Raw genomic sequence first — 144,179 nt, 5'->3', positions numbered from 1 at the left:
AAACTGTGGCAGGGCGGGGTCACCCTTGCAGCTGTGTTGGGCAGCTCATTCTGGAGAAGAAAATATTGGTCCTGTGGTCAAAGGACAATTGCTGCTTCCAAAAGAATATTCAGACCCCCTGGAACCAAAAGAGTTGTAATGGATTTTTTATGATCAGTGGGACATATTCTTAGTGTCCATTGGGAATGATGGATCTGCAGGGGACAAACTGATCATCAGATACCTTCATCTATGGAAATGAGTGAAACTTTTATCCTGTATTGTAAGTCCATGGCTGTTACAGTGCAGACCTCATGTTGTCCTATGGAGTTTCAAATTCCTGTAGGTTCAGACAATTGAACTCACTCTAGGACTATTTTGACTGCATAGGCTGCTTAGGCACTTCAGACTCCTGTAGCTACCAATACACAGGCACATAAATGTGTTCATCTCAGTCTTGAACTGAATCCAATCCCATCTCTGTTTACTTATAAGTAAATTATTATTATTATTATTATCATCATCACCATTATCATTACTATTAACTACTCTGCACCAGAGTGACTTACATTTCTAGAAGTTACATAAAAATAAAAAGCCACTGTTGGCAGATTTTAAAGGAAACACAAATTTAGGGTTTCAGCTCTTTTACCCTTGCTTATGATTGAACTAGGAACTTCAGAAAAGTTCAGAATCATACTGTTTGTGATGGTATGCTTCCTATAGGCAAGATTGGAGTGGACTGGTCTGTAAGTAAGGTAGTTGTTAGCTTAGGTAATCATGGCACATGTTACTAATTACAGTAGGTGAAATTGGCTGGAGTCCCATTGCTACACAGACCCATTCTGGCTGCTATAGAGCATTCCCTGGGCCAGGCAATTCAACATTAAATGCTCCCGCATCTAGTTTGTTATTGGATCTAGATAGTAGGGGGAAAACCATTGTGGAGGATTGTGTTATTCCCTGTCATGCCACATTACAGGGAATTACATGGACCTGTTGGAGCAACTCCAGAGGATGGTCACCAAGTTGATTAGGGAGATGGAGCACTTTCCCTACAAGATAAGGCTGAGTGAATTGACTTTGCTCAGCCTGGAAAAGAAAAGCCTTCAAGGTGACCTAACTGCGGTCTCCCAGTTCCTGAAGGGAGCCTTCAAGAAAGATGGAGACTGTTTACAAGGGTTTGTAGTGACAGGGAGGGAATGGCTTCAGACTGAAAGAGTGTAGGTTTAGATTGGCAATTAGGAAAAAAATTCATTATTGGGAGGCATTGGAACATATTGCCCAGGGAAGTTGTGGATTCCTGGAAGTGTTCAAGGCTAGTTTACAAGGGTTTGTAGTGACAGGGAGGGAATGGCTTCAGACTGAAAGAGTGTAGGTTTAGATTGGCAATTAGGAAAAAAATTCATTATTGGGAGGCATTGGAACAGATTGCCCAGGGAAGTTGTGGATGCCCTATTCCTGGAATTGTTCAAGGCTAGTTTATATGGGGCTTTGAGCAACCTGGTCTAATGGAAGGTGTCCCTGTCTATGGCAGGGGGGTTGGAACTGAGCAATCTTTTAAGGTTCATTCCAACACAGGTCATTCTATGACTTGATGATTACAGGATACCGACCCTGCTATCTGCTGGGAAATAGCATGGCATGTGCCACAGTTTAGTGAAGAACCAAAGTACTGTGTCCATGACCTGCCCTGCCTGAGGGACATGAGGAACTCTGCAGCCACTGGTTTGGTGACAATTGCTGGGCAGAAATAGAGGTACTATTTGTGTGCATTTTTTGGGAAACGGAAGTATGAGATCTCAGCTTTCATTGCAGAAGAGCTAAGAACAGCCTGGTAATAATGTTTTATAAGTAGTTTGAGTCTATGAAAACTTTGATTCCCTGGGGATTCCTGGTGCTGCTCAGCACACAATGCTGGGGGCAGCAGGCAGCTTGTCCACCCACCACATGGCTTTGTCACACTAACAGTGTTAGGCAAGGTCCAGCATGTCCCACATAGCACAAATGAGCTCTTACTCAAATCTGGACTACCCCACTTCTCCTCAATCCAATGGATGTGTGCATGCACAGGACAAGCCAGGCCTTGGCACAGGCTCTGCCTGGCACGCAGGGGCAGAGGAGATGTTCTCTGGCCGATACTTCACCCCTCATCTCTGCCCCTCAGAAATTTCAGCCACTGAAACATTTGAACAAAGTTTTGTCTTACTATAATGTGATGTCTTCAGTATTTACTTCTTGCCACTGCCATCTGTTTTTAATGCCATCTTTTTGTTACTTAAGTAAGTTAAACATCCACAAAATCTGAGTTTCTTATTATTAAAATTATTAATTTTATCTGAATGTCACTTCCATTTATGTTAATTTTTATGTAGTTGGGAAAGTGAGCAGCTAGTGAGGCTATTAATCAAATGTTCCCTGAATCAAAACAATTGGCTAATTACTTCAAGAGGCATACAAGTTTTATTATGCATTAATTAGTTACTAATTCACCCATCCTATTTTAATATTCAGCTAGCAAGTTCAGATTGGTTTACAGAAACTTCTGTGTTTTCCCAAATTGAGACCTTTGTTACTTACTGAAGTGCTCCAAACAGTAAATAAATATTTCATGAGACCTTGGGAAAAACATCCTCTTTTAACTTGTTTAAAGAAAATAGCTTATTGAACAGCAGAATAAAATCAAGAGCTGAGCCATTTTCTCCTCAACCTAGCCTGGAGCCTGGGGAAAAGAAGATGTTGCTAATAGTGCAATTTGCTGGTGTCAGAAGTGGAAGGGATGCCAGAGCCTCAAGCCAGCTAACTCCAATTGCTTCCTGCTGCAAAGAGCATCTGATCATTGGTGACTCAGAGGGTGCATGCAAAAGAAATGAGCCATGTCATGCTCAACCCCAGCCAGCAGCCAAGCCCCACACAGCCACTCACCAACTCACTCAGCAGCAGGGTCAGGGAGAGAACCAGAAGGGAAAAAGTTGGAGAACTCATGGGTTGAGATAATGGCAGTTTAATAAGGAAGGCAAAAGCCACACATACAAGCAAAAGAGGAACAAAGAATTAAAACAGTTTCCCAAGGTCTGGCAGGTGTTCAGATGTCTCCTGGAGAGCAGGGTCCCATCACACAGAACAGCGACTTGGGAAGAAAAACACCATCACTCCAAACATCCTCCCCATCTTTCCATCACTCCAAACACCACCCCTCATCCTTCTTCCCCCTACTTTATATACTGAGCATGATGGTATGGACTCTCCCTTTACAGCAGGGTCAGGGAGAGAACCAGAAGGCTAAAAGTTGGAGAACTCATGGGTTGAGATACTGGCAGTTTAATAAGGAAGGCAAAAGCCACACATTCAAGCAATGGAGGAACAAAGAATTAAAACAGTTTCCCAAGGTCTGGCAGGTGTTCAGATGTCTCCTGGAGAGCAGGGTCCCATCACACAGAACAGCGACTTGGGAAGAAAAACACCATCACTCCAAACATCCTCCCCATCTTTCCATCACTCCAAACACCACCCCTCATCCTTCTTCCCCCTACTTTACATACTGAGCATGATGGTATGGTCAGTTTGGGTCACCTGCCCTGGCTGTATCTCCTCCCAAGCACCCACACATAGCAGTGTGGCAGTAAGGACAGCAGAAAAGGCCTTGGCTCTGTGCAAGCCCTGCTCAGCAAAATGAAAAACATCTCTATAGTATCAATCTTGTGTTCATCACAAATCCAAAGCACAGCTCCATACCAGCCACTGCAAAGAAAATTAATTCTATCCCAGTAGAAACCAGCATAGCCATGCCTGTAACCAGGAGGAAGAGTAGAAGGAAAGAGGCAGTATATCCTGTCTCTCTACATCTAGGGAAGGAAACCAGAGGTAGGGGCTACACAAATCAAGGAAGAAGCTGGGTCTAGTGCAGCAGAGAAGTGGATGTCTAGGAGAGATAAATCCCATTTGCTTTTATTATGAAGAAACTATGTTCATTGCAAGAGAAGAGACGGCATAATTTTTTTTGCCACTGTCACACAGAAGCATGACAGCAGCGGTAAGGTTGGAAACAATCAATAAACCCTGCTTTTCTGCAGGGAGTCAAACTCCCCAAATCCTCCTGCTGTAGCTTCTTTACTAGAAGTTAAATCCAGAGGCAGTTCAGCACCCATAGGAGAAAATGCAGCTCATTTTTCTCTCTCATGGCAAGAGATGACACCCAGGGCCAGAGAAGAGCTGGGTCACACAATTGCTCTGAGCTTCCTCCACTGCACCATGGGACAAGCCCTCGGTGTGGGGCTGGCAGCAGTGCTGGTGTAGGGCATCCCATTCTCCTCCAGCATGGGCACCCGGGGCATGGCTTTGCTCCAAAGCAGCCTTGTACACGTGACCTGCTCCACCTGCCAGAGTGACCACCAACACTTGGACCACCCCTCCCACACTCCTCAGGGCTGCTGTCTCTCCAGGACTGTGCTTGCTGCATGGGGCACTGGGGAACTGCCTTGGACATTTACTATAAGGGAAGAAAAATAGTGAATGAACCAAAATGCAGAACTTAGGATACAAAAGCTAACAATTTGCAAACATGACAATGACATTTTGTTCCTCTTATGGAGTCTTGAAGATCATCTATTTATTTTTTTGTACTTTGTCTTCCTCTCTCAAAGGTGATATCTCAGCAGATGGTTCCCGTTAATAAAATGGTATTGAAATCTCCTCAAATCACTTTGCAAAATTTCTGGCCACAGATCTTTAGGGATGGTGATCTTTATGTTCCTATGTCATCCCCTCAGAACAAGAGTTGGATCAGCCACAATTGTAGCTTTTTGTCTTCCGAATTTTTTCTCAAGCCTGATGGGAGGTTGCAGGTATCCCTGAAAGACCACATGTAGCAGGGAGAAGTGAAGTGCTTTGTTGGCAGATCAGGCAGAGAACACTCAACTGCATCTCCATCCACATTGGTGTCCCACAGGGCACAACACTCCAGTGCCATTTATGTGCCTGACCACTGCCAGTGCTACTGACTGCCACCAGCTGTGCTTGATGCAGAGAAGTGTTACACACCTGAATTACATGCCTAATGTTGCATACATGCTTAAAGATTTTCTGTATCAGAACCTCTCCCTTGAAGACACAGTGGCATGTGATGAGCCCTTCAGTGAAAGAGCCAGTTCAGGAAAGTCCTGTTCAAACCCCTGCCGTGGAGTTGTGCCCACCCCTTTCATCAGAGGGTGCCTCTCTGCTTACAGTGACCCAACATCCGTGTGATCATGCTGTCTCTCAGATTTATGAAAGTTTCTAATTCTTCACAAGTGCTTTTGGGGGTAACATCACTTCACAGATGTGGGCTGAGCAAAAACCAGACATCCCTTAAGGCAGCCACCCAAATCCCAGGGATTTTGTCTGTGCTGAAACTTCAGCTCATCATCTCTAGTCATGGGCAAGAAACAGCAGCTGCAAGGAGAGATCCAGCCCAGTGCCTTTGGATGATCCATCTCTGGAGATGCTTGCTTCTCTCCACCAACATATCCAGAATGACTGTTGCACACTGGTATTGGAAGAAGGCTGGGTGAGATAAAGTCCAGTGAGATGTTTCTGGACAGGGCACAGAGGATGGAGCTGTACCCACCAACAGACATGAGCCATTCAGACTGATGTAAGTCCTTCCTCAGGTGTTGTCATGTCACACTCAGCTTTGACGGCACAAGTCTCAGCTGGAGCTCTACAGCCACAGAAGATGCTGAGAGCAGCCTGTGCCTGGGAAAGGGGTCTCTGGCACTAATGCACTGCAGCAGGTGTGTGTCTGTCTGCTGCCTCTGGGAGCCTCTCCTTCAGATGAAGGGACACAACAGCAGGAGTGTCTTTCAGCAGAGAATGCCCCGATACTCACATATTCTTCCACATCATGACAAGGGACAGACAACATTTTAAAATTTCCCAAGTAAAAAAAAAAAACAAAAAAAAAAACACCCCCAAAAAAATACCAGGGATCAGTGGGAAAAAATCTATTCTAAATATATCCTTTTGAATTTTACATCACAGGAAAAATGTTACATGCTTAACAGGAAATATATTTCTGTTATTAGAATGAACATTTCACTCTAGTAGTTGAGATCACAGTCTAGTATCCTAATACAATAAATTTGCTCCCATAAAACACTGTTTCAATTAAACAGCATTTTTCATTGCAAGATTATTCTTTGAGAATTTTGAGGTAGCTTCAGTTATGACAAGAAAGATGCATAGACCACAGATTCTGCTGGTTTGAATTTGTCTCCTATATAATCATATTTCCATGTACCATGCTGGATGTGCAGATAAATCTTTTTACCCAATTTAAAATAAGGGAGAAAAAATTCAGATTAAGAGAGATTATTTTAATCTTAGAACTGTTAGAAAATAGATTGATGTGTTGTCAGAGTGAAAAAGACACACAGAAAGTGAAAGCTAAGGCTGAAAATGTCAGACTCAAAATAAATCTAGCCAGGCAAGTTGAATTTCAAATTGTTCCATAATTTTACAGTGACACTCTGAACAATAATTAAGTTCTCTATTGTTTGCATTCTGTGAAGAATCTTTTAATATCCTGCAATTTATCATTCTAAAACTGCATAGCAATATAATCCTCTCCATTCTAGATAGAGGTGTAATTGTTAAAGAAATGGTAAAATGCATCAGAAATTCACCACAAACTACTGGCATAATTTTTCTTGGGACATGGTTTGGTGATTTGTGATGAAATATTGAGATTATTTCATTAAGAGACAAAATCTGAAGGATTGCTAAGCGGTGAGCAGAACAGAGATGCTCAGGCCCCTCCCTGATCAGGAGGTTTACGGTCTCTTTGCTGCATCCCCTTTGGACACAGGCTCAAGGCCTGTTCTTGGCTAGACTGGCAGATGACCGTGTTTTATTTTAGTGGGCTATCCCCACTGCAGCACTTCCTGGTGCAGATAACAGCAGGACTGCACTCTTGCAGCAATGCATGGACCAGCTGCATGTTGCAGCCACTCATGGAGCCACTCATGTGCAATTTGGAGCTTGGTGCCCAAGGTGACTGCACAGGTGAGATCAGTGACTCTCCATCATGCGGAGGCACTGGGATGGAGTCATCCTCATCCAAGCTGGACACTTAAAGATTTAATTTTTAAATTCTAAGTTTGCCCCAAAGCTTACAACATTCCTAGGTCTTAGGACTCTTCCTATTTAAAGCTACAGGATTCTTCAAAGAAAGTGATGCTGAAGTTAAGCAGCTGCTGACAGTTCCCAATTCAGCTGTTTTGGACCAAGAGAGAATGTCATCATCTCTAAGACAAGCCATTCTCCCACTGCTAAAATTCATTCTCTCCTAATGCATGCCATTTTAAGGTATGTCATTTTAAGCCTCCTCAAAGAAGCAAGTCTCTTTCATCCCTCCTCCTACTGAGCTTCTTCAGTTTTGGCTGCAGAGACCTCCTGGTAGCTTTTGCCATTGACCACCATGTGGTGCCCCTTCCATCAGGAGGCTCCATTCAAGCTGTTCCCCTAGGATTTGGGGAGCCTAGATATGAAAACCTTTAAGCTGAGAACTAAGAGCAGCATCTGCAGCATAGACTAGTGAATGAGCACATGATAGCAACTATCCCAGAAAAAGGCAGGGGAAAAGCATGAGGATGGCAAAATGAGGAGAAGCTGCCAATTCCCAGATGTAAAAGATGCAGGCAATGCACTAATACACAAGGCAGGGGCGTCTCTCCCATTCCCACAGCAGTATTTATTCCTCAGAAAGTGGCTGCATACAGGCAGTTGCCCACCACCCCATGTCACACCTGGAGAGTTGAGCCAGAGGTTCTTAAACAGGGACAAAAGCTGAAAGACCCCTGCCCTCAGGAGGGTCCCCCTTGTAAAGGCTGATGCCTGAAGAGAGAAAGCAGAGTAGAAAGGGGAGCCACAATGCTGGCCTCACACAGCACCTACTCATTGGTCCTCTCCTGGGCATGAAATGGTCTGCAGGCAAACTTCCAATGACATGGCCTTCAGGAATGATCTGTGTGTGGAGAGTGGTAGAAGAGAGATAACGAGAGATAACGAACCAAAACAGGCAGCTGCCAAAATCTGAAATATCTATAAACACCGACTGTGGGGACATGGTTAGGATAAAACATAATGTTTTAACATAGGGTTCAGTGTGTTGGAGATAAGAACATCTGATTGCTTGCTTGAGAAGGAGAATATAAAACAACGGAACTTCTCATAATGAAGCGGCAAATAATTACTTTGCCTTATTACCCAGTCATCTTCCTCTTCCCATCAGCCCTCATGAGTCATCACTCATGGCAGTGCCAGTGTCACAGATCTGCTAATGGAGAGCTGTGGTGGTGCTAAGGATCAAGTTCTCCTCCACACAGCAAGAGCAGGGAATGAGCAAACAGTTCCAAGCACCCCTGTCTTCCCTCCTTGGCCTTCCTCTGGCATGGGGAAAGAAGTGAGATGTGTGCAGGCAGAGAAACTGAGGACAGCAGCTATCCAGGGGGGCTCCAATGCCAGCATGCAGGAAAACCAAGTAAAGGCAGTTAACATTAGAGAAACTGTTTGAGGACTTGGGGTTTTTTCCTCTAAATTTCTCACATCCAGACTCTTTGGGCACTGTATTCCCAAACTCACATACCCATCTATAACTAATTTATCAAATTTCTAAATTTATTTTCCAGGAGGAACTCTACGATTGTAGGGGGAAAAAAATGCTCCTAGTATTTTGGGTTCTTTCTCTTTAATTCCACAGAAGTTACCAGAGACAGCAATTAATGAGACATGGGACTCTGATAATTATTACTATCCTTTCTCATTATTGTGTCTTAAAATATGAAGTTTGCTCATATTTATTATAAATCTTCACCTGCTCCTACACAACCATTCAATTTAAGGACTTAAGCACCACAGGTGGGTAACATGCAATTTCCCCTTGTACATTTATGCTATTACAGGTTTCTGAATCTCAGCAGTATCAGAAAGCAAACTCTTCTACTCCTTGCAAAAGCTGATTGATTACCATCTCAGAAAACGAAGCAGCATCGTTAAAAATGCACAGTAATTTGCTGCTCTTAAAATCAATCAAGCACAGCCAGCACTGGCTGCTGTATTGACAGGATAAAAACATGAGCCTGGCTGCTGCAGCAGCTCCAGCACTGCTGGCTGCCATCTCATCAGGCTGGAGACAAGAGTGAACATTGCCAGCCGTGTCCCCACCAAGTTCGCAAAGATCCAGCTAAGAGTAACTCGGAGGCAAGCAGAGAAGTATTAAACATTTCCTTAATATCCTTCAGAGGTGCTCAGATGAACTGGAGGTTGAAACCCTGCAAAAAAATGGGCAGTGGGAACTGTTAAGATGAGGAGAGATCGACTTCAGAGGGACCAAGGAAACTTTTTTGCTTTGTGTGTCTTACAGAAGGAGCTGGGAAAAGGAAGGTTTCCTCCTGTCCTTGTTTATCCCAGGGGAAATGTGTTGAACCAATGCTGTGCTGCACTGTCCAGCCCCACCCCTGTGAATCCCTGGTCTTCAGGGTCACAGATACCACATTTCCCAGTGCTTCCTGATTCCAACAGGACACCTGAACTAAGGAGCCCCCTTCCTCATGGCTTATTGCAAATGAAAATACTGAGTTCTGTTAGTGGGAACAGTCACTTGGTATCTACCAGAGGTCATGACTGCTGTTAGCCCTCGTGCCCACACTGGACAGTCACATCCCCTAAGTGAGATACTCTTGGGTGACAGGCTGAAAACATTAAGGTCCTTTCATCCAGGACAGCCTGCCAACTGTGACACACTCCTGAGTGCTGTTTCATGGCTGTCTGCTCTACTGGTGAACTGAACAATGCCAGAGCCCCTCTTTTACCCACAAAGCCTACAGATACAGTTGGCTGGCATCCTTATTATCAAAAACAAATGTGTGTCACCACATCCCAGTTGTCTACTGGGAGAAGTCTCTGGCTCATGGCACTTTTTAGATCAGGAATCCTTTGCAAGAGTTCTAGCTGGTCTAGGATTAAATCACACCATGTCTTTCTTTGCAAGCCCATAAATGTTCAAGCTTAAGGGCCTGCACCTACCTAACTGAATAGTCTAGAGGCAGCCTTCTGTAATGCAGATAGTCAATATCTATTATGCACCTGTGAAATTTTCATGTTCAGCAGAGGTTTTGGTGCAAAATTACTAAGAACTACCCTGGTAACAGATCATTTACTGGTTTAGAAAGTTGCAAAAATTCCAAAATATAGAATGTAAGACCATCACGTTCACTTCATATTTTCGGTGTGAGCCTCATCAAATCTGTAGCAGTTACTCTATCCTTTACTCTGAAATGAGTTTACAGTGAAATAATGATCTTGAAGTCATCTTTCTATATCATGAGAAGGTACTCAACACAGGGATTCTGCACAAATGATCAAAACTAGATACTGAATTTTTTTAATTCATTCTAGGGACAAAAATCTCATATGGCAGCATTCCCCAAGGGTAGAGAAAAATGAAAAGAAAGTAGATTTTAAATATTTTTGTGGATTCTCAAGGAAATTTTAAATACAGAAAATTTAAGGAAGGCATACTACTGATTTTTTTTTTCTTGGTTTAGGCTTTCACTGAACTTCTGGAAGTCACTGGTTAATGCATAATATTCTCTGCACAGGTACTAAATCACCGTGGTGATGTCTGTGGCATAGAAGCTGAGATAAGGAAAATGAATTTAAGGCTGTGGCAGACTGAAAGGTCTGTTGTTCTGCTGTGATATCTTTGCTAACATAAGTATTGTAACCATGACATTCTTGCTACAGGGATGACATTATCCATCCTTCCATAAACTCATAGGATAGTTAAAAACCTTCAGGGTGGATATACGTCCCAGTACACCTCCAGTTTTTAGAATATTTATGTATTACAAATGGTTAGGGGGAACTATGAACAAAATACCCAATCAGTGTCACAACTGCATCTGTGCTGTCTCAGAACAATCTCCCCAAACGCAGACATCCTCTTTTTAACTATAGAAGACATTTCTCTAAGCTGCAGCAACTTGAATTCATCTCATTCATCTTTGTACTCCTGATGAATTGAGTCTAGACTACCAGTCGGGGAGTGGGGGAGAATCTGCCTCATGCAATTATCTGTATTTAAAAAGTGAGTGTAGACATTGGGACTAAACAGCAGGAAAAGGCTCTTACTCAGACTGCAAGGGCAACCACATTTGTGATTTGAGTTTCTTGTCTCCTACTTCATGAGTCAGCTTTGCCATTACTGTTAACAGACAGACCAGCAGAAATATTTTGAGTATACCTCACTTCTCCTTCACTTTATGCTGCATTGGATTCCCCCCAAAATAAGTGTTCTTAATATGATCAGATACTAAATGAGGTTCCAGGATTTGTCCATGCAAGTGACATTAGAGCCAGCTGATTTTAACAGGAGTTTATAAGTTTATAAGCTTGACTCAACTCCACTACATTAGCTCCAGCTAATGATGGATGTGGTTTTGTTGGGAGCATTTAGATTTACAACATAATCATTGTTTCACGTCCAGACAGGCTCAATTTACAGAGCCTATTTGTCCTTAGCAAAGCTACATTTACTTTTCTGAGCAAAAAGTCTGAATACTCAATAGACATTTCCCTGGGGTGTGAATGAGGGGCTATTTGGCAGGAATGAAAGTGGCAGCCTGGGAGCCAAGGTCTGCAGAAATCTTGAATCAAATTGTCCTCTCAACCCTCTGATTTCCAGGACTACTTTCATATACAGCCACAAAAGGAAAATATTTTGCAAAGGAGTATAGAGGTAGAAAAAAAATCCTACCAAAATGTGCATGCTATTTTTATTAAGTTACCCTGTAGGGATTGAATTCTGCTCTCATCCATATTTTGCATCATGAAATGCTATGACTTCTGTGATCATGGAACCACAGAATAATTTGGGTTTGACAGGACCTTAAAGATCATCTAGTTCTAAGCCCTCTGCCATGGGCAGAGACACCTTCTACTAGACCAGCCTGCTTAAAGCTCTTTCCAACCTGGCCTTGAACACTTTCAGGGATTGGGCATCCACACCTTCTCTGGACAACCTGTTCCAGTGCTTCACCACCCTCACAGCAAATAATTTCTTCTTAATATATAATCTAAATCTGACAGTTTAAAGATATGCCCCCTTATCCTATCACTACAAGCCCTTGTAAAGTCCCTCTCCAGCCTGTTTTTAGGCCTTCCAGGTACTGGAAGGGGTTCTAAAGCATCCACAGAACCTACTCTTCTCTAGACTGAAAAAACTCAACTCTCTCAGCCTGTCTCTGCAGAAGAGGTGCTCCGGTCTTTTGAGCATCTTCAGGGCCTCCTCTGGACCCATTTCAACAGGTCCATGTCCTCCTTATGTTGGTGGCCCCAGAGCTGGATGCAGCACTCCAGGTGGGGTCTCACCAGAGCAGAGCAGAGGGACAGAATCCCCTCCCTCACCTGCTGCCCACAATACTTTTGGTGGAATCCAGGACATGGTTGGCTTTCTCAGCTGCAAGGACAATACTGCTCTTCTTGACTTCTATGATGATGCCCACAACCCATGTCTTAACCCAGGTCTCTCTGCTTTAACAGGAATTGTTCCAATATCTTCAATGGAGCCATTACAAAAAGTCATGTAATAAGCAAAGCTGAAATTTCAAAGTCTGCATTTAATTTAGTGTCTTAATAACACTGCTTTGCTATGGAAACTGAGGGCAAAGATCTCAGTCTCTTAAATGAAATCTTCCCTTAGCATTTGTGTGCCAGTCAAAATAGTCTGTTTAATTACTGAAATAAATGGAGCAGTTAAATACAAATAACTTATAGACATTCACCTTCTCTACAACTCAGAGAACTGGGAAAGCATATGGTGTTAAGTGCTCAGTGAATTCTTTGGCAGATATTCTGGAAGAATAGTAAAACAGAAAAGGAGACAGCAAAACATAATAGAAAACAAAGAACATACCACATATAAATGTTTAGTGCTGCACTTTATTTGGAGTGGACCAACCTTTAAAACACTTGACATCAATTTCCTTTGAAAGGTTTCAGCACTTATGGGATTTCTTAATGCAGTTAAGTAACTCTATTGGAAGAAATTCTTTACTGTGAGGATGGTTAGACACTGGAGCAGGTTGCCCAGGTAGACTGGCAATACTCCAACTCTGGAAGTGTTCAAAGCCAGGCTGGACAAGGCCTTCAGCAACCTGTTTCAGAGGGAGCTGTCCCTGCCCATGTCAGGGGAGGCTGGGACTCAGTGATCTTTAAGGTCCATTACAACGCCTTAACATTTTATTATTTTATTACACAAATCCCTAAGAGACATGAATAATAACAATATCTGAGACATTAAAACCATTTTACTGCCTATGTACTCTAACATTTTGTGCTGGCCTGAAACCCCAGGTATCTCAGCAGCTCAAGCACAGCAACTTTAAACAAGTTCTGTAAGCTGCTGTAGGCACGTTGGCTGTCTAACATGTTGTCACCACCAAAATAATTTGTTCTTGAGGCACTACAACAGGTCATTGCACATGATCTTCACCAAGAGTGCTAAAACCTGCTACTTGGTTAGAGAAAACACTTGCAGGCTCTGAGTAATGGCACTGTGCTGCTATCTACGCAGGCAGACTGCACAATGTGCATGATCCGTACAGCAGACTGCTGCTGGGAATTGCACACCGAGTGCTGGCAGCTGTCTAAAGCCCTGCACAGTGGGAAGTAGGTATGGAGAGCAAAGTTGGGGTGGTTCATCCCTTCTCCTACTTTCTTTGAAGGAGCAGAAGCTGTCCCTGAGAGTCACCACAGCCAGAGCACAATGTCTTACAATATAGGAAAACCCCTTTTCTACCTTCCTTAGGAAAGACATGTTTAATTTAATTGGCATGAATATATATGTTCCTAGACCACTTGGGATGGAGCTAATGTTCTTACATGTGTTTTGAAGACATCTCATTCATGGGAAAATCTGATAAAACTCTGTAATATGCTGTTAAATCCTTCACAGAAACCACTATCAGCTCTCAAAGGAGTGTTTGCCATCAGTCCCACCTCAGCGACAGCAGCTCCCACAAGGAGTTTGGTGTAACTGAGGGGTGGCCAGGGAAAGGCCTGGCAGCCTGTGAGTGCTGCCAGACGGATTCTACCGAGTTTTCATGCAAGGATGGGGGAGAAGTACCTCTGTAGTACCTCTGTAGGCACACCTGTGCAGGGATTTGTACATCTGCCCTCATGTCTTGGAGCAAACTTCTTGCTCTCACATTTGCCTTGAACAGAAATCATTCACTTTAATCCAAAGGGGAAAAAAATGATCTTCTGATTCCATGCATTGTGAAAACAGAGACCTATGTGTGGTTTACCTGCTTCATGTGTTATCCCACCACAGCTGGCTCTAAGGCTGCCCAGAAATAGAAGTGGAAAAAAACAGACAGGTATAAGACATCTCTAAATAACACTTTCTGAGGCAGGGAACAGCAACCCATTCTAACCATTGGTTAGAAAGACACTATTTTCAGCTGCCAGCTATAATTAAACAGCTCATCTTCCTAAGGCAGAAGAAGATCACAAGCTTCCTCCACAGAAAAAGGTTTCGGTTTTTAATTAAGTTGCCAAGGAGCTGCTCTCACAGCCAAGCCTGTGAGATCTTGAGATTGTGGGGTCGGTCTGAGGCTGTCAGATAAGTCCACATTTCATGAGAAAAACTACACACTTTAATGAAGACTTAAATGAGCAGCCTTTTAGGCATTTAACCTATTTTCTTGCTTTGTATCTTTGGACAAATAAGTAGCAGTTATTTGAAATGCTTGGAATTATCATGGTCTACTGTGAGTCACTCTCTCTCAGAGGACATTTTCCCAACAGTGAGAAGCAAACCAGGACTGCAGGCAAGAGGCAGGATCCCAGGGTGGCCAGAGGGGCCTGGGAGGAAAGAGAGAGGGGATGGCAGTCAGGGACGAGCAAGAGTGGAGCCCATCCATGGGAAGGGCATCTCCACACCACCTGTCCTGCTGGGACCAGCTCTCATCTCTAACATCTGCCACCACCCAGGACAGCCACTGTGCATGTCCCTGCCACTTCCTCTCTCCAGGCACTGGCAGCCCATGGACAGCCCTGGACAAGCCATAACATAAAGAATGGCCATAACATAAAGAATGGCCATACCGGACAAGCCATAACATAAAGAATGGCCATACCTCACAATGTTGCAGGGAGAGCAAAGGTAGAGACAGGGACAAACACCACTGCACAAACCCAGAGTCATGGGTGTCTGGTGATGTAATGCTATTTTTCCCCCTCTCTTCCCAGTCCTATCCTTCATTATTAACTCTGATTTTATTGTTCAGATCTTGAATTGCACTATTTTCTAAAGCATTTCTCCGAGAGTCAGTGAGCTAAACAAAAATGTGTTACATGGCATAGTACTGCTGCCTTGAGCAGAACTTTAAAGAGATGGGCTCTCTTATGCCCCAACAATTCTTCCTTTTCCAGTAATGTTTAATGTATGTAATTATGTGCCAGATAACAACTTACCTTATTTGACATTTGAGAAATGCCAGGGTTCTGTTTCCTTGAGTGCTCCTACAAGAAAGGCAGCATTTCTATGAGACCAACATGCCGAAATGCAACTCGGCACTGCTTTGGTCACGAGGGGCTGCTAGGATCACCCCCAAATGTAACCCTCATGCATGGCACGGAGGGCTGAGGGAAGATTAGAAACCTGTTTTAGAGTTGTGTAGGCTGTGCTTGGCAAGGGTCAGAAAGGAGAGGATTACCTACCTAGAGACTAGGTCTGCACAAGGTATGGAGAATTGAATGAAACTGTGACATTTCTGCCTGTAATTACTAATTTATTTTTTTCCCCTAAGAACACAATATACTGCAGTTCCAGTAGGGGCATAAATGACTCCTCTTATTATTTTCAAGAACCCCTTTTTTTTTCCTAATAAAACATTATTTCATTAAATACATGCTGCTTTCCAACACCGAAATCAATATTTACCCTTTACTGACAATGCAATCAGACCCTCTGCTTCACTTGATATCCATTTTTCCTCCTAACTTCTCCCATGTCCCTTCCAGTTCCCCCCCTTACAGAGCAGCTATAGCCCCAACAGCAATGGCAACTAAGGCTGCCAGAAGTGGTGACAGCAATCAATGCATCCAACAGACTCTAAAAGTAGTATGGGAGAAGAAGGGCTTTCTGTATTCTCCTTACTTTAGTAAACCTGATGAATCCCCTGGGTCTGCCATGGGGAACCTTGTGACTGGGAAAATTCAAAACTTGAACTTTGCAGGTAAGATATAATTATGAGAGTTTGTGTGGGGTTGTTTTGTGTTTTTTGGAAGCTGAAATTTGAGAGAAAATACTTGTATCTCTCCATTTGTCTTGATTTATATCTTATCCCCACAAATAAAGGTTTCTTTCTATGGCAACAACATTAAAAATACTGAAGAAAGAAAAGTCATTTATTTTCCTAAAACCTTTTACACTCAACTGTCTCCCCCTTGGCACTCTACTGGGAAGTGGGACAGCTTGCTTTATTTAATAACCCTTGTGTAGTCTGTGCATTCCTTTGAAGTTGTGTATTTCTAATACTTTCTAAATAAAACACCAAACAAACTCATCATATAAAGTGCATTCAGTCACCACCTGAATTTTAATGCTCCATTTCTGAAGTCTGTTTTCTGTCCCACAGATTTTTAAGTATATGTTCTTATTGTGTGTCTGGAAAAAGACATGACTCAGTGACAGCTAAACCCATTTAAGTAGCCATTTGCCTCCAGATACAGAAAGCCTGTGCAAAGCTTGCAAAGCATTGCTCTGTGCCCACAAACTGCGTAAAGCCAGGGAATTAAGTGGAATTCCCCAACCTAAAGCTTATTTAGAAAGAAGGAAAGCTAATCACATTTAAATACTCAAAAATGAGAGAACTGCCTGCGTCAGATGTCCTTGTCTTCCAGGAACACGTCTCAGGAGAGTGTGGACATTTGCTATTCCCTATGTGTATACATTTGCTATTCTCACAGAATCCATCAGGCAGGTGGTTATTGACTTCCTGAGCCAGAGGCTACATCCAGACAGCTACATTTAACAGTTTCTGATGGACCTGGCTCTCCTAATAGGTACAATGCTTTTCTGAACCCATTTTCACCTGCTGGGACCATGATGTCCTGCAGCAATGAATTCCACTACTCTGACTCTTTAGGAAGCCATCTCTGTGCAATTCATCTGACAAAGTACAGGAACAACTTGCTATGTTTTGTAGCATACCTCTCATCTGCTGTCCCTCACAGCTCTCTGTTCTCTTTCTGAAGTTAAGGGAATATTTGATTCCACTAGGTAGCACTGGGTACAGTTAGTATTGGAGTTGTGGAAAATGATTCCTACTGCACCTAAATGACTAAGAATTATGTTCTCTGTTTTTGATTTCTTAGTAATTCCTAATGTTCTCTTTCCCTTTGAATTTGAATATCAGTTCTTTCCTGAGTACTGGTAGCTAAGTCATGTGTTTGCATTTAGCTAGAGCCATTCCCTGGACTTGTGCATTACTTGCAGTCACTAATAGAATTTCACATGTCATTTTCTTACCAGGTCAGCCAGCATCATGAAAGTAATGGAATTCTAGAGCAAGATGAACTCTAGACACCAATTCAAAAATTTAAACAGAAAACAAACCAACTTTGTCTGCTGAAGGGTGAAAATGAGAGAAAATAGTAGGACAAAAGCACACTTGTTTACAGCACCTCATCCCTAAAGGAGTTGCTGTTCAGCTGTCTGCTTGGTAGCACAATTTACAAATCCCTTTATCTTACCAGAGATTAAATTTCCAACCCTGCAAAGGATCAGTGTTCAAATACTTCCCAGGTTCTTAACAGTGACCTTAAGAAGGACTTAAGTAGTGATTAAATTTTATATTAATCTCAAGACAGTGAGCATTCAGTAAGTTCATATTTGCTCGAGAAGCTAGAGACTTCTGAAGGAAATGTCTATATCCAAGAGGGCACCAGCTCCACAGAAGCTCTGGCTGATACCACAAACAGCTGTTTGTGGTTGCTGTGACTTTCATACCTGCAACCTGGAAATGGCTCATGAAGGGACATCCTGCCAAGAGCAGGCTGCAGGCACCCTAGGAGCTGAGCAAAACTGTGTGCTTTCAAAGAAGTGAAATAAATACAAAAGAGGTTGCATTTCTGAGTGACCCTAGGAGGAAAAACAGCCAGATGAATCTTGGTTTGTGTGTTAGTCGACTATTCTTAAAATTGACACCAGAAAATATAATGCTATACATAGCAGAAGCAGAAAGGAAAAACAGAAAAATGTTTCTGTAAGCAACCATAAATCCCAGGAACTACAAGCTGTAGCAGCTGTAATGGCACTAAATTTTTAAGATGGCTTTAGAAAGCAGAGGCTCTACATGTAGAAGTCAGGTTCTATTTAATTATTAAAGCCTCTGTGGAATAATAAGAAAACAGATTGATCAACCAGATATTTAACAGTGCACAGGCACAGGGATGAAAACATACTCAATAAAATATATTTCACCCTCTGTATGCATGTGCACACTTTATAAGTATGCTCACATGCTGTAGCAAGCCCATAAGAGTGCACCTTCACAGCCTATTAAAAAAAAGCATCTAATTTTCCAGCTTGTGCACTGGACTTGGCAATGGACTTTCTTGCCATGTTCAGTGCATGGGCACTTCTGGGCAAGGAAATTAATAGTCAACAGGTCATAGCTCATACCCAGGCATGTAAAAAGACTTTATACTTTTCATGTGTGTTTCTTACAGAAAAACGTACTTAATTTGACCCACAGGAATTTATATTTAACTACATTTGTATCTTGATGATCACAGGTAATTGTTTTTTCCTATCTTGTATGCAAAAGTATTAGGAATATTATTAATAAGATCACAGAATGATGTTTGTTAATTGATCTATGTTACAGCTCTAAAAGGCAATTTTATGCATACAAATATAATGAGTATAAACTAGTATTTGCTTAATATACAGAATTCCATTTGCAGAAGTGTTCAGCTGAACTGTATGAGTTTATGTTTTATTTTCTAAGGTTGACAATGAAGAAGTAGATCACATTTTGGTCAGAGGTGAAGTGCTGTAATATACATATTTCTCCTTTTCCATAATACTACTTGATTCCTCTGAACTTGAGCATTCTAAAATTTTTATCTCATTATGATTAATTATATAACTGTAATTCCAAAAAACATTATACTCATATTTATATGGAAAAGAAAAATGGCTGCTTTTGTTCAGAATTCAATTTGGCTCCTTCCCAGCAAACAAATTGAAAATTTTCAGTTTTCATTAAATTTTCCCTTTTTTTAGCTATTACTCATTTCAGCCTTTTTAATCAAAAACCTTCAGTTTCAGAATATTTTAGTGAATTTCATTAAATCTTTTAATGTACATCTCATTTGACTAGATCTAAATAAATTGCTGAACTAACAAAAAGACCAGATATCTAAGGAAATTGTTTCTCTGAATTTAATTAGACATACAGACTTCCTCTGGACATCCTCCTCTCCAGCAGGTACTTTCTGGAGTGACTTCACTTCACTTCCATAATTTAAATGGCCAGATTTTACAGGATATTCAAGTCACACAATAAAAGAGTCACAGTCTTAATGACAGAAAGTAATTGGGCAATCGTTATTCCAGATGCTTGTACAGAAATACATATTAAAAGAAATTCAGATAAGTAATATTTAGCAACATTTCCTGTTATTTGTACCCAGAACTTGTTGCATCAGATCAAGAGCAGTAAACCTTTGCTTATTGCCTAGGTCTCCTCCATGCTGCTGTAACAGAGGATCACTGCAGTCTCTGAATAAGTGGGTTTCACCTATACCTTAGACTATAGACTGTATGCCCAGGACATGATTTAATTATCCTGCACTATGGAAGTTAGTTTTAATACTTTTAAGAGTGTGGATTTTTTAAATGTGAAGGCATTTAGATCTTCATTGGGACTTCCAAAAACATCAAAGCATATGAAATTGTCAGGAGTTCAGTCCTCCTACATAACCTACACAGCACCCATCTGCTTTGTTAGGCACTGAAATGCTTGTTAAAGTCTTGCCCCTTTTAAGGAAAACTATGGCCCAGAACTGATTTTTCAGCCATTCAACTGAAGGTAATTATTGTGCCAGTACTGTAGGTGACCCACCTTCCAAAGCACTGCTAGAGGTGAGAACTCCTTCCTGTGATGAGCTTCAGCTCGAACACTGAAAGTGATGGTGAAGCATTAACATAACTTCAAATACCAGGCAGAAATAGTCCAAGCCCACTGGTGTTAGGCTGACCCTAGACTTTCTAACTACTGATAAAACAGACTCTTCCCCTCTAAAAGACACTGGGAGATATTTAATGAGGATGTTTTGGGTTTCTTCCGTAGGAGTTTTGCCCCAGTGAGAGCACTGACAGCTGTCTCAGCAGTAAGGCCTGAGCAATGCTTCAGACTGACTCGTATTTGCAGGTGGATTTAGCCAGGATGGCTGAAAGAGCCCCTGACCCGCTGCTCCCGGGGGCTGCTGCCCACAGAGCAAAGCAGCAAGGCAGCACTTGTGTTCTCCCTCGTGCAGAGCGGCACGGAGCATCACCCTGTGTGTCAGCACAGCATGAAGTGCACACACCTGGCACTGCTACATCAGGCTGTGACTCCTGCCCTCTGGAGGTGGACAAGCATCCTGTTCAGCTTCTCCTTCTCCAAGAACACCAGGCGCTGCAAGAGAAGTGATGCAAACAGTGGGAATGGCTGCAGCTACACCCACAGCTCTGCCTGTGAACACAGGCAACAAATGCAGGGGGAGCACAGGCACGCAGGGATGCAACAGTGACCAGACTTCAGAGATATGGATAAGAAGAAGTCTTTTAAAGCAGCATTTCTCACAACAAGTAAAATGCCCAGAATAGGAACGAGTCTTAAAAGAGATATGGACAAGTTCTTTCTCCTGCTGTCCACACATATGAAGTGCTGGTAAGGAACAGCTGTCCTCTGCAACCCTGAATTGAGGATGAGGGACTTTGTGGCTGCATTAGTAAATTAAATAACGCTGGAGACCAATCCCTAGCAACTTTAACAACTGGAATAGCACTGCAATGTCCCTAGTGTCAAACTGGATCAGGAGACTTGTTAACAACTTAACTGAACAGATGACTGGGCTACAGGGTTTGAATCTGTGCCATAGCATTTTTTTTTATCTACTAGAAGGAACAGAGTCCTCACAAAGTCCTCTACTGATATTCCTCAGTGGGCAGTAGTGCACACTTTGTGGCTCCAAAGTCCATTCTGTTCATGGTTTGGGTACTGTCTCTGTTGCTGTAGTCATACCTGCCTGGTTTCACACAAATTTCTGCAGACATTCAAACCTAAGGTGCAGGCACACTTGCTCAGTCTCTTGAAAAAGAACCCCGCAACAAATTTCAATCCCCTCCACACAGCAGGGCCTGTTATTACCTTGTTAATCAAAGCAAGTACTATCAAAGGACCTGCAGAAAGGAAACTTGCATATATATGTCAAGCTTGTTCCAATTTAAAAAATCACTCATTGCCCAATTCATTAAACAGTAGGAAGTAGAAATGAAACGTTAAATTTAGCAGAGATGCTACTGCTAATTATTAACCACAGTCTCTCATTAAGCACTTGCCTATCATTCTAATATACAGTATGAACAAAAGAGGATAAAATATAATCTATAATCAAATTGGAACCTAATGATATCCAATTGAACAAGCATATGGTCATTTTCTCAGAAGATCAGCTGGTGGCTTTAGCTTGCTAATGTTAATTAACTGGGGCCTCATTGTCTGGAAAGAGTGCGCATTATTTCCATATCACATTCACTACTGTCACAAATAAGGACAGAAGTGTACTTCACACCTGAACAAGAAACACTGCCACAGGATGTACCTTCAATTGCTATCTTTGTACTGCTTTGTTTGATAAGGGACAATTATCTTTACAGGACAAAAAACCCCCCCATGTGACTCAGGTTTGACTTTTCTCATGGTGAAAGAGTTGCTTTGTGTAGACATTACACAATTTACTGCTCTCTTTGCTGGGTTCCAAAGCAAAACTGTGCAACTCTTAACTGCCATACTCATCAACTCTGAAAGGCAGATCAATATCCAATTGCTCTGTCCTGGTAGCAAGTTAGTCATTTAGAAACCACCTATTCACACTTTGTGTTGAGGCCAGTGTTTCTCACTGCGAATAATGAAATTGCTAAGGTAAATGCTGCCTGTGTGGAACTCAGGGTAATAGCTCAAAGCAATATTTGCAGTTATCACTCTTCCCAAGAAAATGCATATAACGGCCTATTATTTTTTTCTGTGAGGCTTGAATCAACTGAATCCAATGGATAAGATCTTTTCTGTGGAATTCTCAGTTTTTCCATCTAGCTTTGCAAATCTGAAGAGGGCACTGGGGAACAGAGAAACTTTGTGATCTGTGTGAGATTCTGCTGCTGCCTTGGCCTAACTCAAAAGATTCCTAGGAAAGTATATTCAAATTTGAGCTTGCTTCTAAAAATACACAAATGGCAACTGCCTTCCTTTCAATCCATTCCCATCTCCTACCATTTAGGAAGTCAATTACAGATAATCCCAACTGTGACAAACCATGTGAAAGTAAAAGCATTAGGATTTAAATTATGTAATTATAGATGCTGGAAAGTTAGTTGCCTGGGTGTCAACTGCTCAGCCATGGTCAATCCATAGTCAAAAGGCAACTGCAAATAGCAATTCATTTGACCAATCTCAGCCTGAGAGAAACTGGCTTCTGGAAAAGACTGGTTTTATCCATTGACTACAAGAGTGTCTCTGGTAATTACCTTTGACTTAGCCACCTTTTAGACAGATAGTTACATAGAGATGTATGTCACCTTATGTGCCACCTTACATCTACCATTCATGATACAAAGATATTACATATTGATACCATTTTCAATATGTTAGAATTCTGGGTTTCCAGGCTGCACAACTATTTTCTAGGCTGCCTCCATTATTTCTGCCCTATGGCAGGAACAAATGTCCCTTGATATTCCCTTACTTTTCAGCTCCACTGAAATGTACCAATATATGAATAGGGGTTTCCAAATATTTGGGGGATCTAATGGGTAGCTTTAAGAAGCCCCTATCCTGCATTGCTTTGTTTTGCAGTTGTGAGCACAGCAATTTCCTACAGCTAAAGGTTATCATTTTTATTTGCTCCAGAAGCTCATTTTAAGACAGATCCAAAAATGGCTAAAAGAACACAAAGATGGTCTTTTCTGAAAGAGATAAATTAACTTTCAGATTTCCCATGTTTGCCAAAATCTGCATTGCTCTTTTTGCTAATTCATCATCTTTTAACCTGCCATTTAAGTTTGTGCCCTTGGTCTTCAGAACCAAACCTCTCTATTTCTTGATCTTGCAAATAAGTCAAAGGGCTGGCTCTTTAGTGCTTTCTATCAATCATTATCATAGACTTCACTATAAGGAAGATTTTGCAAACTTCTGTGAACTGTCAGTATTTTCCTTGGGTACTGCTCCTCTCCTTTATTATGAGAAAATTTCAACATTTATTACCACTGCAAAACCTTAATTTCTGTTAGATTTCCTGGCTGTCTAATCAGCATTAGCTTGTCCAAAATGTAACACTCATCTTGTCAAGACAGTTAAAGGACTAAAAATGAAAGAATTTGCCTTCAATTACCTATTACATAAAGATTTGCTGTGAATGCTGCATTCCCAGATTAAGCTATTCCCACTCCTGTCCTCTAACATGAAAGGCTGTCACAGTCTCCCACTGTTTCAATATTTTAATATTTTCCTGTAACACACGGCAAAACAATGCAACCCAATGCCTACCACAATCTTACCTGCAGCTTTTGTCCCCCATCTCCCTCTGCCAAGCCCTCAAATTTGCATCCATTGATGCCTTCATCTGACATAGTTTAACCTGTAACCACTCTCATCACAGATTGATCTTGTTACTTGGCAATTGCCTTTACCATACTGCCCAATACCTTGGAAAGTAACTTATTGTCTCCAAAGTCTAAGTCAGTGGGCTATTTGATTGTGTTTTTCACAAAAGGCTATCAGTTTTTCAGCTGTACCTACTTTGGAATAACACTGTTCAGTTCCAGTTTGACCACATCTGAGTAGCAGTGCTCATATATTAGATCTGGAAAAAAGCATTAATAAAATATGTCAATTATAAGAAAATTGAATAGTAGGATTATGTCACAGTCCAGACAGCCATGATACACAGAGTATCATCATACAATGTCAGAAAGCTTAAACCCATACAGAGTAACACCAAACAACATCAGGCTTCAGGTGTCTGCCCATACAGAGCCACACTCCATCACTTCAGAAAGCTGCAAGTGTCTACCCTTCTTGTTCTTTAGCCCAACCTTTTATACCCCTCATGTTCATGCATTGCACCCGTGTACCTCTGTTCCCACTGGTGATTGTTCAGTGCACCTGGGCACTCCATGGCTCATTGCTTTCAATGTTGCTCACCTGCTTTTCACAGCTGTAGCCCACTGGGGATGAGGCTCGGCTGCAGCCCATTCCCAATTACCACAAACTGTGTGCCTACAGGATTATACAAGCAAATCTAGGTACTAAATCATAGGACATCTACCTTTTGAAGTGAGCAGTAATGTCTTCATGACTCTCAGTGCCTCTCTGCAGTGGGGACAAGATTCCAGCTCCACTCACACCATGGTCTTGTCTCTCTCCTTGGCCTCAGAGGCCCTGCTTGCAGTTGAACACTATGGTCATTGGGTATGGCCACAGTGTGCACACACAGGGAGGAACTTGTCTGAACTTATGCAGGTGGTCCTCTATCTGAATCAGTCAGCTGTGCTGCCATCATCAATGGCATGTCAAAGTTTTAGGCTGTGATTCATCTGATTTATTTAGATATTTGCTTTAAGATGACATTCATCACATCTTAAAATTGTCTGTCTCTCACCACAGAGCTGAGAGTGACAGTGATTTAAATGTATATAGATACAAACACCTAGCAGTAACATCCATACTAATGCTGTAAACAGTATCAGGGCCAGGTGGCAGGAGCAGGCCAAACAAACACTCTCTCCACCTCCCAGAAAGGATGGTGATGTGTGACCTGCCCACGGGAAAAAGCCCCAGCCTCAGATCCCCAGCCTGAGTTCTTCTCATGAGCTCTTTGGGGGACTGCTAGTTGAATGAGGCCAAAACTATGTCAATGACCTTTCTAGCAAGTTTACAGTGGGAACAATCAAGTTCACAGTCCTTGGTCCAGGGCTTGGCACTCTTGATTTAATGTATGTTCCCAGAGTGTCATAGCTACTTTTCAACAGAATCCTAATACCAAGTTTCTCTCTCAGCTTTAGGTGGTAAAACAGACTTCGGACCAGAAAATTTTGGTAGCTGTATTACTTCTCTCTTTTCTCAGGACACCTAGGAATTTTCAGGACCAACACCTTTTCACAGACAGTATTTCTTTGCTGAACTGCTTTACTGTTAGACAAATCACAGTTTAGTATCACATGCCATCACCTGGTAACTTCAACAACAGCACTCATCTCCATCTGTTATTAAACGTTCACTTAAGCCTGGAGGGAATGAGGTGCCGAAAGACACACACAAACACAGAGGCAAAAGGCATTACTTTGTGATGCTGTTTCCATACAAGACCAAAAAATTTACTGATTCCCCATCCACAGCAGTTCTTCGACCTGTTTTACAAGATGGGAACCAGAGCTCCCCTGCCCACACTAACCTGCTGTCTGCTTGTCCTGCCCACCTACGCATGAACTTTCCAGCCCCTTGTGCAAGGAGGAACAGCTTCAATAGGAGGGGCTCAGCACCCCCTCTTTTTCATCCTGAACAACATAGCTCAATGCTTAGTTCCCTACATGCAACATAGGTCTGAAGCAGCTCAAAGAAGATAACAGAATAAATAATCTCCCATATCCTGTTTTATTGCTTTGGTTAGACTGAGCTCTACTGGGCATCTATTAAATCTGCAGAATTACTAGGTCTTGTCAGGACATGGCATGAGAAAAATAACTCTGCACAGCCCTGTAGAAAACAAGGTTACTCTGGCATGCACACAAGGAGTCCCAGCTCTTGCTGGAGCTGTTACAGAAAACTGAGCTGCCTGTGAAGCTCAAGCATCTCTGGCAACAACCCCAGAGGAGTTTTGAAGATTTAAGTCTTTGATACCCAAGATGCTGATTAAGCATACCCAATATGCTCAAAGGTCTCAGTCATTTGCCCAGTAGAGAAAGTGTCATTTCCTCATGGTGGTGTAAAAGGTGGTGACAGGGATATACCCTGAATCTTGATGATATAGTCATAACTGTGAGTTCTCTGTCTTCCAGCAAGTTACTTGGCTGTGCTTTGAGGGTGGAGGTGATTTTGGGCCACTGCTTACAGAATCACTAAAACAGTCTTTATAATGATTTTTCAATTTGTATCATTTGATATTTTCAAGAAAGGCAATTTGAACATACCGAATATCTTGAGGCAACCTGGTAGCAACATCATAGCAGATGTTTCACTGCATTTTATAATTAATGCAGAGCTAAAACACCTTTAGTTCATACTTTATGATTAAATTTTCTCCCCATAATCCCTGCAGTAATTCTTCAGGGGACTGTAATATCATCTGTATCATACTTTTAGAAAAATATTCCCCCAACTATTGCTAGGGAACAATTTAAATTTCTCTATCCTGGATTTTAGTCTCAACTTTAAGACTTTCTTATCACCACCTGCAGCACAAGCTGCATGCATTTTTATACCACTTCTTCAAATATAAATAATCTTAAAATTCATCCACAAGAATGTGACCTCTGTATGTTTACCTGGCACAAACTAGAAAAAATTTTCCCTGTTGGGAAAAGCTCAGATTGGGGTATCATTCCCTTTCTGACAGAAAAGAGCATCAAGTTCATAGCCTTTGTTATTTTGAGACCTCTCTATCCACAAGAAGGTCTCTTGTGCTGCCCTCCTGCTTGGCCTCAGGGAATTTAGCAGTGAAGAGTCAGTATTTAGCCTCTGCCCCTCTACTAGAAACGAGTAATTCTCCCATCTTTGTGGCTTATTTCAGGTGCAGCCTCAGCCTATAGCAGCTTACAAGACTCACACTGAACTGTCTTAGGAGGAACAGAAAGACAGGGGGGCATGGGGATGGAAACAGTGATTGCATCCAGGCTGCCATGCAGACTCCCATACCCACAGGGTGAGCATGATTCCTGCTTTGACTCCTAGGAAATAATATGGTAATAGCTCTGTTCATATAAGGTTGTGGTTCTAGAAGGTTCCCCAGTTTTTCCCCCTGATTGGCTGTCATTTGGTGTAGAGTTTTCCATACTCCTAATCACTGTTTTGGATTGGACCCTTAACCTCAGATCCACCCCTCAACTCACCCTATATATGTATCCTGCCTATCCTATTCTGGGTCTTTGGAATTAGTCCTATACTATTGCTGGCTTCCCCCGTTTGTTATTTTCGTCATTAAATCCTTTTACTTTTTGGACAATTCCTTTGCATCCATCCTTTTATTTATTGCCACCTTAGTCCCGACTGACACGGTCCCAGGGCCGTGGAGCCGAAGGCACGACAAGCTGCCTTTGCCCACCCAGCCCAGCTAGAGAGCTCTCTTCCTTGGTTCCTCACAGCATGAATAGGAAGAAGAGGTTTTGAATGACATCTCTTTATTTCCTTGTCTTCAGAGTCTGCTTTAATGAGATATGCAGATTAGCAAAGCAAAGTTAATTACTTTCTGACACAAATTAGGGGAGATGAATCACTGATTACTAAAGCAACTTTGAGATGTCTCTTTGCATGGCTTATGTAAAACAAAGGGAAAAGCAACAGCCACACAAAGCTCTGGTGATGTCTGTAACACCCTTGAGAAAGTAAGTAGGGGTAGATATTTCCACAAGTGTATTTCACAGCCACCAAAATCATGGAATCATTTGGTTTGGAAGGGACATTAAAGGTCATCTAGTTTCAATGCCCCTACCATGGGCAGTGAACCTTTCACTAGACCAGGTTGCTCAAGAGTCTGGGCAACCTGTTAGGGTGTCTTATATTAAAAAAAAAAAAAAAAAAAAAAAAAAAAAAAAAAAAAAAAAAAAAAAAAAAAAAAAAAAAAAAAAAAAAAAAGGTGAGTTTCCCAAACATGCCAAAGCATCTGGAGGAGCTGATACTAGCCATAATGGGCAGGAACCCACTGGCTCACATTTCATCTGCCTGAAAGCTCAATTGGGCATTCAACCAGGTTCTTCATACAGTTTCTGACGGAAAAGACATAAGTGAGATTAGCAGTTATCTCTCTTAACTACAAAGGCAGCCTAAGATCCCATCATGGTGTAAAGAACTGCTTGACATAGAAGTCAAGCAGACAGCTCCCATCCTAGATGCTTCCTTTTGCACATTTGTCCCCTAGGCTTTTCTAATCACTCTGACAAATTGATTTAAAAATACAGATTGTGTTCTCACAAAGAAATTACTGGGTTTTGTGGAAGGAAAAAGTCGCATGGAAATTTAGCTTTTCATCTTGTCTCCTGGTTCTAGAAGTCATGGATGACCATAGCCCCTGCAAAAAACAACTATGCTTAAACATGTAGGACTCTATTTATATTAATAAATTAAGCTAGAGGCATAGGCCTGACCACTGGATTTTCTAGAGTGGCTACATCATTAGAATAATCCATGGCATAATTTTGTCTCAGGCAACTAGCACTTTCCTACACAAGCCTTGGGTACAGTTTTGGAGTTGATGTAAACCAGGGATTTTTGGAGTTAATATAAGACAGGGATCAATCAATAAACACACAACATTTTTCAGAAGCTAAAGAGCTCCATAGTGTGGTAATGGCCAGGTAAGGCCAGGTGGCTTCAATGTGAAAAAGGGCTCCAGGTTTTGCTGAGTTTACCACTGGCAGTATAACTGCAGTATATCAATAGCCCAAAGCAATGAAACCAAAAGATCCATATTGTCTCCTTAACCATTCTTCTGAAATCGCAATGAACTTAATCCATTTGGTGGTAAAAGGAGAAAAACTGGCATTATATGTTTAAGGCTAAAACTATAATGTAAAACTAACCTTAATTTAATCTCCTTGGTGATATCTCTGGATAGACTCTGGATTGTGTGCTCACTGTTGGTGTCACTATTTTCACATGCAGTAGTGTAAGGAAGTCCTTGGGTGTTTTGAGGGGTTTAACTGAAATAATCTGGGCAGGTTACTGCGATAGCAAAGAGTTGGGGTGTAACACCAGAGCTGCACAGGCTCAGAGGTTCCATCACAGGTTCTAACAATAGTAATATTTGTCCAAATTATACCTTACTTCCTGATAATGCATATTTGCACACTGACCTTTCACAATTCAACTGCCATGTGTGGACAGCTGGTATGATCATACTGTCTGCTTCTCATGGGGCACCTCCAGAGACTAAAGACATAAATTTGAAATGTAGATGGTATAAGACAGGCCTTTAAATCCATCCACTCTGTCTCCTATATTGCTGCTCTCTAAGTATGATTTCAGAAGCTTTAGCAATGAAAGAGCTGTGAAAAACAGGCTTTTGCTCAGTGTACTGGAGCCTTGACATCTGAGCCACCCCAATCCAAGCACAGTAGATTCTGTGACACCTAAAATCAGTCAGCCTTTTCTCCTCTGCCCTGCTGCTCAACAGTATATTGGTGGCTGCTCACCTGAGAGCCCAGCGTAGTTACTGCAAAGTTCTGTGAAGCCAAAAGGTGAATATGTGCAAATAAACACAAAATCAGCATTTTGTGAGCAACTGTGGCACGCAGGCCTCAAGTAGTGAAATATTCTGTAGGTTTCCTTCAAGACCATGCTTACATCAGTATTAGAAAAAGTCAGCAAAGTCTTTACATCTCACCCAAATGATTCTCGCAAGCAACAAAGAATGTTGTGGTCCTAAAACTTCGCATTTCACAATAGGAATACAGGCCAATTTTGATTGTTTCATGTACGTGAACTTTCAACTACTCAGTGTCAAGTCTCCTTATGAACCTCTTAGCATCCATTCAGGATGCTGCTCATTAAACAAATGCCCTTCAACATGTAAGAAGCTACTTGTTCTAACTTTAGCAATGTAGCAAGGACATGTTCTTGCATTCCCCTTCATTTCCATATTGTCAGCCTCCCAAATTAACACTCAAGATGCTATTTCCATGTCATAGACAGAGGTGACAGGAGAATTTATGGGGTTTAATCTGAAATACTGCCCTGTTTCCTGCAATTAAGTTTATTTCTCTAAGCTGGATGAGAAGAAAAATGTCTTACTCTGCTACATCCATTTCTGTTATTCCTGGTGATTCTGCACTAGCATTTGCCTCATTAAATTGAATGTCCCTATATGACACTGATGATGTTAAGATTTGGAACAGAAACTTTAGGATCTGTCCCAGTAGAGAAAGAAGATAAATGTCTGGATGTGGATGCACCATAATGCATGGAAGAAGCAGGGTGCAAGAATGGCATGTGTTGGCACCTAGATTAGCTCATCATCAAGTTCATAGCGTATCTACCAACAGATTCTGCATGTCTCACACCCAGGCTGGGTTAAAAAAGGAGAGTCTAAAATAAAGAACATCCTACATCAAGACTAAAACAAAGATTAAAGACATTACAAGATTATGTTAAGAAAATGATTATGTTAAGAAAATGAGGAACAGGGAATTTCATTTAAATATAGAAAACCTTTTTACCTGAAGGGGTGTTTAAAAATGGTAGTTGTGGAGTCTTCACTCTTGGAAATACTCAAAACCACACCTGGCATGGTCTAAAGCAAACTGCTTTGGTTAACCCTGCTTTGAGCGGGTGTATTGGAATAAATAAATAATCTTCAGAGCTTCCAACCTCCACCATTCTGTGATTCTAACAGGACTGGATTCTTAAAACCTCTTCTTAAGGAGACAATCATGAGAAAATTCTCTGAATGAGATGCAATGGGATAGTGAGACAAGATCAAGGTCATCATCAGCTTCTGTGGGTGCAAAAATGCTTATCCAAAACTATCAACTGGTCATCAAACTATGGAGAACCCAGGAAATTTGATGAGTCCTCAGAAATCTGAGTCCTTTGTACATTTTTCCTCCACAATGCATATGGACCAGACTACCTTGTCTACCTGATCAACTTGATCATCTCAGGTGCCTGAATGGTGGGTATGTGACTTGGAGACACATGTTAGTGCTTGAGGGTGGGAGAAAATGAGATTGGGAGAAAATGAGACAACCTTTCCTTCCATATAACACCTGCCTTTGAGCTTTACAGTATTGTTTCTACAGTGGTGCAGCATTATTTCCTACAATGATATGATGGAATATGTGGCACTGTGAGTGAACTTCTTCTTCCACAGAAGCACAGCAAAGTTAAGTGCACAAAATTTAATGTAACATTTCCTCATATGGTATAAACTAATCCTGACCCAACTCCTGACCTTTGTTCACTTTTTAACTGCAGTTGTCTGCTTGTCTAAAAGATGTGGACTAGTTCATCTAGCGGAAGCCCAAGGACCTTTGTTTCAACCCACGTCAGCCCACACTATCAGAATGAACCCTTCTTGCCCCAGAGTTGACAGCTACATTAACTTAGGAGTACTCAGTTAAAAAATACATCACGTTATATCTAATTTTCCACGTATGATTTTCCATTTTAATGCTATCAAACAGTGCAAATTGTCATGTCAATTGAGTAGCTCAAACTAATCTTATTTCTGTTAGCTTCCATCAAAATCTTAAGGACTGTAAGACTCACTCCCATTCAACTCTTTTTACTTTTCTCCTTCCTTGATCTCCAGTCTCAAGCCCAGAACACCTATGAACAGACTGTTTTGACAGTACCCACAATACACTGATGAGATATTCTGCATGTCAAAGGCAAGCAGCACCATCTGCCAGCTCCTACAGAGCACTGCAAGGAGCAGCAGGCTTGCACCGAACTTGGGCAATCCTGCAGTAGAAATGGGTGAGAAAAAGAATTATATTTTTTCCTCACACACTCCCTAATTCTCTATAGAATTCTAGAGTAATGATAACTGTTATGTGCTATTGAATCAGCTCATGACTCAAACTAATCAAGATTTTTTGAAATACACCAAACTACAACATATTTTTCTGAATGCTGATTTGTTGCAATAAAAAAGCATTCAAAGTAATATGGTACTTTAAGCTACAGACTGGGGGAAAAGTTTCCTAAGGTCCAAGATGGATATCCAGCAAAAGAGACTTGACCACAGGCATTCACATGTAACTAATATTCTCTTGTCTCAGATGATCCTCTAATTTTTCCCCTGGAGAATCTCTAAAATAGAGTGTAGGGGCTGTCTCCAGGCCATCTATTTACATTCTTTCACTCCATTTGCTCTCAATCCTCTTTCTAGATATGTGAGTATCTGAATGAATATGCCTGCCTGCACAGGGACAATTGGCTAGAGACTTTCCAAATATTCTTTTTAAAGAAACTTTTGGGAAACAATGCTTTTTCTGGTAGCATACAAGCAGGTTAGTTATGAAAACAGCCTCCTCCTCTGAGGAGGAGTTGATCCAAGCCAGTCTCCCTGATAAAAGATTAAAAAAAAGAGAAGAAAAGTAAAAACAAGGTAGCTCTCCAGACCTCCAGCTTCCAAAGAATAAACACATGCCACAGCTCTTATCTCCTAGAAATACCTTTTCCTCAGACTGCTCTTCTGTACAGTAATGGGAATCAGCTTTCTGATGGATGACATGTTTTAATTAGTGACAATAGCAGACTGAGTGAGGGGAATGGAAGATAAGTTAGTCTGTAGATTTGTGAGTTCTGGCACAGAAAACATGTAGCACAGCAAGATCTAAAATCCAAAAGGATCCAAATACTAACACAAGGCAAACACATGCCTTTTCAGATGCTTAATACAGACTTCACATACTTCTAAAAGCCATCAGTTGAGTCCAGACAGAGTACCAGCTGGTGTCTGGAGATAAGGTGTTTTGACTTCTAGCTTGTCACTCATTTGTCACTCAAATGAAAAACTGCAGAACTCACAAGATGACTAAGACAATATTTGAAAAATAAAGGGCATCACTCCAGAGAAAGACAGTATTCCACATGCTAAACCAACAAGTGTAGGCACAGGATCAGCACTGAGTTGGTAGCTGGTTCTACTCATATAGTATAAATCAAGCTTGTGAAATACTAAATAAAACAGAGCAGCATAAAATATGCATCAGGGATGACCAGCTTCTGGCTCATCACACAACCTGCCCGGCCAGGCTGGCCAGTGGCAAGACAAAAGGGACCCCCTGTGGCTTTTAATTGTGGTTCCGTGTTCCTTTGAAACCTCACTCATGCTCAACCTCTCTTTCCATGGGAATTCTGCAAAGTGCAATGTTACTAACACCAATTTACTATATTTAAATGTTTTTGTACTAGAAGGACTCAAGTGAAACTGGCTGTTGTTATCTTTCCTGATAAATTACATGTCTTCCACATCTTTGTCACATGCACAGGGCTGCCATATAGACGTGTGCCTGCATTGTAACCCTCACCATTCGTACACTTCCAAAGATGAGCATGTAGCAAATAAGGCTAAATGCAAAATGGAATGTGCATAGGAGAAAGTCACAAGACTCTTTACATGAGAAAAGCAATTTTTTTCCTATTTTTCATTTTAAAACAGGTACATATTCTCAACTTCTTGATAATGAGTAACCCCCACTATTTTGCTTCTAGGGTTGTTTTATTTATTTTGCAAATTCACCAAGTTTTGCAAATTCTCTGGAACTCAACACATATGCACACACTCACACAGGTCTGTTACAAATTCTTCTTGTCAGAGATCCACCAATTGAAGTGAATTAGAGATGCTAATTTGATCCCCATCTCTAAGTGGTCTATGGCTGGTGGCTCAGCCTAGTATTGAGTGCTGAGATACCAAGACATCCCAGAGGTGCAGCTGCGGTGGAGTTGGAAAGGGGCTGCCAAAGAAAGCCTGGAGCTGCAGAAAGATCTATCCCATGGGGACTGTAGCTGGAGGAAAGGTTCAGGCACTTTGTCTAAGGTCCAGCCAAGGACTGCAGTTCAGTACAGAGACAAAAGATAATTTCAAAGCTATACCTGTAAAAGGCTGGAAGGTGTCTTTCTAAGTAAAATAAAGACTGATGCCAGAAGCCACTTTGGAAGAGTGCCATCAGCCTGGAGCTCTGGGCTTTCTCTCAACCCAACACTGAAGTAAGGCAGTGGCATTACCAGAGCTCATATCCAAAGAATTCTGATTGGGAAGAATTGGTGGCCTATGGCTTAGCTTATTGCTTGGGAGAGGACTAGATCTGAGAGCCACAGACAACAGCAGGAGCAGGGCTGGAAGATGACAGAAAGGACTGCAAAAAGGATCTTCTTTGGATGTGGTGTAACTGGGAGAAGGTTTGAGCAATCCCGTCCAAGGGACACTCTAGGATTAGGTTTAGGGTCAGGTTAAGAGAAAAAGCCAACACAAAACTACAGCTGTAGGGACCCAGGAAAGTATATTCCAAAGCAAACTAAGGGCTAATGCCCTAAATCTTCTCTAAGGAATATTCAGCCCAGAGGAAGCTTCTAGCTTAGGGGTAGTGTGGTTTATTCTCACCAGAACTTTCTAAACCTCACTAACACATTTTGATTTAATAGTGACTAAAGAGGTTGCATACAACAGCACTGGTAACAGCACTAGGAGATAATGTCACAAAGGAAGCAACATGATGCACTGTTGATTTGGTGACAATTTGTTACAACACAGTAGAGGGTGTCATCTATAGGGGTTTTTGTTTTAATAATGTTTAGGAGCATTATAAAGCACTTGTGTTTGTGTCCCTATTCAGTGGCCCTGAACGCAGGTTTTACTGACTGTCCCCACGCTCACAGTCATGGGCAAGTGGCAGCTCAGGCTCAGTACTGATCAAGAGGAGCTTATAGAAAAATATTGCAAACTTCTTACAGAGTAATGGCCACTGCTGCTTTCTGTTGTATAAGAACTAGACCCGGTAGCGTAACCTCAGCGACAAATAACCTTCCCTGCTGTCTTCTCTGTCAGTGCTGTCATAAATGTCTCTTGGATTATATGCACACAAAGCCACTCACACACATCTCCAAGTGTTCTGCTGAGATCCCCATGAGCTAAAGGCATCAGAACTGCCACTGAAAGGAACATACTGTGCTCGGGTCTGTAAAGGGCACGTAGTCTTACACAGAGAAATGGCACAGTGGCATCTAGTGGTTATCACTGCCTTAGCTGATACCAAGCAGCAACAATCCTTGATTCATTAGGGCTGTGCCCTGCGCCAATGCTGAGACAGGGAAATATAAAAACTGTAGGGCTATAGAAGCTAAATTATAAAACACAAAAGCTAAAGGGCAGGGGAAATGTGGAGGTCTGTCTTTCTGCCTCCCTCTCCCCTGTAGAAAAGCCCCCAGGCATGAGGGGCCAACCCCAGGCTCAGTCATTCTCAATAGCTCTTCCAACAAACAGCTTTCACGAACTAGTCCTTAACTTCTTCTCAACTCTCTTTCATCTGCTTCCACATATTGGAAGCAGATCATATGGATATTTGTACTACACAGGTATTTGTCATCTATTTTCATTGCTTACTCATTACTAGGAAACATGGCACTCCAGTTCTTTCTAAGCCTCTGTCACCTTGATGCCCCTCTCTAAAATAATTTCAATTTATTGTTGGGATTTTGTTTAGCAAAGCATTTCCATTTTTTTTGTCACAGTGCAAATAAAGGCAAGCTTATATATTATTCAGCTAATGAGGGAATTTATGTTGTCCATTAGCAACTCAGGCTAAGAAACTCCAGAAAAGCAAACAAGGTTGATGGTAACTGCCCTAAAGAAGCTTTTTTTCCAACCCCATCCCCAAAACAATTCCTTAATGAAAGCTAGATAAGAATTTGAAAAAATAAAACAGCAATATGAAATCAGGCCAAAGAATCAACCAACTGTACCTTGGAAGAAAACTACTGCCTGCCATTGTGTACAAATACTCTGATGCATTGCACTGCCATCCCAGACTGACCAAGCTGAAAGGAGAGGAGCAGGACATGGCTGCAGAACCTTGTCCCATCAGGCAGTACCCCCAGGGATGCAGGCACTACTAGAGCTGCCTGGATGTGCAGGCTCCCCATTCCAGTCAGACTTGCTTCACCAACCTGAAACAAACAAACTAGCAGAGATCTACATCTATAACACCTAATAAATATACCCATTCACTGCCACTCTTGGTATTTTTCCCTTGTTTTTACAGTTTCCCTTGGTGTACATACACTGCTGTACTTTTCAACTCCCTCAATATCTGCTCTGTTAGTCTTGTTCCATCACTACTCAAATATCCTTTAAAATCAGCACTTCTGAAAGCTTCACTAAAACACAGGCAAAGCCAGGCTGGCCTGTGTTTATTGGAGTTTAAGGCAAACTCTCCTGTTCAGGGGTAGAAGAGAACCTTCTACCCCTGAACTGCCCAAAGCAGCTAAATGGAGAAGGTTTTTATATTCAGTGACTTAGTAAAGCAAGACACCAGGAGGAGAAGCTGAGGTGGACTCACAAGCTATACAGCAGATGTCTGAAAACACTGATTTCTGATGAAACACATATTTGTAACAAGCTCATACAGCTTCAGCCCCTCAGGAACAACTAGAAAACATTTGACTGGTTTTAAACTTATTTACAGTCCCACTAACACAATCTGACATGAATATTAGGTCTGTGGTGCTGGCTCTTAGATTTTCAATGGGCTGATGCTTTGACTTTCTTGAGCAGAGATGTTAAGTGGCCATACAGATGCTGCAAACACATGCAGTGCTTGTCTAGCAGAGTTACAGTGACTTAATGTGTAGAACTACACAGAGCTATTAAACCTGTGTGGCAAAACCTTACCTCAGCAGAAAGCCTTGCACAGAAATAGTTTGTCATGCAAAAGAAAGTACTAACTGTGCTAGCAATTCTGTGTTCACTGTACAGGTAGGTGGCAGAGATGGGCCATCAGAGTCAGGACCACTGGAGGTGATCTTCAGAGCCAGAAAGTCTGGGTGCTCAGGGTCAGAGTTTTAATCTCTCTAGGGATGAAGGTTGCAAAATCTTTGTGTGCCAATGCTCAGTCACTCTCAAAGTAAAAACTCTTTTCCCATCACGCAACCATTTCCTTTGTTGGAATTTTCCTTGGTTGAAACATTTTCCCTGTCCTTTCTTCAAGACATAGTGGGAACTCAGGCTGAGGAGGCTCTCCTCACCAAGAACAATCTGTGCTCATGGGCAGAGTGACTTCCAAGGCTTTTCTATACAACAGGTCAGCCTATATGTCATACATTCAACTCAAACCTATTTTTCTTAATGAAAGACAGCTATCCTTACTTTATTACAACAGATTTTTCTCCTTGGCACAAATGGTCAAATAAAACAAGGCAGTCATTACTCTGAAAAATGTCAAGACACTTATTGGACTTCCATAGCATTAGGTATCCATTATGCTTGTCTTTTCTTGACAATCCCAGGGTGACTTCCAAAGTGACAGATAGTGCAGCCTGCCATTCAACTACACATGACCTAGTCAGCCCTGAGATTCATGAAGAGACTGTAATTCTATGTTTAGCACAGAAGTGAGGCTCAACTGGAGACTGCAACACAGTCCTCTGCACCAAGCATCATGTTACTTCCTGAAAATCTTATTGGTTTAGTTGAAATGGTTGTATAATTTTTTTCTTTTTATGCAGAATATTCTGGTAGATCTGCCAGAAAAGGCAAAGGATTTTATTTAGCTGCTGAAAACATTGTTTCTGTGCTGTCAAACCTTGTTAGATACTTCAAGCTAGAAGATTTGAGACTTGCTGTAGTTGCAAGTTGCACGATCAAGATGAAGAAGTCAGGGAAATGAACCCAGAAACAACTCCTTTTTTTTCAGCAAAACAAGAATTTATTTTTCCATTCTGTTCCTATTCCCACTTTGGAAATATAGGCACAGGAAGAATTGTCATTATGTACTCTTTGGGACAATTTTTGGGAAGTCCTCTCTCATGTAACTAACTGAATTTGAAAGGTTTTCATGCTTCTAAACTGGATGCTCATGCTTGCACTCTCTCTGATATTCTGGTTTCTGAGACATCTCCTCCTATATCATGCATTCTTTTGTTTCTCACAAGTTCAGCAGCATCCTCAGCACAGAGGCATCTTCAATAACCTAATCTTTATTTACTATTTTCCTTCTGCCACTGAAATCTAAGGGTTCAATCCATGCTAACTTAAGCTACTAGAAGTCAGAATTATCAGGGTCCTGCCTGAGTCTTGCTTCTTGTTACAGATGGATAATGAGATGATTGGCTCTTGCAATTAAAAGATAACTATTGCGTGAATATTAAGATTTAGTGATGCATAGTTATGTAATTGTAGTTTAAATGTCCTCTGTTCTCCCCATAGTTCCCTTTCCCCCCTGTATTGTTGCCATCAGACAGCCGGGGTTGTCTAGGACAGGTATAAAGAAGGTGTGCACATGTGTCCCTTGCATGGGGCACTCGGGAACGGAAAAGCTTGGTCCTTAGGGGGTGCGCCATGGCAACACCTGACCTCCAATCAAGTCACAAGAAAGCAGTTTCCACTGATAAATGGCAAAGAAGAGCTGACTGACAGACTTTGGAAGGGGCCAGGGCTGGCTGATGCAACCCCAGGGGTATAAAAGACTGAGCATCCATCATGAAGACAAACAGCCCTGTGGTATGCACAAGGGACAGTTCCCAGCACTGCAGCTTTTTCCTTATGTAGTCCTTTGTTGTATTTTTGTTAAGGTTTAATAAATGTCTTTAAAATTTCAAAGTGAGCAGCTGTCTCTCACACTTCTGAACCTGCCCCTTCCCTTGTGCAGATGTTTCAGGGAATTTAGATAGATTAAAATTAGATAGATTAAATTGTAATAGTAAAATTGGTCTGGCAGCTATTAATGTTAAAGTACTAAAAAAATACTATGTGCTGCTATTTTGAAGGAATGGGTGCATCAGATCCCAGGAGAACAGAGGCTTCACAGCTCAAGTGAGGGACCTCTGACAGGTTTCCTGCATCAAACAATATTCTAGAAAATGCCACTAGAAATCCTTCTGATTCATCTTGCAGTCTTGCTGTCTCACGTGGCCCAGATGAATGACAGGTGACTTTCTGCATCAGGGTGTGTCACTGTTACCTATCTCGCTTGCTATCAGGATATAACCTAAGAGAGAGGCATCTGGGAGTCGTGGTACCTTCTGTTGTCATGCATAAAGAATAAACCTCATGCTGCAGCAGTCTGAGCTGTGGCTGCATGATTGGGTCAGACTGGGTGCCTCTAAAACCACTGGGTTTTCAATGCCATTTTGAGAGTCCAGAAGTATGACAGAACAGCTGTGAAAGAGGCTAATCCCAAATAAATTTTGATACAAAGAAGTGAAATGACAGGTCCCCCTGGGAACCTAAATGACCATGATAGTAAAGAACTGGGAGAAAAAGGCCTGGTTCTGAATAGGTGAATGCTCCATTTAAGTAACAGAAGAGGACAGATGGCTGATTCTAGTCTTTTGCTAACTCCAAGTAACTAAAATTAAATGTATGTTAATAACACAAGAGAAAACTGTGTGAATTTACCTGTTCCTTCAGGCAAAGCATGTTTTACTGTGAACTGCACTAGGAAATACCCAGCCCCATCTCAATTTGGAAGTCAGAAAGCAACGAGAACTTGTAAAGTCAGAATGCCTCTGTGTTACACTCCTTATACTCACCTGCCAAGGCAGAAACCAGGCAAGACCCCTAGAATACACCTGGATTATTTTTTACATTTATAATATTGATTATCTCAGTGTCCTATGTTCTTCAAACACAGCATTTCCTTTGTCTGGTAACCAATTTCAGGTTTGGTATCAGGGGGCTCCCCTGCACACATCCATGAGGTGTCCCAGGCTCACACAAGGAAGGATGTATTCTCATCAGCCTGCTGACCTTGGAAATCTGCCAAGTCCCTTCTAATCCTGTCCCTGCAAATATCTAGGTATCTTTAAATGCAGACTCAATAACTTGTCTCGTTGACCTCTGCAGACAAAGCATCTTTTCTCTATTCCTCTTTGTATGTACCATGAGTCACATGAGACTTTTGAGCACTAATACTTCAAGGTTCATGCTGCAACGGAGAAACAGCACCTAAATCTCTGTTCTCCATTCAAGCACTGTCCTCACTGAGATAGTAAAGCCCCACGGGAGCTCATTATCACCCTTAATGCGTTCTGTCTGAAGGTAACTCATTTATCACATAGCCTCCATCGTTTCCCTGTTTCCCTCGCTATTTATCACTCGACTAATATTTGTCATGGTGCAGGTTTTATCGGCACTATCTTATGTGTATTTCCAGAACACTGTTCCTCTAGAACTGTCAAACTGCTCCTGTAGAACCGTTTCCTGCAGAAACTCACCAGGAATTTGACGAGGCAGTAAAAATCTTAGAGGTTCTTATTCAGCAATAAGTACTTTAACATGTGCTTCTAGGTGGTACAGAAATGTGAAATACATCCATTCAACTTACTGTAACAGACACTTGTGGAAAACAAATTACTCTTATCCTTATGCAGATCCTTCTATTAGCCATTCTCTTCCCTCGCCCCTAATTCTCAATTTTCTCTGTTAATTTACACGCCACTAAACAATTCTTTTATGATTTCTGGGTTTGAGAATTTTACCTGGAGCTAACGTCATGCTAATTGCTCAATAGCGCCATAACATCTCATGTTTAGTTTTTTCACCATATCTTTTATTATTTCTGGGTTTGAGAATTTTACCTGGAGCCAACATCATGCTAATTGCTCAATAGTGCCATAACATGTCATGTTTAGTTTTTCCACCATACCAGTGGAACATCCAAGACACTTTCGAGAAATACTCATTGATGCTCTGTAAACCAGCTCCTGTATGCTTTAGGAATGAGTAAAATAACAGACATGTTTTGTTTTAAGATCTACAAAGTGCCACAAACCTGAACCTGCCTGCTCAGCAGCCTGCCCCTTTTATGGAAGGAAATGCCAGCATCAGTATTTTGCAGCCATTCTGATTAAAACGTTTATTCCATGTGTTTCTGTGTCCCCATTTCTGGAAGAAATTGAGGGTGAAAACGGCTGTCTGTTCTTACTGTGCTAACAATTTCATTCTCTCAAAAAACAGGACTGAACCCTATTGAAAAGTGCTATTTGTGAGCATGAAGCAGAGGGGATGTGGATGGGGATAAAATTTAGACAACTTTAAATCCAACTGCTGAAAAAACCATTTCAATGGTAGGTTAAATTCAGCTACTATTACTACACTACAAAATTCACAGCTCACTTAATCCTGTAATCCTAGCTCTGCAAAAGCCTTTGTCTGGACCCGTGCCCAATATATAGCCCCAAACCCTAAGGCCCACCTGCGATGTGCAGTCTTTGGGGAAAGAGGGGGGCAGAATAGCAGCTTTCGAATCAGTTGTTTCCAGTGTTTTTGAACTGGGATGCTGATATTTCATACTGAAGAGCCACCTACATGCCGTGCTGCTGGACTCAAACTTTCCAAGCATCTGTCGGCTGCAGGCAGGTTACCTGGGGCTTAACAGCCTTTTTACCAGCACGCACCAGTTCCCTCCCCAGACAGTATTTCCCCAGACTGCAGCTCACTCAGCCGGGCTAATTTCTGCAGGCGAGCTTGCAACTACAAAACTTTTTTTCTTTTCCCGATCTAGATCCCTGCCTTGTTTTTCACAGAGGCTGTAGCAAAGCAGCTCGGCCACCTAACAGGATAAATCCCTGGCCTGCCTTCCTGCTCCCTGAAGGCCTGCGCGGGCTCTGGCTCAGGCCTGGGCACCTACCAGAGCTGAGGCGGGAGCGGCTGGGGGCGCTCCGAATAGCGGAAACTGCTGGAAGCAGACTGAGGGAGCTCTGCCCAGAGCTCCAGAGCTGACCACGGTCGTGCCCCCGGCAGCTCCGAGATGCGCACCCCGCCCAGCAGCAGCCGCCGCCGCAGCGCGCAGTCCGTGGCGGCGGCGGCGGCGGCGGCCGAGGGAGCGGGGCAGCCATGGGGGTGCGCGGCGCGGGCCGGCTGTGGTGGGGTAGGAGCCGTGAGGGCCCGGGGGACGGTCTGAGGGGGCAGCGGGACACGGCGGGACAGGGCTTCCCTTTCCCCGGCTTCCCTTTCCCCGGCTTCCCTTTCCGCGGTTTCGTGGGCCCCATCGCGGCGGAGCCCGAGGCCGTGCGGCCGCTCCGCGGGGCGGCGGGCGGAGCGGAGAGCCTCCTGAAAGGAGGTTGTAACCAGGTGGGGATCGGCCTGTTCTCCCAGGCAGCTTGCACTAGGACTAGAGTATATAGCCTTAAACTGCTCCGAGGGAGGTTTAGATTGAGCATTAGGACGAATTTCCTCACTCGTAGGGTGATTAGCTATTAGAACGGGCTGCCCGGGGCCGTGGTGGAGTCACCGTCCCCGTGTTTAAGGAAGGACTGGACGCGACACTCAGTGCCATGGTCTGTTCGGCAGAGGGGTGATCGGTCATGGGCTGGACTTGACCTCAGAGCGCTTTCCCAGCCCCATTGGTTCGGTCCGGCTGTGGCCGCTCTGTGCCGCGGGGGCGGGGGATTGCTCGGCTGTTAGCGGGGCACGCTTAGCGTCTAAAAATCCCAGCAGAAAAAAAACCCAAAAAACAAAAACAAGAAAACGATGTTTATCTCTCACCCCAGTCAAAGACTTTCTTTGATTTGAGTGACTTGAATAAGCGGCGGTGTTGTGTGTGCCTGGCTGCCCTGCCTTGCGATCTGGTGCTTTGAGGGCAGCAAGAGCAGTGGCCGAGGTCAAACGGGGGAGTCCGAGGGTGTTCCCCATCTCCTGCCCTCTTGTGTGCTGGAGGAATCGGTGAAGGATTCCCTCTCGGGCCCTTGGATGGGAGCGCCGAAGGTGCCGGGAGCTCTGCCCCAGGCTGTGGCACGTTTTCGGGGATGTGGGTCTCGGCGCACCGAGCACTGCTGCAGGGGAGGGTGATTGTAGGAGGAAGCTCACAGAATCTTTATCATCATCCCGTGACAGAAGCTTTTATTTATAATAGATCTTCTGACTTGCAACTTTGCAGTTCAGTTAGGACTGGTGATACCAGCATGGAGCTGCCTTAGCTGGTTTATTGGTGCTTTTGTCTGTGTAATTGCTTACATTAGAAAGCAACTTTTGAAGTCAGATTATCTAGTTCTTTTTTCCTTAATAACACGGACAGATTTGCATTTTTCTGGCTTGATGCTTATAGGAAAATGATCTTTTTCTTTGCTGAAGTTGAACTAAACCTTGAATGTTTCACTATAGAAAGTTCGTGACTCATAGTTTAAAAAATGATGCAGTGGCAGGGGACTAGGTGAATTGCACCATGTACTTTCTTTTGTGAGTTGCGTTTAGCAGGTGTATTTACATAAGCTAGAACTTCTCTCTTTCAAGGGGCAGAAGTCACTCAGTGAATTTGGTCTTCTGAATGTATTCTGCCAGAGATCACCTAAAAAGTGAAGCAAGAATATGCTGATTTCAATGTAATGGTATCATTCTGTCTAGAGAAGTTTTTTTTCTCTTGAGAGTGACTGTAACATTCAAGAAGCTTTTTCCATCCTTTTTTTCTTACTCTACCCCAGCAGCAGCTGCTGCTGTAGGTCATTGTAACATGCTGTGACAGCTACAGATTGCCTTGGAAGTCAGTTTTTCAATGCTGATTAAGTGCTGCTTATGAATGGGTGTACTGAAGAGACAGAGCAAATCTAACACATAATCTGGTGGTGGAATCCGATTTTGATCACACCAGAAGAAAAGGGTTGGGTCCTTGTGCTAGAAGAAACAATTAGAATGGGGTAGTGGTGCAGTGGAGAGGGGACTGGCTTATAGTATGACAATTCAGTCCTGATCTCTGCTTGAGTCACCTGGAAGATGTTACTTCTGCCAGCTTCACTCTCCTGCAGAACAGGGGTAATGAAACTGGCTTTTGGTGTGTGGGACTGATAAAGAATAGGTGATGCTGCTGTGACAGATATAGTCTGCATACCATGTGCTGTAGAGTTTCTGCATCACTGACCTGTTTTTCTCTCATGTTGAGTCTTGAGAGAGAATCTGCAGCTTCCCATTGAAGTTGTTAACCACTTGCAGCAAAGCTTTTTTGTGTCTGGTTCTAACTTGGGTGTCTGAGCTCTTACTCTCTCCAGTCTTTAGTGAATTAAGGAAAGTTTTTTTCTGTGTGGATTCTTTACAGAAACGCTTGTCATCTCTCAATCTCCCTGACTAGGTAGAAGGAAGGATTATGAGGTTTTGTGTACAAAGTCTCAAGCAATAATAAGTTTCAGAAATTATCAGAAGTACAAAGCCATAAGAGAAAGCAATTTCCTTCTATCTTTTAATGTTATTTTTTTAGCATGCTCAGGGTGCTTGAGTTGTTAACCAGAGAGATTTAGCAGTTGTTCTCCAGTCTATTCTGAAAGACATAAATCAATGCTAGACTCAGATCCTCATGAGCAAGAATGATGCACTACCAGTGCATCAAGTGCTGGTCCTAAAATCATTGTAACTGTACTAAGCCTAGTTGGAAAGTCCTGCATGATGTGATCCTATAAAAGATGTGTTTGAGTGCCTGCTGTGCAAGAGGTTTGAACAATTGGCTTAGGAGTCTGAAAGAAAACATAGCTGATGGTGAGGATCCCTGCAGAAGTTCTGGTGCTAGCAGGAGTTAGGGTAGGAGCTTTGACAAAAGTCTCTCTGGAGAGTCCTAGCGGGAGTGGTGTAACTCCAGCTGGCTTTAGGCACAGACCCTATTTTACGTGATCCTGTGGAATCATGTTTTAAGCAGGGAGGGTGAGCATCTGTCTTGCTTTTTTATCTGGTCTAACTGGAATCCCTTCCTTCTGCTGCTGATTTGCAAAGAGTGGGGACATGATTTAGCCATGGCAACAGGAGAGTCGTAAATGTTCAACAGGACTGCTGATGTCTTTGCTTTTCGTTGTAGGCACGGTGAGCTGCACTTTGTTCCTGGCAGTTAACGGTTTGTATTCGGCCAGTGATGATGTGATAGAGCTCACACCAACTAACTTCAACAAGGAGGTCATTCAGAGCGACAGCCTGTGGCTCGTGGAGTTCTATGCCCCATGGTAAGAGCTGCAGCTGTGTACTTGCTTGCTCTTATGACAGAAGGAGCACAGGAATCTGCTGCTGATAGCTCAAGGTTTCATTCAATTGTTGGCAGCACAGTTGTCAGTGTGATGGCCTCATGACTAGCAAAATAGCTCTACTTGGGATTCCTGGTTTAAATTGTATTCATGAGGGAAAAAGGCAGGAATTGGCATTTCAAGTTTGCAAATAGAGCCTGGTAGCAAAACCTATGCCATTTTTGTACTTGATTTATTCTGGTTAAATTAATATTAAAAATGACTTAAAATATTAAAAGTGCAGTAGGTAAGTAAGAAAGTCCCTCACTTCTGTTTTTCTGAGCCTAATTCTGATGTGAAAGCACAGGCCTGAATTCACATTTAAAACTTCCAATTTCCATTTAAAAATACCGGCTTTGTGCATCTTAATTTAGCATCCCTCTTTGTCTTCTTTCTGCTCATGTCCAGAGTTTGGAGTCTCTATTCCATTTAAATTCTGGTGATATATATATTCCATCTTTGTACAAATCCTCTGTGATATTGCCATCCAAAGCTCCGCATTCTGGAGAAAATGGCCTTTTGTTGCCACAGCTTGACTCTGGACCGACAGGTTTAGGGGAAGCCTTGCTGTACCCCTTGCAGTGTTACTGCAGTCTGTAAAATGTGGAAGTTTTTCCTCAGAAGCCTGAGTGATGGTATGATCTTGTGGCACAGGCTCTTTTCCTCTTCATGAGTAAATCCTCAGTCTTAAGTGACTTGCTGTAAGTGACTGTGAAATAGTTGTCACATCTGAATGACATTTGCTGTTCTTGTTCTTTCTTTGTTTTTTCTAAAAGGTGTGGTCATTGTCAAAGGCTAACTCCTGAGTGGAAGAAAGCAGCAACAGCTTTAAAAGTAAGTTTAGCCTTTCAAATGTTCTTGTGGAAATGTATTGAAGAGAGTTTGGCTGTTTGGCATCTGGATTGGAAATGTGGAGGGGTTTGGTCCTTATGACCATTTTCACTTCAGTTATACTTATGTCCAGAAAAGTGTTATTCAGGCACCTGAAAACCCCGAATTTTTGTTTTGTTTGGTTTGTTGCATCCTGTTTAAAAGAAGCCATTGAATTGTAGAGGAAGAAAGTCAGTTCTGTCCCTGTGAATTCCCATTACTATTCTCTAGGACTGAAAACAGTTTTGTAAGCCATAGGTGCTGACTGGTCACAAAAATTAGTGATGTTGTGATTAGCTGAACTCTTGCCTATGTGAAATATGTATATTCGCCTTCTTAGAAAACCAAACAAAAAAACCCAACTAAATAATAGCCCAAACAATTTAAAATTTATTTTGTCATGCTGAAGAAAGAAGTGGACGTTTACAGTATTCTGTAGTTTAATGCTTGTGGGGTAAAATGCCTCTCTTCTGTTGCAGTCCTAGTAACTGCCCCTCTCTTCCCCCCATTCCCTTGTGCTCCCAGCAGGGAAAAGGTGTTAAATTGCTGTAGAAGTCTTGGGTGTCATTTTTGTTTTGTTTCTGCAGGGTGTAGTGAAAGTGGGTGCAGTAGATGCAGATAAACATCAGTCCTTGGGTGGACAGTATGGAGTCAGAGGGTTTCCAACTATCAAGATATTTGGAGCCAACAAAAACAAAGCAGAGGATTATCAGGGTAAACGTGATGAATTTTTAGATGTTGCATGCCTAAAACTCCCCGAATGCAGTAATCATGGTAGCTGTTAATGCTGTACTGAGTGTTTTTTCCTTCCTGTCTAGTGCTTGCAGTAATGGAGAGACAAATGGGTGGGAGTGGTTTGACCAAATTGTGTATGCCTTAGCATTGTCTAACAGTCCCACCTGCAGTTCATAGTTGTTGGAGATGGATAGGGAGTTTCAAGGAATTATTCCTTTATCCATGTTTATTTGGAGCTTGCCATAGAGTCACTCCTCATAAGAAAAGCCAGGTAATGCAAAGGTGTAGTGAAGTCTGTCTTGCTGCTTGTGTTTAAGCCAGACGTCCCACCACTAGTACCGTGTCACTCATAGCCCAGTCCTGCTTTTCCTGAAAGATGGTTAGGGTGAGGGAGAATTAAGTTTGTAATAAAGTTAGGAACATACCTTAAACTGGCCTTTTGATGGTTGGTCATTTATTTTGCTGCACTGCAGGTGGCAGGACAAGTGATGCTATTGTTGACGCTGCTCTAAGTGCTCTTCGGATCCTGGTGAAAGAACGGCTTAGTGGCAGAAGTGGAGGATACAGTTCTGGAAAACAGGTATTTGAGGGAATGTGTGTTTGCTTTTCAGCTGGAGACTGTCTTGTACAGGAGATCAAAGCTCCCAACTCAGTCACAGAATTGGAAGAGATGTCTGGAGTTTTATCTAGTCCAGGTGCCCTACCCAGTGCAGGGCCACCTGGAGCAGATTACTCAGGGCTGTGTCCCCTAAAGTTGTATCTCCAAGAACTGAGACTCCAAATGGTATTTCTTATATTTCAACCTTGTCACTTTTGTCTCTTGTTGCAGCAAAGAGCCTGCCTTTGTTTTCTCTACTCTCCTGCACACTCATCACATGTCAGGTGCTCAAAGCTCTTAATCAGCTCTCACCATTGGCTGGACTTGCTCCAGTGTGTACATGCCTGTTCTGTGGGGGAGCCTAGAACTAGACCCAGCACTCCAGGTGTTTCACATTGTGCTGAGCAGAAGTTTGCCTCCTCAGACCTTCTGGCAACTCTCTGCCTAGTGCAGTTCAGGAGGCTGTTGACCATCTTTGGTGCAGGATTGTAGTGCTGGCTCAGCTTTTTCAGCTTGTCCACCAGGACACTGATGTTCCTCTTTGAAAAGTTGCTTTCCAGCTAGTCAGTTCTCAGTGCTTATTGGTATATGGGACTGTTACTCTCCAGGTTTATCTCCCTTTGAACTTCGGGGTTCCTGTTAGCCCCACTCTCCAGGTGGTTCAGGTACTGTTTGCTTAATCCTAATCTAAATTAGACAGATTAAGGTCTTTTAATTTGGTAGTGTTTTTCTGAAGTTGGCTTGCTGGATTTCTTCCTGAAGGTAAATTGAAAAGTTTCCTTTTCAGTTCAAAGAAAAGGCTCCTACTACTATTTCTGAGTCGTGGTACAAGTACATTCTGACATCCTCAGGGCCGCAGAGAAGACCTGGGTGGACTGTACCCTGTAGTGTGTATCACACTCCCACTTGTTTGTTTTGCCTGGAAACCAGGACTTGGTTCCAGATGGAGTTGGGCGTTGGAGAGCATTTTATTCATGGACAGATCAGTGCATGAAGAACTGAAAAAGTGTTCCCCCATCTTCTTGCTAGTTAGACCGACCTGATTTCTCTTTTTTCAAGAGAAGGTTCATTTGCTGTGTCTTGAAAATGCTGTGGGGAGTAGGCTGTGTGTACTGTTAGTTCTAAAAAAGGAAAGTTGTATGACCTAACACTGCCTGTTTTGTATCTTGCTCAAATAAAGATCATTTGGTTCAATGTGATACGCACAGGAGTTGGCCTGTGTGGGAGACCAGTTTTGGTTACTTCTTATGTGAGGGTCTGTTTGTTTCTTACAGAGCGGAGGTGGAGATAAGAAGGATGTGATTGAGCTGACTGATGACAGCTTTGATAAGAATGTCATAAATAGCGACGATGTGTGGATGGTGGAGTTTTATGCCCCATGGTGTGGGCACTGCAAAAAGTAAATGAGGTTTTACTTTAACAATTCAGTTCCTGTTAGTGCCTGTTTTGTGTAATACCCTTAATCCCATAAAAGAGACCTTGCATCTGTGGTATACCAGAAGTGAGTTTTTTTGCAAGATGATCTAACAAAAATTTATGGGGTTCTGATTAGCCAGAGCTTCATGCTGCTCTGGCTGCATTCCTCCTTAGCTGTAAAATTCCCAGTTATCAGTAGAAATAAGATCTGGAAGTTATATTAAACTTTTAATTCCTTCAGATGAAGGACATCAGTCTTGTTTGGATAACCCTCTTAGCTGTCATTCTCAGCAAGAGAATTTTTTCTTGAGTAAAACATGCTACATAATGTTGAAGCTACTTTATCTAGCTCTGAGAGAGCTTAGGACACTTGTACTCTCTGTTTTTCAGCCTGGAGCCAGAATGGGCAGCTGCTGCCACTGAAGTGAAGGAACAAACAAAAGGAAAAGTAAAGCTGGCTGCAGTAGATGCAACAGTCAATCAGATGCTGGCAGGCCGATATGGGGTGAGTGTGCTCTGCAGTGGTTACAGTTGCCTCTCCATCTCTACCAAATCAGATGTCTCTTCAGTCCTTATTGAACTGTTCCTTAGTCCGGTACTACTTAAATGTTTTGTGCCAAAAATAAGTGACACATTCAGTTTGTTTCCCACAAATAATAAATGTCAGTAGTAACATAAATAAGTGGAGAAGGAGGAAAATAATTATTCTGGATGTTGCTGAGGAGAAAGGCTATTTATTTCCACAACATCTCGTATACCTTTATCATCTGGAGTGAGACGTCTCTTTCTTGAGACTGTGGGCTGGTTGGGCATCTCTGGAACCCTTGGTGCTGTTATCAGGGATCACTCTGACAGTTATCAGCTGCCCAGATCAGGTGTGTTGCTCACCAAAAGAGAATGGATACTCCTGAATTTTTAGTACAGTCCATGGAGCTTACAGTGTGCTGCATAGTTTCCCTCTAAGTGCACATGGCTGACAATGTAGAGAGAACACTGAGCAAGATTTACTGGAAGTGTATCAGAAGGAGCTTAAGGTCCACTTACTGCCATGTAGGCCCAGTGTTGTCCACCCCAGACAAACCAGGAAATCATTGTTTAATAAATATCAAGGGTAAAGACAGTCCTCATGGTGCTTAAACCTACAGTTCTTGGTGCATCTAAATTGAGGTGAAACCACTGCTGGTTCATCAGGCCAAAACCCCAAACAGCAATTTAGGATACATTCACCTCGTCTTGATTTGTTGCAAAGGTAGGAAGTTACAAAATTCAAGTCAGGTCAGAACATGTAAGACTCAAAGATGTTGAATCTCCCCCTTTGCTCTTAGTCTAGAGGACATCAGACAAGCAGATAATTTCTACCACAAATATTCAGGTTCATTTGAGCTGATGGTTTAAACTTGTCTTGCAGATTCGTGGATTTCCCACCATTAAAATCTTCCAGAAAGGAGAAGACCCTGTTGATTATGATGGTGGGAGAACTAGATCTGATATAATTTCTCGTGCTCTGGATCTGTTTTCTGATAATGCACCACCACCTGAGCTCCTGGAGGTACCTATATATCATTCTCTCAAATTTCTTTTCTCTCATACTCTTGGCAGCAGTTTTTACTGGTCTATATGAACTCTATATAAAACTCTCTAAGCGTGATGCTTCTGCACTGTTTTGCCCCAGAAAGTAAAGGATGAAAAGCTTTGTGTAACAAAAAGCTGAATGTTCATTTCTACTGTCAATTTGTTGTTGTCTGGAAAATGATCAGAATCGATACAGTGAAGGCATTGACAGGATGGTGCCAGGGTGTCTGAATCTGCTCTTGAGGAAAGAGTGAAAAAGTTGAGTTCTGTTCCCCATCTTTTCTTACAATAAGAGGGCAGGGTCTTGCCATTGCAAGCTGTCCATTAGGAGATTCATGATGAGTAGTTTTCTTGTTGTCCAAAAAACTCCACCCTCTGTCAGGTGACTTCTTTTTTCAGCTTGCTGTTGGTAGATTTGAAATGGTGATCACTTGTCTCCAAAGTGAGATGCATGCCAGACAGTCAATTGGGATACAGAAGGAAAAAACTAAAAAATATCTGTACTATTAATAAAGATATTTTTTATGGTGCTTATTTAATCTTTCTTATCCTTCTTAATTTTTTATTTTGTATGCATTCTAATATTAACACATCAATACATGTTGATGTATGTGTATATGCATATAACTGATCTTTATATATCAGAGGCTGCATGCTTAGAAATTTATTTACTGGAGATGTACAATCAAAGGTTGGAGACCACTGTTGTAGGTTGCTGGATCAATTCCTTGTTGAGACAGATCCCACAAAACCAGTGTTGCTGTTACTGTTGCTTGAACATCCTCATCCACAGCAAAGGCTGCCTCTGCTGGTTCTCCTCGTGCTCACAGGCATTTGCATGGGCCTGGGGGTGCTCTTTCCAGCCTTGGACAAGAGCAGTGATTTTGAGCAAGAAGTGACATCTGACTGTGCCTTCTGTAAGCCTTTTTTGGTACTGCAGTTTCCTGTTCCTGCAAGTCTCAACAGAAGACTTTGGGAACTCTTTGTAAATGACTCTTGTACTGGGGGACCAGTGAAGTAGAAGGTACTTGTTAGCTTTTGTGTCAAGTTGTTTCAATGCTTACTGCCTGGAGTTATTAGGCTGTTGGAGGAAAGTACAGTCACAACTAAAGAACCAGATCTTACTGTCATTGACTTTGTGCTGCTTTCTTCTAGATAATTAGTGAGGATGTTCTGAAGAGTACCTGTGATGCTCATCAGCTCTGCATCATTTCTGTCCTGCCTCATATTCTTGACACAGGTACACATACAAGCAGACTTCTTTGTCACTTAAAGCATGTAGCTGTGTTTTTTAACTTGTCCAATTCTGTTTAACAGGAGCTTCAGGGAGAAATTCTTACCTGGATGTCATGTTAAAAATGGCTGAAAAATACAAAAAGAAAATGTGGGGGTAAGTGTTATTGTCCACTGGTCATCTTGGAAAAGATGTGAGCATTTCTGGGTATAAATGGGATTAAATTTGTATGATACTTGTTTAGGCTACAGAAAGAGTTGTTCCTTGTTCAGGGTAGCATATCTTGGTATTTCACTAATTACTGGAGAAGGCAGTACTGTTACTTTAAAATAACTTTTTTAAAAAATTTCATCCACCTCTCAAATTCTGCATTTACAAATGATATCTATCATTAATGAAATTAAGCAGCTTTTATCATTGTCCTGAATACTCAAGTATTTTAGGGAAGTTTCTTTTACCATATTTTGGTGGTTGGTGAGTGTGCCAGTGTGACTGTTGAATTCTCAAAGAGACAAGTAAGCTGCAATTTATAAATTTTTTTCATGTTCTCAAAGAAGCAGGCCAGCAGGCTATGCCTTTACTCCTCCTTCTCTTAGGTGCAGGTTAGGATCTCTGGGACTTCTCAGGAAAGTGAGAGCTGTTCTGTCACACTGACTGCTGTGAAGAGGAGCAAAATGGCGTGAAAGCCTGGGGGAAAATGCTGAGATTGGCTCATTCCAGACCTTCCTTGGGGGTCTTGCTAAGATGAGAGGAACTGAGACTGAGTGTCCATAGCTAGAAATCCTCCATAGTGATATTTGGGGAGGACTTTGTAAAGTTTAGATCTGTGACTTAAGTACTTTTAAACCTTCCCCTTAGTACCAGCTAAAGTGTAGCTGTGTTCACGTTGCTAACATGGTTCTTCCCCTGCACTGTATTTAGTGGCTGTTCTTGTCCATCTTGTGGTGGCTGTGTGAGTGGGACTGGCCTAGACGTGCTGCTGAGAGGGGACTTTCTTCTGTTGCAAGGTTCAGGATCAGGACTTTCCTTTCTCCTGATGACTTTGAAAGTGTCAAGGGCAATACAGAGCCCTGCTTGAACTCTGCAGGGTTGCAGGATATGTGATTTGAAAATTATTGTGGTGCCTAATCTCATTATTAATTTTCTATTTCATCTTTTCCTCAAGGTGGCTGTGGACAGAAGCAGGTGCTCAGTCAGATCTTGAGAGCTCTCTGGGGATTGGAGGCTTTGGGTATCCAGCAATGGCAGCTGTTAATGCTCGGAAGATGAAATTTGCCCTTCTGAAAGGATCATTCAGTGAGCAAGGGATTAATGAGTTTCTCAGGTATGAAATCTTTAAGTGTCTTAAATCTTTCTGTATCTAGGGCTATGACCCTTTAGACTATAAGGAGACTCCTACATCACACAAGACTTGCATGGTTAAGAGAATTAAGATGAGAATTCTGTGGAGTCAGAGAATGGTTTCAATGGCAATTGCAATAAAGCAGTCATTACCTTTTTGTGGTGTGCAGAATTAAGTTGGCCATTTAAACTTAGGTAGTTTTAGTACAATATTTCAAAGCAGAAGTAGACTTTGATGTTAAAAAATTATGTTTCTCTGGTAACTTAAGAAATAACTTACTAATGAATTCCATTTAATTCAGATAGTGCATTCTGACTAGTCATTGGTAACTAGGAAGTCCCCAGTTTGGGAATCATAATGGGTGCTGTTGAAGTTTTTGAGGTTGTATGTGTTGCTGTTCATCTTTCTGATTCAGTTTGGTCCTGTCTTCCCCCACCCACCTTTCCATCCTCCTGGCACTTGGTAAATTGATTGGGAGAGTTGAAACAATCCATCTGAAAAGTCAGTAACTCATTGCTCAGCACAAGTCCTGTGAAACTGCCTCTTGTGTAGCTGGGCAAGAGCCGGTGCTGAGAAGAATGGAACAGAGAAGGGAAATGGAGAGGATGACAGAAGGTGGCAGCAGCACTGAAACAGAGCAGCTAAACTTCAACTGTTACTTTAGTGTGGTCAGAGTGAAGTGGGAACTCTGCTTCCACATTGTCCTGGTTTAGGGCAAATTTGGGAGAAAAATACTGAAGGGGTTCTTTTAGAAAGTAAATTTAAGCAGCCCCTCCCCTAGCTTGTTTGGAACAGTATTTCCTTGGAGAAAGGTGGGAAAAAACTGTTTATTTAAGAGACAAAGCATTTACTAGCTCAAAATAAAATGGACAATATTAAACAATAAAACCTCTTGCTGCTCTGAAGAGATTACTAAGTTCAGCTCACACAGTCTCTTATTAGTCCCTCTGGTGCTGGAAATGCCAGACTAGACCAATAGGCTGTTAAAAACCACCTTGAAAGCACTGGGTGGGGGATCTTTCAAAAATTGAGAGCAACATCTAACAAAGACCATCTAGTTAGTTAACACCTGTTAACTAACCAGTTAACTAATGACATCAGAAGTCACTATTAAGTCCTTTTCCCTGAAGGACTTCCATGGCCTAAGAAAATATTACACCTGACAACCTGATGGATCTATCATTAGTTGGTTAGTCCATCTTTGGGATGTTGCAGGTGAGGCTACAGTTCTAGACAGTACTAAAAGGAGGCATTTAAGATCCCTATCACATGATCAAAGTATTATGAGGGGGACTAAGCCTCACAGTCTCTGGGCACAGGTCCTAGGAAGTGTGACATAAATCTTTGTGTGTACAGATGATCTCTGTATGCAGCAAACCCAGTGGAAGACGGTAAAACAAGGGATTCAACAATTAAAAAAATAACAGTAGCAGAAATTGTCTTCTCAAATGACCTAAACACTAAATCCAGACTTAGTACCTTATACATCCGTGATATGGTGAAAACTTGTACGACTTGGGCCACAAAAATACACTTCTGCTTTAGCAATAATGAAGGGAGATGACAGAGAGGAGACCGTGCTTAATATGGCAAAGAAGCTCTGAGCTCATGCAGATGCTGTGCTTGGCCCAACACATGCAAGAATCACAGCTGTAGAAACACGTCTGCAGAAATTAAAAAATAAGATGAAAGCGAATCACAAGAAACTCAAAGAAGAAATTAAAGAGGGCTTTCTCCAAATCTCAGCAGTACAGATCAAAAGTTCTGGTACCAAAAGCAGACATCCCCCAGATAAGGAGGGAAGGTACACCTCACTAGCTGACCTGTGGTTCTTCTTGTACAATTATAGAGAAAACTTGAAGAGATATGATAGAACATCTACTGCTGCTCTGGCACAACAGGTGCTTAAATTAAAAGACAGCAAGACTCAGAGAAAAAGTTCCACAAAAAAAAAAAAAAAGCAGCTCCAGTAGCTGCTGCTAAACTGCCAGGTATGATAATGATGATGACATGTTCAGTCCTCTTAAAAGAACCTCCAAAACATATGCTCAGGGAAAGAAAGATAACCAGACTTAGAGGGGTCCTGCCTCTAGCCAGGTAGAGACTAAGGAAAACCATATTTTTTAGATTGTGTACATTCATTAGCCTGGCAAATCAGAACCACAAAAATATAAAGCCTTAGTCAACACTAGTGTGCAGTACACATTAATTCCATCAAGACATGTGGGGGCAGGATCTGTTTCTATTGCTAGCATGACAGAGGGATCACAAGATTTTACTCTAGTGAAAGCTGAGGTTCACCTGACTAAAAATAAGTGAAAGAAATATCCTAATGAGACTAGCCCAGAAGCTCCATATATTTTAAGCATAGACTTCCTCTGAAAAGGGTATTTCAAAGACCCAAAGAGACTCAGTGGGCATTTAAGATAGCAGCTACAGAGACAGAAGGCATTGAGCAATTAAATGCCTTGCTTAGGCTGTCAAAGAACCCATCTGCAGTAGGACTTATGAAGGGGGAAGAGCAATGAGTACCAACTGCCACTTGACAGTGTACTGCCAACAGTACAGAATAATTCAAGATGCTGTGATTCCCATCCATATGATAATCCATGGGCTAGAGAGCCATATGGTGGTCAGCAGAACCTACTCACTCTTCAACAGTCCCAATTTAGCCTGTACACAAATCTGAAAGAAAATAAAGATTGACTGTAGACTGTTGTGCCTTGAATAAAGTGACTCCATCATTAAGCACTGCTGTGCCAGACTGCTCAGAAAATTCCTTCAGGGTTTGGCCCATATCCTCTCATTCTCTACACCACTCAGGATTTTCCATGCCTGGGTGTACTTCTGGGTCAGGGGTCACATCAGCTCCTCTGCATGTCTCAGCCCTCATTCTAGACAAGCTGCAGACCATATAGAGGAAGCTGACTAGATTAAATACTAGGACGGTGGTATCTTTAACATTCAGGGAAAACTGAGCATTCTCAAAAAGGGACTTAATAGATTCAAAGGAGAAGAAGGAAAGGAAAGGCTCAAGAGCCTCATCCCCTGCTCCTCCTCTAACAAGCTGGGTGCAATTACCAATAAGCTCTAAAATGTGCTACTGGAACTAGGATGCAAGGTAGGACGAAGAAACTGTAAACCATACTTATCTTGAACAGACTCCAATACCTTAATAAACCCCCTATAAATCATTATCACTGAGCCCAGCACAATAGCTATTCTAATCCATGCCCCTCTACTATAAAAGCTGTGTGTTAGGGACAATACTGGAGCTGTTTCCAGATGAGAAAATAAGCCCAGTGACCAGACAGGTATTAAAACCTTAAAAAAGCCTAAGAACCCGAAACACATGAAGGCCTCCACCCCAAGACACATTATGTATTCAAGGAACATGGCTACTGACTGCTTTATCCCTTTACAGGGTAAATACAACCAAAATGCAATCAGTACAGGTTTTTTCCACTTTCTCAAGCCCCATGTTGGGTACCAAAATAATGTATTTGTCTTGGTTTAGGGCAAATTTGGGAGAAAACCTTCTAAAAGGGTTCTTCAAGAAAGTAAATTCAAGCAGCCCCTCCCCCAGCTGGTTTGGGAAATTATTTCCTTGGAGAAAAGTGGGAAAAAACTGTTTCCTTAACAGGCAAAGCATTTACCAGCACCACAAAATGAACAACATTAAACAATAAAACCTCTTGCTGCTCTGAAGAGATTACAAACTCAGAAAATCCCCTTTATGGGTTGCAGCTTGGCTCACTCAGTCTGTTATGGGTCCCTCCAGTCTGGAAATGCCGTGGCCTAGGTCTGGTTCTGGTGGGCCACTGATGTGAGCTGCTGGTGCTCTTCTGGGTTTTCAGTCCAGAGCAGGTTTAAACAGTTCAAGAAAAAGAAAAACCATAGTCCAGGAACTTCTCTGCCTTAGCTAGCTAAAAACTAACTAAAAAGCAAAGGAAAGCTCTCTCCCACAGTCTGTCTGTTCTGCAGACAACACTGTTCAGGAGAAGGATGTGGGGGAGTAAGTGCTGTTTCTGATAACAAACTCTGCAGTTCTCTCTCTCCCTTTACTCTTGGAACCAGTTTTAAAGGTGCAAAACTTATTTGTGGTCTAAACAGACGAATGGGGATAGAAGCATTATAAAGTCACCTCAGGACACACGTAAAGTTCCAGCTGCCGTAAATTATGCAGGAGCCCTTGAGACCTTACGTTAGAAGTGTTATCTCCATCTCTGTCCTTGGAGAATGGCAGAGAACAGCAAGAATTGCAAAAGCAGATGCAACAGCCTCTCCCCACCTTTTCACAAGAAGCACATTAATTGAATGCAGTTCCTACTGGATTAATGGAATCAGTGCTATATTCTTACCTGTGAAAGTGATCAGACTTTCTCTTAATGCCAAAAAAAGGAACATGCTTAGGGCATCAAGTTAAAGTCGGGATATAGATGCAAGAAGAGAAACACCAGATGGTTTGTAGTAATGCACGTGAAAGTGTCTGCCTTTGTCAGACATGGCAAATTTTCTTAGTCTGTAAAGTCCATCTTAGTGAAGCTTCTCCTGGATGAAGCTGGATGGTTCTTCAAGGACACAACAGGCAGTTTAACAGCTTATATTGCATTAGGTAATTGGTTTGGTATTGTCTTATCATGCCTCACTGCTTGTTAGAATAATCTCTTCCTGACACTTCAGCTGAGCTATGCTGCCTAGAGAAAGCAGTATAATCACAGCTGGTGTGGCTGGCCATTCACTCAGCTGCTGTAGGCAGCTGCTGCAATCTAATAAGCATCTCAGCAGTTGACTGCAAGGAAACTGGCACTGTGAAGAGCAGAAAAATTGTCTATCTATTTGGGGAGGAATGCTAATTCAGTCTTATTTGCCTCTGAAAGATGCAAAGGGATTAGCTCCTCAGGATTTTAATGCTGGGCTTTTTGAGCAAACCTAACTAGCAAGCTCAGGGTGGAGTGTCTCAAACAAACCTGGTTACCTCAAACCCTTTGGAATCCATGGAGGATGTCTCCACTAAAGAAGATCACTGGTGATTTCCATTAACACTTGCAGGTGACTTCCAGAACTAGAATTACAGTCTCCCCTTGGAGTTGCCTTAAGTGAAAAACTGTTAAAGAGGCTGCATTTATCTGTGGTTTTTACACTGCTGAAATATGAAATAGTGTATGTCACAGATGTCTTTGAATCCAGTTGTAAATTTTCAATGCTGCTTTAAGGGCTCTGTCATTTTCTGCTTCTTGAAGTTTTTGCATCCAGACAGTTTAGATCTACTTAAAGAGATGAAATCTTGAACTTGTATTCCTTTTATCTGAAGCAGGCTCTGTTCCAGGTGGATGCAAGTAGGAGGAATTTCTTAAATTTAACTTCTATTTGTTTTTTCTCAGGGAACTCTCCGTTGGTCGTGGTTCTACAGCACCAGTGGGTGGTGGAGCTTTCCCCAAAATTCATTCAGTTGAACCTTGGGATGGCAAAGATGGTGAGGTAAGAGGTACTCCATTTCTGAAAGTGCTTGGCAATTGTGTTCAGAAGTGACAGGATAGAGTAACTAACACCTGTCAGTGTGAAAGTTCCTGTTCTCACAATATTGTGTCAAGTTGTGTTGATGGTTTCCCATTATCTTAATCCTGCCAGCAGACCAAATGGTACATTGATCATCTGACACTGCAGACCAGATGTTCCTGCCTGTTAGGATGTGATCTGAAAGCTGGATCACTTGAGGCAGAAATGTATGACCAGTGCTGACTGAGTGAGGTGGTAGTGCATGCATTCAGGATCCCAGTGTTGTGGAGTTCTGAATATGCTGACTTTGCCATCAAGGTCTTAATGCCAGAAAGCTTGTTAGGTAAAGCCTGTGTAATAAATAACATGGTGACCAAGTCTGCCTTCTTAAGGTTCAACATTGCTGTAAAAACCAACCAAAGTTACTGCAGTCCTTTGATCTACTTCAGATAGATAAAAACACAGAATATGGTAGTAGTTTTGTTACATAGTTTATTTGTATAGCCTTCATCTGGAGTATTTAGATTAGTAAAAAACAACCTCCTAGTCTAAACTCTGATCACTTGTCCTGTGCTTACTGCACTTGGAGTTTTCTGAATGAAGGAGATGACAGGAGAGAGCTTTACTCTCAGGATGAAGTAAGAATCTTTCCAACTCGGGGATCTCCTGGCATTAAGCACTTCTAAACATGTACTCAAACCTTCCCTTTTCGAACAGCTTCCAGTTGAAGATGACATTGATCTCAGTGATGTGGATCTGGATGACTTGGGTAAAGATGAGCTGTGAGATCTTCAGGAAACTTCTTTTCTTGGGAGAGCCTGCGCAGCAGTTTGCAGCCTGGATCACAATCAGACAGATATTTCAGTGGCCTTTTTATGGAGAAGTAGCACATGACACACTGTGCTATTGGATGCACTGCAGCAGTGGACTGTACGCATCTCAAGAAAACATTGCAGAAATTCTATGAATTGTCATAACCAGTAAACTTGATTGTATTCTGTGTAACAAATATTTTGAGGACAACATGGATATTTCTTTGGAACATCTTGGGTTTTATTTTGTTGATAATGTGCTGTTTGAGTGTTACTGGAGGCTGTTAGTGTAACCAATTTTAACTGTAATTTTTTTCATGGAGGTGGAACCTGCTCAGCTTCTGTTTCAATTAAAGAATAAAATATTTTTTGACACACACTGTTAGTCTTGTATAGAATAAGAAAGGTGCACATAGTACAAGCAGTCCCATTTTGGATGACTCTTGAAAGTGAACTGTAGAATAGAGGCTTGTGCAGAAGGGAGTCCTAAACCTCCTCCTTGCTGTGAGATCTTGACAGTTTGGCTAAAGCTTGATAAGATGGACAATCTTAGTTTAAATGCTCTTCAGTCTTCCTTTTCCTATTCCTTCTCAGGGGCTTTCTCTTTCTTTGTGCCAGGCTTCATAAGATCATTAAAACAATGGAAGTGGGGTTGCTGCTGCAATGAGAGATGCTGGGAGCTGTCAGTCTTTCCCCTGGATTAGTGATGAAGCTAATCTGTATTTCAGGGTGTAAGGATTTCCAGGTGCTAACAGAAAACCACCCTGGTGCTGTCTCCAGCAAATAGAGTAATATTTCTTCACTTCCCGTCTGGCATTGTTTTGATCTGAAATTGCTATTTCCTTTGGAAGGGGAATCAGGACTGTGAATAGGGATGTTTACTGCTGCTTTTTTAATAAAAATACTGTTATTTTATTGCTCTCCATGTCTTGTATATTGGTGTCGTGAAGTGACCCTAACGTGATCAGCTTGTTTATAAATAAGGAATGAAAGAGCTGAAAGATTCCCCTTCTTTCAAGGAAATGACATAATGTGGATATTTGTCATCTGGTGTCTGTAAGAGATTGCCCATAGCTCATCCCCGTGAAAGGCAGTGTCAGAACCATGGGCAGCCAGCAGTAACTGCTGATTCCATGCAGGAGATGTGCTCTTAAATCATCCCAGCAGATGAGCTGTAATGGAACTGTTCTAACTGAAATACCTTTGCAAAAACTAAACTCATGAGTACTTGGGACTGTAAGTCATATTATGATAAGTTCCACAACACTTTTGAGGATCTTTCCTCTTAGGCTTTTGGTTTTTTTGTTAAATTAAAGGAACTTTGGGCTTTGCTCTGATGCTTTCTACTTTTTCTGTTTGGATTTTTTTAAGTTTGCTTTGTTAGAAAAAGAGGACTGTATACACCTAGTAGATCCACTAGCCACCATACTTTTTAAATTGTTTTATTTCACGTCCAGTAGCTATTCCATCTTTGTAATTTACCAAAAAAATAAATACTACCATAGTACCTCTGCCTCTGAAATATGTTTTTGTAAAACTATGAATAAGAGAGAACTTTTATTGTAGTCACTGTAAAAATTACTAGAAGTGGTAGGAAAATCATCCTGCTACAATATCTGCATTTTAATTTGACTTTCAGCAGCTAAAGATTGTTTTACAGTAACATGACAGTCTTGAAAATGAATAGATGAAGCTTGAGCAATTCTTCTTTAACTGCAGTCAAGAAGACTGAGGTCAATCTTGAAATAGACATAAGGATAGTATTCTTGATTACTCAGTTGTAACCCAGGGATGTCCATGCCAGGCTGCAAAAGGAAGTAATGGCTTTAGTACCAGTAAACCTGTGCAGTTCCAAGCTCCAGGGGATTGCTTCTGTGCTCCTTCCCCAAGGTGCAACGGAGCTTTGTATGTGCCGTGCTTAATGTGGGGAATTCACCACTGAGAATCTGCTCTGCTCCTTGTTTCAGGCTGTCTAATGTAATTAGCATTGAGAATTCATGCCCGTGCTGTTATGAACTTGTAGCATTTTTGTGTGCTTCAGCTCTACAGCAACTCATCTCTGTTCTCCCTTCGTGCAGTGGGACCCGTGCTTGCTGGTTTTAGGCTGCTTTGAAAGGCCTGCTAGCTCATTTATTGCTTTAGCCTAAATTGTTTTGAATTGTAATTCAAGATATAGGGAAGGAGAAAGCAAGTACTGCTCCTTGTTGAAGGCCTAGGATATTTATAAATATGTCAGCCTTTTACAGGGGACAGAGGTGTGACAGTCCTAGGATTTAGTTTCAAATTAATTTTTCTTGCTTCTGTTGATCTGAATGTTTATAGTAGATTTTAAGCTTTTTATGTAGAGGAACAGCCATAACTGAGCAGACCTATTTTGTTCTGGTAGCTGTAAACATCAGATGCTTCAACAGAAAACATAAACAATCTGTCTGCATCTGCATTGTAATCTGAGCCTACCCTCATCCAGTCTGTAACCAGCTGGGATTAGAGCTGCATCCAGGACTCCTATCATTGCAAGATGTGAGCAGATGCATGCTCTAACCCCAGGACAGTGGGAGTGTTCATTCAGCTAAGCTGAGAGAAGCTACAGCATGTGCACTTGCAGTCCAAATACATACATCCATTATACTTGCTGCTGCAACTTCATCCAGGTGTTTGAAGACCACGTTCAGGACGTCTCTCAGGCGCTTCACAGACTTCCTGTTTGGCTGCAGGAGCATGGCTTGGAAATTCACAGGGAGGCCATACCTCGGAACACAACACACATTGTTGGTATGGCCTCGGAACACAATGTGTGTTGTTCCGGAGGCCATACCTCGGAACACAACACACATGATCATCTGCTGGGAAGGGCCAAGCTGTCTGCTCATGCCCTTCTCCCTCCTCAGCCTCCAGGCATGCCCACTTGTGGTGTGTTGCAGAAACAACGCTGCCTCCTTATTGGAAAGCATTTTCTTTCTGAAGCCAAAAGTTAACTAAAGATTGTCTTTCTGTTTTCTCCTTCCCTGTAAGTGCCCCCAAAAAATCATTTTTTATCAGATTCATATGTCACTTTTTTGGTGGACATCTGTATTGTCTGCTGTGAGCTCCTGGAATGAAGTGTGTAAGGCATACACCTTGAGCAAGGCAAAACAAGGTGTGTAAGGCTTCCTCCCACAAAGGAACTGCACCAGGAAGAGAGCTGTACATTTTGACTTCCCCAGGATTCTCTGCCTGCACTCTGTGTTTACTCACCTCAGGACAGATTCAACAAAAACTCTCAAGGCTTTCACGTGAATCCAAGCCACAAATGCTTCACTGAAGTTCACCTTCAGCCAGCGCAGTAAGGGGCCCTGTGAGACCAGAACAGTGCTGTGATCCCCTTGCTGAGTGAAGCAGCTCCACAGCCAACACTGCCACTGAGGCCATCATGGGCTGCTGGGATAGTTCCCAGGCAGCCTGATAGTGGCTCCCAGTCTATCAGAAACTCAAGTGACCTTGGCCAAATCATTGTTATTTTTCCCATGCCTCAGTTTTGTGGGCTAAATGGAGCTCACCACAGACAGCTGGAACCATAAAGCCATTTCTGAGAGAGGTTCTTAGGCATGCTGGTAGCAAAGGCTGCCAACTCACAAGGTGCTACTTACATATTGTTGTTTCTTGTCAGAAGCTAGTTTCATCAGCTCTTCCTTTTCACATTTCAGTTCCTTCTCATCATAATAAAATTCTCGAACCATGAACCTACAATTGAATGACATTTGCTCTCGCAAACCTTAGTCCAGGCAATATGTACACTCATTTCTTTTTCCCCAGGAGAAGCAGGTATGGGAGGTTGCTAGCCATTTAACAAGTTAAAGTATGTGGAGGGTAGGAGTTGAAATCACCCCCAGAAAGCCAGCAGAATGAGAGCAGAAAGGGCAATTCCAGGATCTGTAACTCTGAGTTTAAAGAACAGGATCACTGATTCTGCTACCACAGCTCCTTCCCACCCTGCCTTCTCAGTGGCTTTAGGACCAATGGAAATGCAAGCAGTCAAGGAGTCCTAAAACCAGTGATGGATTCAGCATGCTGCACACACAACAAGCCTCACCTGATCCTCATCTCTTGCTAGCCTGCCCTGCCTAGTCAGGGCTTCTTACCTGTTCTCCCTGGCTTTGGCCTTGAAGTCATCCATCACTTTTCTAAACAGGGTCACAGTGAAGAGTCCTCCCTCTGCATCCTCAGCAATCATTCTGTGGGAGGGAAATCCACTGCTGTGATTTGACATGACAAATCCCTTATGCCTTTTTTACCTACCTTAGGTTTCCCTTTTGCAATTCTTTTATTTTCATTTATTATTCTGAACAACACCCTGCTTTTTGAAAACTGCTGTGACAGAAACAGGGAACAATACTTTACTCGCACTGGCTACTCTATCTCAATGTAAAACTCAATTGGTTTAGTTCCTGAGTCCACTGTAGCACACACACATTCCGCCTGCCTGATTTTTCTGTGTTTCCTGGTAACATTCCCTCCTTTTACAGGCACTTGTGTTTTTGTGATAGGCGGTAGACAAGACAGCTTGTTTCTTCCCCTATGCTTTCCACCTTGGGCATTTCAGGTAATACCATGGTCAGCTCATGTGCCCTGGACTGGATCTCATAGTCTGCATGAGCTGAGAAATGGAATATTTAAGTCCTAGGAAAGAATTTTTTTACCTGAGGTGAAAGGATGAGTTAATATGGCTTTTGCTAGTGCAAATGACAGTATGCTGAATTATTCTATCCTACAACAAGAAGCAATTAAAAATGCAGAATTAGTGTTTAATCTTTTTATAAAGTACTTTCCATAAAGCTCTATGTGATTGCATATGTCTGAACTATACCTCAATTAATGTAATAAATTGCCTGTTTTACAAAAAAGAAGCAATGGTCTTGCTGAAAGTAAAAAGAAATAGATTACTGGAAAAGGGAAGCTAATTGTAAAAAAACAAACCTCTTTTCTTTCATCTGTACTTTCCTTCAACAAACTAATTTCTATTTAAATTGCAAATACATTTATGTGGAGCCTGTGCATTTAGACTAGTGATTTCCTCTAGGATCCACCAATCTGAAGGGCTGAAACATGACAGGGATCTCTGAAACAAACACAGAGCTTAATTTGGAATTTCACTTACTTGGTGGAGCGAGGTACTACCATATCTGAGAGTGATTCATAGGTCTTCTGCCACTGTACGTAGCTTGACCTTTGAGCAACACAAAACAAAGCACAGTAAATAAATACTATATACTGTAAAGCAAATGTTGATATATGTAGTTAATTAAGCTAACAACTTAGGGTAAAAGGGTTGAACTCTGTGCTCGGTTATGTCATTAAGATACATTAAGCCTCTCCTATCCTTTCCTCTCCTTGTCACCAGCTGAGGAGATGCTTCCCTCAATGTTACACCCTCAGTCTTCACTTTGGATCTTGGCTTAAGGAAGGGTCAATATCAGGAAACTGATGGTGAGAAGAATGTGGGATATACTTCCAGGCTGCCACACAGTGTCCCATGCTCCAGGACCCCTGCACAAGCTGCTCTGGTCCATGGGTAGCTGTGCTACATCTGCTATGTAGCACAATAGCAGATCGCAGAGCTGATCTGGTGCTAGACTGAATGCCAGCCCTGTGAGAAAGGGAACAAGGGTATGGTAGGAGTTTGCAAACAGAGAAATCTCTTTTTAGTGTTAATAAACTCACATAATGAAGTCAACAAACTTACCTCAGATAGCTTTTGCAACCTGTTTTTCAGAGACAGAAGAGTGATGGTGCTGTACGTTTGTTGGGACAGGGCAATATAGACAAGAAAAGTTTTGTGTAGTGCTCTGAGGAGAACATGGTGTAACTTCCCATTGTTAGCAGTCATCCTGTGTATGGCCACTTACAAGGGCACAGCCAGCAGAGAGAGATTTTGAGTTGAACAGGTCTAATTCCTTTTAGAAACTGGCTATGCTGCAGTAAAAATCTGGGTTTCTTTTAGCTCACACTATTCCTATCAGGAGACTGAGCACCCACTCGTTACTGTGAAGAACCTACATGCCAATTGTCCTGCTCCAGCTTTGGCACAGTCTTTATCTCCCTCTTTTGTGCTAGCACCACTCTTGGCAGAAATTGTTCTTTCTTCTTTGCTAAGGGCTCCACCTGTGTCCCAGCAGGGCACTCCTGAGCTGCCCCAAGCTGACCCAGTATCACTGGTTCTGGTGCTTATGTCTGGGGCTCAGTGCCATTCAGGGTGTGTGCCCACACTGTTGCCTTACTTTGGCACCACGACGAGCAGCGTGATAAGATACTCGGAATTCAGAACAAAGTCTTCTTTGTGCACAATGTCTGCCAGGGTCCGGGTCAGCAGATTTCCCCTGCGGTGAAGAAGACAAAGTAAAAATAACAGTAGCAGAAACTCAGCAGTGGAACATTGGAGACATTGTGCTGCGGGTGGAGATGCTGATCTGTGCTGGGGGAGAAGAAGGCCCAGAAGGAGGTGGGTAAAAGACACAGCTAACTTCTTAAATGGCTGTTTCATTATTTTTACTGCAACTAAAAGAATGAAAAAGTAACTAATACTAAAGGGCACGATATTGGTGTGGCCAGTTTATGCCTATTATGTAAAATGACACCATTCTGCTGCTATTGTTTTTACAGTAAGGGTGTAAATACTTGAGAAGTGCACATCTTCTCCCAGTCATCGCTGCCTCTTGTGGGAAGCACCTGCTCTCTCAAGAAGCCTGCTGAGCTGCTTGTGTGACTGTGCTGCAGGCAGAGTGAGCCATGCACGTAGGGACCGAAGCCATCACAGCAACCCGGCATTCCTGGACTGCTGTGGACCAGCACACAGAGACACCTCCTGCTGAACAGCAGCCAGAGCAGCAGTCTCATGCACAGGTGGGACCTGCAGGAGGTCTCCAGGATGTCTCCACACACTATGCCCACCTGATCACATTAATTCCTAGGCCATGTAGACAGCCAGGGCTGGCTGTATGTGGCTGGAAAGCATTAGGTGTGAAGAGGAGATGCCCTCTCTGTCACTGGGTATGAATGAAGAAGGACCTAAACTAGTAGTTTTGGGTTTGAGATTCACTGGACCAGTCTAAATATTAACTAACTGGCTGGTAACTTATTAGATGTTTGTTCAACCCAAGCTATCTGACCCTGGTGGGCACTTGAAGCATTTAAAGATGGATGGAATGATGACAAGGAAGATTGTCCCTGGCCATGAGGTCTCCATTCTCCTCCCTCCTCACATTGTTGGAGCCCTGGCCAGCAGGCTGCCAGCCTGGCTGGCTGCAGTGCCAGGGAGCCACCTGTGCCCTGGGCCCAGTCCTGAGCAGGAACAGTGGCACATATGAGCATGTGTTGGATGAGCACAGCATCACATCATCATCTGAGTTGTTTTAAATTTACTACTTACTGTATTTTACCATTCTCCCCAGTGATATCCTAGAAAAAAACCCAGGTATCAGCTCTGACATAGGCAAAGACCATAAGCAGATGAAGACAGGAGAGAGAACATTTGGGAAGCCTGAACAGTGCATTACCTGAACCAACAGAAGGAAAAAAAGAAAACAAAAATATAAGTGGGATGCTGGTGAGGTTCAGGATCAAGGTAGACAGAGCTGTTTCCTATGGGAGCTTTGCAAATGCTGTTCAGAACATAGGGCACAGCTCCATGTGGCAAAGGAATCCACCAGTTGACACAGCTCATCTAATTTCTGACTCCCAGAATTCACATCAGAGCAAAACAGTTGTCTTTTTCCAAGATTGCCTGCTCACACTGTCAATAAAATCCTATTAGGAACTTGAGTCTCCTTGAGCTGATTTTGAGATATGCTGACCACACCAGCTACCACCTGTTTTCACTGGGTCTCCAAATGCTCAGCACGTCCCAAAGCTGGAAAAGTTGTTCCCACCAGAACACAGCAATGGGTGTGAGCACACACTGCCTGCATTTCAGCCAGCAACAGCATCCCCAGTGCAAAACACTTACATAGTTTTCTTCTCCAGGCTTTGCAAATTTCCTTTAATGTTGTTGTATGCAGCTGATCGGGTCTTCAGGTCTGCTTCTATTTGAGTCACTTGCTAAAACAAAGTGAAAAAAGGGAGTCAATGCAGTGCTTGAGGCCTTCTTCTCACCTCTGTCCCACAACTACCACCTTAACACAGAGACACAGCTGCCAGCTCCCCTAAAACCACTGGCCTGTGGCCAAGAGAGACCCAGGGTCAGAGCTCCCCTGGGTAAAGCCCTCTACAGAATGTAGGGTTCAGTCAGCTGTTGCTGTTGGTGTGCTAGAGCTGTACCCAAGGGGCAAGTTCATGGTTTTATTTATTACCTATGTTGAACAACAATATATTATGCCTTTCTGAATGAACTGACAGTGTAAATAATTCATTCAGCCTGAAGGTTTTTGATTTAATGTCAGACTAACAATCTCATGAAAAACACCTCCGAACTGGAGAATAATATGGCAGTATGTGAAAAAAAAAAAGAAAATTACAATGGAGGGGATTAAAGTGCAGAAAACATATTAAACATATCAATGTACTCTAGTGAATTTGATAAAGTGCCATATACTTACAGACTGGATAGGTTTCAATATAGGTATCATTACTATTGCAGTAGAAAATAAAACAATATTAACTGCTTCAGTACAAAGTGTGTAATTCTGAGCTTGTTCCTTCCCAAACCAAAGGCAAAGGCTCCTGTGCCACCATGAGAGGAGGGATCACAACCAAGCAAAAGACATGCTTCCCCATGCTGACATCTTAAAATCTAGAGTACAATTTACCTTTGCTAATGCTTCTGATATATTCTTCAGCGGCTGCTTTATGGGGTATTTGGCCATGTCCCACTCAAACCGTGTCAAGTAGCTAATTAGGTCAACTGAAAATACAAAGAGAGGCATGAAAGCAGATAGTATACCAGATGGAAGTTCAAGCTTTGGGGAGCAGCCCCCAGCTATAGCTTAGGCATAGCTTATATTAACTTCAGAGCAGAAGCCCACTTCTCAATTCTTATAGAGCTTTGATCTAGATAAAATATGCCCCCAGATCCTATGCCCCATCTAATCAACTTCCTAAACATCCCCAAAAGTTAAAAGTTAAACCAAAAGTATTTTCTGCATTACACCTAACAGTACAGACAAAGTGTAAAATTATCTGTATCAGTGGGACACAGCAGTGTACAGCTACTCTTCTTCACAGTAAAAACAGTTTTATGTAATCTCAATCTATATTTCTGCAATATGCCTGAATTTAATCCAGCAACGGCTATCAGAAAAATAGTTTGTGCCTAGGATCAGCAGTAATATTCAGGGTTGCTGAGAGCCTGACCAAAGGTACTAAGTCCGTAGCAGATGTCACTTCTCTGTGATTCAGTCAAGTGCTCACTAGAAATCAAACAAATGCAGGTGCAATGAGGAATTCCTTACTGGCTCTGCACACAGAGGTCCCCATTTCACACAAAGCTAGAGACTATTTATATAATACATAAATCCAGTCACAGCATCCAAGAACAGAAATTCACAGCAAGGACCTGTGCATGCAACCCCCAAAACAAGGCACCCTCAGACCACAGGGACCCACAGCATCTCTCCAGAATGAAGGGGAAATAAACACATACAACACCCAGCTCCTAGACCAAGATTTTCCTATTTCACTGTTTGAAGATCAAGGGCTCTTAATGTTAGGAAACATTAAGGCTTAGTACATTAAGGTATCAAATAAAGAAGTCTCCTCCAGCAGCTCATGAAATCAAACAGCTCTTTGTCTGAGTCCTGAGAGCCTTTGGATTCTGATCTCACCACTACATAGTGTTCTTGCAGACCTTTATAGGATGGGGTAAAGTCATGCATCCTGCCACAATGAGAAGGGCTGGGACTGCTTCCCAGAAAGTTAGGGAGACAAGGGGAAGGCAGCAGGCAGGGTCTCAAGGTCTAGACAAAGAGGCCTAAAGGGTGAGCTTCCTTCCAGACCAGGAGGGTAGATATGGAGAATGTCTGGGAAGTTGCTCTAAGGTGATAGGGAGCAAAACAAGCTCAAGGTGCCAAGTAAAATGACATGCATGCTGGGGCCCTTCAGTGTTCTTTGCTGCCCTATTCAGGGTGTGAATTCAGTCCCACAGCAAGGTCTGGGCTGGAATTTGAAGTTCAGGGGAAAACTTTTTGAACCAAGTTGCATGAGAAGGAATGTGAATAACTGTGTAATTGCCATACTACCAGGCTGAGGGGACTCTGCGGTCTCATGTGATACTGAATACCCTTGGCAGGAGAGCACTATCCTTTCCATGGGCTTCTCTCACCCCACAACAGAGTCAGTTTACCCTATTAGATTTCCAAAGCACGGAAAATCTTATGTTAGGAGAAATAGGCTTCTTAGCAAGAGATAAACTGCCTGGAAGGCAGAGAGCACTTGCCATGGCAGTGTTCTCCCCCTCTTCCAAAACCACAGCTGTGTCAACGTCCCTCACATTCAATGAACAAGAATCACAGGGCAAAGATCCAACCCTTCCTGCTAATATCTCATCAGGAATGAGCAAATTCTCTTTCACAGGGAGGGTGTAGAAAAGGGACAGAACTGCAGAAGGTTGGAAGAGCTATGACACAGCTGCTGCATGCACAGTTCTCTGTTGATGCTTGCTTGTGATTTCTGTGGGGAAGGCAGAGAGGTCAAAAATACTTCAGCAACAAAGTTCACACAGCATTTTGAGCACAGGGTACACAACACAGAATCTCTTCTAAGCTCGTGTGCTTAGGCTTTGCAGACACAGGCTCTTTAAAGACAGACACTGATGGATTTATAGCTGATGAGATACAAAAGTTCCCTGAAGAACTTCACATATCCTTTCTATCCTCACATTCCTTGAATCTCAGCAACATCCAGATGTTGAGCAGTTGAGCACAGCATGAGTTCTCAGCCCAGTTTTTCAAGCTCAGTCCTGAGTGAGCTTGCCAGTGCTAGCTGGCACTGGTGCGGGTGAGTTAAGCAGCCTAATCCTGGGGATGGCACAAACTGCTGTGAACACTCTAGCAGAGCTGTGTTTAAAATGCCAAGCAGCCCCAGCACGCTGATGCTCCTGGAATGGCACTCCTCATTTATGGAACCTGATCTAATCACTTCTAAAAGGCTTCACACAGCTACCCACCCAGGAGAGGTGATTCCTACCAGCTCACAGCTGCCCAGGGAACCCACAGCCTGCAGGTCTCATAATCTAACTTACACACCAGTCTAAAATGCAATATTAAATACTTCTTATCCAAAACATTCAATGCTTCAAAATTGTTATGCTTCCCATTTTGCTTTGTTTTGGGCTCACTATAAAGAATGGAGTTATTCCACCACTTACCAAATTTTAAAATTCATTTAGGGTTAACATTTTAATAAATGGAAGATAATTTGGTATGAATGTTTGAAGAAAAGCTTTACTTACATTTCAAGAAAGGTTGTTTATGCTGTTATGATATATTAAAAGTTTCTACATTACATAAGCACACATTTCCCTCTATAAGAGAGAAATTTGCATATGGCTGCTTTCAGCTGTTGTCCACTGGAAAGTTAAGTATCTGTGTATGTGTGCAAGTTCATGCAACTAAAAGTGCTGTATTTTTAGTATTTTGCATTCTTTTCCTAAAAATCTAGCAAAAAAATGTTTTAGACACACAGAACTACCAAACTGCTATTGGGGTTATATACAAGTGAGCTGAAGTCAGCGTTACTTAAAACCAACTTGGGATGGTCAAATAGTATGAAACAGGACCATACAACAAGAAATCATGTCTTATAATTTTGTTTCTGATTTCACAGCGTCGAGGAAGTCTTCAACTTTATAGTTCTTTTACTAATCAGAAAGGGAAGGAGGAGGAATTAGTCCAGTAAAGTTGCTGATGCTTATGAAGACTGACACTGGAATATATCAGGGGAATCCTCATATACTAAAGCTGACTTTTAAGATGCAGTCAGTAATCTTAAAAAGGTTAATGTCCAAATTTCAATATGATTTATTTGGATGACCAAACCCAGACAGAGGAATTGGTAACACATGCAAGTAATTTCCATGTCCTTCTAATACAACACATGCAGAGCTAATAGGGGAAAAAAAAGGTTTAAAAAGGGTAAACAAAGGAAATTAATGAAACCTGTTGTTTCTCAAGTCATAGGGATATCGTGATCAAGCTACGAGGTTGTTACTTGAGAAATCCATCGTAACCTGATCACTGTACCTCTACAACCAGACCAAGACTTGTGTCTAGCACTAATATACACAAATGCATGCATGTAACAACACCACAACCATCAGTCCTCAACATACTTTGGAGACATTTCATTTTATCCTTTAGCCCTGAAACACAGTAAATGGAATTATTGTATTTCTTGAACAGTTGTACCCTCAAATATCAGTTTTATATCATTCAAGGACATTTCTAAAAGAACTTCCTCCCCATCCTTTATTAATACAGGTCTGAAGTACAACATGGCAGACAAAGGGAGATGGAGTATACACTCTTAGCTTATCCAAAAGCATCATGCTGTAAGTCTGTAATCAGCATGCATACCACATCCAATTTTGTTGTATTTTTCCAGAATATCTGGGGAATGCAAATTACTGACAGATCACTGACAGTTGTCACAAAACCATACAGAATGAGATTTAGGTGTCCTTAAGAAATCAAGCCCAGGCAGGGCACAGGAATGTGCTAAGCCATGTTAGGAGTGAACAAGGATGTATCTTACTTTCATCTTCACTCCAAAGTTAGCTTCTGCTGAGAAAAATGGGAGCAGGCTAGACATATTCTTATAAAATGTTGCTGATGGTTGTCCTTTCTGAAGTGTGAGGGTTGCAATTCCACATATTCATATTCTGAAGCAAGCAAAAGTAGCATCAATGTATTTAAATTCCCACATTCACAGCACGTACCTCCATTGGCCAGAAGATTTTCCTGGACTTTATCTTTTGAGTCCTCCATTACTTCTCCGATGTACTGGGCTATTTTCTTTATTACGCTTAAGTGTAACAAAAGAAACTTTATTAGTGAAGAAACAAAATTATTACAAAACAGCTTTACTGTGATCTGATAAACACAGAAATGGCCAAACAAAACACTTCTGAAGCAAGGCAGGTTAATTTGCAATTCAAATGATAATAAAAAATCTAGGACACAATGCAGAACTAAATGTCTTACCTCTAAATACACTGATCTCTGCAAAAACATAGGTAATGTCATTTTGCCTGTGCTCTGGACTTACAGAATATCAAGATTCAGTCTTCTGTACACTCATTACATGCATAGCAGAAACCAGAAGGCAAGAAAGGCAAGAAACTCATGTTTAAAACCCCGAAGGCGATGAAGGCAAAGGAGGCTACATATAGACACTGACTAAAGATCTGTTCCATAGGATGCTAAAGAAATCCTGAGAAAAGGCTCACTGAGAAAAGGTTCTCATATAGACACTGACTAAAGATCTGTTCCATAGGATGCTAAAGAAATCCTTAAGGCTCACTGAGAAAAGGTTCCCAGAAAATACCCAGGGAAAAATAGCAGTGTTATCTTGCTCGATGAGAAATTTCTTTCTTATTTCTTTTCTTTACAGGATTCTTTCTCTCTTCTCTTTTAGCATGGTGGACAAGACACTCCTTTAAGGCGTAGGAGTGCTAGATTCAAATCCTTCTGCCCAGCCCAGAGTAGTGATTTGTACAGAGACCCTCCTGGAGAACACAATCTCCACTGTGCCACTTATTCTCTACTCATTTCAAGAAATGGATTACTCAAGTCCCTCTAGCAGTAGTTCCCCGTCTCTCCAGTCAAACTACCTGTTTAATACAGACTGCAAGACTTTCTGGTTAAGTATCATTCTGGACTCAAAAATATTAGTAGAATTTGGCCTGCAGTTCCCTAACTGTCCTAGGTTGACTACATCTTGTACAAAACCCAGCAGCTACAAGGTTACTGCCTGACCATTAAATTGGCAGAGACACGAAGTGGACACAATCCTTGGCCTTGTGACAGGGAGTGTAACAGCAGGCTTCATTTCTGCTTCATTTCTCTTTCTTTCCTTACTGAGAGGAGACTTCAGCTGCAGATGAGCTGGAGACTGAAAGGGCATCCACAGTGCTCGGACATTGTGTTACATGATTTGTAACAATGTGTTGTTGTGACCAATCCTCTGGTTTTCAAGAGCAGAAAAGGGACTTTGGGCCAGGTATACATACCAGGAAAGTGTCAGAGAAGAAGATTTTTCTTTCATATGTTGCAAAGCAGTTACATCTATCTTTGTTACTGCAAAGAAACTTAGAGTCTTGGGAAAGGTTTTCCAGTCCTATGACAGGTAGGAAAAGTCTGAGATTGCTGATGCTGCCAAGAATGCAGTACTCAAAATTTGTGCTGTTTGGGGTCAATTCAGTCTGAAGAAGAGAAGATCTTGTGACTTCAATACATAAAGGGCTCCTACAAGAAAGTTGGACAGAGGCTTTTTACCAGTGCCTGTAGTGACAGGACAAGAGACAACAGTTTTAAACTAAGAAAAGATTTAGACTGAACATAAAGAAATCCTTTACTGTGAGGGTGATGGGGCACTGGCACAGGCTGCCCAGGGAAGTTGTGGATGCCCAGTCCCTGGAAGCATTCAAGGCCAGGTTGGATAGGGGTTTGAGCAATCTGGTTTAATGAAAGGTTTTCCTGACAGAATCATTCTTCTCATGACCCTGGACAGATGCAGTTCAGAGTGCCTGTAGGAGGAATGTATACCACTGTACTCCAGTTCACATCCCTTTCTCAGAGCTGCTGCAGTGTTTCACCACCTGGCTGCAGCCCCGTAGGGACCCAGCAGCAGCTGAGGGTTGTTGGAGTACAGCACATGTTGCCCACACTCAGGCTGTGGGGGGGTTGAGGGATCCAGACAGAGGTTCCCTGACAATTGCAACCTTGCCAAGCACTTCTGCAAATTTCAGCTTGTAGATAGAGCTGGTTTTTGTTTCCTTCCTGATGCTCAAAGAGCCCAAAGGACTTGTAACAAGGCAGCAGTTGATAAAACCAGCATAGCAGGAGGCTAAAGACATTATGGAGAAAGCAGTTCACAGGGACATGTATAAACCAGGAGCTTCTCCAAAGGGCTTGAGCTGCTTTCATTACCCTTGAGTGCATCTGGTGGCTGATCTGACAGGTGGGAGACAGCCCTGGCCTCTCTCCATGGATACAGAGGGTGGGACAGGTGTGTGCTCTTTTACCTGACAGTCCTACCTGCCCAGAAACACTTGGCTCCCTTCCCACCCACACATCCCGTGGTCCCTGCAGCAGGATACAGCCACACTGTGTGTAACACACTGTGCCAGAGGAATGTTCTCCAGTCCTGCCTTAGCCGCTGTGCCTTGCATTGCATCCTGTGAAATGCAAGTGGGATTCACTCACCCAACATATTTCCCATGCAAAGACAGAACCTATCCCCTCCACACCACTGATGTCTGGGGCAAATGACAGGAATCAGAGCCCTGGAAGAGCCCCACTGACTACACTGACATCCAACAATGGACAGTTTTCACAGCCAAGTATCAGATCTCTGCTTTTAGACAAGATGAATCCCATCTTGAGCAAGTATCATGATCAAATGATACATTATAAAAAGAGACAGTTTCAGCAAAACTGCTTCAAGAACTAGTAATAAAAATCTGTAAAGGGAATAATTGCATTTAACCTACTATTATGTCTTGAGGTGTTTTGCTTCTGCAATGGCTGCAATGTCATTAGCTTCCAAAAAAAAAAGAAAAAAGTCTAACACTGTAAATGATGCTGAGAAAGAAAGGGTGCTACCCACCAGGCTTCCAAGACACTGCAAAGAGCACAAGTCCTGCAATTTGAGGCCTCTCCCAGGTATGCCACTGACCAAGGACCAGAGAGAGAACCTCCGGGTAAGAGTGACCCAGGAAACTGTCAGCTTTTGAGAGAGCTCCATGCTACCACAGGATGACATGGAAAAACACTCCTCCTCCCTGTGTAAATAAATAATAAAAGTATGTGGAAACAATAGCTCCTGCAAACTCTTGCCCCTTCTCTGCTGTCCTGGCAGGAGGCAGCGCTGACAGGTTTGCACTGCCTGGCTTTACTGGCAGCTGTGTTTATCCAGCAACAGTTCAGCAGGCAGCTCTTTCACAGAACATAAATGCTCAGGTCATCTGAACAGGCTTGTAACCCTCTGGATGCCATTTACTTCAACCAAATGCAAGTGCTTGTGGCTTGAATCACAATTTAGACATAAAATCTGAGGCATTCATTTAATGCAAAATGCTTTTGTATGTCCTTGTGGGACTCAATCTGCTAATATCTTTGATTATTCTGTTATTCTCTGTTACTACTCTAATACATTTTCCAAAGCATCTTTCTTATTTTTAAATCTTGTTAATCTTTCCTGATTATTTATCTTGACAAGCAAATAAGACAAACAGGAATACTCCTTGCCTCAGCAGATTACAGTGGAAGGGCCTCACTGATCCCTTTGCTCCGTGTCTCTAGAGCCCATCAGAGGGTAAGAGTCATTACTGGCAATAAAGGGACAATTAGTGGAGTAAAGTGGTGCTCAGCTTGAACAAGCAGCCCTATGGTGCTGGCAGGTAAAGAGAAAGGTGTCAGGAGTCAGTGAGCCTAAGGAGCTCCTACTGACATTTCACTTCTAACTCCCCTCTGCACTCAGCTTTTCAGAACTTCTAATTCTTCACAAAGCTGGGAATTAGCTCTGCCATTCTGAAAAATCAGTTCTGATGATTGCTGGCAGCTCTCAAACCCAGATCAAAAGCTGGGAATTAGCTCTGCCATTCTGAAAAATCAGTTCTGATTGCTGGCAGAATCACAGCTGCTTCCTGTCTGCTACCCTAACTAGAGACACAGAATCACAGAATATTTTGAGTTGGAAGAGATCCACAAGGATCATTGAACACTTTCCATTAGAACAGATAGCAGGTATGGGCACTGTCTCTCCCCAAATTTGCCCCCATTTCCACTTCTTCAAGAACCTCTGCAATTGAAGAAGAAGCTGGAATATGGTACAAAGAATATTTGGCAGTATTTTTGGCAGGGTCACAATGGAGATGGTTTTGTTGATAACTTAAGTTGCTCTGTCTTGCTTAAAGTCCTGAAGAAGTAGTATGGCTTAGTTTTAGGTAGTTCTGTGAGCAGCAAGGTTTTGGACTCAGTGATGGTGATGGGTCCATTTCAACTCAAGACAGGAATCCTATCCATGATTATAAAAGATCAATCTTGTGTGCAACCCAGAATTATCACATGCAACCATTCTAATACAATCCTTGTATAGCACTAGTAAAATCACAAAAAAAAAATGCTGTGGAGAAATGTATTCTAGCAGACCAACTTTCAGCTAAAGTGCCTAGCATAAATGCAAACAGTTTATGTCAGGGTTTCTGTATATCTTTGCCACTGCCACACAATGATCTATGAAAGGGTTGAGCATATTTAGACAAGAAAATGCTTATCAGTCTGGATGGGAGAAAAAAGGCAAAAAGACCCAAAGCTAATGCATGTGTCTGTGACCAAAACTAGGTAAGCTGCCAAAGCAAAAAGTAGAACAAAGCAGAAAAACCCAGCAGCTTATACCTTCACTGCCTCAAAGTCTACCTTGTGCCAAGAAGTATCTTAAAACCCATCATTTTCTCAGATTGCTGTGCTACATTATTCTTTTGTGTGCCCAGGTCAGTTTGTCCCAAAAGGCAAACTTGGTAATTGTCAGCAAGGAGATCATGTGAGTCATTGCTTAAGCAGGTTTGATGCAATATGAGTCAATATTCTGTTTTTTAAGAAGTTTAAAAGCCTGAGAGGGAGCAGTCTGTACTTCATTCAAAAGAACATAATCCTTAGAAGCTCTCTATCTGGCTGAAAAGGGATAGAAGGTTCAATAGAAATATTCTGTCACAACAAGATCAGGGAGGGCTTCACATTCTCTAAATGTTGTTTTATCTAGTTTCTGGATGAGGTGGGAGAATGTTCTTTAAAAACAAAAACACAAAACAAAATAACCCCACAATCCAACATTTAAAGCAGTTTCCTTATGAGAAACAGCTTCCCTAGCACTTGAATGGATTGCCATGCTAACAAAGTTACCATGGATATAATTCAGCTAAATTTTAAGGAATTATCCTTTATTCGTGATAATTCCATGACAATCAAGACAAGGGTTAAACAAAGCCTATCCACTTTAGTCCAGTTGTAGTCCAGCCTGAGCTGAGTCAGACTGAGGTGAACACAAGGACATACCATCCCATAAAAACAATGTCTGTTTCTCATTTGTAGGTGGTAAATAAGATCTATTTTACCTTTCAGCAAAGCTATCGAGTTTTCCCAACTCATCTGACAGACCAACAAGAGCATCCAGTGTCCCCACCTGTGCAAAAGACCAGAAATAGGTGAAAGATGCACAACTCTGTCTAAGGCTTTTGTTGGCAGAGCCTTAAGAAGCCTGACTTGTCCTTAGTACACTTGTCCTTAGTGAATTTAACAGGTTTGGCAGAACTTATTTACTTGGTGGAAAATACAGCAATTCCTTTACCCAAGAACTAGGGCATAAAAAGTCATTTCCAATAAAGGAAAAAAGTATGTGTAGTCTCAAGATTACACGTCAGTGTCTTTCTTCCTGTTTTCACTTCATCCTCTAACATCAAGCTGCATAGAATAGTATTTAACCAGACAAAACAGTGACTAGAAATGCACACACACAAACAAGTCAGATGTACTAAGAGAACAAAGGGAAGCAGTACTTATTCAATAGGGGGTGTCTGTCTGTGTTCTGTTATTACCAAAGCAAGTCTCTCACAAAGCCATTTCTGACCAATATCTGCTTTTTGAATCACTGTCAGTCATAACCCCATATTTATGGTATTGCAACATATTGCCAAACCTTTTCTTGTAATGTTGCCAGCTCAACATTATGTAGGGTCAATCTAAGGGAGAAGAAACAAATTTTATGTAGAACAAATAGAATGCAAATGGGCATCTTCAGATACTCCAAATGCTTTACTGCCTTCAACACAGCAGACTCTCACCACCACCAGTGGGGTAAGGTCCACAGACGATAAAAATAAGGTCCATGGAGGATAAAAATTATATCAGTCTCAGGTGTGCATACAAAAAAGCAACACTCTTCTCTGACAGTAGTCTTGCTGCCGTGGCTGTGGACAGTCAGCTACTGCCTTTGCATTAGCAATCCATGATGCACTGTGCTGTATGACTGATGACTAGGAGCAAACTGTACATGGAATGCAATGCAGTTATTTAACATCTCGCTCATGTTCACTTTTTATACATCTATCTTTCCAATGTGAAGCTCAGCTTCAAGCACAATGATTTATTTCTCTCTGGTCAATTTTCAATTGCCTGAACACAACTCATCCCCCAAGCACAGTCTCTTTCCACTCTCTGCATATTATCCCATATAATAAATCCCATATCTATCCCAAAAGTCTTTAGCCCTGGCTAATGCTGCTGTTTTGCCCATTCACAAACCCCTTCCTCACTTACCTTTAAGTCTGGAATATGGAATTTACTGTTGCTGGACAGGTTGGATTTAGATGTCACAGTGTTCATTCTCTCCCACGCCTGCAGATTTGTTTTGTCTCCTGGGGCAGAAATTAGCCAGAACTCCGACATGATCTAATATTTTCCCTTCACTGCTGGTCACTGTAGCAACTCAAAGCAGGTAAGTGGCTAAAAGAGAGCCACACAAAATGTGCTCTTCCCTAGGAACAGAAAGAGAACAGATCACTGATTTCTTTTCTTCAGAAACACTAGCAGAGTGAGTCAGTTGTGTGTCTCAGGCTGAAATGGAACATGACCTTCTCCAGAATGTCACGGAAAGAGTGTGGCTGCTCCTTCCTTCTCAGGACTGTTCCATCCAGTTTCTGCATGAAGAAATGAAGCTTCCTCCTCCCCGTTTCCCTCCCACCCTGTTCCATTTGCCTTGCGCTTTAAGTTCAGTGCCTACTGGGGAGCCTGGGGGCTTCACCAAACCACTCAAAAGTAATAAAGAATTTCTGCTTGATAAATAGTCTCTCTTAAATTGTTGGACATTTGCAAGGAAAAATTAAAGCAAGACCTCTGTTGAACATAGAGGCTGCAAAAGATGCCACTGGCAAGACGGAATATTCCTCTCAGTGTTTTTTTTCTTCCCAGGCTCGATAGGAAGGAGCTGGAGGAAGGCAAGCCCTGGCGTACAGGGACGGTATCGGCAGAGCCACTCGGAGCAGTGCCGAGAACAGAGGGACAACTACTGTGGTGCGAAGCAGAGGTGAGGGCAGGAGAGCAGCTGGCACCACACCGCAATCCTCCGTTCCTTGCCGAGAGCTCCCGCGGAGCATCCCCGCACACGCCCTGCTCTCAGGGGCGCGGGACGGGGCAGGTGCGGCACTCGCCCCTCGGCACCCGCGCCGGGCCCGAGCGCTGCCAGCGCGGCTGTCAGGGCTGCCGGGGCTCCGCGGGGCACTGCCCGCTGCTTTACCGGCCCGGTGCTTTACCGGCCCGGTGCTTTACCGGCCCGGTGCTTTACCTGCCTGCTGCCTCTCCTGCCCGCTGCCTCACCTGCCTGCCGCCTCTCCTGCACGCTGCCTCACCTGCACGCTGCCTCACCTGCCCGCTGCCTCTCCTGCACGCTGCTTTACCGGCCCGCTGCTCTCCAATCCGTTGTTTTACCGGCCCGCTGCTCTCCTGCCGGTGCCGTGCCTGCCGCTCCCGGTGCCCGCAGCGGCGGCCGGGCAGGGCAGGGGCGGGGCGGGGCGCAGCGAGGCGCGGAGCGGCCGCCGCACCCGCGGGCGGTGCGAGGGGTCCAGGGCTCCCTCCCGGAGCACAGGGGCTGCTGCCCCTGGTGCCCTAAAAGCTCTGTCACAGCTCTGACCAGGACAGCTTTGCATCTCATTGCTGTCTTTTAAACTGGCGCAAATAATGCAGAAGCCATTTGTTTTTATTAAACAGTGGCTACTTTCAGCAAGTCTGAAGCTTTTTGAACAATTAAAGACTTCTAGGAAACTTTTGTTTGCAGGACTTCCCTAAGTGCTTCATTTAACAAATATGCGGTGCAGGACTCTGCAAAATAGCGATGCTTGCGTTCCTGGTGATGCTTCTTCCTTCACGTGTAGCTGTGGCTTTTAGTCCTTAGCAAATCTTGAGCTTGTCTTACACTGCCTTAAGCTTGGTTAAGACATTGGGAGTATTTCACAGGTTGTGTGGAATGGTGTTCTCCAGGCATTTCTAATCCAGGCATGCTCTGAAGGTAACAAGTGTCTAAACACTTGGTACCTGTCTCTGAGAGGCATCTCTGCAAGGGGGAATCCAGCCCCCTCACTGGGGGTTATCCTGTTCTCATCTTCCAGTTGAGTCGTCTAATACTTAAGAATACTTGTCATACTTAGGCAGTCTCTGCTATTACTGGGGGCTTATTTTCTTCCAAAAAATGGTGTATTTTTAACTCATGTTTCTCTGTAACAAAGGTAAATGAAACCCCTACAATAAATCAAACAGAAGGATGCTCTTGGTTTTCCACATGACCTGTGGTAAACTGAGAGGGTTTGAGATGCTGGGGCAGGCAGGTCTGGTCTTGCACAGAAGCAGAGCTCTTGACACTTCCAAGGGATGGAATAAAGACCCCTAAAAGATTTAAGTGTCTTCAGCAATAGGAAGAAGCAGCTGATGCAAGGCATCCTGAATGATGTCATGTAAATAATGCTTTAGGCAGCTAACGTGCAGGTCAAGGTCTTAGACCCTAAATGTATAGATTCTTTAGGTTAGCCAAGGATTCATCTTCCTCTACTTCTCTTTAACATTTTTTGTGATATATAAAAAAGCAATACATGTGTGGAGGAGGAGAGTCTCTATTGAAAGCATTCCAGAAAAAGACACTGAGAGGATTTGTAGCTGAAATAACCATTTCATAGGGATTTTTTGTTTGCTTGTGGGGTTTGTTATTTTTTTTCCTTTCTAGGCTAATAAAACATTTAGTTCTCATAACTGCTATGATTCTAATTCTTTTTAATCATAGTGTCCCCTAGGACATGCCAAGGGTTTTCAAGAAGTTATGGGAAAAAATTAACATATTAATCTGTGAGATGGCATTCACAGAAGTTCAGTTCTCATAACTGCTATGATTCTAATTCTTTTTAATCATAGTGTCCCCTAGGGCATGACAAAGGGTTTTCCAGAAGTTATGGGAAAAAATTAACATATTGATCTGTGAGATGGCATTCACAGAAAAAGTGATTATTGTCTAATCCTTCTTTTTTGTTTGTTTCTTTAGACTATATATTTTAATAAGGAAAACATATTTAACTGATGCTTACGTATCTACGTCATATATATCTTTACCCACAGCTTACAGGTCTGAAAGGCACAGTAGACCTGATCACCTAGATAAAGCAGCTCTTTCCCATCACAAACCAAGAACAGTTTTAACTGGATCCTTGTAGCAGTCTCAAGCTGTGGAAATGTTTTGCATAATTAATTTTAGAAATGTTACATTCTCATAATCTCCTTAAATTTAGAATCACGTAAGCTGAAACTAGTGCTAACAGATCAGAAAAGTTTCTTGCTGCAGTGGTGCTAGATTTTGGGAATGTTTTTCTGTACACATGCTTGTTATAACAATAAGGTAAAATCCAAGCCATAGGGTTGCTGGATTTCTGGATTCTACAATATACACTATGTAATTCCTGAACATTTTTATAGCAGGAATGCTATGGTTTTTCCCCTTCATATATCTTTTTTACTATTATTAAAGTGAAATATTTTATGCTACTTATTGTTTTAAAAGAAAATTAAGAAGAAAAGAAACAAGAACAATGTTATTGTCTAAACAATGTCCGGTTGAACGTCTTCCATGATCATATTTTCTCGGTTTACTGTGACTTTTCAAACTCTTTTCTTTTTACCCCATTTTAGGCTGGATGAGGCAGCAGTGAAGGTGGAGGGGAAGGAGCAGGCAGCACATGCTGTGGGACAAGGATCGTGCTGCAGTCTGGTGGTAACACAGCTCTGCCAGCTCATTTCCCTGGCTGGCCCCGCATGTGGTGCCATGTGATCTCAGAGCTGCCTAATTCCCTCATGATCACCACGTGTCTTTCTGCTCCCTTTGATCCACCAAAGCAATGAACTTTTCTGTGACTTTGCCTCTCTCAGTATTTGTGAGTACTTCTTCAGGAGCCACACCAAGGGAGCAAAACTCTGCCGCCAAACAATCATTATATATATATGCCTATATATATTTAAATACCCTACTTGAAGTATCTCCCAAGACAACTTTCTCCAACAGATAACCAGAAGTAATCACCTAGGCAATTATGACACTGCCACTAGAAGGAAAGCTGTTATCTCCAGCATTCTACACCTCTAGGAATTCTTTGTAGGTTCAGACATCAGATGCTGCTGAATGCCTTTTGAGGTGCCCTGGAATATCCTGTGGGGCCTTCAAGCTGCTGTTCTGGGATAACACAGGTCTTCTGCACCTTCCAAGTCACATTAACCAACCCGCCATGGATGTCTGGGATTCCTTACAATACCCAGAATTGTGGACAAGTGAATTCAGCAATTCAGCTTTAAATGTCTATTAACAGCTCATGCTGCTCTAATCAGACTGTGCACCTGATCAAACTCACCCCACAGAAGACATTCAGTGGCTGCTGCACCACACTCCTCACATTAATTAACTGCATTTACCAGGGATGAGATTCAGCTGCCTGAGCTTCTAGTGCCACCAGAGATGTCCCTGCATATCCTGACTACAGGATGCCACATCGATTACACTGCAGAAGGTTTTGGATTGTCCATAGGTCTTGTGTCAGCCCCCTTCAGGTGCCCTGGATACCATATGGCATCTCAAATGTCACTGGACAACCTACATATAAGCAAGTACAGCCTTACCCTTTCAGAAATGGGAGCTTGAACACCCAGCTTAAACTTACAGGTACCTACATTTAGGTGTGCTCATCTCTCAGGAATCTCAGCTCTAACACCCTTTAAAACAACTCTGAATTGAGCTCTTTTTAGTCATGATATTGGTATCATCATTGTTGTGATACACCATTCAGGGAGCACCATGCATAAGAGAAACTGCTTCAGTTTGCTTCAGTGACAGAGTTATGCATTGTTAAAAATTTAGTTGCGATTTTCATTGTTTTTTCAACAAGCATATAGACTGGATATACATTATTTCAGTCCTTGGTTTTGGTCCTGTAAGTTGGAACAAGAATGGTTGGAATTCTGGATACTGGTTTGTTTTGCTTTGTTTTTTCATCAGCGATGCTACAGAGCAGTAAGAATGTGTCTTTCTATGGTTGCTGGCAAGGTTTTGATCAGCAAATCCTGTTGTCCATGGCTAATGGACACGGCCTGTCACAGGGTGAGAAAATTAACCTCCTCCACCAAGGCTGCAGGAACAAATGCTGCCTTGCCGAGTTCACATGAAGCCCATCGAGAATGACGCCACGGCCTGCCTGACGGACACTCCCGACGGACAGACAGGCCCTTTGTGGTCGGACACCGGCTGGGCCCTGCAGTGAGGGCACACGGCCGCCCCGGCTCTGCCCTCTCCCCGCATCCCGACCCCGGCAGCGCCCCGGGACGAGCCAGCAGCGGAGCTGCTTTGCTGTGAGCCGCGGAGCCAGCAGCCCTCGCTGTGCCGCGGGTTCGCCCTGCCTCCCCGGCTCTCCCCGGTGCGAGGCCGGGGCAGGGCCGCGGTGCCGGGCCGCCCTCCCCGCCGGGCCGGCGGAAGCGCCTCGCCTTCCGCTTCCTCTGTGCCCGGGAAGAGGCGGGCGCGGTGCGGCCATGCAGGTCTCCAGCCTCAACGAGGTGAAGATCTACAGCCTGAGCGCCGGCAGGAGCCTCCCGGAGGTGAGGGCGGCTGGGGGAACGCGGCCGGCCCGGCTCGGCTCGGCTCGGCTCGGGCCCGCGGCGGGAGCCGGGGCCGCGCGGTGCCGGCGCGGGAGCCGAGCCCCGGCCCGGCCCGGCCGAGCTGCCCCGGTCCATGTGCGCTTGTGTTGGGATCGCTACCGAGAAACAGCGCTGAGTGTTTCTTACATTAGAAATGCAGTTTAAATGGGTGAACCTCTGGCTGTAGCGGTGCTGGTCCACAGACCCGTAAGCAACACGACCTTGTGCGTTTTCTTGGTGTGGAATGGTTAAACTTAGCAGTGGAAGGGAAATTGGAAGATAATCTAGAAGAAGAAAAAAAACCAGTTAGCGTCCTAAATGTCTTATGTTTCAAATGGCTGGATAAACTTTGATTTTCGGGTTCCTGTATGAATAATGAGCTCAAGTCTGATATATACCTTTGCTTGCAGTGGCTCTCTGACAGGAAGAAAAGAGCTTTACAGAAGAAAGATGTGGGTAAGTTTTCCCTTGCACGGTGCTCAGCAATACTTGGCTACTTCACATACATAACATGCAGCCCAGAGACTCCTCACTGACTGATACACAGAAATTATCCCTAAGTCATGATATAAAAACTACAGAATTAAATTACAGATAGTTATTTTGACTTCTTGTATAGCTTCACATGAACCCTGTATAAGGAGTGGTTCTAAATTTTAGAAATTAAATGTTTGGGTTTGTAAATTAAATGTTTGTGGATTGTAACAGAAACATGATGGATGAATTCTATGTTGTCCCTTATGTTAAAATCAGACCATAAACTCCTCTATGATGCTGTGCTAATCTTAGAGAGCAGGACCACATCATTTTAGCCTAAGCTTCTTACACAAAATAAAAAAGGCTATTTGGCTTCACAGGAAGTGTTATTCAAGAAACTCAACCAAGAAAAAATGCATAGAGGTGGTGGGGTATGGAATGCCTTATATAAGGCCTTAATTGTGAAAGTGTGCAATGAGTATTTGCTATTATGTTGTATAATAATTTGTTGCGCAGTTACCTTGGAGTACTAATTTATTTTCCACGGGGGTAGTCTGCTTCTCAGGGTTAGCAGACTGTGTTAAACTGTTTATAATGCAGTAGTTATAATACCTGTAAACAATATTCTCTATACTCAATTAACTCAGCATGCTTCCTTAGGAAACTGTTACAGTTTTTTGGACTGATAGAATGGTGCTGATTTTTCTTTTCTTGTTTTTCTTTACAGATATCCGTAGAAGAATTGAACTTATTCAAGATTTTGAAATGCCCACTATTAGCACAAAGATTAAGGTATCAAGAGATGGACAGTATATTATGGCAGTTGGTGAGTTAACAAACAGTCTCTCTAACAGAGGCTAAAAGTCCTAGGTAATCTTGGGTGCAGAGTGACTCAGTGTTTCAGGTAGTATTGTTAAGAGGTCATTTTAAAGTGTGGAACTGAACATTTTGCTGGAAGCATACTCTTAACATGTAGCTGTCTTGAGAGTGGTGCTGTGAAACAGTTCTCTTTAGAATACGTACATTCTTAGAATCATAGAATGGTTTGGTTGGAAGGCCTTTTGAAGATCACCCAATCGAGCCCCACTGCTGTCAGGGTTTATAATACAAATAAAAAATTAATAAAACAAATCCATCTATAATACAGTTATATGCTAAGTTCTGAATTGCTTTTAGTGTATGTGTGTCAAATAACTTCTGAACATCATTGTTTGAGTATTGTTTTATAGGAGGAGGATAATTGCATTTTGTAAGATTCAGAATAGGATCCAAACATGAGTACTTTAGTAGGTGTTAATAACATAAGGAGCCTTGGTCTTTCAGATTGACTGGAAGGTGTTACTAGATTCTGTATCTGATAGTTAGGAGAACCTGCATACTAGTAGGGTGCTTACAGAAACCAGGCTGTAAGGTTGTGTTACTGTGAGCTGTGTTTTTCCAGTCACAGAGGCTTTGGGAAGGACAGAAGACTTAGAGTAGAAACCAGTAAAGCCCGTATGTGTAAGACAATATACTTAAAAATTGCTTTTGTGTTATCCTTTGTTTAACTTTTTTATTTAATTAAACATCAAATTACTTTTTCAGGAACTTACAAGCCCAGGGTCCGCTGTTTTGATACCTATCAGTTATCCCAGAAATTTGAAAGATGCTTAGATTCTGAAGGTTAGTATAAGCCATGGCTGTTAGTACATAATAGTACATGTTTGTACATGTCTGTCATACATAATTCAGGTTGGACTCAAGCAGAAATTCTGCTCCCTGTGCTGAGGGGACAGAATGTACTTCAGGAGAACACAAGAATCTAGAGTGAAACCATTACTCTTCATCTCTGAATTTTCCTCTTTTTTTTCCTGATTTCAGAGGTTTTTCCTTGCCTGGAAAAGAGGGTGTGAGGGATGTAAGATTTACCTTGAGCTAGAAAGCGTGGGGCTCAGAGAGTGAATGTGGCTGAAATGTGTGTTCTGTTTGGTGAATGTGATAAAGGTACAATGGCTGGGTGGTGGCAAGATCTCCCTTCTTACCTGTTCTGTGAAGCAGTAAGGTAGGAGAACACACTGTGGGTTGCTCTGTTTTCTCTCTGGAGCCCAAGCTCATTAGGTGAGTTACAGGGTAAAGAGAATTTCCTGGGGGAGTGTTGGTTTGTTTGCTGGTTTGGTTTTCTCTTGTTTTCTGGAAACAAGGTACTTGGGGTAGATGGTAGCATGGCCAAGGCCCTAATTACACCTTATTTGCTACTAATTTGGTGGGAGAACAGCTGTGGTGAGGAGAATAAGGAGCCATCTAGACAATGGGAAGGGGAGAATCAGCTGTCAGTTGGAGTAGGGCAGGAGCTGCCACAGCTCTGAGCTTTTAGGGTGCTTAAATTTCAGGAATTATGGGGTTATTTTGTTTGTTTAGTTTTGTGGTTTTTGTTGTTGTTGTTGAGGTTTTTTTGCAGGGGAAGGAGGAGTGGGAGTGTTATTTCATTTTTTTTTGTTTGAAGGCTGATGACTGAAAGCTGGGATGTAGGGGTGATCAAAACAATGAGAAGATGAGACATTCATTACAGAAGAATTGAACTGGTCTAACTTTGATGTGTGTGAAAGTGATGCGAGAAATAAAAATTGTAATAAGAGCATAGGGGTGTTTCTGTGCTCTCTGCCTCAGGACTACAAGGAGTCATGTAGGGTGAAGGCAGGGTTTCAGAAAGGCTGGGGAGAGGAAGGTATGGCAAGAGTGAAACCCTCTTTAAAAGAGTAGAAGTCATTGTAATCATAAATGCTTGCTGCTAATTAAAGTAAATTTTTTTGAACTGGCATCTTGGTAGACTGCAGAACTATGTTTAATTTGAAGTCTAGAATAGAGTCACTTCAGGTAACTTTAAATTAGTTATCTCATTTAAATAGAACCAATTTAGCTGAAGCAGCTACTCCCTAATGTTCCCAACTCAGCTTAATTAAAACTAGGCAAAGTTCAATATAGTAGTGTTCAACATGACTAGTAGCTTTAACATTTGTGATTTTTTTTGAGCCTTAACTTCTGTTGTGGAAGTGCTGACCCCTTGGAAGGACTGCATGTGCAAGTTTATGCATATATGTCCAAACTCATGTAATTTTTAGATCATCTTTAATGAATTACCAAAGCTCCCTGGACCAGTGAAAATCATTTGATTAGACATTCCCACACCCATAAAATACATGGTTGAGCATTGTGTTGAGGAATGTGTCAAGTATACAAGAACAATAAAAAATTACAGGATGCTTCATATGTTTCTAAAGTTTTAGAAAACTACTTATGGTTTTGCAAATCAAGTTACATAATTAGAGATCTGACTAAAGATTAATGCCTGCATTATGCATTGCACCTGTGGGGAATACTTACATGACTAAATATTAGCATGGGTGTAAATGTTTTCAGGATTATGCCAATGTTTGCAAATAAGTTTGCTTTCTTTAGTTGACTCAAAATTCTCTTGCTCTCTCCTCTAGTGATTACGTTTGAGATTTTATCAGATGATTACTCAAAGGTATGTTTAATAGTTTTCAGTGTATAAATGAAAAAATGGTTTAGTATGTATATTAAAATGCATTTTCCTATGTAGTAAAGGCAGTCAATCAGCACAGCTTTTGGAACAATTTTTTTTAAAAACAGCAAACAGGATAAACACTTTTTGTGCCTTTAAAATGTTGTTTGTTTTCTTAGTGTCTTTGTGCTATAATTTGCTTTACAACTTTTGAAGTCTTTTATCTGTTGGAGAGAAAAACTTCAAATAGTGATCTATCCTACGAGCAAAATAATGTGAAAAATGGAATTAACTATTCCTTCTGGGCTAACATTTAGTCACAATCCCTTGTGACCAGTGATGCACACATACACTGCTTTTGAAAGGTGAGATAGCTATGGGTAAGTTAACAACCTGATTTGTCAGTGTTGTTATAGGCATGATGATGAGGCAAAAATTGTGGAGAGAAGTACTGTCTTTTTTCTTTAGTTTTATTTTTAAATGAAGTGCTGTACCTGAAGGAATCGCCTAAGTGTTTATTTTACACTTTTTTTTTTTTTTGTGAAAAGACCTTACCATTTCAGGTATAGGCTTGTTTTACTAAATACTGCTCTTTGATCAGAGACATGATCATCTAGCCTTGTAGCTTTTCTGCATTTTTCATGTGAGATTTCCAAGGAAGTGCATGAATTCAAGTAGCAGAAGGTAATGGCTGATACTTCCCACTTGTCTGTCTGGTGGAAAATGTTTCTGGCTCTATGTACCAAACAGTCATTTGGGAGACTGGGAACATGCTGTCTTCCCAAATGTTTCTGACTGGTTATGAATGGAAAGGTGTGTGTTTTCAGCTGAAGTGGGTGCTATATTTCAGGCTGAAACCCTACTTTTTCAGCTTCATACAATCTTTATGTTTTCAATTTCATTTTACTAAAACTTAAGAAATCATCAGAAAGAAAAATAAACTTCAAGTGGCTGTGATAATGTTGTGGACATGTTAGAAACAGGGAACAATATTTGAGAAATTACACCTGAAATTTTTAGAATCATAGAAGCAACAATTGGAATGGGACCTTAAAATACAATTTTAATGCTTGAACAGTTCTGTTAAAATCTGCAGGCATGGTGGTTCCACAGATTTGCTGAATAAATTGTTACATTTCTTCTCTGCCTTGTCATAAAGAATTTTTAATTCCTGTCAAACCTGCCCAGGGAAATCTTAAGTTTTTAGTGTTGCTACTGGAAGGAGGGATTTCTTTTTTGTGCTGTATTCTGTCCCTTATCAGTCTTGATAGCCCTCTTGGTGCTCTCAGCATTCTTTCAGAGTCAGGGAAAATAGTGTCTGTCTAGATCTGTTCCTGCCATCCCTGTAAGGTTGATTTGAGGCTTATTTGTATTTTCACAGTGAGAGCACATTTTTTCTTTCTTACAGATTAGTACCCATAAGGCCAGTTACATTTCTGTGCCTTTCTAAGTTTTAGGCTTAAAAGTCTTAGACTTGGAAGAGAGTGTAGTATATTTTTTCGCGCAGCCTTTTGCCAGGAGTCCTGTACTTCCACATAGTATTTTTGCCACACGCCAGTGCCAATGCTTTTGCTACCCTTAGGTTGTAGTTTTCTGGTGGTGACCAAAATTAATTTAGTAAGAAGAAAAGACAAACACGATTTACAGTGAGCTGTATCCACTACTAATGAAAGAGAACACGAATATATTCAAGGCCAGTATTGTAGAAATTTGTTTTTAAATAGAAAATTATTAACGGTAAGACAGTTATACAGATTTATAAATAAAGATGACAGATTTAAAGTAACATATGTACCTCACCTTCCCTGAGTTTCTCATCCTTATTTGCATTGCTAACAGTGTCGTTCAGCAGTAAAAAAATTTAGCTATTTGCTATGTACTCTTTTTAGAAGATGCATGTACTACACAGGCTAACCTAGAGTATCACTTTTCTAATTCAAGCTAAATAAGGATGAGGCTCAGAGACAAAGGTTTGGCTGTGATTATAATGCATGGCATGAGTTTGGGCCAGGCCAGCTGTTCCTGGCCATGGTTTGAGGGGCAGCATGAGTGCCACAGGTGATGTGGATTATCCTGTCTCTGGAGAGGGAAGAATCCCTTGCTGTGGCTATGTGCCGTGTTACCCTGCCATAAGGAGTATAACAGCAGGACCTGGCCTGTTTTATTTATGTGGTAGATTTAGTTCTCTAGTAATGCCTCCCTGTAGGTTTTTCCAGGACTGAGATGTTTGTCTGAGTTTCAGAAGGAAACAATGGTCTTACTCAGTGGGCAAAAAACAAAACTGCAGAAAGATCATTGGTGTCATTTACTGGAATGCTGCTGTGCACCAGGATGTGTAGCTTATGTGCCTAGTCCACATGAATGCACTGGTGTCTGCACAGCTTTGTACCTGGGAGAAATCACTAACTGCAGTGTCTTGAAGGAAGTAGAAATGTTAATTTTGGTACAGCAGAGCATGAGATAACTGTGCTGCTTCTGGCTGCAGGGTCACTTTCAGGGTGTCTCGTTTACTCTTGTGAATATTCCTGTGAGGTATATTAACAAAACTCTGCTGTGGCTAGTGAGAATGATGAAGCACTAGTTGATTCTGTCATTTTGGTAGAAGTTGTTTGAATAAGTTGTAATAAGCCTGTATGAATTTGAAAAAAAAAAATCAACTGAAGCCTGTGCTGTAAGACAAGTTGGGGAGAAACTTGTCTGTTTCTGTATGTTTCAGTGCTTTCTATTTTATTTTCAGATTGTCTTCTTGCAGTGTGGCAGATTTGTGGAGTTTCATTCACAACATGGCCATTACTATAAGACAAGAATACCAAAATTTGGTAGAGATTTCTCCTACCACTATCCATCGTGTGACCTGTATTTCGTAGGAGCAAGGTATTAAGTGGAATATTTTGTTTGAGTTTTGTTAGCAGTGTTTTCCAATAATAAAATGATCATCAAAGTATTAGAAGAGCTAAAAAGTGAAAGAAGTGGCAATTCCTTCCAGATTAATAAGAGAAAATGTAGAAAGATTAAAATTAATTCTATTTCCCATGCTATTTTTAAGCTTTTTAAAAAATTACTAAACCATGTATATAATGTATTTACAAATTCCTATCTAAAATTGCAGGTCAGTGTATTGTTTTAAAAAGTGTTTAGCATTTAAGTACGGAAAATTAAATAACTTCCTATCCTGGTTGGTGTTTTGTTGCTGTGAAGTGTGAGTTAAATCATGTAATAGGGTTTCTGAAAAGACACAATAAAAATAAAATTAGATCCTTAGGGTTTCAAACAAAGTAAGTAGAAATTCAAGGTGTAACTTAAATCACAGGAAATTAAAAGGTCTTGAGAAATGAGTTAATGTATCTTTTGCCTGGAAAAATAGTATTTGGTAAGATATTGAAGTATAATAAATAAATAGTGAATATGCATATTTTTCCTCTGTATCTTGAACACCAAAGTGTATATTTGTCTTGTTATAAATTGTGAAAATACTCTGAAAGTTGTATATTAGGCAAAATTAGACTGTGAATAAGAATCTTTACAATGCCTCCAAATTTACAGCAGTGTTTTTCAGTATTTATTAGACAGAAGAGTAATTTTGGGTTTTTCTTTTGTAGTTCTGAAGTGTACAGGCTAAATCTGGAACAAGGAAGATTTCTGAACTCCCTGCAAACCGAAGCTTCGTAAGTTCTGTGTAATGTTTGACCTCAGTCTTCTTTCCACCAGGTGGAAGCAGACTTCTAGCATGCTCACCACCAGTACTGAAAGCTGCCCAAATGCTTTGCACAGTTGGAAATGAACATATGCCGAGCCTGAGTCTCATTTCATTTTATGTTCTGTAATTTTTTTTGCTCTAGTTTTTATGTTTAATTGAATTTTCTTTTGTGGATGTTTTAAAATTGCTTAATATGGACTAAATAGGTATTATATAACTTGATCTTAAGAGCATTTCATTAAAACTTTGCCATTATTACTCAATTTAGCCATCATATAGAGATCTACCCACAGGGTATGTACTTTCCCAGACATGTCTTTGTCCTTCTGCTCTTGAAGTAGCCCAAAGAGAATTTTTATATCTCCAGCATGTGTCTGATTCTTTTGAAAACCCTACCAGAGTAGGAACTGAGCTTTTTTCATGTGGGGAGAGGCAGATGAATAGAACAGACTTCACTAGATAGAGTGGCTTGTTGGTGGGCAACAGCTGGTGTTTGGTGGGCAGAATGGATTAATGGCTGAAGAAGTATTTGGGAAGGCACAATAAAAAACTGAGCAACAGGAGGAAAAAAAAGGGGAAATCCTGGAATGGGAGAGGTAAGGGTGTAAAGTAAAATCTGGATTAGAGAGATGAGACTTAAGTTGTGGGAAGGTTTTGAGGTGAGGGAGTTGGATGAGTTACAGAATTAGAGGTAGAGAGCTTTGAATGGAAGAAGTTGGAAAGTGCTGGGATAAGTGGTGTAGAAAGAAATATTTGTACTTTGGAAGAATTTTTGTCAAAATACAGAGCTCTTGAGTGCCCTGCTGAGAAACCGAGTACTTGGGTGACAGAAAGGAGACCACTGGTCAGACAGAACATGTTGAAGATGTAAGCTTCAGAACATAAATAATCATAAAGATGTTTTGATGTAATTAGAATCACAGATTCGTTTAGTTTGGAAAAGACCTCTAAGGTCATCAAGCCCATCCATTAACCCAACACTGCCAAGTCCACCACTAGACCATGTCCCCAGATGCCTCATCTGCATGTCTTTTAATTGTCTCCAGCGAGGGTGATTGAACCACTTCCCTGGGCAGTCTGTTCAGTGCTTGGCAACCCCTTCAGGGAATAAATTTTTCCTAGTATCCAATCTGAGCCTGGCACACCTTGAGGTGATTTCCTCAAGTCCTGTGGAGTTGTTTAAGAATACAGTGGAGCAGAGTGATGTGGCAGGGCTTGGTGGGAGGTGGTGGATATGGGCAGAGGAGTGCAGAGAGCCTCAGAGCCCCGGCTCCTGTTTAGGGCACAGTCATATGAATTCAGATTAATTTTCTCAGGGGGGTCTTGAAAATTCCAAAGATGGAAATTTCCCAGCCTCTATGATTAACACATTCCAGTGCTTAATTATCCTTACAGCTTAAAAATATTATCCTTACATCCAGTTGGAACCTTACCTGTTTGAAGTAATCAGCAGTGTCTCTGCCTCCAGATTTTTAGTAAGCTCCCCTTAAGTATGGGAAGCTGTTGCCATCCCTCCTTCCCTCCCTCCAACTTTTGCTTTTCCAGGCTGAACAGTAGTGTACATGATTAGAGAAATATTATTAGTTGGTCATGTGTTAAATTGTTTTGAGGTCACTAAACTTGCTCCTTTTTCTGTTGTAGGGAGAGTAATGTCTGTGACATAAATCCTGTGCACTTCTTGTTTGCTATGGGGACAGCTGAGGTAAATGTTTACATTCCTTTTATGAAAAGGGCAGTAGTGTTTGTTTCATTTTTTTATTAATTTGCAGGAGGATAGGAAGAAATCATGAGCATAATTAATTTAATTGGTCTCATTTGCTATGGTAGATATAGATAATGTTAAAGATGACTTTTCAGAGCATAGTGCAGATAAAATACCAGAGTTACTTGGTTGCTGAGCACTTGAGATTTTGCAGACTGGAGTGAAAATAATGTTCTCTCATTTTGCAGTGTAGCCATCTGTAGAAATTAGCTGGCATGTGTACCCTATTAATCTTAAGAAAATTAGCATTAGTGATTTTCATTTAGATTGCATTGAAAAAACTACAAATGAAGTGTGTGCACCCTGTATGTCATTGTTAGAACAACTCATGTCAGCCTAGGAAATTTTGTTAATTATTCCTTAGATTAGATAATTCATAATTTTTTTAAAATGTTTCCAGACTCGGCTGCATAAGCTTGAACCATGTTTTCTAAACTGTTTAGAAACACATTTTTCTACCCTGTTTAGGGTAAAGTGGAATGCTGGGATCCTAGAAGTAGAAACCGAGTCGGGCTGTTGGACTGTGCGTTAAGCAGTGTGACAGCAGACACAGAGTGAGTAAAGGCTGCCTTTTCAAATGGTGTTGTTCTGGATTTTTCAGAAGTTTTGGTTGTTTTAGAAATAAATCCCACTTTGCTTTAAAATGACCTGCTTGTTCTCTTGTCATTGCTAGTGTGAATAAAGGGTTTTCTTAGTCACAAAAGAGTTCTCTTAGACACTGATCTAAGTAGTATTGGCTATTTTTGTATACAAATACATGTTGTGAATGTAAACAGTGCAGCTTTTTGAGACAGTATTTCTGAGTGATACCTGTGATTTATTTTACTGTTGGCTAAGAATTAGCTTAGCTATTTTTTAACATTAAAAAAACTATTTGCAGGCTTTATTGAAAGAATGCCTAACTATGAGCATTGTGCTTTGCAGGATAGAAGGTTTGCCATCCATTTCAGCACTGAAATTTGATGGGGCTTTGAATATGGCTGTTGGAACATCTACTGGGCAGGTAGATTTGACTTTATGTACCACAGTTCTTAGGAGGTCTTGCTCTTGCAATTCCCAATCCAAGTCTATCAATACATTGAGTGCAGTATATTTCTATTACTGCAAGTATTTATTAGACCATAAATTACATATATAGAGTAGTAATAGTCAAACTGCAATTTAATTTTATCAAATGCTTGGACTCTTCAGAATATTGTGGGTACTACTTTAAAACATCATAACCTATATACACTATACTGCAAAATTTGCCATTTTCTTATGCCTTGAGTCAAGTGTGTGGGGAAGTTGCTGCTTTTTGGGACTATGAGTACCATTTCAATGCAGCATATGTGCTCTCCCTTGTCTTGATGGTGGCTAGAAAATCAGAAATTACTGTGTTTCCACTGTTGTTTTTAGTGTCTTATCTTGATATGAAGAATAATTTCAATTCATTTATTGCTACCATCATATTTTTAAAGGGAAGTGTGGGGATTGTTTCCTGCCTTCATCAGTATTTTCATGGGTTTAGAGAACTGTAGCTTCTTCAGGAACAGATAGGTGTGTGAAAGTTGTATTGCTATGTTAATGTACAAGTCAGACAAATTTTATTGCAGGTGGTGTTTCTGATTAAATAAACTGATAATATTATTTTTCCCAAAGATTATTGTTATTCACACTTTACATATGAAATATTTAACTTTCTCAAGTTCCAGAGGAAATTCTGGAGATAAAATACAAGTTTCTGGAAGACAGGGCCTGTGCTCTCTACTTTCCTTGACATAAAAATTTACGTTTTGTGGTGTTTCACTGAGGAAAAGTTATATTCACTGAATCTGGAAGGGAGTCTGAAAATTTAAATCATGTAACAACAACATAAGAATCTGAAAGTGAAATATTACTAATTATGAAATACTAAGAGTGCTGAAACACAAAAAAAAGTTTTTTCAATAGAAATGTAAAAGTCTTTAGAAAGATGATTGGGTCTTAAATTCGTTAATTTTTCTGGATGGAATCATGCTGATGTTAAAATACCTGGTTAGAATAAACTGGGCTCACTTAAGTTTTTTTCAGAATTCAGAATTATTTATTTTATGTAAATCCTGCCTGTGTAAGTAAAATCTCAAGTTTAGTTAAATGTTTAGTGAAGATCTGATGGGCATGACTTCCTCGTGATCTTACAATGTTATAAATTTAATTTGTCTTTTATTCTTCAAGGTCCTGTTATATGATCTCCGGTCTAGTAATCCATTAATAGTCAAAGATCACTACTATGACCTGCCTATTAAATCAATTCAGTTTCACCATCAGTTGGATTTAATTATCTCTGCGGATTCTCGAATCATAAAAATGTGGAACAAGGATACAGTAAGTAGTTTTATGTTGCTGCATTCAGATTGTTAAATTTTTACTTTATTTGGGTTGGGAGTTTTTGGGGGTTTTATTTTGGTTTGTTGTTTTTGCATGGTTTTTTGAGCAGCTTGATTAATTAAGCTGAAATTCAGTGTAAGAAGCTGAGGTTTTAATGCCTGTTAATTTACATAGCATTTTGTCCTGTCTGAATAAATCAGCATCTGGGAAGTTATTCAACAGCCTGTCAGGTATAAGGATGTAGTCTTAGGGGGTTTTTAGCTGTTTGTATTTGTCTGGCCAAGAGGCTTCTTTCAGGAGTAGGATTGAAACATAAAAAGTAGTGTTTTAGCCATTGCCTTGGTTTGTATATTTCTCACAATGTTCTTGAATACATCCAGTTAGGTTTTTTCACTGTGGAAAACATGTTCATTCCAATTCCCTACTCAAAGTAGGGTTAATTTCAAAGGTAGATCAGTTAGTTAAACACCTATTAAAATCAGGTACTGCTTATTCTGTTTGGATACTGTTTGGATATTGAAGCAGATACTATGCATGGAGCCAAATAACAGTGTGTCTTAATAACGCTGTATTAGGGGATTATGTTGCAATGGGCAATGTCTTTATCCTTGCCCTTTGCACATCTAAGTGAAATTGTAATCTCTAATTTTCACTCTTTCACTTTTTTCATTGTATCATGCTGTCCTCCTTCTTATCTTTCTGTCAGTGAACCTTACTATGAATCTATGGGGCAGCATATTTTATTACCCATAGATTCATAGTAAAGCTATTGTAACTTGTTTTGGTTTGAGGGGATGTCTGTAGTCATTGTGTTCCTTCTAAAAAACATGCCTTTCTAACTTTATAGTGAAACATAAAGAGAGTTGTAGTAGAGGCTTTTTTCCCTAATTATTTCAGGCAGTCACTTCAGTATTGTGCTGCTTCATGAACTTTCAACAGCCTCTTTTATTTTTTCTGTGATCGCAAGTAGTTTTTTGTAAGCTCCTCTACAGTTAATTGTTAGTGTTTGAAAGGGCAAATAAATTATTGGTTATTATTTAAAACATCTGCAGTGGCCTCTCTCCATTTTTCCTAGGTATGTATATTTCCCTCCTTGAGAATGAAGCTCTGTAAGGTTTGTCAGGTGGCCTCTGGTGGGAAAAGGGAGGGTTTCTCACCGCTGGAAGGCAAAGATAGCTTTGGACTCTTTCCTAGAGTATGTTCCAGCTGGCTCCATCTGTCCCAGATGCTGGTTCCTGACTATCTCTGGCCAGGAACCAAGTGCAGAGGCAGACTGCGGGTGGAGAGCATATGGCTTTGATACCAGAATAGCCCCATGCTGAGACGTGCCTTGGGGTGGGGAGCACCAGGCTTTTGTCTGCTGAGGCCAGGGTGGAGGAGGACTCCTCTTAATCATCAGGGAGAGACCAGAGGTGGGTGGGGTAACAGCGTGTAACTGGGAGGGAAAGGAAGGGCCCAGAAAGGTAGGTGGGATGGCTGCAGGGAAAGAAAAAAAAAAAAAGAGGAACAGGATCAAAATTTACCTTGTTCCTGTCCCTCATTTAGAATTGTGTAGGCATGTAGTCTCATGCTTCAGATTATGTGGTCCAGTTGGTAGAGACTCTTCCTTTACTGGCTGTTTTGTGTGTTGGCTTATAAGAGCACCTGTATTTTGTCTGGGTTTTTCAGACTGTGTTCCAATTATTATTTTGAGAACATTCTTTCCTGCTTTTACCTTTTTCTTAAGTAACCTTTATAACTTCAATTCTGATCTTAGCTAGATACCACTGTATGCTCTTACTACTTTTATATCAAGACCTGAGTCAAATACTGAGTTTATAAATCATAAATAAAGTGCTGAGCTGTATTTCATTTCATGTGGACATTAGTACAAGCTCCAGATTCAAATTCCACTCCTAATCCATTTTTTCAGCTAATCATACTTACAAAATAAAATTATTTAAAACTGCCATATTCTGAGTTGAATAAAGTGAGGGTTACACTGACAGTGTGCCCAGAACTTGTGGACCTCAGCCCCACATTTGTGTAAAATAAAGTAAATCTGACATATATTTTCAATACAGCACTGTAAGCTGAAAAATTAGAGGTGCCACTGTACATTGCTGTGTCTTCAATTACCAGTAGGCTGCACTTCCTTGTAAGAGATTGAATCAGAGATAAAAGACAACACTGTCTTCTTTGTGTTATGTTCAGATATTAATAACATTTTATTGTTCTGCAAAATCTGTTCCATCTTTATTCCATCATGTTTCTTAGCTTCTATAGTAGCTATTATTAATGTTTAGATTTACTGAATTTAATTATATTGTTTGGAGTTCTTTATGATTTATTTCCTTCCTACAATTTCAGGGAAAGATATTTACTTCAATTGAGCCAGAACATGATATAAATGATGTCTGCCTTTATCCAAATTCAGGTATGTTAAATATATTAATGTCTTGCTAAATTCAAAAGGAAAAGCTTGTTAACCCAAGGTGTGGTCTTTCTTTAGGTGATACAATTTAGGTCTACTTTCCTCCTTATGGCAGAGCTTGGAATCAAGGGTTATTTGTCAGTTGTTGTCCTTGTTTCCTCTGAATCTGTATTATATAGGAGCCTGTTTGCAGTTAGAAGCTGCTGTGCTGTTAATTGAGTGATTTGCCTCTTTTACTCCTTCAAAAATCTGAAGTGACTCATTTCATAAGAATAGAAATTTTGGCCTATTGTCTTGTCTAAGTCCCAGATGAGTTAGAGCTTGCTTTCTAGAGGTAGGAAAAATCTCTTTACAGCAAATTTTCACTTTTCTATCAAATGTTTAAAGAATTTGATCTTTCCTTGATTTAAATACAGCACTTAAATTGTGCCATCCATTAGGTTTAATACTTTGGTTTTAAGTGTAAATTCCTAAGTGCACAAATTTGTGTGGTTTTTGTGATTGTTTTCAGATTTGTTGCATCTCATAATGTTATGCTTGGAGATCAGAACTGAGGATCACTTTTAACCAAGGCTTCCAGGACTTAATTTATGAGTGAAAATATTTTACAAAGTGGTGCATCTATATTTGGTTGTACTTCAGATTGCAACTGGACTTAATTTTCTTGCTTAATATGAGTTTCTTTAGTTCCTAGGTATGGTGTGACACCTACTTCCTTTTTAGAAAACAGTACTGAAAAAGATGAAATAAGTTAGGGCCACTAGGATGGCACAGAGCAAAAGTGTGGAAACAGACAATGCCTGAGTTTCAAGCTGCTATTATCCTAATTTTAGAGAGAGGTAGCAGTAAAGACAGAGCAACTTGGAATTTGATTTATACTAGCAGCTCAAATTTAAGATTGTAGATAAGTGAGTGTGAGATTTCTGGCAAGTTAAAACTTATCTGTCTTTTCTGCCAGCTTCAGTTAAGAATGGGTTGGAGATGGTTTTTTCTCTCTCTTTTTTTATTCTTTTTTGTTTTTTGTTAGATGAGCAATTAAATACTCTTCCCTGATAAGATGGTGGGCATTTTTGACCTCATGAGCAGAGTGCGTGCCATATGCCCTGGTTGAATGTAGGAGTTCATGTGGGTGTGTTTGAGAATTGCTGCATGGTGATGGGGTGGACTGTGCACCCTGGAGATGGATAAACCCTCAACCATGGTGGCTATCAAGAGAGATCATTGGAGTGAATTATTTTCAGCATTTCTCCCAGGTTTCACCTGTGAGCTTATTGGTTTCATCTGAAAGAGAACCCAGCAGCAAATTAACGTCCACACAGCATCAATGAAGAGCTCACTGCAGGGAGTGGAACAGAAAAAAATTGTCAGTGTAGAATCATAGTATAATTTAGGTTGGTAGGTACACCTGGGAGTTGTATATTTCCTACTCAAGGTAGGACAAACTTGAAGTTAGATCCAGCTTTGAAGTCTGATCAGATTGCTCAGGTCAAGTTAAGTTTGAATATGTCAAGGATGGGCATAGCTCAGCTGTGGGTGCTCTGTAGCCTTTGTGGTATGTGGACATGACTCGTGTGCTTTTGCAGAAATGATTTTCATGAGACTCTGTAAGATGGGTCTTGTAGCACAAGGAATGGAATGCACACATCTCCCTGATGTTGCTATTGGGCATTGCTTGTCATGTGTCTGTGACTGAGATCTAGAATTGTGCAGTCCAGCTCTGTGTCCCACATCTCGTGCTTAAATCAGTGCTGCTTTTCCTGTTGTCTGTAGGGGGACAGGTTGATGGTTTTGGTAAGAACTGTTGTAGGAAGAAAACTGGGTTATATTTTATAACACATGGAGACAGTGGGGCAAAAACTAGAGCATGTTGCAGTGGAAATTGAGAGATTGAAGGCAGGAGGTGGTGCATCACACGGTCATCATAAATAACTGTTGGGCCAGCATTTAAGATGCCTTAGAACAACCTCATTCTTGTTCAGAGTTTAGGGAGTAATCATGACTGAAGATATGAAAATAAGGAAATGCTTTCAGTAATATGGTCTTGCAGTTGTGGAAAGGTGGAAATATAACATGATTTCAGTATCAGTATGAGTTTGGCTCAGTTCTGTTACTGGTGCCCCAGCATTCTCAGAGCCCCTCTAGATGCATGGCACAGGAAAGCCAGGAGATCTTTGCCTAGCTTGTGTTGTGTATCACTGCTGCTCAGAAAGGCAAAACCCCATTTTCACCCTTATTGGAGAGATAAGGATTTGATGGATGGACTATTCAGGGGGTGAGGAATTGGTTGGATAGTCTCATCCAGAAGGTGTAGTGGCCAACAGTTCAATGTCCAAATGGAAATCAGTGACAGGTGGTGTCCCTTAGGGCTCTGTGTTGGACAAGCTTTATTTAGTATCTTCATCAATGACACAGACAGTGGGATTGAACTGTCTCTGCAGACTGGCAGATGACACCTGGCTGAAGGATGTGATGCCATCCGGGCATACTTGGACAAGCTTGAGAATTGAGCCCATACAGACAGTGGGATTGAACTGTCTCTGCAGACTGGCAGATGACAGATGACACCAAGCTGAAGGATGTGATGCCATCCGGGCCTACTTGGACAAGCTTGAGAATTGAGCCTGTGGGAATCTCATCCAAACCAAACTGTTCTATGGTTCTATAAGTCTATCAGTTATTATAAACTCAAGATCAGTATACTGTGAACTGGTTTTTTTGGTGGTAGTTTGTCATAGTTGGGCATTTTTAATTAAACTATTTTAGCATCTGGCTTCAGTATTAGTACCTTTCCTGGGAAGCAAACCCTTGTGTATCTTTGACCAAACTACATGATGACAAATTTCAGTAGATCTCTTAATAATCAAATATCTTCCTCTGATCACAAATGAACAGAATGGGACTAGGGGAAAAAGGTTTGACTTACTAAGTCAATTTAACCTTTAGTCAATTTAAGTTGTAGAATATAAATGAAACTTGACAGTATCTTTAGTGTACAGAAATCTGTGTCCAGTTACTGTAAGAAAAAATTAAAAGGTAAAAATCTGCATTTTCTAAAACTGCTGCTTCTACATACTGTCATTTCATACTCCCATTTTTATTCTTTTAAATTCATGATACTGTATTGTAGACCATTTTCCAGAGGGTCTTAGTAAAACTTCAGAAAACAGGCTCTCCTTTATTTCTCTTCTACAGTAATCAAACTAGGCTTTTAGATAGTTTGTTAGGGTGTGGTCTCTCTTCCCATAAAAATTGATTAAAACTAACAAGCTAAAGCAATAAAAATGCATAGAATAGACTTCTCCTTTAAGAGTTGTTAACTTTCATTCTTCTATTTCCTTTGTAGTATACATTCATATACTGTTCAGAAGTCTGTTTTTTTCCTCCTTTAATTATTGGTGGAAGACTCTCAAAGAGGAGGTTTTTCTTCACTGTCATCTTTAAAGCATCTGCAGAATTAATTTCTGTCTTTATTTCTAATGATCCCTATCCAGTCAATGGAAAGATGCTTTGTTTTATGAAATAGTAGTGAGCATGCTGTGAGGGGAGCCTATAACTTGTATACTATGCTTGAGTACTCTGTGTGTGTATTCAAACATATGCTATAAATTCTTGCTTTTTCCTTAAATTGCCTGCAAACCTTTCCAGGCACAGTTTTTTAGTCTGTTTGCTGACTAAGCTTTCACAAATATCTTGCTTTGCTGGGAAAGCAAGCCCCCTTTTTTCTGACATTATAAGTCCAGCTGCATTGTGTATTTATAATAAAAGGATTAGGTAGGAAGGATTACTCCACCCATGGTAATTGCATTCCTCTACTTGGGTGTAAATTAAATTTCTGCCCTCTGGGTGTGTAGTAATTGACCCAATTATTCATAGTCTCAGTGGCATATGTTACAGTTCTTTCAGATCAGAATGTTATATCTAATTTGATGGTCCTTTTCTTCTTCATAATCAATCTTTTTATTACCTGTTGATCAGCTACATTGGAAAGATTACATTGAGATAAACATAAAAGTATATGGCAAATGTTCTTATTACTCTTCTGTGTAGAAGGAAATTCAGAGTGTACTTCATTTTGAACTTAAAAGAAGTCTTGTGGCAGTAGGAGATTTCCCACAAATTTTAATATTCCTGCAGTATTTTTTTTTCTATTCAGAGTATGTAAACCCCTTATTCGTGGTGTTTCTTGGGTGTGTTCATAGATGCTTCAAATTCTACATTTGCCCTGCCACAGTATCCTATATCTCATTTTGGGTTGAGAAGCTACTGTTGTAGTTATTTCCCAAGATGAAATATGAACAAAGGTGTAAACTGTGTTATGATTTATGGCTCTGTTGAGTTGTGTGCTTAAAAAAAAACCCCAAATAACCACATGTACTAATACCAATATATTAATAATGCGATTTTATATCCAATGTAGTTTTTAACTGCAATACTAACTGGACTTGTTTTAAACAGTATTAAGGGATGAACTGTTCACATTTGTTGTGAAAGTTAGCAGCCTGCACTTGTCAGAGCTTAGTGTTGCTTAAAGTGGTGCTGATCAATTAAGATAGAGGACAAAAGGGAATGAATATATAGAAAATTAAGCTTTGTTAATTATGCTGAGACCACGCCTTTCTTTCTGTGGTATTTGATGCAATAGTTTATCACAGGTCTTGATTAATGCCCATTGCAAGCCAAGAATATGTACTTTGAGTGTTTTTTAAAAATAGTATTGTCCTCTTATGATCAATATTTTTAAATGTGGAAATCTCTTTTTAGGAATGCTAATGACTGCCAATGAAGCCCCTAAAATGAATATCTATTATATACCAGTAAGTAATACAAGTTGTTGCTGATATTGCTCCTAAAGATACAATTGTTTGCTGCCATTCAGGTATTTCAGTTGAAATTCATATCTACATTGTCTGAGTTGTCACAATAAAGTAAATTTAGGTTAACCATAATTTATTACTGTAACATGTTGAATTATTTAAAAAACAATCTGTAATTTGCCTTTTGTTGCCAGTTTCAAAACTGGTTAGTGGCTGCAGGAAATTCAGGTGGAGCTTTTTATGATAGCTGATGAAGAAGAGGGACTATGTTTTTCAAGATAATAACTTTGCTTTGTTGTGAAATATTTCATTAGTGTCTTTAATATGTGGTGTACAGTGACATAGTCATAGCAGTAAATATTCTTCTCTGTTCTGACAAAGAAGTGATACTGTGTGACTTCAGGTATGGCTCTTGACTGTGGCTTCTGCTCAAAGCCCTTCAAATGCAGCTTTTCACAGGATAAGCTTTCCACTTGAAAGGCTTAACTGTCGGTTTAACTATATGCTTTATCTCTGCAGATTTGCTTTAGGGAGACTTAGCAGCAAGCCTTCTGGTATCAGGGAATTTTACAGAAAATTACACCTGCATTTCACTCTTGGTTTAGTTTCTACAGTGTGTTCTCTAGAGATTTTCTTGTTCTGATAGAAGATAAATAGTCGGATACCTATGTAAATTTTACATGCAGAATAGCTGACCAGATTCTAAAAATACATACCCTTCTTAATTAATTGTAGTCAAATTTTGGACAAACTATAACATTTATTAGTATTAAAAAATATATTTAACTATTTTTAAATGAGCCAAAAAGTCTTCATTTGGCTAATTGATCTAATTGATTTTGAATTAATTTAAATTTAATCTTTTTCAGTTCATTTCTGCTCATCCCCCGCTGCCATATCCACTGTGTATGATCTTGATTATGTTCAGGATGGAGATTTATGAGTTTACATTTCTCTTTGTGGAATAGAACATATATACATGTTCTATTTGTGTGTCTAAACACAATACTATACCCCTCTAAACAATTCTGCAGTCTGATATATTTGCTTACATTATTAGATTTTTGCATTTAAAGAGATGTGGCATTTTATACACGAGTTATGCCAGGTTGTTCTTTGGATGTGAATGCCTGTTTCTGTAATTCGGCTCTACCCACCTCACATTTTGTTAACTGCACTGTTCCATGCTTTGAGTAACAACGGGAGACAACAAATATCTTTTTATTTATTGCAAAATATTAGCTGTATATAGAAGGTGAATACCTTCTTTCCATTTACCTTGTTCTTGGTAAGGTTGAGAGAGTAGCTCTCCAAGCATTTTTTTTCTCTGTCGTCTTTTTTAGTTAATGGATTAGTGAACACAAACTCACATATTTTTGAAATCTGATGAGTTTTTAAAACTGGAATGAACTAGTTAGTCAATTTAAATAATCCAGATGCAAAAAGCATTCCTTCTGTCACTAAAGGTAAGGTTCAGCTTCTCTCTGAAAGCTGTGCACTGAGATTATGTTTTATGCAGGTGTGCATGATACATGAACCTGACAGCTACAGCACATGGGAAGTTTGCATTCAACTTAGCCAAAAAGTTATTTCATTGTCACCAGTGATGAATGTTTGTTAGAACTTGTTCAGGCTGGCATTATTTTGAGTATTCTTGCACATATTGTAAATCAGAATGAAAATACTTACTTTTTGCTCTCAAAATTCTCTCATAGAATCCTCTCTTGAGTACTGAATTTGTGTTTCTGAAGTCAGACAAGTAATTTTTAGTTAAGAAATGTAAGTACTCTGTATTAGATCTCAGATCATGCCTAGAGACAATATTGCAAACTTAAATGCTGAGTAATACTATCTAGTTTTGCAGCATGTGATTAGATCTCAGATCATGCCTAGAGACAATATTGCAAACTTAAATACTGAGTAATACTATCTAGTATTTTTGCAGCATGTAGGCTATTCCAGTGAAGATTAACATAAATCTTGCCCTAAACCATTTTTCTGTGTGACCATCCCCTGATTTTTGTTACCTGACTCTGCCTAAACTTGTTTGGATGGTACCTTTTTATGGGTTTTACACTCACAGTGGCATGAGTATACAGATGGACCCAAATGATGAATGAAAAGCATAAATCCAGATATGAGTTCTGTATTTGAAATATTGTTGTATACAAGAAAATTTAAAATTTATTTTAAAGGCTACTGCCTAGTTTAAATTTGCTTTTCAAATGAGCTAAACTTCTCCAGTGTGTGTCAATGACTTTGAGTTTGAAGGCTGTTGAACATACCTGAAATGCTGTTGTTACTTTTTTAGTTGACAACATGTAGTTCATTTCAAAACATGTAATACTTACTTTAGGCAATAGAAAAGTTAAATAGTAATGAGAAGAAATTACTTTGAAGTAGAGGCAGAAATCTCACACTCTGGTCTGATTTTCTTAACCTGTGCCTTTTCACAGGCAAGACAGAAGAGCCTGGCACAGCCAGTGTTGCATAATTGAAAGGTGTTTTACTACATTTCCTAAAAATCAAATATGTAGCTCACTAAATCTGTTTTTGTTGGCTGTTTTGTTTATTTTTTAATCTACCTTTTAAATGAAGAAAATATGAAATGGAGGACTTGTGTCAGCCTTCAACTGCTCCAGGGCTTTTTTTATTAAGGAAAACTTAAAGTTATTAACACATTCATGTTACAGTTTTATTCCTTGATCTTCCAGACTAGTTATTTGAGCTCAGAGTAGCACACCTGTCCTTTGGTTTCTCTGTCAGTAGATGATTAATACACGTGTTTTTTCCATCCTTGGAAAATTTACTAATTTTGTTGCACAGGCAAAGTTAGTTATGTGGGTCTTTGGAGCAAAACTTTGAAGAGCTGTATTACTTGATCTCTTTTCATGGTGTCATTTTCTATTTTTTTCTTAGAACTAGGATTCACAATTTTTTTAATAAGTAACTTAATTTTCTCTTCGTTTCTTTAAGGTAGACTTGAATGGTACTAAAAGTGTGTCCTTTGTCTCTGAGATGTTGACAGGAACTGAGTTAAAAGTCTTGTTGAATTCTGCAACAGAAGCCTGGACTGGGAGAAATGCTGCTAACTGCAAAGGACAGTTATGTAAATAAAATCCATTCAATTGCCCGTGCTCAGCATTGGCCTCTAGTGCTAATAATTATTCTCTTGTTTTAAATGCTCATTGGAACAGCTATAAGGAATTGCCATGGCTGTGATCAAGGAGGATACTTCAAATCCCAAATGTATGGGGCTGTGCTCTACGTAAGGAGTAAGGAATCCACAGGAGTGGGAGTCTTGCAGAGCAGTGTGTGCACAGATGGGTGCAGACAGACCCAGCATCCGCTGTCCGTGATTGGAGTTGGCCAGACAGTGCAGGACTGTGCCCAGCCCAGCATGCCCAGCCTCTCAGCAGGTTTTATTAGTGTGGGCACAGTGCTGTGCTAGCACAGCTCCTGACTGGTGAGCTGGAGCTGGCTCGTGTCCAGCCAGCTTGGAATGTGCTCTGGCTGAGCTCATGTCTGACTGAATTATCTGTGTACGTGTGCCCGTTCTCTCCACGGTTAATTCCAAAGCTAAATTTCCATCTCAAACCCCAAAAATTACTGTCCCTTCAGCTTCAGGATTATAAGTTTGACAGTGAGTATCATAATATTGCTTGTAAAAAGAAATGGCACACATCAGTTTTTCCTGCAGAAGTTTCATCAGGGTAGGTATGACAGTTGAGACTAGGAATGTCTGAGAACATTGCATTTCTTATAAAGAAGTAAAAAAATCACTGCAGTTTTTTCTTTTGTGTGCAAAGCTGTAAGTAGAGGAAGTACAAGGTGATTTTTTTTGTTTTCTGGAAAGGACAGGCAGGTTTGCTTTTCAATGGCAAGATACCTCATATAGGTACACAGTGCAGAGTGATCAAAAAGCAAATTGAATCTGACCCTTGAAGTGAAATGCTTGTGTTACATAGGTAACATCTTGAGTGGCTTAGTTTAGAGACTTTGTTTTTGTTTTATTTTGCTGGGATTTAATGAGGGCAAGTGCCTCTGAATTCCTGACTGGAATTGGGCTGTTTGCCATTAGTTTAATAGCTAACTTGCAGTTTATGCAAACATTTGGAACCTGCTTCTTGCCAGCTGGCTTCCTGGTACATCACTTTGATGTGTGCCTCGGGAAGGTTGAAATGAAAGTTGTGTGTGCCTTGGGATAGTTTTTAGACTACTGACTCAGAAACATAAGTTGATTCAATAGAGTGAGCAGGTCCTGGCCAAAGAAGTGAAGAGAGCAGAATTTCCCACTGACACATGGTGGTCCACTGACCTGGGATCCAAGATGAGTCAGATTCTCTTTAAGTTTAATTGAGGCTGTCATGTTCCATAACATACAAGGTTCTCTTTGCAGGTTGTACAGAAAACCTCCTACATGTCAGCTCCTGGGTGCTCTGGGTAAAGAGCAAGGGGCATAGGTGTTACTCTGAGTGTTTACTTCTGGTAACAAACTTCTCTGATCTTAGCACAGATGTAGCAAATCAGTCCTGTCTCATTTTTTTTGACTTGAAACTTTCAGCTACATGAACATACTGAAACTGAAACTTGCTCTATTCATTAGGTTGTTAAAAGAAGAGAGCAATTAAGCGTGTAATTAATTGAGTGTAATATTCTGTGTTCTGGATTTTTTTTACTTTCCTGCAGTCTTGGCAGAACACTCCCCGTTGAGCTAGAAGCAATGTACTTTTGGTGTAGTGAAAATATTAAGCTCTTAAACGAAAAATAAATCCTGGAGCATCTCTGGCTTATTTTCAGGTGGTTTTGGAAAATAATTTGATATCCTAGCACTCCCCTAGTTCAGGGCTGTTGGAGTTATAAACTGGAAATGATTCAAGAGCAAGTCTTTCTTGCCTACTCAGTGATTCAGTTTCTCCCAAGTGTGTAAGGGTTCTGGTTTCTAATACAATACCTACTTTGGATATGTGGCTGTCCCTATTCTTAGAAATATCATGTATTTTATCCTCTTAAAATTGCATGACTTTTCAACTAAACCAGCCATTGCTGGTACTTCTTGCCTTTCATACATTCTTTAACTGACTTTGTTTTCCGCCCCCCCCTTTTTTTTTGTACTTCTCTAGTCTAGTTTAATTACTGTTTATCAGTGTCTTTTTGTTTTGAATATGCATCAAAGATGCTTATTAAAAAAAAATTTTCTTGGATTTAGGAAAAAAAATAAATTTTACAAGACCTGAGAAAAGCTAGTTTTTCCTGTGTGGTTAACCCTGAAATAACATAATCACTGATTAAGGCAACAAATCCTATTAGTTTACATGTTTTCATTTAATGCTCTGGTTATTTGGTGAAACAAATCTGTAGAGGGAGCTTGTATGAAGGAAATACAAGTGAAAGCAGTTTTTTAATACCTTAGTTCATCCCCTTTATTTCTTTCTGGATATTTGTTTGGAGTAGTTCTAGAATGTAAATTAGAGATGAACATGCTTTGATCATAGGTGCCTAGATGAGCTGCTTCTAAATGGCTGAATTGATCAAAGTTGTGTTCATTTCACGCCCAGACAGAAAAAGGATTTATCTGTAACAGGTAGGTATTTTCTGTCAGTCTGTGACAGGGTGCTCTCACTATTCTATGTAAGATGTTATGACCATCAGATACAGATGGCTTTACATTCTGTCATTTTTCACTTTAAAAGGTGTGGGGGGTTTCCCCTGTGTTATACTCTCCACACTTAGCTCTATGATCACAGCCTTTCAGAGCAGTTCTATCACTCTGAGGCTTACACTTTATCCATTTGGGATCTGCTGATTGTCTTTTTTTCTCTTTTGGGTCTTTATATTATAGGAATACAAACCTACCTGTCCACATCTTGCACTTCATGCCTTTAGGGCCAGTGTTCTGTACAGTCAGCTGTCATTCAGATAGTTTGTGGGTGCTGTTAGAGTTACAGTGAGACTTTCTGTACAGATTTTTGGCTAGTGCAGTAAAAGCTGTGAATCAAATGATGCAATTCTTACTATATTTGTGTTTGGCATTTTGACACTAATAGAACAGATTTTCAGTAGAGTGCAGGATTTTGATTTCTTTTAGCATGTTTTCATGTCTTCTGATTGGCAGTATAGGTCATTCGGCATAGGTGCTGCCTCAGGTGTTGTGTTCAAGATCATATGATGAGGCTGTGTTTTTTAGAAGACAGTTGTTCACCATGTTCAATACAGCCCTTCCCTAACATGTTTTTGGTAAAGTGGAAAGAAACCATTAAACTGGCTTGTGCCAAGACATTTTTTTCTATCCCGAAACAATAGGTAATGTAGAAAAACATTTCATAGTCTGGGAAAAAAATATAGTAAAATAAAATGGTAGTTGTGACGTAAAATGGAAAATGTTGGTGTTAGTCTTAGTTTGTTCATTTTGAAAACTGTGAAATGACTGGAAAAAAGGGTTGTTATGAAGTAATGTACTATGGTTGAGCTTTAGGGCTGCCAAGTGTCAAAAGAAGAAAGTTCCATTACTAAAAAGATACTTGAGTGCATCTTTGGCCTTTAAGCTAATTCTAATTCAATCTTGCAAAATTGTGTTTTCCATCCAGAACAGTCTAATCCTTCACACACACACAAAAAAATGTCTAGTGAATGATACATTACCTATCTCACAGTATTTACAAGCATAGGAAAAAAGTTGTTTATCTTCACAAGCAGAAATGTGAGCTTCCTACTTTTAACCTAAACACTTTCAAACTGAAAAATAACACACTGGGCTTATTCCCAACAAAGGATATCCTCCATTTCCCATGTGCTGGCTGAGACACACAGTACCACTTATCACATATATATAGAAGGAAAACACCAATGTGTGATGATCAGGAAACAATTTCTGATCTTCCTGTTAAACTTGTTTTAGATGTTTTCTGCTGCTGAGGATGTACTAATTCAGATTATGAACATGTACGTACCCTGCTTAGTGCTGTTGTGTCTGTTAGTGTACTAGGCAGCACTTTTCAGTATTTTTTACTAGACAGCACACTGACTGTAAAGTCATAGGTATAGAGCACAGGAGAAAACTCTTAAAAGCAGAAGTTGTATGGAATTATGCCAGGTAACTCATATTCACTGAGAAAAGAATATGAATACTCATATAAATACTCATATTCACTGAGAAAAGAATCACATGCTTTTTAGTGTTGTGACTGTTTCTCAAGCAATTGGTGGTAATGCACCTTCTGTTCTTGAGTTCTTACTTTAAGAAATATGCTTTGAGGGGGGAGTGTACTCCCCTTGTTTTAAGCCTTGAGTTCTGAAAGATATTTTTTATTTCTTAACTTGCACTTGTTCGTTCCTTTGGGACACCTGTTCTTCACTTGATTTCTGAAAATCTAGAGATGCAGTTGCCTAGCTTCAGTCAGTGAAGAGAGAGGCAGTCACAGATAGTGAATATGTGTAATTGCCGAATGAAGTTTTGTACTGTGCTACATGTCTATCAGCATGTAATAAGAACTAAAGTATTTTAGCTTTTAAATCAGAAAAGACAAAGCATGTGAGAATTTTCTCCATGTAATAATTGCAACTCGGTCTTTATTTCATTACATTTGAAAGTACAGGGTAACTGTATTGTCATCTTCTGTGTTGCACTCAGAATTGAAATATCTTGTGAATTATGACTTTTATGTAGAAATAGTAAAAGTTATGAAGATCTAAAGATTTCCATCACAGAATACCTTAGAAGTAAATAAAACCATAATGTATGTGAAAGCTTTTGAATATTTATTTGAAAGCTACTTTCTACTTAAAATTATTTCCTGAATTATGCAAAATTTCTTTAGCATTATGCTCTGCAACAAAGTTGGTTTACACTGAGCTTATCTTCATTATCTGTCTGGAGGAGTTACATATTCCCAACAGCTTTTCCTTCCCTTTGTGTTGTCTGGCAGTACTAGCATAAACTCAGAGAGAAATCTTCCTCCCAGTTTTGCAAAAAGCAATTAAGCTGCAATGGTAGGGAGTTATTAGAAACTCACACGTTCCTAGATCTCTGGTAGTTTGTCAGTCGTATAAGGTAGACAAAGAGCTGGATTTGCCATTACCTTTACATCTGTATCATTCCTCAAATTTCCCTAAAATATAGATCATCCTCCAGTATGTTTTGGTTTAGTGACTGTAAAGATATTTATGCTGTAACATCCCTTGGCATCTGGTGTGTACTGTAGGAACTCTGTTCCCAGCCACTTAAAAGCACAAGAGGCAAGATCCTACACTGTGTGACAGTTGAGGAATTTTCCTGTCCCATCAAGAGAAATTGATAAGGAGACATGCTGGGACTTGGCATTTCTAGCTTGTTGATGGTGGTTCTTACTTGTTAATTTAGATTGCCATCAGGGGCTGTTGCATACTTACTAAAATCAATGCATGTGTTACTCTCATCTGTGTTAGTAGTGGAAGTTTTGTCTGTTGATGGCCTATGCCCTTCATATTGCAAGAAGAATTGCATATGTGCTATTATGTTTTGAGAAACAGATTTCTGAACATATTAGAACAGTTGGAAGCTGTGTAGAAGTTATTTGTAAAAGGAAGGCCAAGACATTATGAAGTTTCCCAATTACCATTGCCTTGTCTGCCTCTCCTGTAGTCCCAATGATAAATGCAAGGGAAGAACTTAGCAAGGAGTTATTCTTTCTAATGTATCACGATGGGGTGGAGTTTTTTGTTAGACTGTGTAAACCATGAAGGTGGTATTGTTGTGAGGGAGATTGTGCTGGTTCAGTGACACAGAGACACTGGACAGTAAATTGACATCGTGAAGGTTCTGATGAGTACCAGAACCTATGCAGAGGAATTGGTAAGAGCACTTAGTGAAATGTGGTAGGGAGTGGAAGGTGTGGATGGCCAAAGTAAAATGTGGTTCCTGACTTACTGTCAGCAAGGCATTAGATCAGCTGATCATACCTGATCTGCACCTTTTTTTTCCCCATGGATAAAGAAAGACAATCAGCACATGTCTATAGGTAAATAAAACCCGTGAAGTGAGTCCCAGCTGAACTTACTGCACAGCATTAAGGCAATTTACTTAGTTGCCTCTCTTTTTACAGCTGGTATGCCATAGAACCTGCTGTGTAGAATGAGGACAGACTTTTGGTAACTCTTGAATTATTTCCAGCTGGTATTTTTGGGAAGATGCTTGAAGCAGGTCATGGTTGTAACACATGCTTTGAGAAGCCACTCTCCCCTTACCTTTTGAGCTTCATTTGATTAGTTGACTTTATGTGAAAGTAGTGTGTTCTTGTATTTCAAGTTTCCATGTATCTTTCTGACTTCACCATGTCTCAATATTTAAAAGCTGTAGAGAGTCTGATAAATAACAGATCCATAGCAGTACTGATGAAGTGTGTGTTTTATGTATGTTAGAACATGATAGGGACATTGGTTCTTGTATTTCAAGTTTCCATGTATCTTTCTGACTTCACCATGTCTCAATATTTAAAAGCTGTAGAGAGTCTGATAAATAACAGATCCATAGCAGTACTGATGGTTTGTTTTATGTATGTTAGAACATGATAGGGCCATTGGAGGCATCAGACTCTACTCCTAATGCCATGGCTGGTAAGTCACAGATGACTTGAGAAGTGCCCCTTTTTAGTTTTGTCTTGTGAGGAAAAGAGCTATTCTGGTAATCTTATTTACAGTTTTAAGGAGTAATTTCATTTGCTTGAGGGTGTTTTTTCCCATCATTAGGAGCAACTGGACCATTGTCTCCTTCACCAAGAACTCTCACAGTAAGAGCAGACCTGTGACTGGTTAACTGACTGTAGTACTTGTCAGATCAAAGAATATGAGATTTAAAAAAAAAAACCCAAAAAACCAAAACCTTAAAAACCCAAACCACCACTATAAAGCCAAACTGCTTAGAATTAGAAAGAGAAATACTTACTATCTGATAACTACTGGGGTGGAAAGATTTAGTATCTCATTCCTAGAAGATGCATGCAAGTTCCTGCAGCAGTTTTTGTTTAACACTGGGAAGATCTTAAAAGCAATGTTTCCTTTAACATGCTCTCTAAGGAGTAAAACCTCCAAATAGTTGATTTGGCAGCTTCCATAGCATAGTGAAAGGTAGGAAAACCAACTATTCAACCTCTCTGATTAATGAACGTGCCAAAAATGTCTGGATGTGCTGGAGTTGGGATGAGAGAGCCAATTCATTGTATAGTTCAGTGGAATTTATGAGTGTGTGGGCTTAAAACCAACTGAGTGCTGTTGTCAGTAGTATGCCAGAAGGGGAGAGTGTGCTATTTAGTCTCTCTTGGTCATGTCTGTACTCCACTGAGCTACTTGATGTATTTAAAAGCACCAAATTTACACTATGTGGTGCAGGGTGAACGAAAGCATGAAATTATGAAGAATATATGGGAAATTTGTTTGGAGTGTATTCCCCAAACCAATTTAATTTAGAGAATCAAAGAATTTTCTTCACTCCATGAAATAGAATTACGAGATTAACAAGGCATAATTGGAGTTGATTGTACAGCATTCATAGGAAAAATGAAGATTACAAAAGAATTATAGAGTTCAAAATTACAAATTGTTTGGAGCACGTTGGTTGCTACGGGAAATGCTGTGTATGGAGATGTGGTATATAGAAACATAACAAGATAATGTGATCCCAAGGCTCCTCCCTAACGTGAGCTGATCTCTCGGGCTGGCTGTGGTTGAAGGCCAAAAGCATAGTAACAAGAATAGAGAGCTGCAGCTTTTCTCATCTACAAGCTAGAAAAGATCCATCTGGGTTTTCTTGAGTTACCAGTTGCAATTGATTTAATGTTAACAAGGTGCAAGGTGTTCTTTCTTCTATTGACTTCTCAGTGTATCTAGATGGAAACTTTGAAAAGTTACTACATAGCGAGATCTGTCCAGTTCTTAAAATTAGAGAACAAAACATTGAAAACAATACTCTTAAAATGAATAGTAATTAATATTTCATGTAATTGCATTAATTAAACTTGGCTATGCAATTAGGGAGCTAATTATGTTTAAAATGCAATTGCACATTTCTATCACTGCTCACACCCTGGGGATCATAATTTTATTTTTTTTACCTCCCTCATTAGACCTTCTGTAATCTTTCTCCTGCTAAATGGTGTGATTGAAACTGAGAATATGCATGCATAGATGTGCATTTGCTTTCTCCAGCAATTATATCCTGTTAAAGCTTTTAAATGCTTTATATTGTGCAATTTCATTAAAAAACAAACAAAATTAAGATATTATTGTTACTATTTGTCTTCTCCAAAGAATTCTTTTTTGTTGTATAGGTGAATATGTATGTGAAGTCTTTGAGTTCGATATATAAAATATATTTAGTTTCAAGAAATGATAGTCTAGAAAATAATCTCTTCTTGTTGAAGTGCTTTAAGTTTTATTTTTGGTTTTGTTTTTTAATGGGAACAGGAATGGATGAGCCACCTTGGATTGTGAAGTCAAGGCCTATCTTATCACAAGCACTCAGATTGTATGTTTTTCTTGAATATTTCAGACTTCATCTGAAATTAGTTGGTGGTTGTTTCCCATTATCTCCACTTAAAAAAGCTGTTAAGAGTCACACTCCTCTGATGCTTAGCTCAGCTCTAGTTTACAGTGTCTCTGTGATGTGTTTATTCTTGTGCAAGCATTACTGATTCAGAAATCCTCCTTGCTGTCTTTCACAGTCCTTGCTACAGTTTGCATTCACGTGTACTGGAATGCACATGGAATGTACCACTAACTCATTAATAATTTTACACAATACACTAATAATTTTGTACCTAGAGATCTGTTGAAGACCTTAAATATGTGTTATTTTTGTTGTAGTCACCATTATTAAAATAATATGGCAGTGAATTATTTAGTACATTTTTGCTGCTTACTAATGGTCCTAGTCAAAATGTGTAGAAGGTACCACAACACATAGATTTTTAACAAAAGGTTTTACTTCTAAAATGCAAAACAACAGTGATAGGCTGTATTTTCATGCTTTTTTTTGTTACTAGCTCTATCACTGTGGTGTGGCGTGATATGGCCTTACAGAGTTAATTTTTGTGAAACTGAAATTTTTCTGAATCTCATGCAGCCACAGCAAATAATGCCTCTGCTTTCCAAAGCCTCTGGAACTGTGTGGTTAAATGATGTCCCCTTACATTAAGTTAATCTTCTAGAGGAAATTCAGACAGTCTAAACTTTCCAAATTCTACTGAATAATTTTCAAATCCGATTAATGCTGTCTGTGAGCATTTTGCGTATTTTTGATTGCTAAAAGAAACCAGTGAAGATTGGGAGGGTTGAGTCTTACTATATTTTGACATCTTGTTTATTGCTGAAGAGTTTATCGTTGCCTTGTTTGAAATCTTCCAGGAACTTACTGTTTAACATCCAGAAAAACAGATTTTGGAACCTGTTTTTACTCCCTGTAAGAGCAACTGTTCAGTCACTCCTGTAGAATTGGTCTCAGAAACTTTCAAACAGATACTTAACAAAACTTGTCTGGATATGCATTCATAGTTGTTTAATTTAAATCTCTTGACATTTGACTGTGGAAGTTTTTACACATCCTGGGCTTCTTTTAAGTTGTTGAACATGTTCAGTACTAGTTAGGATTAGAGCAGGTTTTTGTGGCTCTAAGAGCTCTGCTCTGGCTGTCAAACTGTTAAGTGGTGATTAAAAGTGTACAAATGTTGTCTGGTCTTTCAAATTGAAGATAAGGAATGTCTGTTGTGGGCTGGGAATAATACCTATGCTGCTCTAGGGTTCATTGATTTTAGGAGAATTACAGACCAAGGATAGGATGACATTTTCTACAGAAGTGCTCAGGAGTTAAGCATGGCCAGAAGAACATTGTGTACCATGTAAGACTTGTGGTGCCACGAGATTACAAAGTCAAACATCTTGTAGAATAGAACAGAAGGAGCTGTGATTTCTGAAGTTATTTGGCAATATTTTAAAAACATTTCTCTGTGAACATTTTTCTCTTCTATTTCTTGGACAGTTTGGTCTTGGACTTGTTGTCCCTGCTCAGTTGCATGCTAGACTAATAATATTTGTGTTTTCTGTGTGTAAAGTAGAGAAGTATTCTAATGTGTGTAAGAAAAATTTGATACTAGGTGTCACACTACTAATAATTATTAAGTCCACATTTATACTTCCTATGGCTTGGAATAAGATGAAAGTCAGGGGTGAAGTGTCTGCATTACCATCGTAGTGGTAAGTTTTGCTGTGGGGAGGAGAGCACTGGTGTGACCCATCTGTCACTCTGCCTTGCAGTGTGATGGGACACTGAGGGACAGCTGTGCTGTGGTCACCTCCTGGGTGCTGTTTCCACTTGGGGAAGGAGGAAGGTTCTGGGAGGGGAGCAGAGCACAGAGCACCCCCTCACTCACTGCTAGCTGGGCCCTGCTGGTGGGTGAGGCTCCTCTCTTGATGGGCAAAAACATTTTCAAAGCAATCTTACTGACTTCCAGTAGCAGTTGGCAGAAATTGTCTCGAGAAGTGGTTATCCTACAGAAAGCAGAATAATAATGAAAACAGCAAAAAATATTCATTTGGTCACTGTTGGTGCTCATGTCTGGTCTTCCTGTGCTAAAAAGTATTTAGATAAAAGCTGAGCATAGATGTGCACTCATTTCATAATGATTTTCCCATTGGCTGAGTGCAACTTTTCTAAAACTTGCAGAAGAACCTGTTTGGTATATCGTGAATATTGTAAAAATGGTATCTGTCACTTAAGGCGTGCAGTTACCTACTTCATAATATTTTCTTATTTGTGCTGTGAATTCCAGCACAAATTACTTGATCTACACAAACTGTGCAGTTACCTACTTCATAATATTTTCTTATTTGTGCTGTGAATTCTAGCGCATTTTTCTCTGTGAGGTGTGGTAGATTTGTACCTTTTCGCTCCAAATTGTCGAGTATATTACTTGATCTACACAAACGGCAGAGCTTTGTTTTATTCTGGTGGCTTTAACAGGGACTGCAGCCCAGGCTGGTGTGCCAGTGCTGGATGACAGCAGCTCCAAGGGGTCCCACTTGTGTTGCAATGTGGCCCCTGCATGGAAAGTCACAAACTGGGGAAGACAGGCCAGTTTCACTTCTCCCACCTCGTCCCTGGAGGCCCAGTGCAGACCAACCCTGTCAATTGTTGCTGTTGTACCTGGGCACAGGAATGGTGGAGCCCTGGAGCCTGGCATTCTGGAGTGCTTTTAGCATCCTCGTGGGATGGCTGTTGTTTGACAGTGGACCATTAAATTCTGCAGTGAAAAATGCAGTAGCAGTTAAATTGTGTGAAGGATTACTATTGCAAAAGAAGGCCATTTCTTATTTATGGTCTTGTCATTGTGGCTGATACTGTTTGCTGTTTCTATTTTTTAATTTCTTCCTAAGCTTTAAAAAATATTTCATTTTAATGCATGAAGCAGAGCTCCTAAGGTGTCTTAAGAATAGGTAGGCAAGTGGTTTCAGCAGGGTGGGAGAAGGGGAAATAAGGTAATAAACATACACAGACATCTCTGTAGGGTTTTCCTTTCTGTCAGTTAACGTGTGAAATTTTAATAATGGTTGGACTTTCTATTTTTTCCTGGTATTCTGCCACCACTTTTTTCTATTAATTATCTCATTTCCCTTACCCTATGATCTGATCATCCGATTCACTCCACAAATGATTGTGGATAGTCAATTTTTTGCTTCATGTGTTTCATGGCACAGATTGTGTCCCATGAAAGGTTTTACTCTCAGTATGAGGTTTTACATATAGGAGAGAATATTCTCTTGTAATAAAATTTCAGGACAAGTTTTGTTAATTAGTAAGCAGCTTGGGAGGTTTTTTTTAGTAGTAAAGAGAAACTGCTTCACCTAAAACAAAATTGTAGGTAAACTTAAGGTTCTTCCACACCAGTCATGCTTTGTTGGTCTGGTAATGAGGCACAGATAACTGATTTCTGAAGTGGCATGAAGACATTTAATAGATCTAGACTGCTTTCTTTTTAATATAAAAGCTTGGCATTTAAGTAAGTGGGTTGGGGGGAAATAAATTAAAATCTGGATGGAGACAAGATGGAGACAAAAGCTTCTGGAATGTTGGCAAGAAATCAATCTGAATGTTATATATGTCATTTATTCCTGAAGCAGACATGGGGATTTTGGTTAATTAAGTAGGTAAAATGTTTCTTGTTAGTGACATCTTCCAAGGTATTTCCTTGGAAGCACTTGGCAACAGGGATGAAATATGCGGCATGGTAAAGAAAGTGCACTTTTCATTTGGCATGTAATGGTTCTCAGCTAGGGCTGAGATCTTAGGAAGATAAATCGCATTTAATACAGAGACAGTAGTGGACTAGAATAAAATATTTTTCTCTGGAGTGTTACAGGCAAGAATATGCTACATAGAATGTTATGGTCTAGAACACAATTTTACGGGGTTTTTTGTGTGTAGTTGTCTTCAAAAGAAAACTTCTGAATTAGAAGGAACACACTTTTTAAATGAACAGCATTATCATGCATTATCATACTGTTAATCACCAATCACATTAAAACAAACTATGTATATGTTAAATAAATAAAATCACTTCTAGTTGTTTCCATGATTGACTAGGATCTTAAAATGTTATATCACAAGCATTCATATGGTTGACTGGAATTGTTAACACGAATTTTTAGCAAACAAATCAGAAACCTCATTAAAAGTCCCACTATGGGATTTAGCTGGTCTCTTAACATTCTAAAATGTCTGCTGATTTACTCTAGAGAGAGAAATGCACTGTTAGATTTTTCCATGCAGCTAACTCACCTACTAAAATAAGACTGCTGGAACAGCTGAGTATGGTGTATGAGTCAAGGTGGAAAGGAATCTCAGTCAGAACAGCAGGAGGGAAAAGTAAAGGGAGCTGATTTTTAACTTGGGGAATTGGAGGAAACTTATATGGAAAAATACATTGATAGTACTACCTAATATTGTGCAAACAAATCCTTTGCCTTATCATGGAAATATGCAAGTGTTGTTAATATTTCCTATTATCTGTTTATACAGTCTGGATTTATCCCTGAATAAAATACATTAAATACATCTGTGGTGTTATAATTAAGATAAACAGGGCAAAGCAGGATTTAACATGATTGCACAGTGAACCTAACGAGTTCAAGATCCAGCAGCACGTTACAAATTAATTGCATCTGGTGCCATTAGTTTGTAATTTCTTCTATAATGTTTGGCTCTAAGCTTTTAAAAAATTAATCAGACTGGGACCACTTGAAACCTCCAGACTGGCTGGTCTCAAATGACCTAAATTAAAATAACACTTACATAATCTGTAGCACTCTTTGTTGGTAATGCAAGCAATAGGTTTGTGTTCTCTAAGTGCTATGGGATTAATTTGTTTGTAGCACAGTAGCCAAGAGCCTAACTGTAGGCTTTTTCTGTAAGAAAATGCAATGTTATAACTTTTCACATTATCCACAGGTTTTAGGACCTGCCCCAAAATGGTGTTCCTTCTTGGACAACTTGACTGAAGAACTGGAAGAGAATCCAGAAAGCACTGTTTATGATGATTACAAATTTGTTACCAGAAAAGACCTTGAAAATTTAGGTAAAACAGTTGTATACACTGTTTGGCTGACTACTTTGTTCAGTTTTTGAACATTTACACGTCTGATTATTGTAATTTCAATGTGATGTATGAGGACTGCTAGAAATTCACTGAACAGTAGTTTTCTCTTGTTTTCTTTGGTACTAATATTCCAGAGCGATGGCTCTAAGTTCTTTGGTTCCCAACCAGTATAACACAAGACACTTGTGCTTCTCAGATTTTTATCTCAAGAAGGTGATATTTGCTGATGTAATACATCTGGGAATCTGTTGTGCTTTCATATGCCACATGGAAGGCATAGGAAGAGAAGTTGGTTTAGTTGTCATAATATTTTTCAGGTGCTGAAATAGAATTTGGAACTTGCAGCCAAAGGCTACCCTATTTGAATGTAGTAATTTTCAGAAAATACAAATCATACTAGGGCTAATAGTTTTAAGAAATTGAAATACTGAAAATTATATAGCAGAGAAGGTAAGCAACCTTGTCCTGAGGCAGTTAGTCCTTTTTCTGTCCATTACATGGTTTGGTTGCAATGTTTTGCTCCAGTTTACTTATTAAAGTAAATACTTTACTTATTTACTTCTGACTGTGAGTGTTGGGTTTGGCGCAGGGCAGAACACTTTAATTAAAAAATCTCTATCACACTAAAAAAGGGATTATCAAACACCTATGGACTTTCAAAAAATCCTTTGGAATTCTTTGTGAAATTCTGTAGAGCATAGTGCATGTGGGCATTTTTTAAAAGTGCTCAGTAATGTGTATTATGACAAGGAAACTGGATCTGGTTGCTCTGAAGAAGCTTAAAATTTTTTGCTGGCCAAAACGATTCTTATTCCCAATTTTACTTAGTCTTGATGTCATGATTGTGACTGTTAGATTGATATTTTGCATTGGCAGTGTTTGTTTGTCTTAAGGAAGTAAAGTGGCTGGCTTGGAATAGAAGTTCTTTATTATGAAAGCTCTTGGAAATTCTCTGGAACTTTTTTCCTAGGCCTTGCACATCTCATTGGATCATCATTGCTCAGAGCATATATGCATGGCTTCTTCATGGACATAAGACTTTATCATAAGGTAACTAAGGCTGAATCTTGTCAATTTTTATTCGTAACAATAAAATATATGTGCTGTGGATTTTCTTCGTCTTTTTGTGGGTTTTTTTTGTTTTGGCTGGAGTTTTTTTCCATCCAGATAATGGGCTGTGTTCTGTATTAATGGTATTTTCTTTTTACTTCCTCCTGCTTGTTCAAAGGCAAAAATGATGGCCAACCCCTTTGCCTATGAAGAATATAGAAGAGAGAAAATTAGGCAAAAGATAGAAGAAACTCGTGCACAGAGAGTTCAACTGAAGGTAAATCCTAGAAATAAATAGTATACTTTGGGGAAAACTGTAAGAGTATATATATATGAGTAATATATTCCTAAGTGTATCTTAGGATGTAGTGACTTAGGATTTAAATCTGTTTATCATTGGATACACAAAGTAATTTATAGAACTTCTTGAATGGAAACATAAAATTCCCATGTGTGTGATTTTGAAAAGCTGATACCAAACTAAAAGAGCAAGTCTCATCTCATTTTCCACCTGAGCAAATAATCCACTGATAAAACTTTGCATTTTCTACTTCTCTTGTTAAATTACTTAAGCCACTGAAACATGATACTCTGGAAAGAGATACATGAATATTGTATTGTGTTTATAACTAGTAACTTTCTGGATTGGATCTGTTCTACATAAAAGGAGAAAAAGTTGCTTTTAAAGTTCTAAAGCTGATGCATTAAAAGTTAAAAATAATGTACAAGTTCTTAAATCTTCTCTAAGTGCAGTTGCTTTACTAGTACCTAGAGATATTTGGAACCAGTCAAGGGACTTCACTGCAACAGTTGTAAGAATGTGAAGCATGTAGGTTGCATGTGTAAAAGGCTAATTTATTAATTGCTTTCCTCTTTTTAGAAACTCCCGAAAGTTAATAAAGAACTTGCACTCAAACTGATTGAAGAAGAAGGAGAAGAGCAACAGTTTAGTAAAAAAAGAAAACAAAAGGTGAACTCTTGTTTTGCTGAATTCTCTAGCTGGGAGCACAGAACTAGCAATGCTTACAGGATTCATTTTTTTGTTGTTATTGCTGTTTGGCCAAAGAGATTTAATATACCATTGGTTCTGTTTCTTATAAACAACTTACTCTTGTAGGTGGCTTTAAGATGCATTAGACTGTAGCTGCAGCACAAAAAAAGACCATATAGTAACTTGAAGCTAAAAATTATTAAATACTCACTGTGAAGGTAATGTGGGTTTCACAGGACTCCAGAAGCTGGTTAATGCAGCCTCAATACCACAGCTCTTCAAATAAGACCTGTGTTTGTATTTGTTTTTAGTATTTTGGTGGTGACCATGACAGGATAGATGTTATCTTTAAATTTAAGAGACAGTTGCCTCTTTTTGTGTATACAGTTAAATATATTTTATAGAATAGCCAAAATAGTTTGCTTTTATGCAACAGGAGTTCTTCTGGATGTTAAAAGTAATCTGTTACTTTGCTATGAGAAGTTTTTAATTGAAGAAATGGGTAAATGTTTAATATCTAGTGGGTGGGGAGGCTTTTTATAGGTAGCACTTCATAGGTGCTCATTCTCACAGGAGTATAGCATTCATGACAGGCAGATACTAGCTGCATGTGATAAATAATGAAATCTTATGTGAGTAGGAAGGATGAACTAAAAAGATAGGTGGTGATGAAACTTAAATGAGAGTTCAGTAGATGGGGACTCATTTGTCTTGGAGTACATAGAGATTGTGTCATTAAGTGGACTAAATAGGGTGATGAAACTTAAATGAGAGTTCAGTAGATGGGACTCATTTGTCTTTGAGTACATAGAGATTGTGTTATTAAGTGGACTAAATACAGTGTATATAAAAATATACATAGAGGTTATTTTTCTGAAACAGTATCAGAGTCCTATGACAAGCAATTTATTTTAGGCTTTGGGATTTAATATTTTGCTGTGGTTGAAAGTTACACGTTTACACTGGTTTTGTGTTTGAAATTTACTCTTCTGTATCCTTAGTTCCACCCTCCTTTTCTTCAGTAACAATGAAAACCTAGTGCAGTTGGAGGATTAATATGCTGGTATAAGTTGAGCAATGTTAAAAAATAAACATTTTCTGTTAAAAAGCTATGTATGCAATGATTTCAAAATGACAGCAACTGGTCTTCTCATAAGATGAATTAGTAGCTTGAACTGTTCTGAATTCACCAGTAGCATAATTTACACTGAGTTCATTTTACTTTGACATGAATTAAACTGCCTTTTCCATTCTGTATGTGAAAGTAGTGAAGAAAAAGTGTTACAATATGTATAACAACATTTCCTCTTAAGTATTTACAGTAAAATAATAGTAGCATTACATAAAGACATGTACCCTTATAATTTGTTTTACATGTTGTAGACTCATCCCCATCAGGCAGTATATTTGCCTTGCAGGTACTGCTGATTAGTCAGTAGATATCAACATGTCTGCAGACTAGCTGGCTGAATGTATGAGAAACATTTATTTGAAAATACTAGTAATTGTGTATTTAAAGTGTCTGTACTGTGCATTAAAAAACTCTTGCTTACAGGTAGCTTAAAACAATCTTTGTTAAAGTACAATAAACATAAATCTTGATTTTTATTTGACCTGGAAGGATAAAGCAACTGGCATTTCATATGCCGGTTATTAATTTTGTTTAATTAAGAAAAAGTGTTACTTATTTTGTTAATGTCTGTTTCAGAATTGTCTAACTTGCTCATGCTTTGTTTCTGTTCCAGAATCTGCCCAGCCTTCTCAAAGATGATCGTTTTAAGGTCATGTTTGAGAATCCAGATTTCCAGGTGGATGAGCAGAGTGAAGAATTTAGGCTACTTAACCCACTTGTTTCTAAAATAAGTGAGAAAAGAAAGAGGAAGCTAAAGATCTTAGAAGAACTGGAAGCACAAGGACAGGTAAAATGTTTTCCATTTGGGTTAAGAAAGCCTATGGAGTTTTCTTTTCCACTGTTTCAAGCTTTCAGACTTTTCACCCCAGAAAGATGGAGGCAATGCAAGAATGTCTTATCAGTTACAATAATTAAGTGTAATTTATAATTTTAATCTAGGTTTTAGATATAATACTGGTTTTGCATAAATACAGGTTTGAAAAACATAAAATATGTAGATGGTAACAACTTTGTAGTATATTTTAAGCTTATTTGCTGTTACTGTTTTTGTTCAAAAGTTGTAGTTCTCTTCAGCTGTGTCTGTGTAAAAGCTGTCACGTACTCTAATAGCAGGAATGATTTGGAAAGAAAATTAGTTGATGATTTCTTATTTTATACTATTTTTGTCTGCAGGAAGAGGAGGAAGAACCAGAAGGAAAAGCAAGTGATGCAGAAAGTTCTGAGAGTTCAGATGATGAAAAAGGCTGGGTTGAAGAGGTCAGGAAACAGCGCAAGCTTTTACGCCAAGAGGAAAAACTAAAGCGGCAGGAAAGGCTCAAGGAGGATCAGCAAACATTACTAAAACCTCAGTTTTTTGAGATTAAAGAAGGAGAGGAATTCAGAAGCTTCAAAGACTCTGCCAAAAAACAAAAATTAATGAAGTAAGACGAATGTTCCTATTTTAATAGGTGGGGGTGGATGATTCTCAAGTATTTTCCTACAGTGCAGGCCTGCAGTGTTTTGGCTTGGAAGCACTTGCTAGTAAAGCTGCATTTGGTGATCCAAGGGTATAACTTAAGGTGACACAGTCATTGAATGCTTTGTTTTATAGATAAACAAATACAGTATTTAAAGTAGGAAAGAAACACAACACAAATGAGTAAGATACTACTGAGTCAGATTGGGGGATCCATTAGTCAGTGTTCCTGAAGTGCTGTTCTACAGGAACAGTGATGTCTTGTGAGACTGGTAATATTTTTCCACCAGTGTCAGTATGAGGTTAAGAGACTGGTTGATTTTAATCTGACTATCCAAAAGGATTTAGAATGCTACATGAGTAGTCCTTGTTTTGGGAGTAGAATCAAGATGGATCAGTATGGTAAAAGAAAAATTGTTTTGTTTGGGTATTTTTATGGCTTCTAGAAATTTTCAAAATCTACACTGTCCTTATCATGTCAGGACTTAGTATTTCTGGTTTTCATTTTACAATACAAAATACCAGGCTAGGAGGGTGTTTGTTAAATGTAGGTTTTTGATTTGGTTTGGTTCTTTCATTTCCTTAAATTGATGATCATCTGAATTAATGGATAAGCATGTCAAACTAAAGAAAGAGCACGTTAAATAAAAAGACTTGGCTTTGAGGTGCTCAGTGACTGCAAATCTCATTGATTTAGTTTTTTCCAGAGGTGAGTTGAGCCCTTCAGAAGATGAGATTTAATAGCATTTTATTGCTTGGAGCGCAGACACTCATTAAACCTTTCAAGACAGCCGCTTCAAAGTTCTTGCTGCACAGCTGGTGCAGAGCAGGATTTTGACTGATGTTGGAAATGGGTTGTTGGGCTAGATGGATCTCATAATAAACATTTTGGTTTTATTTAGAATGAAATTATACAGTCAAAGAAAGTGAATTATACACTGGGGCTGTTTCTTTATGTCACCAATGACTACTCTACAATCTAGTTGTTTTATGATACTTTCTAGGAGACACATAAAGAAACACTTGATAAAAATTCAACCTTTTAACTAGAATGATCGTGCAAAATGGATTTTTATGATTAGCAAGACAGTGTTCCTATGGTAGTCAGATGGTCTATGATTTCCATTTCCATGTTGTACCTGTAAGACGTCTTTTAAGTAGAAATAGTGGTATTTTATAAATAGGTATTTTCTAAATTTATATAAATATAATTTTATAAATTATATAAATATTTAAATATTTTTAAGTAGAAATAGTGATATTTTATAAATAGGGATTTATAGCAGTTCAGCAAAACTGCTTGCCATGTTTTACTTAGTTGTTTTTTATCAGCAGGTAATTTCACACAGGGATATTTCTTTGTTCTTTTTATTGAATATACCCACTTATTCTGAACTTTTAATTTCCTTAGATGTTTCCATTAACTTTCTTCTGATTATTTTTCTTTTTTCCTTTGTTTCAGAAGATGAAGTAACTTTAATTTTGTCAGTTTTTCTTTTTTGTCAGGAGAAAATCTACTCTGGGTACTCTGACAAAGTATTATAGGTTAAATTTCTTTTTTTTTACATTGTGATTAGGTTTATAGTTATATTTGCTACAGCTTGGAAGGAGCCTGAAACACTGGTGAAATGGCACTGTATTCTCAGTGCAAGTGAAACATTTCATTAAAAGGCTGTATGGCTGCAGACTATTCATATACTGTTCTTTTGCACAAATTCAGCTGCTGAGCTCTAAAGAAAATTCTCAAGGACACTCAATTTGAAATATAAAGATTTCATTTTGTTCAAAATATGGAAGGCTCAAATATGAAAAACAGTGTGGAAAATCAAGTAAATAAGCCAAGATAGTTGTAAGGAAGAGAAACATTTAGAAAAAGATATTGCAGTGTGACACAGGACAAAGTAAATTCTTTCATCTGGGTTTAAGGGAGAGAAATAATTTCTTCACCCCAGGAAAAGGAAAAGCAAATACCACAGACCTGTCCTGTAGATGAAGGAATATCTGTGATGACATAAACCATTAAAGACTTTTAACAGACTGCTTGTAAAGAAAGGAGAATCTGTCTTAAGATTTGCTGCTAATAGATACCTTCTCTGGTAGATGCACAGATAGGATATAATGTAAAAATGTAAAAAAAGAAAAGGGGAGGAATTTGAGGACACAATAGGATGACCAAAAAAATGAATGTGGTAGCATCACTTCCTTTGTTTTCCGAGTTGCTGTCATTGAATTGACTTACATGGGGTTTTTTTATCTTTGTCTAAGCCATTAGCTCTATACTCACTGATCCCCTTTGTGTTTGTCCAAGCATTGTTCTCAGTATGGAGCTTGGTGTTCATCAAATTCTTAGAAGAAATTTAAAAATCAACAGCATATCTGTTTCATATAATGCATATCTGATACCATTTTGTAGTCATAATGATTTAGCCTGTGTTGTGAGCTAACTTGTTTGGTTAGGAAGCATTTTTACATATTAGAATTTTATGAAGAAAATAAATAATGTTTTGTACTGGCCTTATTCAGTGATAAGTAGGCAGCATGAAAGTAATTAATTGAAGTAGCATACTGAAAACTGGAAATACTGTAGTGGCATGTACAATCTGGTGAGGCTGGCATGTTTGTCTTTGATTTGATATATCCAAGTTACAGGATGATGGTCTGTGACCAATATAATTAAGTACCTTAATACCTTCACTATGCATTTAATGGCTAGATGTTCTTTTTCTCTCTAATCATATAATGTTCTACCTGAGGAAACGGTTTATGACTTATATAAAACTGGGTGTTTCTTTTGACATGTTCCTGACTCAGCACGGCTCCAAGCCCAACTTTCAAAGCAGTGATGCGTACTATAAATTTCTTTCTAGACCAACAGTCTACACATTTTTCCATGCAGGAAAGCTGCAGAATTTACTTGTGGTTCTATAAAACACCTTGTTTCAAATCCATCTACGTTTAATTTTCCCCTTTTGTACTCTTACTCTTGCACAACAAACCTGCAACTCCTTGCTTTCTTTCCCTACAACGTTAAGTTTCCTACCCAGTAACTTGAAAGGGAACCATAAAAGGAAAGGATTTTTATCTATGTGCTAAGTGTTCTTTTGATATACTTGATGTCACTTCAAAGAGTATGTTACTGAAGTTAAAACATGTCAAAATCAAAAACTATAGTAGTCATATTTTATAAAAAGTTATGACAGTTAATCTATGTGTCTTCAGAGGTGGCCAAGAAAGCCAAGAAAAGCATATGATATTCCTTAGTATTGCTAAAGAGATATTCCTGTTTTATAGCAGGAGAAGTCCTGAAAAACTGTTCTCTTATAATGAGGGGGGAAAAAAAACTGCATGGGTAATTTTTTGGTTGGTTTTTGCATTAGGGCAGGGGAATTTGCTTCCCATAATGCTGTAAATATATCCCTTGAATTAATTTGTTGAGGAAGATGTAAAAAAAGCCAACCAAAACAAAAACCCCAGCTGTTGTTTGTGTATCAGTATTTACAGTTCACTATCACTTGAGGTCTGCACGCTTTCAGATCAATAGAGCCATACCTATGGGTTTTTTTCAGTAAGATTACAACCCCACAGCATGCTGCTACTATTTACTCATTTTAATTTTTCTCCTGACTGAAGCAGTGTCTAGGCAGTCATGCTAAATAATTGCTGGGTAGTAGCCATATTTCTCCAGTTCACTTTCAAAGGGGAGAAAATGGGACTTCACTTGAATGTAGAAATCCCACCACAATGTTGGTGACTGATCTTCTGCCACAGTTAGCTCTAAGGCTTAGCTTGTCTTTCCGATTCGCACAGATGGAACAAGTTTTTACATGTACTCTATGAAAAATATACTACAGAAAAAAATACAAAGTACCTAGTCATGAGAAATAAAGTAGTTCTTGACAGTAATTTTTCATTGTTAATCTGAAAAGTCTTTGTTACATAAAATGGCTCATTAGCCAAAATTCAGTGGACTTCAGAGACTTCATGCATAGGCCCCAGCCATGAATTCTTCATACACAGTAAATGCTCTTGACTTTGTTGGCTGCTATTTTTTTATTTATAATCTCTATTTTTATGATGATTTGTTTTCCACTTTAAAAATTGTACAGAAAATGTCTCTTGGCCCTTTTCAGAGAGAGCTAATGAGTATCTCAAATTGCAGAAACTAAGTTTGTTTACAGTAAGGACAATGTTTTCTAAGCACATGCAGAGTGTGATGGTACAAGCCATGTCCTATTCTCAGAGGGTCCTGCTTAACTCATGGCACCTACATTATAGGAGAAGGATGAGCCATGTTAGGAGTCCCAGGTGCCTTCAGGGAGGCTGGCTGATGGCAACACTGTCCCTGCCTGCCTCCCCTGAGCTGGAGGCTGTGTGGGAACAAGGCATTTTTCTGCTCCTCAGCTGTTCCAGTTTACAGCCCACCTCAACTGAAGTTGGCAACCATGATACTAAATACCAGCTCACAACCTGGAGCAACTGGGGCACATCCATGTGGCTTGCTTTAGGCATTAACTTCAGTGGAGAGCTGAAAATGGTCAGTTTTGTCCACAGCACCTGCCCCCTTGTCCCCAGAAATGCTGGAGCTTGGTGCCTGAGGGAGAGGCTCTTCGAGAGTTTGCTTACAGAACCTCAGTGATAAGCACTGGGCCCGAAGGCAAATGCTTCTGTGGAGATCCTGTGTGGGCCCAGGCTGTCTTTATCACTTTTTCTTGTTTATATTCTTCTTTTATTCAGTAAACTACTTAGACTGTTGTGGGCACAGTGTCCAAACAGGCATTTGGGCTTGGATTAAGTAGTGAAGTGATTTGTTCAGAGATTAGTTTGTTCAGGTGTGTAGTCAAGCTTACTTCCTTCCCTCAAAAGTGTTTCCAATTCAGAAATGATAAGATTTCAAGAAAAATGAATATATCTAGCATTTCTTTTTTCATTTGTGCAGTTTAATATCACCAACTTTTTTTCATATTTCAGAGAAAACTATAGTAATAGAAGGGTGTGGTTTCTTTCTTGACTACAATCATGTTAATTTTTAGCAGCAAAAACAATGAACCTTACATAAATTTTAAAAGTGTTTATACTGAAAGCAGTGTCTGGAGGGAATTATTTGAATTCATCTTTCTTTCTGTTTCCTCAATGTTTATTTTTTATTTATGACATTTCAGGGTTTCAGAGAAATTGAGATTAGTTCTGACTGCATTATCAACTTTTATTTAAAAGATAAGTAAAAAGATGGCGAAAATAGAGACTAATGTTAGTTTTTCTCTGCAGGAAAACTCTTGAAGATCGTTTAAAGCTTGAAGAAAAACTTGGCACACTCAATGTGTCTGATACCACAGTAGGCAGCAAACAGGCAACATTCAAATTAAAGAAGGTGAGCTATATATATATATAAATTTTTAAGACAATGCACAAGTAACTTTACTTTTTGCATGAAAGAACAGGAACTTAAAACCGTCAAGCAAATGTCCCTCTTCATTTCTTTATAAGCTGCCAACTCTCCAGGTTCTTGCCAAGAGAATGAAAGCCTCCGGTAGTACTCTGTGTTTATCCCGTATAACTCGGGCAACACTCACAAAATCTTGTGTTCTGGTGGAAAATAATGGCTTGCATCTTTTAATAGTTTATTTGCAGAGGTACCACCAGAAGTTTGTGGCCTTGCCTGACTTCAGTGCCAGCACTGATCAGATCTCAGCCTGCAGATCCAAATGCAGCTTAGGGTGCTGCAATTTAGGCTTTGTCTTGGTTCAGCATGTTCAGAGGTCTCAGCATGATAGAAGCAGAGCTCCAAACCACCTTTCTTATTGACCTTATGTGACACGGGTCCCAGGAATGAGCTCTGGTCCTATACTGGTTATCAAATTCCATATGGAGTGTGTAGTTGACTTCTGCCTATTTACCTTTCCCAAGGGTTTTGATTTTCCATTCTAGAGAATTTTGTAGATTGCATACAGGTGATTGCTTTATAGTGTGAGGACAGTTAAATAAATGCCTATATGCATCTGCTACTGCTGCAGTACACTTAAGGATTTTTGTACTAGAAAATTGCTTAAGAACTGAAGAGAGGATCCAATTTAAAAGCTGAAGACCCATATGAATTATAATTGACCTGACAAAATTTACTTTGATTAAAATTGGTAAACATCTTTGCTATAACACATTTCTTCTTACCACTGGTCAAATATTGTTCTCACTGGTAAAACACAAAAATGGCTAAGTAGTTATTTAATTGCCACATTGGATATGCCTGAAGAAAAAAAATCCACCAGAATTATTGACTGTTTCTACCTTATATAGTTTACTGATTGTTTTCTGTTTGCAGATGTCCTTTTTCATCTGTTTTTGATTCCTATATTGCAGGAATTTAATATGTGGTGACTGTGGAATAGGTTGCAAATTCCTGTGCAGGGCCATGTAGGATAACCTTCCTGGCAAATTTACCAACTCTGTAACTGATGGTGTCTTGTAGCTTATTAAATGGGCTTTGCAGGGCTTCAGAGCACCGGGTTTTTTACAGTAGCTTTAACTTACAAAGTGCAAAGCCACAAGGTTTCTTGCAGTTGGTGGTGCAGTCTGAAGTGTCACCTTTTACTGACAGATTTGAGAGCAAGGTAGACAGACCTTGCAGGAGGAAGACAGACACAGCAGTGGTTTGGAATTCCAAATTTACTTGATTCCATCAGATAAGATACTGCTTTGAGGGTTTTCTTCAATTATGGTGCTTCTAACACATATAGATTTTATTTTCCTGGCTTTATACTGATATTGCTTTATTGAAATATGTACATGGCAGTCATCTGCAATAAAACAAAACAATTTTTTAAAATCTAATTTAAAGAAAAATAATGCATCTGCAGTGGAGATATTTTCTGCTATCAAGAGAATAACAAAGTGAGACTTAACAAGTCTTCTCTTAAATAAACAAACTTTGTGTATAACTTCTGAAGTCCCAAGGAATGAACCAGGGAGAGCTAGGAGGAAGTCTCGCTATGCAGTCTTGGCACTTCTTTTCAGAGGATGGAGAGAGTTAACAAGCCAAAAAAGGGATTTTAATGTCACTTGAAGCATCAGCTTCTGCTTTGTGATGTCCTTTCCTTAAAGGGCAGACGTATTTAGGAGTAGGTGGAAAGATTTAAGTAGGGGAGAGAATTGTCCTTCCATAGGGTTGGTATCACTTCAACTCGTAAGTCAGTGGAACTGAGGCTGAACCTGGCTCCTGCAGGTGGGGTATGTTGGCAGCTCCTGATGTCCAGCTACCACTGACAGATCCAGTGATTAAACTGTTTGTCATTTATATTTCACAGTTTAGATTTCAGGGAATTGGAATATGGTTCTTACAACGTGGCAGCTTATTTTTCAATTTCAATATGCTTTATCATAGCAAATAGGTCTAACAAAATAGCAGGATTTCTAGGATATCAAAGTACTTATATTGTTGGGACAGTATGGAAGACTTTAAAACCCCAAACCTTTACAACGTGGCAGCTTATTTTTCAATTTCAATATGCTTTATCATAGCAAATAGATCTAACAAAATAGCAGGATTTCTAAAATTTCTGATGCAGATCAAGGTAATTCAGTTTCAGTACACTATGAGTAACTGTCAACATGAACTGAAGTAAGATTCATCAAGACTTTCAGAAGAGGTCTGGAGACAGGGAGAAACTACCTGTATTTTCAAATAGTAGGTTTCTTGTTGCTCTACTTGCAGTGAAAATGGGCATTCATAAATTTCATCAAAGTCTAAAAACCAGTAGCTTTTTCTGCCTTGATACCAGTATGGGCTGATTGCTATATTGGGTAAACTGGTTTGTATCTCACCTCAGCCAAAATGCTGTCCATGCAAGCAAACCTCTAGCTCAGTTTAAATGGTGTGTGAATGGGAGACTGGGAGGTGAGCTGACATGAATGCTCGTGTTGCAGAATGAGGTGCAGTGGGGATGCAGCTGCATCCACAGTGGTAGTTCTGTCACACTCTCAGTGCAGTTATCCTGAGCTGCTTGAAATTGCTCGAATTGCTGGAGTACTTTTTGACATGGACAGTTGCCTGAGCTTGGCTAGTTCAAGTCTGCAAGTTACAGTTTATGCACAGTTTAAAGGCACGCTTTAGTCTTCCAAAGAGAATAATAGTTTGTGGCTGTAAGAACCATTTCATCTACATGGTACATCAAAACATCTTCCAGCATGTTTTTTATTAAGGGAAGAAACATTAATAGATCATGAGCCACAGGAGCAGAGATTTAGAATTACTTTCATGTAGAAAGTCCTTCTAGAATTGCATACAGTCTATCAAACACTTTCAAGAGCTCCTAAGAACATGTTTTAGGAAACACGTATACTTCAGCAAATATAACTAATTGTTCTGTCTTTTTAAAATTAAATTGTGCAATATTAAGCCCGACAGATTTCAAGAAGCATTTGGACAATACTCTTGGGCTCATAGTGTGGTTCTGGCCAGGGAGACTCCTGTAGGGCCAGGGGTTGGATTCAGTGATACTTGTGGGTCCCTTCCAACTCAGCTTATTCTGTTTTGTTATTCTGTAATTAAACTTGAAAACACTAGTTAACCAAAGTAGATACTAAGTAACCACAAACTGGGATCGATGTTCTTAAGGGTATTTAAACATAAATTATGGAGTGTATTGTTAAGCATTGTTTTTTTTATCTGAAATACATTATTCACTGGTTTTTGTTATCTTTATGTTAAACATTTGCTTTGAAAAGCTTGGAATGATAATGCCTAAGGATATCTAGAATTAACAGTTACAGTCTGACACAAGATAGCATGAGGCAAATAACTGTAACATTTCCAGATCTGCTTAATGGAATTCTGACTTGATATATTGATAGTGGGACAATGAGGTGATGTGTACATTTACAGGAACCTGAGTCTATTTTTGTTTTAATATTCCAGTCAGAGCAGCAAAGGAAACAGCAGGAAGCTGAGAGACGGCATCGTCAGGAGAGGAAAACCCTTCGGCGCTCCGCCAGTCATCTCAAGAGCCGGCGTGGAAGAGGACGGCTATTTCATTGATTTATCTTGGGTTTCTTTAAGAAACTTTTTAACCTCATTTTTCATTTGAAAAAGGGGCTCTTTCAAAGTGGGACGCAGTACCAATGGATTTGTATTTTGATTCATTGGTGAACACAAAACCAGAACTTCCCAAACTTTGTGTTAATTATTGAAAAGTTTATGAAAGTTAAAGTACTGACCAAAGGACACTATGAATATGGTCCATTGTGAGCTGCATTTGTTCAGAAATCACCAGCAATTGGTTATTGTGTAACCCTGGATGTTTTCTATATAAGAATTTATATATGCAACAAGGCTGCTTGTCTTTATTAAACTTAAGAGTTGTGAGTTTCAGTTCCTGAAATCTTTGTGACTGCTTAGATAAAAGATCAAAGGTAAGTTGTTTTGTCTAAAAGCTTATCTTTACAAGGACACAACAAATTTTTCTGGTTCTTGAAGGATGACACACAGTTGTATTTTCCAGAAACTGACTTTGGCTTTATATTCTTGGTGTGCCATTAGTAGCACATGGTACAAATGGTTGTTGGGACAATTGAGAATGACTCTGGGGAACCCAAATCAGGCATTCTGTAAGGAAACCTCTCTTGCCACACCAGTGTACAAAGGGGAAGCTCAGAAGAGCAATCCTATTAACTTAGATTTTGTAAATACAAAACCTGATCCTGATGTTTCTACTTTGGAAAGCCAGCCGTGGTTCAACATAGATCATAGTGGTGAATGTTCACTTCACACAACAAGGACTTTAAGGCCATGCCAGTAGTCTCCTATGCTTCAAAAAAAGAGTTAAATAACTTTAAAAAAACCTTGAACCTAAGTAGGTCATTATTTAGCAAATAAATTAGTTTTTACCTTTGATCCTGAAGGAACCTTTTTATCGCTTTTTAAAAGCCTTTATAAATTGCCTTTTTGCTAGATAAAGAAACCTGAACTTTGGATCCAACTAGAGTCAGTGAATCTCCCTGTCACTGTAAATCTTTTTAAGAGACTCATAGGTTCTTAAGCGTTTTGCTTTATAAACCAGAGAGGTATTAATTTCTGGTTTATAAAGGTTTCTTGGACAGTATTTTTAGAATATTTGTAATTACTACAGTAATACAGCCTTGGTTTCTCATAGTCTGATTTGTTTGTTTGTTTTGTTGTTAGATTATAGAAAAATTAGCCACATGGGTAATTTTTTTTCTCCCTGACTTAATTTTGCCTGCTTTAATTCGTGGTTTTAATTATGTTGCTACCTTTATTTTAAAAAGGCCCTTTTCACCTGATATTTTCATCTTTAAAAACTTACATTGAAGTCATCACCTCTGCTCTTGCATTCAACTAAATGACGAGTCTCTCAATGCCTATTATTTTACCTCTAGCTGTCAAATTTCTGCATTGTCCATAAGCTTCTCCTGCTTTTTATTTTTGCATCTTCCCCCCGGAGCATGATGTTATCTCTTAGAAACTATTTGTGTGCTTACATCATACACAGGGCTATAGGAATGTGGAAAGGTTAACAGTGGAAACCTCCACTGGAGCAGTGGCCTCCATCGTGGTTGATGCAGGGACAGTTGGGACTGAGTGGACAGAACTGGCATTTTAAGAGCAGGAATTTGGCAGAGTTTGCTCCTTCTCATGGTGGGTCTAAATCCCATTATATTTGATCTAGAGCTGCATTGATGGTTGAAGGCATTTGTATTTTACAATGATTTTGTGGGCTGTCAAGAGCAGTAAAAAACTAAATGTGATTGATCTGCAGGGTGGTAATGTATAGAGTTTGAAATGGTTAACTTTCAGCTTAAAATGAGTGTATTTCTTGTGTCTTGAAATTCTTCTGATGGACTGTTTTAAGTTGGTGTTTTGCTTTTCATGCACTTAATTTCATAATGTAAGTATTGTGGTAGTATTGATCATGTATTTAGGTTGATTATGATTAAAGGAGTATGCTTTGTACTGGTAGATGGAAGGCAGTGTAAACTGCCCTTAGCATGCTGTTCATTTCACCTCAGAGGAAGCTGGGATGCACTTTAAACACCTCCTTGAGCTGCTGGCAGTGATCTTCCCAATGCACCCCAGGACACCTTTGGCCTTCCTGGCCACAAGGACACTGCCAGCTCATGGACAGCTGCTTGTCCACCAGGTCCTTCTCCACAGAGCTGCTTCCCAGCCGGCCAGCCCCAGCCTGTGCTGGTGCCCAGGGTTATTCCTGCCCAGGTGCAGGGCCCTGCATTTGCCCTTGATAAATTTGAAACTGTTCCTCTCTGCCCTCCCTCAAACCTGCTGAGGTCCTTCTGAAGGGCTGCACAGCCCTCTGAGGTATTGGCTGCTCCTCCCAGCTTTGTGTCATCAGGGAACTTGCTGAGGAGGATTCTGCCCTTCATCCAGGTCATTGATGGATAAGTTAAAGAATATTAAACCTTGGGGGACACTGCTAGTGACAGGCCTCCACCTAGGCCCTGTGCCACTGACTGTGACCCCCTGGGATCTGCCATTCAGCCAGTTCTCAATCCACATCACTGTTCACATAGGCACCTGGCATGCAACATGTTTAGATTGTTGAGACTGATTAAGCAGATTAACAGCAGGTTAAAGTTGTTCTTGAGCAGCTGTCTGGGGAAGATTGGAAGTTTCAGTAGAAGCTCGTACATTAATGCAACATCATTGCAAATGAATTAACTTCATCATGCAACCAAAGCAGGCATGTTTTACGTGTCAGCCTGGGTTTCATTAATGTTTTTCAGTCCACAGTTCATTTTCCATACTGCAGGAATCAGTCTTTATCCAGAACTGCAATTCCTAGAAGCTGAGCTGCTGCTGGAATCCTTTGTGACATTTAAGGTTCATACTCTTAAGGTGAAGTTTAATCAGATGCTGTAGCCTCGTGGAAACCCTCGTATGATTGTTTAATACATGTGAGAACTTAGTGGTGAGAATCAGATTTAAAAACTCATTATAAATAAATGTACAGATAGTGGTTAAATGTGAGTGAAATTCTGGTGAGATAAAGGAATGACCTAGGTCTGATGTGTCACCTGTGCTTCAGTACTTTTTTACTCCACAGATAATGTGATTTATATCAGTCAGGCTATTAGTCATTCAACAAACATTGAACCAAAACTAATTATCTAATGTTCTTTCCAAAATTCTGTTACCAAGCCAAGAATCATTCTGTGTTCCTGTGGCTGGTATATTGTCTGAATTTAAGAGCATCTACCAGTTTAAACAAAACAGTGAAAGAATTTACTGTACCCCACACTGCTGGTTTTGAATATCTGAACAAAAGAAACATGATTTTAAAATATTACCCTGCATACATAGCAAGTGTGTATATGGACATTTTTATACTTGTGGGGTTTATGTATGGAGTTTAAAGCAGGTTTGAGATTGTCAGGCTTCAGGGGGAGTTGTGAGAGAGGATGGAACAGTTTTCAGATTACTCCATCTTGTTTTGCAGCAGCCTTTTATATTTGTATTCATGTTTCCAGGTTTGAAAATGGGGAATATAATTTAATTCCAGGAAGAAAGGACCATATTGGAGATGCAGGAATACAATGAAGTAGTGCAGCTCCTTCCCTGAGGAGGTTGTGCAATGTCCACGAAAAGACTTGTGATGTTGGATTAAACATCTGCAGGTATAAATGTCTGTGTACTTTCAGGTGTAGTGGAGCCTTCCCTGAGGAAGAGGAATGGTTTAATGAACTTTAGAGGACCTCTTCAGCCTGATTACTCTATGAATGTTGTAGGGCATAAGGAGGAAACGTGTATCATTAATTGACTGGAGTAATTTTCCCCCTTTGTCTCATCCTTCCACTGAATCACTCATTAGTTTTATCTTTTTATCTCTTTCTTAAAGATTAAGTACTTCTTTTGGCATGTGTCCATAGCTAATATATTTTGTCTGATCTTGAGAAGTATGGGGATTTTAAACTGAATGAAAGCACATAAATCTATTAATAAATTTTACCTCTTGATCATTATCTCTATATTTCAAAGCCCATTTTACTCAACAACTGACTCTTTGTGTTGAACATGAAATAGTTCTGTCACCAAAATGAGCAATTTATAGTAAAACCTGCGGAAAATAATAAGATTTAGCACCACTTAGAGTTTACACACCTGGAAGAAAAGGAATTCCTGAATTTTAAAGGATCTTTAGGTCATAGAATCATTGATTCATTTGGGGTGGAAGGGACCTTAAAGATGACCTCGATGCAAGCCCCCTGCTATGGCCAGGGACACTTTCCACTAAACCAGGTTGCTCAGAGCCCCATCCAGCCTGGCCCTGAACACTGCCAGGGATGGGCAGTCCACGAATGCTCTGGGTGACCTGTGCCACTGCCTCACCACCCTCACAGTAAAGAATTTCTTCCTAACATCTAACCTGAACCCACCCCCATTCAGTTTAAGGCCATTCTCCCTTGTCCTGTCTCTATGCTCAGTACATGCCCATGTGCAAAGTACCTCTGCAGCTCTCTTGAGGGCCTCCTTTAGCTATGGGAAGGTGATAAGGTGATCTAAAATCACACCAACCCTTCTGTCTGCAGGATGAACAACCCCAGTTCTCAGCCTCTCTTCATAAGAGTTGTTCCAGCCCTGTGATCAAATTAGTGGCTCTCCTTTGCTTTTTAATTTGATCCAGATTCTTGATCCACATGGGGTCTAGTTGCAAATTCCTATTGATAAAGTGACTTGTTACTTTGTGTTGGTCCTGTAAGTGGCACTTCCATACAGAGTACTTGTGAGTATCCCCTGGTATGGACTGGTTTGCATTCATGTATCAGTAGAGCTAAAATAAGGAGGTTTTTTGAACAAGTGAATGAAAACCATAACAACCAAACCATCCATATTAGTGCAAATTCAGAAGTGTGTCTGCCTGTTGCTGACTGTTTTTCAGGATCTCCATCTTCTGTTCTTTGCTTAGTGTTTTAGACTATGGAGCATATCCAAGAAGAGAAGATCCACCTTGAGCATGTTCAGAAAGGACTAATTTTTATCTTACTCTTTGAAAAGAATTGATTGCTGAACTTCCTTTGGCAACTATATTTAATTAGAGTTGAAGGACAATAATTTTGCAGTAAGATCAGGTACAAGTTGAAATGCTCCCTTTCAGTGAGGTTATGTTTACCTATAGAGATTTGGGTCAGCTTACCTATGAAGGCAAGTCCTTGTTCCCAGTTAATTCTTCATTGAGTGGGGGCAAAAGCAAGAATTCCATTTCCTCATTAAAGAGAAAACTAGGCAGTTGAAGTGGGAAATACCAGCCCAGCCCTAATCAGAATTTATACTCCCAATTCCTGGAACCACCCTTCCCTTCCCTACAGCAGTTTCTGCCAAAGCTGCTTTCTCTCTCTCCTACTTATTATCTTGTTTGAACATCTGGCTTTTTCTTCTGGAGTGCCTCTCTCTGCACTCCACTTTTTTCTGTTAATATCAGGATCTCTGGTACAAATTTGTACAGATACAGCACAGATTTGAGAATGAGCACTAAAGTGGTAATAGTAGACTGGCTGTGTATGGGTACATCTTGGGCAAAAGGATTTTTGTGAACTTGGAGGTACAGAGAGCTGTGGCACCAGAGGGGATTCAGAGAGCTGGTGCACACTCCTGTACATGTTACTGGCAGCACAGTGCTGCTTTAAACCCCCAAAATCCACTTCTGCTCTGTGTGTATGTGTACTGCTGTGCTAGCTCTCCTTCACTAAGGCCTGGGTGTTTTGACTGGGACTGGTGTGTTTTATATTTTTTAAAAGAATTTTACCTGCAGCATTAGTATAGTTGCAATGTGTGTTATATACATGCAGTTACATTATGTACAATTACACAAAACATATAGCATTCAAAAGCATCTGAATAAGATATTTTCTGATTTCAAACATGAATATTATGTCCTTTCCATTTACCAGCATTTCTTCTGTAAATGCATTTTCTTCTGTTTTTTAACCTTTATTATATGCCACAAGTGGAGTGCCTACAGCATGGGTCATAAAAGACCACATGCCTACCTGTGAGGGTTTAATCATCTTATGCAAGTGACAGTGTTGTGAAAAGTAATTATCTTGTCTGTTGGGGTTCTGCTGATATTCTTGTAAACTGAATCAAAAGGGAAGTTTCATCATAGTACTTTGTTTTTCTCCTTTCCCAGATGTGAGTTGTAGATTGCCCAATGGGACTATGACACTGTTGCACTGAAAATGAGGCAATATTTTAAATAGATCTCCACAACAAATAAATATCCTATATCAGAGATATTTTAGACAGGTTTCAACAAATCGCTTTTGCACAATGTCATGGTAACTGCATTGCTGCAATTCAGGTATCACTAGAAGAAGAAGAGTGTAGATGATCATTCTCCAGTGTTTAGGACAAGGCCTGACGCTGCTCAGTTTACAAGTACAGACACAACCAAGAACATTGTGTAACATCTCACATGTGCCTGTAGTTGGGGACTGGTGTCACCCATATGCAACTTAGCCACTAAGGGAAGACATTAGAATAGAATGATTGGTAACTTTAGAGGCAGTTATTCCAGGAGAATTTGAAGGTGACATTCCTTTATTCCTGTAATTTCATCTCCCAGACTAGGAAAGGTTCCGGTTAAGAACTGGAAGAAGATGGGAATTTCTCCAGAGCAGAGGTGAGGCACAATTCTATGTCAGATATTCAAAAAATGCTTGTCATCCTTGGAGTGGTGGGAGCAAAAGCCTGCTTTGTTGATGGCTTTTGGGATAGATGTGAGGGCAGGGCTGCCAGGATGTGCTGGATGTGTAATGTGACCTAAGCAAGGACAATTTACTCCCCAAAAGAGATAACGCTGCACCTCAGGGTCCTGCAGGATGAAGTGACCAAACAAGGCAGGTGGCTCCTTCCATCCAGAGGATCTCTCTTCTTAAATGATGTGTACATGATGTATGCAGAAATGATTTCTAGAAGGTACTGCTCAAAAGTGGACACCTGCCTTGGCCTTTAGTGATGTTTACATGCTTTCTCTTAATCACAGAAAAGTAATTGACCTCTGGTGTCAGTTATGACACACTGTATTCCCTTGCCTCTGAAGATCTGGAGAATCAAAGCTCTTTCCTTCAAAGAGGCCACTTCCTACGAAACTGAAGGAATTTCTCATAGAAAGAAATAACTTAGAAAAAGTCCCCATTTAGTAAGGCAGTCAGTAAAGCAACTGGAATGGAAAATCATTTGGCATTTGGCCAAATGTTTCTCTCAAAACATGTTCTAATTTAAAAAAGAGCTTATCAATGTAAATGTCAAATGTCAGTTTCCTGAAACTAAACTGCTCTGATTTGGGGTTTTCAGTGAAAATTTTGTGTTTAATTTTAATGCCATTTTTCCTTAGAAGGTGTAATTCTGTCCTGATCTAGTGTGGTTTCTTTCACTTCAGGGTTGTTTAAAAACTGGACTCCTCCAGCCAGCATGGCAAGGCTGGTGCAGCTGGTCAGGTAGAAATAGCAATGTAAAGTCTTTAAAACTTTTTTTCTGATTCTGCTGCCCCCCCCTCCCCTGCAACATTTGAAATTATTGGGGCTTAGATATTTGGGCACTATCTAATCACAAGGGGTAAAGTGCTGGGCTGTCTGAACCCCTTTTATCTTCCCTTTCTCCTATGTAGGCATGTTTTTGACACCTCTTGTCATATTTTTTCCTCCCTGTTCAGCTGAGGAGGGCAGTGGTAGAGGAGCTTTGGGGCATCTGGTATCCAGCCAGGGTCAACCTGCCACTGATAGACAGCCTCTTCATTTTTTCAGTCTGTCTTTAGCTGTTAAGTTTTAACAGAAAAAAACCTTATGCACTAAGTAGAAATAGTAGGAATGAAAATTATTATCAATGATTTTTCCCCTAGTGTATTTGGAATTTGGTGACAACTGACAAATAGGAGCTAAGTGGAAATGATTTCTTAATCACAGGAAGCCTTGGAGCTCTGAATTTGGGACACCCCTACTTCTGGCTTACTTCATGTATCACTTCATCTAGCTCACTGTATTGAGTAATGCATTTTAGGGCATCTACAACTAGCTTCAAGATACAAAACAGGCAGAAGAACTAGATGTGCTTAAGGACCTGTTATTGTGTGAGGTGCTTGTACAGCCTACCAAGGTCTACTTCCTGAGCTTGCCTTACTCCCACAGGTCAAATTTTCTGCTTCTTGGCTAAGACAAGAATTGGGACTGGCCTGCAGGCTTGCTCAGAGTTCAGGTGTGCTTGAATCTCTGAACACAGCTCAGAAATGCCCAGGACAAGGCTGTCCTAAGATTTTGGCAGCATCTATGCCTCCAGCCTTCCCTCTACTGTGCATTCTCTGAGCAATCTTCCTGCTCTTTTTTGAAAGCCTTGTGTATGTCAGTGCGTTTTAAAGATGGGGTATCCAGAAATATCTTCAGTATTTCAGCAAGGTACCACAGTGTTCCTTGTCACCAAGCTGAAAAGTGATAGAATCAAAACTTTCCATAGGAGATTTAACCTTCTTCCATAAATATTAAGGGTCTATAAAAGTAAACTTGGCCACTGGGTGCAGAGAAAGGAGTATTAAGCCCTAAGGCAGAAGGGCATAAATACACAAGGGACAGTAACTATTCTGGGGCACTTCAGTCAGATTCTAAATCAGATATAAATGCCTCAAAGCAAGAAATTTGGAAGTTTTTCAGTTTTCTTTGAACACTGTTTTGCATGTGGATTTCAAGCACTGAAAGAGGGAAATCTGTTATGTCAATGGGATCTCATGTGTTTAAGCTGGAGAAGCAGTGATAACATGTGAGTGAGATGTGGTGCCATGCTCCAAATCCCTCAACAACAGACCTGTATCTTGGGTGAACTAAACTAGCATGTGATCGTTGAGAAGGACTTTCCTCCCAATTGAAAGGTCTTACTTGGGTACATAACTACCCAAAGGCAGAGAAAGCTAATCTGAATGATTGGTACATAATTTTTATTGGCTCTCATGGATGCTGTTTGCATTTATTACTGGGAACCCATTACACAGGATGAAGTATTACTGAATCATTTCTTAGAATTATCAAGCATAAGCCAGCTTTCATCCCACATGCAGGCTTTGAACTCTTACTGAATAGTTTTTTCAGTTAATTTTCTTTGGACTTTTTGTTCCACCTATAGATCTTGTCTTTTCCATCTACACAGCTTCCAAAACAATGGGGTTGACCCTGCTGCTTTGGTGCAAGACACTCTTGCTGGCACTGGAGAATCTTCACCTGTGCCAAGATGATTGTTGGTTGTATATTTATTGTAACAATGACAAAGTACTGCCTGGCTTACTGGTTGCCTGTTGGTTTGGGTGCTGTTGAGGGGAAGGGATCTGTCATTCTGGGGTAAGAAGAAGTAGCTGTGTAGGTGTTAGAACTCCCTGGCTCTCAGAGCTGCTGCCCTGGCCCCTAATGGTGGCTGGACAGAGCAGACCATGGTTTCTGCTCTGCCTCAGAGGCCAAGGTCTAGCAGGGTGCTCTGCTTGGGAAATCAGATCTGCTGTATGCTTTTCACAAACCCACTTCTGGTGACCAAATAATTTCCCAAAGTGGAATGAGGATGCAGGAGCACACTGAAAGCTGTGTAAGATTTCTGCTGTTCCATCGCTTCATACACATTCCCAATGTATGTGTTGTGGTGGGTCCCAAAATCAGAATAGATGAATGAGGACAATGTCTCAGAAGAGCAAGGTGGGACAGAGGCAGAAAGATGGGGACAAACATTTTAGCAGGGCCTGTGGAAATAGGATAAGGGGGAATGGTTTCAAACAGAAAGAGGGCTGATTTAGATTATACATAAGGAAGTTATATACAGTGAGTGTGAAACACTGGCTCAGGTTGCCCAGAGAGGTGGTGGATGCCCCATCTCTGGAATCACTCAAGGTCAGGTTGGATGGGGCTCTGAACAGTCTGATCGAGTTGAAGCTGTCCAGAGCTTGTGGCAGGTTGTTGGATTATGTGATCTTAAAAGGACCCTTTCAACCCAAACTATCCATGATTCAATGATTCTAGAAAGTGAAAGTTTTCAAATCCATAGACTGTTTCTGTCAGAGCACTGTCTTAACTGCTGTGGGAACAAGCTGAAATTTTGGTCTGCTCTGATGGCCAAGAATGTTTACATCTTTGATTTCCTGACAGTATGGCACACCATACACCAGGGAGGTGCTTAAATGCAAATAAATTCTGCTTTAAACAGAAGGTAGGGAAAAAAGGTGCATTTCCTGCTCTGAAATTGGCGATGTAATTAGAGACTGTATTTGGCAAAACATCCCTGCCCCAGTTGCTGTTGCTAATGATTTAAACCAAAACCACCCTTTTCTCTGGAAGATACAATTAGTGAGGAATAAAAAGAATCTTTTAAAATATCTGTAAAGAATCAGAACAGTACACTAAGGTTTTTTTTCTATTTTACTTCTGAGGTAGCTCTGCTGGTCTGAAGAAGACCCTTGTTTGTGCCCTTGAAACTCTGTGGATCCTGCTCACAAAGATGGCTGGAGCCACAGTCAGGAACAAGTTAGATCTTAAATGCCATTTTTAGTTGGGCTTTATATGTAGAAGGCTTTCTATTTTCCCCCAGAGAACAGCTTCAGCATCTGAAGGTGACTGTGTAGGTTTCTTCCACGGTTGTAGGATTAGATGAGGGCAATGGGATTGCAAACTGACAGAGCACCTGGGGAGAGGCAAAAATGCTGTGAATATTTGCAGCCTCAGATGAGTTTTTTCTTTTGTGCAACTTTTCCTTGAGCAATGCAT

At 40.4% G+C, this 144,179-nt stretch overlaps 3 protein-coding genes across 6 annotated transcripts; 2 read left to right on the top strand and 1 right to left on the bottom strand.

The window, feature by feature from the left end:
- Nucleotides 1-42,033: 42,033 nt before the first annotated feature.
- Nucleotides 42,034-60,788, top strand: PDIA6 (protein disulfide isomerase family A member 6). The gene is made up of 13 exons (XM_039715593.1): nucleotides 42,034-42,100; nucleotides 45,005-45,146; nucleotides 45,980-46,037; nucleotides 46,661-46,787; nucleotides 47,282-47,388; nucleotides 48,681-48,805; nucleotides 49,213-49,327; nucleotides 50,231-50,371; nucleotides 51,550-51,634; nucleotides 51,712-51,784; nucleotides 52,794-52,952; nucleotides 58,355-58,451; nucleotides 59,187-60,788. The coding sequence occupies exons 1-13, from the start codon at nucleotides 42,067-42,069 to the stop codon at nucleotides 59,253-59,255; spliced, it is 1,332 nt and encodes a 443-aa protein (XP_039571527.1). The 5' UTR covers nucleotides 42,034-42,066; the 3' UTR covers nucleotides 59,256-60,788.
- Nucleotides 60,789-60,924: 136 nt separating this feature from the next.
- On the bottom strand, nucleotides 60,925-80,019 carry ATP6V1C2 (ATPase H+ transporting V1 subunit C2). Of its 4 annotated transcripts, none has more exons than XM_039715594.1 (13): nucleotides 79,885-80,019; nucleotides 78,781-78,998; nucleotides 77,580-77,647; nucleotides 72,183-72,268; nucleotides 68,059-68,153; nucleotides 67,260-67,351; nucleotides 65,536-65,634; nucleotides 64,416-64,484; nucleotides 63,400-63,492; nucleotides 62,908-63,001; nucleotides 62,516-62,613; nucleotides 61,900-62,029; nucleotides 60,925-61,086 (listed from the first exon to the last, which is right to left on the bottom strand). In XM_039715594.1, the coding sequence occupies exons 2-13, from the start codon at nucleotides 78,907-78,909 to the stop codon at nucleotides 60,991-60,993; spliced, it is 1,149 nt and encodes a 382-aa protein (XP_039571528.1). In that variant the 5' UTR covers nucleotides 78,910-78,998; nucleotides 79,885-80,019; the 3' UTR covers nucleotides 60,925-60,990. The 4 variants fall into 4 exon arrangements, with proteins under 4 accessions (XP_039571528.1, XP_039571530.1, XP_039571531.1 ...); XM_039715596.1 differs by having other exon boundaries at nucleotides 79,869-80,002; XM_039715597.1 differs by having other exon boundaries at nucleotides 79,948-79,975.
- A 4,015-nt stretch (nucleotides 80,020-84,034) lies between these two features.
- NOL10 (nucleolar protein 10) lies at nucleotides 84,035-137,417 on the top strand. The gene is made up of 21 exons (XM_039715643.1): nucleotides 84,035-84,132; nucleotides 84,582-84,627; nucleotides 85,376-85,474; nucleotides 86,233-86,310; nucleotides 88,116-88,153; nucleotides 90,888-91,024; nucleotides 91,750-91,815; nucleotides 93,489-93,549; nucleotides 94,078-94,163; nucleotides 94,534-94,612; nucleotides 95,806-95,955; nucleotides 98,308-98,374; nucleotides 103,133-103,185; nucleotides 119,657-119,783; nucleotides 120,775-120,854; nucleotides 121,033-121,131; nucleotides 121,735-121,824; nucleotides 123,591-123,764; nucleotides 124,151-124,398; nucleotides 129,699-129,801; nucleotides 133,342-137,417. Exons 1-21 carry the CDS (start codon nucleotides 84,067-84,069, stop codon nucleotides 133,459-133,461), a joined length of 2,067 nt encoding a protein of 688 aa, XP_039571577.1. The 5' UTR covers nucleotides 84,035-84,066; the 3' UTR covers nucleotides 133,462-137,417.
- The last annotated feature ends 6,762 nt before the right edge of the window (nucleotides 137,418-144,179 follow it).

Source organism: Passer montanus, unplaced genomic scaffold (assembly GCF_014805655.1).
Source record: "Passer montanus isolate IOZ18808 unplaced genomic scaffold, ASM1480565v1 scaffold34, whole genome shotgun sequence".
Lineage (NCBI taxonomy): Eukaryota > Metazoa > Chordata > Aves > Passeriformes > Passeridae > Passer > Passer montanus.
Note: the sequence above shows the minus strand (reverse complement) of the source record. Positions and strands in the feature narration are given on the sequence as shown.

Excerpts from the sequence above, each read along its gene's own strand:
- ATP6V1C2 (XM_039715594.1), bottom strand. The coding sequence starts at position 78,909 with ATGTCGGAGTTCTGGCTAATTTCTGCCCCAGGAGACAAAACAAATCTG. Across the intron at positions 67,352-68,058 it reads TATCAGAAGCATTAGCAAAG|CAAGTGACTCAAATAGAAGC; the intron begins GTAAATTGTACT and ends ACTTTGTTTTAG. Across the intron at positions 61,087-61,899 it reads CAGCAGCAAGTATAATGGAT|CCTGGCATGGACATCCCTGG; the intron begins GTATGTATTTGG and ends TTCCTTTTGCAG.
- PDIA6 (XM_039715593.1), top strand. The coding sequence starts at position 42,067 with ATGGGGGTGCGCGGCGCGGGCCGGCTGTGGTGGG. Across the intron at positions 47,389-48,680 it reads GATACAGTTCTGGAAAACAG|AGCGGAGGTGGAGATAAGAA; the intron begins GTATTTGAGGGA and ends TGTTTCTTACAG. Across the intron at positions 49,328-50,230 it reads TGCTGGCAGGCCGATATGGG|ATTCGTGGATTTCCCACCAT; the intron begins GTGAGTGTGCTC and ends CTTGTCTTGCAG.
- NOL10 (XM_039715643.1), top strand. The coding sequence starts at position 84,067 with ATGCAGGTCTCCAGCCTCAACGAGGTGAAGATCTACAGCCTGAGCGCC. Across the intron at positions 84,133-84,581 it reads CCGGCAGGAGCCTCCCGGAG|TGGCTCTCTGACAGGAAGAA; the intron begins GTGAGGGCGGCT and ends CTTTGCTTGCAG. Across the intron at positions 119,784-120,774 it reads AAAAGACCTTGAAAATTTAG|GCCTTGCACATCTCATTGGA; the intron begins GTAAAACAGTTG and ends CTTTTTTCCTAG.